At 40.6% G+C, this 144,179-nt stretch overlaps 6 protein-coding genes across 14 annotated transcripts in view; 2 read left to right on the top strand and 4 right to left on the bottom strand.

The window, feature by feature from the left end:
• Positions 1–17,322, bottom strand: part of ACADSB (acyl-CoA dehydrogenase short/branched chain) — a 17,658-nt gene extending 336 nt beyond the window's left edge. Inside the window, exons 1-10 of the mRNA XM_044445589.1 lie at positions 16,786–17,322; positions 12,981–13,140; positions 12,401–12,501; positions 10,211–10,417; positions 7,995–8,165; positions 7,019–7,144; positions 6,096–6,188; positions 5,336–5,425; positions 4,220–4,357; positions 1,195–1,294 (exon numbers count right to left, since the gene is read on the bottom strand). Of these exons, the coding sequence (XP_044301524.1) occupies positions 1,195–1,294; positions 4,220–4,357; positions 5,336–5,425; positions 6,096–6,188; positions 7,019–7,144; positions 7,995–8,165; positions 10,211–10,417; positions 12,401–12,501; positions 12,981–13,140; positions 16,786–16,830 (1,231 nt within the window). The 5' untranslated portion in view covers positions 16,831–17,322. The remainder of the gene's footprint in view (positions 1–1,194; positions 1,295–4,219; positions 4,358–5,335; positions 5,426–6,095; positions 6,189–7,018; positions 7,145–7,994; positions 8,166–10,210; positions 10,418–12,400; positions 12,502–12,980; positions 13,141–16,785) is intronic.
• A 79-nt stretch (positions 17,323–17,401) lies between these two features.
• Positions 17,402–33,048, top strand: IKZF5 (IKAROS family zinc finger 5). 8 transcript variants are annotated; one of them, XM_044445588.1, is made up of 7 exons: positions 17,404–17,535; positions 20,759–20,921; positions 25,461–25,558; positions 28,109–28,194; positions 29,828–29,991; positions 30,130–30,309; positions 30,963–33,048. In XM_044445588.1, exons 5-7 carry the CDS (start codon positions 29,853–29,855, stop codon positions 31,904–31,906), a joined length of 1,263 nt encoding a protein of 420 aa, XP_044301523.1. In that variant the 5' UTR covers positions 17,404–17,535; positions 20,759–20,921; positions 25,461–25,558; positions 28,109–28,194; positions 29,828–29,852; the 3' UTR covers positions 31,907–33,048. The 8 variants fall into 8 exon arrangements, with proteins under 8 accessions (XP_044301520.1, XP_044301519.1, XP_044301518.1 ...); XM_044445587.1 differs by having other exon boundaries at positions 17,405–17,535; positions 30,127–30,309; XM_044445583.1 differs by having other exon boundaries at positions 17,403–17,535; positions 20,759–20,897; positions 29,828–30,309.
• A 1,901-nt stretch (positions 33,049–34,949) lies between these two features.
• PSTK (phosphoseryl-tRNA kinase) lies at positions 34,950–47,815 on the bottom strand. Of its 2 annotated transcripts, XM_044445590.1 has the most exons (8): positions 47,717–47,815; positions 46,198–46,305; positions 45,834–46,052; positions 44,252–44,543; positions 41,063–41,261; positions 39,749–39,824; positions 37,519–37,612; positions 34,950–37,271 (listed from the first exon to the last, which is right to left on the bottom strand). In XM_044445590.1, the coding sequence occupies exons 3-8, from the start codon at positions 46,020–46,022 to the stop codon at positions 37,078–37,080; spliced, it is 1,044 nt and encodes a 347-aa protein (XP_044301525.1). In that variant the 5' UTR covers positions 46,023–46,052; positions 46,198–46,305; positions 47,717–47,815; the 3' UTR covers positions 34,950–37,077. The 2 variants fall into 2 exon arrangements, with proteins under 2 accessions (XP_044301525.1, XP_044301527.1); XM_044445592.1 differs by lacking the exon at positions 45,834–46,052.
• An 8,510-nt stretch (positions 47,816–56,325) lies between these two features.
• LOC123031127 (disintegrin and metalloproteinase domain-containing protein 9-like) lies at positions 56,326–91,936 on the bottom strand. Its single transcript, XM_044445629.1, has 22 exons — positions 91,831–91,936; positions 84,660–84,757; positions 83,851–83,927; positions 82,078–82,156; positions 81,131–81,207; positions 77,556–77,772; positions 76,538–76,603; positions 76,384–76,455; positions 75,020–75,192; positions 73,959–74,043; positions 72,641–72,762; positions 69,892–70,063; positions 69,076–69,165; positions 67,050–67,245; positions 66,647–66,752; positions 64,713–64,887; positions 63,572–63,652; positions 62,240–62,345; positions 60,242–60,374; positions 58,262–58,340; positions 57,694–57,746; positions 56,326–56,739 (listed from the first exon to the last, which is right to left on the bottom strand). The coding sequence occupies exons 1-22, from the start codon at positions 91,898–91,900 to the stop codon at positions 56,646–56,648; spliced, it is 2,421 nt and encodes an 806-aa protein (XP_044301564.1). The 5' UTR covers positions 91,901–91,936; the 3' UTR covers positions 56,326–56,645.
• Positions 91,937–102,729: 10,793 nt separating this feature from the next.
• CUNH10orf88 (chromosome unknown C10orf88 homolog) lies at positions 102,730–112,664 on the top strand. Its single transcript, XM_044445716.1, has 6 exons — positions 102,730–103,011; positions 105,269–105,481; positions 107,374–107,446; positions 109,101–109,307; positions 110,379–110,854; positions 112,066–112,664. Exons 1-6 carry the CDS (start codon positions 102,830–102,832, stop codon positions 112,295–112,297), a joined length of 1,383 nt encoding a protein of 460 aa, XP_044301651.1. The 5' UTR covers positions 102,730–102,829; the 3' UTR covers positions 112,298–112,664.
• A 944-nt stretch (positions 112,665–113,608) lies between these two features.
• LOC123031117 (CUB and zona pellucida-like domain-containing protein 1) lies at positions 113,609–140,922 on the bottom strand. The gene is made up of 16 exons (XM_044445608.1): positions 140,565–140,922; positions 139,345–139,371; positions 138,751–139,071; positions 137,199–137,228; positions 135,164–135,339; positions 132,864–133,249; positions 130,864–131,103; positions 127,025–127,116; positions 125,919–126,075; positions 123,405–123,619; positions 120,619–120,772; positions 118,765–118,985; positions 116,744–116,916; positions 115,459–115,844; positions 114,350–114,618; positions 113,609–113,781 (listed from the first exon to the last, which is right to left on the bottom strand). The coding sequence occupies exons 1-16, from the start codon at positions 140,920–140,922 to the stop codon at positions 113,609–113,611; spliced, it is 3,378 nt and encodes a 1,125-aa protein (XP_044301543.1).
• Positions 140,923–144,179: the final 3,257 nt, after the last annotated feature.

The following is a 144,179-nucleotide window of genomic DNA, read 5'->3' as shown; positions in this document are numbered from 1 at the left end:
GCAGCAACTTGTATGTGTGAAATGAGTATCATAGATAATTCCACATCATCTTTTATATATTAAAGTCCATTGAAGAGAAGGCGCTCATTAAGCTCTGACTCACTGATTGACAAAAGAGCCATCCTCATACAGGCATGATTAGTCCTGCGTTAGGCTATAGAGGGGACTGCAGGTGGCGCAGTGGTTTAAACTGCTGTGCTGCTGGGCTGGTTGATTGAAAGGTCGCTGGTTTGAATCTGCACAACTGGGTGAGCTCTCGTTGCTTTGTCCCAGCTCCTGCCAACCTTGCAGTTCGAAAGCATGCAAATGCAAGTAGATAAAAAGGTACCACTTAGGTGGGCAGGTAACAGCGTTCCGTGCACTTCAGTGTTTAGTCATGCTGGCCACATGACCATGGAGACTGTCTGCGGAAAAACGCTGACTCCCTTGGCTAGGAAATGGAGATGAGCACCACCCCCTAGGACAGGGGTCTCAAACTCAACTTACCTGGGGGCCGCTGGAAGTAGAGTCTGGGTGAGGCTGGGCCGCATCAAGTATTCCACCACTCCCGGAGGCCAGCCTGAGCACCGCCAGCGCTTTGAAGGCCGCAGGGCCCCTTCCCCGTGCCCCGCCCGTCCTGGCAATTGGCCCACGGGCTGCAAGTTTGAGACCCCTGCCCTAGAGTCAGGCATGACTGGACTTAATGTCAAGGGGAAACCTTTACCACCTTTACCTTTAAGGCTATAGAAAATGTATGCAAAGCATCACAATGTATTTCCTAATCAAAATTTATGTTAGTGTCCAGGCAGACTTTGTCCTGGTGCCATTTCACACCCAGCTGCACTGGACTTGCTTCCCTGCCATCCACTCCCTTGTAGGTGGAGACGAACGGCGAGTGACACAGCCATGAGGGCATGGCCAATTGCACTGGTTTGCCCACACAGCTGCTTGTGGAAAACGTAACTTCTAACCTATACTGAAATTGTATGCGATTAACAAAATACGGCACGGTAGCAGTTTCACAACTGGAAAAGTCAGGAACCAGGTGTTACTAACAGTGCAGGTTAAAACTGACAAAAACTGAATATCTGTATCAGAGGAACAATAGCAATGTGAAATGACCCCCTCCGATTATTTTCCTGATCACTGGACTCCAGATCTGAAAGAATAATGTTTCCATGTGCAACATATCATCCATAAGAAAGGGCTACTTACCGATCTTGCAGTCCCTGTAATATTTTTCAATAGGATAATCTTTTGTGAAGCCAACTCCACCCATCCACTCCATACACTTACTTGTAGTTAGAGTTGCAACCTACAAAATATTCAGCAGGCAAGAGTTCTCACTTTATGCTGTTCTGATCATGAGATGCCAAGAAATGTAACCGCACACCTAGCATTTGGTTGTCATGCCTTTCAGCATGAGTACACAGTGGGCATGGTCATTCACCCATGTGTGGATATACCCACCCATGTGCATGCTGGATGCTTATTGTCCCACTTCCCTAATTCCTCTCACTGGGCATGGCTTGATGTTCCCCGTGACGCCGGAGAGCATGGGGAGCTGTGCTGGTCAACTCTGCTGCAGGGTGGCTTGGTGCCTTATTCAGCACCCCACCCAAACACCCTCACTGGATCTGTATGTAGTGACAAGCTCATCCAGGGAGAGTAATTAGGGAAATGAGCCAGCATGTGCAAGGCTAGTATAATCCACCCACTATGATAGATTATAGAGTCAAATTAATTTCAATATGAATACTACAGAGAGCAGAAGTAATGCTTAAGGAAATAAAATACAAACCAAGATGATGACAAGTTCAATATGGGCCATTCCATTTGTTAAGCAACATAAAGCTCTTCCAACATAATCTTGAGATCTGCAGGAGAGGCCCTTCTCCGGGAACCCTCCATGAAAGAAATTAGGAGGGTAGGTACTCGGAGGAGGGCTTTCTCTGCGGTGGCACCCAATCTATGGAATGCGCTCCCCAGAGAGGTCCGCCTGGCACCATCGTTATTTGTTTTTTGGCGCCAGGCAAAGACCTTTTTATTTAAACGCCATTTTAATTGTTAACGTTATTTGCTTATTTTATCTGGCCAGGGCGACTTATTTTATATTGTTAATTTGTTTTATATTTTTAATGTATTATATTTTAATTTATGTTGTGAGCCACCCCGAGGCTTCGGCAAATGGGGCGGGATAGAAATGTTTTAAATAAATAAATAAATAAAATAACACTAAGCGGGAATTAACGCCGAATAAACAAACAAATGTGCTGTACATCAGGGGTATTCAATCTCTTACTGAAGACACACAGAAGTAGTTAAGAGCTAATTAGGAAGCAGCATGGGAGGAAAGTCCTGCAGGCTGCAAAACACCTGTCAATCATAAGGCAGCCCAGAACGGCATGGTGCTCTTCTTAAAGCATTAAGCAGCATGCCAGTTTCAACCATTTCACAGAGCAGTCGGTTATTAACACGTAATTGATACTGAAAAGGAATTAATTACATTTTATGAATAACTTAAAAAGCAGCATCTAGAGACAGGAGAATTTATTTTTCTTTGCCCATCCTTGAATTTTGGATAGCAATTAAGGGAAATTGTTGATTTCCTTTCCCTGTCTGCCCTCCACTTCCACACCTTTTCAATGAACTCTCTGCATCTTTACTCCAATCTCAAAGCCATTTCTAAAAGCCCGTCCAAAAAATAAATAAATAAATTTTAAAAAATCAACATTTCTGTTGTTGCCAGAGGATGCAACAGCAATCATGGCAACATCTGCCAGGAGGCCTCTTTGCAAAAAGACAAAAACATCCCACTTTGGAACAACTTTTGGTGGTTTGCACTTCTAGATGTCCCTGAAGCAATCAGACATTAATCTTAGTCAGCATCTTCCATTCAGGCAGTGGGATTTCAAATGTCAGCCCCCTGATTCAGACTTCTGAAGTAGCTTCTCACACAGCAGGCACAATTTGGAGTGGAAAAGACTTGTGGCGTTCCAATGGGTTGAAGCACATTCAAGTCTGCATCAGACTGGGGCAGGCAGGACACAGAAAGGGTAGAGGAAGTCTGAGAGGCTTTCTGTATCCAAACCAGTGGCCTGAGAACCATGTAATCAGTTCTGAACAACCTAGGCTCTTTAGGGCTTGCTGCTGTCTCCATTCCTTCGTGGTAAATTGCTTTTGAATGGTGAGCCTTTCAAATGCAGTTTTCAATACAGCAGCGGTTCTGAGCCAGTGTGGTGTAGTGGTTAAGAGCCTGGGACTGGGACTCAGACGATGTGGGTTCTAGTCCCTGCTCAGCCATGGAGCCAACTGGGTGACTCTGGGCCAGTCACAGACTCTCAGCCCAACCTACCTCACAGGGGGATAAGATGGAGGAGAGAATGGTGTAAGCTGCCTTGAGCCCTTTGTAGGAAAAAGGCAGGATATAAATCCAAAAATAAATAAATAAACAAACAAGCAAACAAACAAACAAATAAACAAACTAAAAAAGCAAGCAAACAAACCCAGCAGGCACACTTAAAGTGACATCTAGACACAAAGACAGTATATACTTTAATATGTGGTCAATATTCTAGAGTACCAGGAATCTGACCTTTTCACCTGGAGGGAGAAAAAAGTCTGCATCTTCGTTCAAGTGGCAAATCTGGTGATAATGGCATGCTTCAACCTAGCTTTTCAATATAATTTTCATCCTTCAGAATGGAAAATAGTTTTTTCCTTCCTAAAATGTTGATGCTAATCAAACAGGTTTAAAATTTAGTATTTGGTTTCATTATTGAGTGGATTCATACAACCAGGGAAGGAGAAGGTGCCATGGTGGCATCTTTCCTTTGCCCATGCATGCTGGTTGTGTACCTCCTCATTCCCATAATTACCTGACCCAGAGACTGCTTGCCATGTCATCCAAACCCAGCAAGGGAAGACAGCGGGGTGGCTTCCAAACCATTCTTCCTTCCACCTTACCAAGTTTGGACAAGATGGCAACCCAAACCTGGTGTGGGCAATGATGGAAATGAGGCAGCATACAATGGACATGCATGGGGTGAGGAAAAGCAATTAGCCTGGCTTCCTTTCTTTCCCTCATTATGTGAACCCAACTATTATTTCTCTTGAGAAGGAGGAGGGAGGGGGAGGAGCGCTGGAGGAAACCAAGTACATACACAGTAAACATCAAATAAAACTGTAACTCCCCTTCTATTATGCTTCAAAATGAAAAGAAAAAATAAATCCAGCTTACCTCTGCTGTGTAATATTTAGCCATGCTTGCCTCTTTTATAAATGGCTTTCCAATTTCTGCAAGTCGGGCTGCATTATATGTGAGCAACCTTGCAGCTTCTATTTGTACAAGCACATGAGCAATCTGATGTTGCATTCCCTTGTAAGAAGAAAGCACCACATTGAACAAAGAACGGACAAAACAAAATCAACCTTCCCTTCTTGGCTACTAACAGTATATTCCATTTCTGATCTCGTGAGTTCATGTCACCTCAATCTTTGCATGTTTACTTGGATATAAACCCAGCTGTGTTCAGTGACACTTTCTTCCAGGTAAATGTGCATAGAATTGCAGCCCACATGGCCAGGAGATAGCTTAAAAGTAATCATTGAGAAACAGGAAAACATTGGTATCATTACCCTTTATAAACTCATGTTACGGGTGGAATCCTAAAGGGATGCCCACAACCCTCTGAACTCAGAAGATTACTATGCAGAGAGGCAACGGATATTTCCACACACTCTGCAAAGCAGCGGGACAGCTGACTTTGGCTCGCTACCTGCAGCACTTCAAAGAGGGAGGGGAGGAGATTGAGGTGCTGCTGCCAGGACACACTGTACCTTGGTGGCACTGGTCTCCTCCACTCCCTGCATCCTGGAACGCCCCTTTCCTCTGACACCACTCTGCAAAGGGCATCCCGAGGATGCAGTCACAGCGCCAAGGTCAGAGCTGTTTTCTGATGGCAGAGCTGGGACTCTGGAAAATCCTATGGCCTTCGATACTGTCTCTGCCAAACATGTGAGCATTACATTGTTAGCTGAGTTATTACTAAGGTTTTAAATGGCAGAATAATCATGAAACAATTCAGTTAATTGTTCAGGTCAGTCAATAACCAAGAGAGAAGCACCTCTCAGGTTACAGAATAGTCTTCTTATAGCTATATTGGCAAATGTATTAACTCTTGAGAGAGGGGCTTCAAATCAACTAACCCTTTCTAGCCAGAATTAGCCATAAGACAGCAGTTGCAATAGTGTAGCCTACAACAGCTTGGCTATGTCAGAGGACATCATCGCTGGCCATCAGCCTTTCCTCCTTTACATTTAGAGGCACTTCTAGAACGTGCTGATCAATAGCTACCTGAAAATCAAATATACTTTTTCCAAACTGTTTCCTCTCCATTGTATAGGGAATAGTGCGGTCAAAACATCCTTGCGCTAGTCCCAGCATCTGTGAAGGAATAACAACGCCACCACAAACGTTAGTATGTTGGCTTGTCAATTGTCTGGGTCCTTTTACATTTCGAGCAAACCTTACTATAAACTGAGCATTACTGAGCACCCCCAACCCTGGTAAATGCTCTGAAGCTCATTGGAACAAATGCAGCAGTGACGGACCCCCCGGCCAGCCCTGCCCACATTGGCCCTCAAGCCCAGAGGCTGCTTGGGGAGAAGGTGGGGAAAGGAACGCTCTGCGATTTACTGAAAGAGCTGACTAGTAGGGAAACAGGATGAGGCTGCAGTGGGGAGGGCAGTGCCTTCTGAAAGCGCAGCTTCACGCCTCTTCTCTCTGTGCCTTGGTGGTGAAGGCGGCTCCAGATATGGAACACTTTAAAAAATACCCTTTTTCTTCCTGCTGGAGCAGAATCTGACACAGCTTCCATGAGCCGTAGGAAAGGTGGCTATGCAGCTTGCTCACCTCTGCTTTAAAGTCCATAATCCCATAGCATTTGAGAAGGGCATGCACAGAGCAAGTACACAACCCAACAGCCAGATTCTAATCCCTCTAACTGCAGATATAAAAGGTTTTGTTATGGCTCTTTGAGATGTTGTAGCAATCAGAAGCTTATACGTTCTATGTGATGTCTGTACTAGACTTAAGTATTTACAGCCTTACTCACCTGTGCTGCTATTCCAATCCTTCCTGTGTTGAGCATTTCAATTACATACTTATAGCCCCGTCCAAATTGCCCCAGCATATTGCTCTCTGGAACCTGACAAATTAAAATTAGTCGATTAGTCTTTGTCCTTTTATTTAAGAATGCCAAACATGTACTGAAGTTATGATGTTGCATTCCAAAGCAGAAACAAATAAAAACTGTGTTACATCTGGGTGATAAAATATTTACATTTGGGCCTCAAACAAAGGTTTAAGACAGGGGTGGAGAACTGTTTAATGATGGGGGGCAGACTGCCCTCCCCCAGGCCCACCACTGGATGGAGGATGCCAGAGGCTGTGACTCTTCCTCCTGATGCTACCCCCTTTATTCTTTTTCATTTCTCATTGTCCTGGAAGGAGGCATGGAACTCTGCTTCTTCCAAGCAAAGGGAAAGGGATCCAGGCTACCCCACATCTCCGCTATCTCCAATGGAGGAAGCAGAGGGATGAGAGGTGAAAGATGTTCAGACTCAGCTGCGCTCAGAAAAGGGGCCACACTTCCATGCGTAGATGAGTCCCAATGCTGAAGCCACCCCACGCTCATGAAGGGGGCATCTTCTCAGGTGATTCCTCCAGGAATCAGCACTCGAAGCCAACAGCCCACACGCAGGAAGAATCGCAAAAGAATACATTGGCCAGATTAGGCCCAAACATTGGATCTTCTGTTTTAAAATATGGCTCCAGTGAGATTCAACTCCATTTAGGGTTATATTTAGCAGTGCATACAAGAAGCCCAAAACAGAAGAAAAAAGCCAGTGAAACCAAGCCTGCATTATGCCAGTACTTCCAAACTCATGGTGATACAACTGTAACCCATTTACATGCTCCATATTATTATCAAGGCACATCTAAATTGCACAGAAGGCTTTAAACAGATTACTGTACCTTTACATTTTCAAAAGTTACAGGACATGTAGATGTTGCTCTGATTCCCAGCTTATCCTCTTTCTTTCCAACATGTAAGCCCTCTGTGTTACGGTCTACTATGAAGCACGTAATTCCTTTATATCCCTGAAAAAGGAAAAATACATATATAAAATATTAACTGCCCTCATCAGCATGTGTCAATAACCATAATGGTAAGAAAATATCTGAAGACTTTAAAAACCCACTTTAGTCAGCCCCTGGTGAAGCATAATCAAGATCCATTCAAATCTATGGGACCTTCCCACAACATTTCTCCCAATGCTATTCAGTGGCAGGGTTTTGCTCTCACTGGGGTTTTTCTTCATTGGTTTATATCTAAGGAGGCTTGCTGCAGATATCTAGTGCAGGGGTAGGCAACTAGTGGTCCTCCAGAAATGTCAGTCTACATCTCCCATCAGCCCTAGGCAGCATAGCCAATGGTGGGGGATTATGAGGGTTCTGGCCTTCCAAATGTTTTGGCCTGCAAGTTGCCATTCCTGCTCAATTTGTACACACCCAGATAATATAGCGATGGAACAGGAAGCCAAGGGCCACCATGCTTCTCAGGTCCCTCATGGCACAGACGGGAACAGAGGCAGCACTCATTCTTGCCGCTCCTCTAAGAAGCAGCTCTCTTTGGCTGCAACTGGTAGTGGCTTTGTAGCCCAGCTTAGCATGCTCTGAAAATGCTGATGACACAATTCCTTGCACATTACAATAGTCTAGATGTTCCAGGCACCTTACTTTCTGTTGCTACTACCATGTTTCCAAACAAGGGAAGAATTTGCACCAATCAAGTGTGTGTGGATGTGGATGTGTATGCACATGAGCATGCATGTGCAAGAGACAAGAAAGCCAGAGTAAGCAAGCTACAAGGTTAAGCTTATATCCCATCATCACTCTTCATGCAATAATAGCTTCATGAAACCAAACAGCCACTGTTCTAACTACTTACTGCAGAAGGATTCGCATTTGCCATCACCAAAAACACCCCTGCTTGTTCAGCTAAGCTAATCCACATCTTTGATCCATTGATGATATAGTAGTCCCCCTTCTTCTCAGCATGAGTCTTCAAGGAAAATGCATCACTGCCAGATCCTGGCTCCGTAAGGCAAATGCTACCCATCTGCATTGAAGATAAAGTCAAGACACCAGCTTTCAATGTAGAGTAATTTGTTTGCTTCAAAGTTAGGTACAACAATGTAATTAAGGGAACAACAGTTTTTTCAACAGTGTATTTAATGGTAGACCATGCAATGTGTCAAGATAATTTGTAAGATTCAAAAACAAAGGGCTTAAACACAATTAACTATCAATATAATGCTAAGAGATGAAAGGTAGCCATTTCGAACATTTATTACATTTATATCCTGCCTTTTTCCTCTTGCAAGGAACTAAAAAGAAGCATATATAGTCTTAGTCCTCTCCTTTTTATTTCACAGCAAGGAGGTGGGTCAGCAACTGGCCCAAAGTTACCCAGTGAGCTTCTTGTCTGAGTTGGACTGGAACCCAGATTTCCTGTCTAAATCCAACACTTTAACTACTTCACCACACTGGCTTTCAAGTGTGTTGTTCTAATACAGCTAGTGGCACCATCTTTTATATATTGCAAATATGGTCATTGCATATTTTGATTAATTCCAAAAGCTCTTAATGTGTACATTAAAATGGTAAGAATTCTAATTGTTTTCAACAACACTGCACACCAAACTCTGGGGTGATCTTATTTTTATAAACTGGAGAACTGGAGAATTTATAAACTGGAGAACTCAATACCATAAAAGACATCAATACATGAGTAGTATTGTGAGAAAGTATATAATTTTAGGATTTGAGCTCTCTAAGAAAATTCTGCCAGGATTTTTTGTCCAGGGTAGTCTTCTAGGTAGTGTTCACAACTAGGGCCAAAACTATTGTACTGCACTGGTATTAAACTTTCCTGTAATGATCCTTGTGACGTATAAACAGTTTAACCAATGGACAATATTCCCTAAATTTCAAGGCATGCCTCAACACATACAGTGACTACTGGACTGGAAGAGGAAATGGAAGAAGGGTTAAAGGAATAATCCTGAGCACACTTGCCTACAAGTAATTCTTAATGAGCTCAATGGAATTTGTTTCCAAGTAGATATGCATAGGATAGCACTGCAAGGGTGCAACCCTAGATACATTTAGACTGAGAAGGGGCATGCTGGGAGTTGTAGGACCTAAGAACTCTTCTGCGTATACATGCATAAAATTGTGCCCTATATCAATTTGCTATCCCTGGAACATGCATGATGCATAGCCATCATCTTGGGACAAAACAATAGGATGAGTAAGCAAGTATTTCACAATGTGTGATGGCAAACAGCAAAAGTGGATTAAAACATTTGGGTTCAAAGAGGATCCAGAATATACCCATACATCCTCTCTCAGTCATGTGAATGACAGAACATTCTTGCCAATTCCATTTGAGGAGTCTACATACAATGTGTTATTTAAACTTCTTCATAACATCTATCAGGGAGGTTTTTAATAATGTTACTGAGAGGACATGTTTAATCGCACAGTACACAAGCCAGCTAGCCAATTATTTATATAAGATAGTCTCTTAAACAATTGTATACCATTCCAATTAAAAACAAAGCCATTATTTCATGGCATTCCCATGGTTGGAAAACAAATAGTTCAGTTTTCTAGCTGTTACAGCTCACTTGCTTTACCAAAACTATGTCACAAATCTACCTTTCCCAGTATCACAATGGAGGGAAAACTGTGCTACAGCAGCAGTGACACTGCTGTGCACCACACTGACGGGAGAGGGAGAGCACTGTATCTGGCCTTTGATGTAAGCCATTATGTTTTTAATGAAAACAATTTTACAAGTTCACTCCAGAAATGTTGGCTTCAAATGATTGGATGGTCTGGTGTCTAAGAAATTAATCACTACATAGTTTATCCCAGTTAAAGTGAAAGAATTAATTAAATCTGAGACCCACTGAGATTCAAATATTCCTTAATTCAAATGTCCTAGCAAATGTGCCTAGCCATGCTTACTTGAAAATAAGCTTTATATAACTGGAGCATGGAAAATCTGCACAAGATCATGCAGTTAATTCCTTATCAAGAAGAAAATACTACAAATTATTCAACTCTACATTCAACTTACCACCAAATTTCACCTACCATGTTTTTTGCCAGCTTTGGCAAATAGCTTCTTTTTTGTTCTTCTGTGCCATATGTTGTAAACATTTTATTGATGAATGTATTCTGGAGTTCACATACAAGTGATACAGATGGATCAACCTTGGCTAATTCCTCAACTACCAGAATGGTGGAAAAAAAAGAAGATCCATTTCCGCCATATTCTGAGTCAAGATCAATACCCATTAACTAAGAGAGAGAGAGCAAACTCCTGTTAGGAAGTAGGGAAGAGTCTACCAATTGTGGTTTAAATGCCAGACTCCAAAACACAGTTAGAAGCAACAGCAAGTACAACACTGTGATCCTACACATTTGCTTTTGCTACTGTAGGAAGCAAATCGTGAAATTAGAGTTACATAATATTGAAAACATTCTTTCCATTAATAAAACTTATTAAATAAAAGAATTTAATGCCTGTCAAAGCCAGCACTTATTTATCCCTAAGTCAGCAAATACGTTCCCCTAAGATCTACTTTACCTGTAGCAACTTGCATAAATTACCTAAGTAGGGCAAACAGTCTAGTGTCAGATTTAAGTCCCTGACTTATTTTCCTCCATCCACGACTCAAATGGAGAGAAGCTGGTTCTCTCAAAAAGGTAGAAATATTACTACATGTAGATAAGAAGATCTTCCTCTTGGCCACTCTAGCAGGCCTAAGAATTTTAAACTGACTTAATTTGGTTTGCAGAAGAGAGAAGCTGGTTCTAAATTACTCCAAAACCAAGGTTATTTTTTCATAAATGAAATAGCGACATCAAGAACATCTAGATGAGCACACAACTGAAGAATGTCCTAGTTTCAAATATCTGGGGGGCACTGTTTTCCTCAAGTCACAGCTGAAAAGCCCCAAGGGACAGTAAATCTCCCCGCACAACTGACTGCTAAAGCAATCGTATCTTCTGGGTGTTGCAACTGTAGTTCCCTGGTTGACCCAAATTGCAAATATCTAGCTAAAGTGCTTCCCTGAAGTCTACTGAGCTTTAATATTGGGAATTTGGGCAAAAATAAAAAATTGGGCAATAAGGTAGCTGGGCATAGCACTGTCTAGTGCTCTCTCAGGTCTAATTTGATTACACCTGCAATTCTCTAGCTAACTTGAATAAGTGCAGCATTGGAGATAGAACTTTTGAAGCTGAGTGCCATTACACTTTTCTTGCTAGCCAACGCCAAGTTTGCAACATTGTTCAATTTGTTTAAGAGAAGACAATATTCACAAAACATTTCCTGGATTTAACTTTGTGACCCTCAGAAAGGTTTCCACAGCCCTCCATCTCCCAACTGTGCTGACAATGTATTTGGATGGGAAGTACAGTGAAAACTCTCAGCCAACCTGCATTTGTAGCTCTGGAGAAATCAAGGACACAGTGCAGTATCTTTGTCATTGCTTTAGTACAAGGAAACCAGGATGCATTTTTGGGAGGACCTCTTGAGCTGGTAGGCTTCCTATGTTTTTTGTGTGTGTGTGTGTGTGTGTGTGGATTTTGAGCAGACTATAGTAAAATTTTTACAGTGAGGGCTGAAAATTTTCCAGCAGCAGCTCAAATTGCCAGAACCTTTTAAAGCTCTGAGAAGTGCAAAGAAGATAACTTACTAAAACAAGAAGCTGCATGAGTTTGTCCAGTTTACTTGCTTTGGTAATTTTAATTCAATACTACTTTTATTTAATCTATTCATTTTATCATTTATATGGTTATTTCTGTTTCATTGACATCTGCCCTTTGCATTCTTTTTTATAACCCCTGGATGCTGTTTTAGCCATTTATTATTTGACAATGTGGTTTTGGTTTTATGCAATATAGAGCTGCATTATAATGTACACTACCCAGAGAGCTCTAAATTGGGTTGTAGGTCGCTGTATATGCATTCTAAAATAATAAATAAATAAATCTTGACTTTGTTATTGCTTTTGTGCTATGAACAAAATAATTAAACAAGCACGGTGAGGAAACCTAAGTAGGCAATAAACATCACAAAAGCACCTACTCTTTATGCTCACTTTGCAATTACAGCATTCATACTTTGGAATATAATGCTGTATAATATAGATGTGTTTATATGCTTACATGCACACTTTAAATAGGCAAATCCAGTATCTTAGCACAGTACTCAATGCACAAAGAGAACATTTGTATATCCCATTCTTAAACATATCAGAAAAAAATTATACAAACCCCTTGTTCAAATAGCTCTCGTAATAAAGATTCATCCAATTTTGCTTCAACATCCATTTTTTGTACTAATGGTGCAACTCGCTCCTCAGCAAACTTTTTTACTATAAAAAAGACAGAAGAACATAATTCTTAAGCTTATGTATTTTATATTTATGCTGTCTTTTAGTCATTACAAGATGCAATCTAACTGGAAACTTAACAGATGTCAATGTCAGAAGTGTAGATCAATAACTTTAGTTGGACTTGGTTTTTTGACCAAGATTTGCCATTGAGAGTGGCCACTATTACCCAGTGTAATGGGAGAAAGCAACTCCAATGGTTCTTCCCCCTTGCATTACAGCAGAAATAGTGTACATAGGTATTTTAAAATGCCATTTAATATACACACAAAACAGATTTCAAAAATGAGCAAACAAGTGTGAAGAAAACATGAAATTACTGCTATAGAAGAAAACTGTGCTCTTCTATCTTTTATTATAAAAAACCTCTTTTTCACAAAGCTTGCTGAAAAAATTAGATTTAGTTTCAAATGATTTTGCTCAAAGAATGTAAACAGAATTTAAAACATCAGATACATTACCCATTTCTTTAATCATTAACTCCTCTTCTGTAAATGTCTGAAGAGGAACACAAGTCATTCCATTTTTGGCTAGGTTTGGCAAAGCTTCTGATTTGAAAGATTTATAGATACAAGGTTGGGTCATCCAAACTTTTGCATATAGAGGCAGATTCCATCTTAGCTGTGGACAAATAAGACTTTAAGAGGGGTAGGGAACAATATTAAAGAAAACAACTTTCTCCTGAAAGCTCTAGAAAGTGGACATCTCTGTAGATCAGTGACAAGGAGCATATGGCTCCCCAGATGTTGCTAAACTGAAACTCCCACCATTCCTCATCACTTTGCTGGCTAGGGAAGATGGGGGCTGTGGTCCAACAATATCTGAAGGCGGTCACATATTCCTTACCACTGCTGTTTTATTATGCTATATGGAGTAACAGCGGACTCAGGTAATGCTGTGGCATTTATACTCACTTATCTGGGAATAAATCCCACTTAACTCAGTGGAGCTTATTTATGAGTAGCCAAGTATATAGTTGCATTGGAGATGTGGTTAACAAGCATTTCATCAAGAATCTTGGGTTGCAAGAAGGAAATCTATTAAGATACAGGATGTTAAAGAGGAAACTTATGCATAAGCTTTGGAATTCCTTTACTAGGGAGATTAATTTTGTTCTTCTCTTGATGGTCTCTTGAATGGCAGGTAAAGTCTTTTATCTTGATTTAAATTTTCAAATTTCAAGATTTATATGGAGAAAGAAGAAACCAAGGATTATATTAAAAATACTTCAGGAAGCTAAAGAGAATGGGGGTTTTGGTCTCCCTGATTGGATCTTGTATTATCAAGCTTCTGTTTTGACATGGCTAAAAGAATGGATAACTTTAAGAAATAAGAGAATTTTGTATCTTGAAGGGCATGATTTGCAAATGGGCTGGCACGCTTATATGTGGTATGAGAAGGCTAAGTCACATGGATCTTTTTTAAGTCACTATATTAGAAAATCATTAATGTCGGTGTGGGAAAAGTTAAAGATAAAACTATAAAATAAATTACCAAGATGGTTTTCACCCATGGAAGCGTTTGTGTATCCAAATGCATTGAATTTTGAAGGGATTATAAGATATGATGATATTTTGGATAAGGACTGAGGACTGAAATTGAGTCAAGAAACACAAGAACAGGGATCTAATATCTCTTGGTGGCATAAGGTGCAGATACAATCGAGATATGCTAAAGATTGTAAAGCGTGGGGTTTTTATAAGGACTTAACAGGGTTTGATCAAGCGATGCTTAAATCAGATGAGAAAATGATTAAAAGATTGTATGACTTCTTACTTGACAGGAAAATGGAAGATGAACAGTTAAGGCAACTATGATAACATGGGCACAAAATTTTAGATATAATATTGAAGACGTTTCCAAATATGTCAAATGGATGTTGGCAATGTAAACATAAATTGGGTACTTTTTATCATATGTGGTGGACTTGCGATAATGTGAAAAAGTATTCGATTAAAATACATAAATGGCTCGAGGAAATGTTACAAAAATCCTTTGCTTTTAAACCTGAAGTTTTTTTATTAGGCATTATACTGGAGGACATTAGTAAACAAGAAATGTATTTGATACTACATGTAATCACTGCGGCAAGGATTGCATTCGCTCAACACTGGAAAAGTGAGGAACTACCCACCGATGAACTGATTCTAAAAAAGATTCTGGACTGTGCAGAAATGGATAGATTGACTTTATCACTGAAGGAGAAAGAAGATACTGACTTCTATCAAACTTGGGACTCTTTTCATCATTGGCTAGAGAAACGGGACTTGGCTTAGATTTAAATGTTTTTAAGTTATCATAAATGGAAAAAGAAGGGTGTGGGGGCTGACCCAGCAGGCTCAATGTTTTTGATGATGGATGTTGTTTGCAGTTTTCTTTTTGTTATTTTAGGATTATAATTTCAAATAAAACTTATTTTTTAAAAAAGTCTTTTATCTTCTAGCAAGCATTTGACTTGCTAAGATGTTGGTAGTTTCATTCTATTTCATTAGCTTTTGAAAATGTTATCTGCAGTCTTCAGTTCTATCATATTCTACTATTTTACTTAATTGGTTGGGGCATAGTTGGCCTTGGATCCAACTGATCAAAACTTCCTCTGCTCCTCTGAATGGTCCCAGGGTCACTCTCCTCAGTATGCTGGCACAAGAATTTTCCCTCCTGAAACCAAGAAGGAAGTTTCTTTTCTTCCCCAAGCATACCACTGCAGGGTCAAAAAGGAACATGAGACCATCCCCCACGTTCTGCTGTGACCAGCACTAGCCAGCAAAGCTTCAGCAGATCTGCCACTTCTTCCCATCATTACATTGTTAGTAATCAACTAAGCACAAGTGACCCTGCTCTAAGAGGAGAGGGTAGAAAAAAGCAGCACCTGCCTGACCCGAAACTTTAAATTCTGATTTTTCTTGTTTGGTTTAAACCGTTTGTCAGCTACACAGTTCCGAGACCATGAAACATAGACTTTTGAAACCTGGAAGCATAATAAAGAGACCCCAATTATTAGGTTTTTTAAATGCCACACACTCGGACTAAACTTTGCAGTACCATCTTCAGTCACTAGGTTGCAGACCTCCCTAAACAGGGGCATACTGTACCGTGGTCCACAATTAGGCTGATAAATCTGTACGTTCTGTTGGCGCTGTCCCTCCAACGCCACAGAGAGATCAAGACACAAAAGGTGGCTGACGTGGCCGGCTCAGTCAAATTTGTCCAAGAGAAGATTTTTTGGTTGAGCCGCGAGGAAAAAGGGAGGATGCCGCCCAGTAGGTGGAGGAAATTATGGCCGTGGTTGAGTGGGGCGCATGCCCCGATAACGTAATGTCCGTAAATCACTCATACATGCTGCTCAGACACATGGCATGAAGCTATCAGGAAAAGTCTATACAAAGTTCTTTTTGTACATTTGATGCGTAAAGCCTGGGAATCTTGTAAATCTGTGTACATTTGGCATTTTGAACGGATGTAAATAACGGATGGGGTACTTTCTATTTTTGTAATGTTGCAATTTTTGGGCCTTTTTGTACCTTTGTAGTATGTTTTTATTTAAATAAAAAATTTCAACCTAAAAAAAAAAAAAAATTTCAACCTAAACAGGGGCATAGATTTGCAGAGCGCGATTTAAAGCCAGGAGAAAGCGATCACAGGTCTATGTCTGCCTCTTCCCACCGCTGAGAAGCAGTCCCTCTGCGCGACACGGCAGGGACAGATCCCTCCCGCGAGGGGGAGAGGGGCCTCTACGGATCTACCACGATAGGGGTAGCGCCAGTAGATGGACGCAACACGCCTAGTTCTTAACAGCTCCGCAACTTTGCTTGCGGGATTCGCTGGTGCAAACTAAGGGCCACTGCAGCCCATGCAAAGCTGGGCCTAATGCATCGCAGACACGTGTTCTGTTAACTTTGACACCCAACAGTCCTTGTCCTGCTTTCTCCCGCCACGCCCCCTCATTTCAACAAATCAGCTGCCAGGACTCGGATCACCAAGCAGCCGCGTAAACGCTGTTCCCTGACCAGATCCTCTCCAGCAAACGTATTTGCCGCCTCCCTCACCCGCAAAAGAATGAGACCCTGTGTACGACAGAAATCTGCCCTGGGACTGTCGTCCCTGACTGGCAGCAGCTCTCAAGACGATGCTATTCCATCACCCGCTGCCACTTCCTTTAATGGAGGGTGCCAGGGACCGACCCGCGGACCTTCTGCACTCCAGGCAGGTGATCTCCGTTAGGACTCATCTACTCTGGCCCCCAAAAGCAGAACTGTATTCGCTTACCTTCCCGCAGCGCCTCAGCAAAGACAGTACACCTGGCGCCGCCATCGTTGGCAACCTCCCGTTCCAGCAAACGCCAACTTGCCCGCCTCCTCACCGCCCGGAGCGAAACAGGCGCTCTTCCTCCAGATTTCACTGGATAGATTCAAAGAGAAAAGAAAGCAAACGCACGCCACAGTACTAACTTCTGGCTCCCGTTAGAACCCTCCTCTGGTAGTGCAGGAGTAGTAGAAGGTCAGATCACTTCTGTTTCCCTCTGGGTAGCAAATCCTGAAGCCTTGCTTTAATTCAGGGGTTAAAGCAACTTGGGGACCTCCAGATGTTTTGCTGTACAAGTCCCTTCATCCCCGACATTGGGTATACTGACTCAGGATGATGGGAATTGTAGGCCAAAACATCTGGAGGGCCGCAACAAGCAGCCCACCGGGGAAATTTACAAATATTGCAGCTCGGACAGTATTACATGAATGCTGGATTATCCTGATTTTTGTATCTCCTCTGTTCTTATCCCGCCTCCTGCAACTGAGAACCAGCAATGTGACTACATAGACCTCTTGGAGCAATGTTTCTCATTTAAGGACTCTCTTCGGGGGGCGTGCCCGTGCCGCGCGCACTGGAAAGCGAGTTGTCGAGCTCTCGCGGGACTTCGCAAGGAAAGGACCGGGGTTACGTCTGGGCTCCGGGAGACACAACAAACATGGAGGTATTCGCGCCAGGAGTCCGGGGCACCGGTGGCTGCAAAGCGCCGCGGAGGTGAGTCGGAGACGCAGCCGGCGCCGCTCTAGTCGGCTCTTCTTTCGGCTGCCGCGGCAGGGGATACCTGCCTGGTGGCTTGTCCCTACCTTCCCTCTTCGCCGCCTAGGGCTGCCTAAGTTCAGACAGCGGGAGTGAGAGACCGGCCGAGCCCACCTTGTGGAGGTTGGCAGGACAGATGACGGGGTGGAATAACGCCGGGAGTCTGGGGGAAGAGTTGTGTGCCGTCCGCGGGGAGGGCGGGTCGAAGAGTGTGTCACCCACCACTGTCCCGGGGTGGATCTGAAGGGTTGCTCTCTGTGGGTCGCGGCAGGAGGAGGACGGTGGCTCCAGGCAGCGGAGGACGGGGCGCCTGCGGCATCTTCTCGTCAGCATCTGCAAAAGGGGCTTGGCGACACACCCCTGCCCTAGGAGCGCAGGAAATTCTCTTTTCCACACGCACATACGGCTATGGAAGACACACCTTTCCTTCAATGTATCTCGTCACCCTGGCGGCCATCTAGAAATACTACATGCATGTGAACATAGGGGATGTGTGTGGAGATTGGGAGAGGCCCCAACCACAATAAGTGCTCTCCTGAACTGGTTTGACGCACCCTCCCCCCCACAAAAAAAGCTTATATCATGACAGAAATATCAGCACAGAGGACTGTTAGTGTGCAGTCTAGCTTAGAAGAAAGGGGAAGCATGATAAAGGTTCATAGAATCATAGAAGAATTGGAAGAGGCCATGAAGGCCAACCCCCTGCTGTTGCAGGACACCATGATACACCATCCCAAACAAATGGATGTCCAGGTTCTTTTTGAATGTCTCCAGTGTGGGAGCTCCCACCACATCTCTAGGCAGCTGGTTCCACTGTTGTATTGCTCCGATTGTGAGGAAGCTTTTCCTAATGTCCAGCCTGAATTTGGGTTGCCGCAACTTGAATGGAGTATTCAGTGTCCTATATTCTGGCATTAGCAAGAAGAGATCTTAACCTTCCTCTTTGTGACTGCCTTTGGGGTACTTACAGAGGGATATTATGGTCCAGTTCCCCCCGCCCCAGTCTTCTCTTTTCAAGGCTGAACATGCCCAATTCCCCCAGTCTCTCCTCATCGGGCAGTGTTTCCAAACCCTAGGCCATTTTTGTCGCCCTCCGCTGGACCCTTTCTAATTTACCTGCATCTTTCTTAAATCTTGGTGCCCAGAACTGGACACAGTATTCCAGGTGAGGTCTGACTAGTGAGGAGTATAGAGGAACTACTACTACTCATGATTTGGAAGTAACACTTCTGTTAATGCATCCCAAAATAGCATTTGCCCTTTCAGCAGCTCCATCACATTGTTGGCTCATGTTTAGCCTAATGTCCACAATTACTCCGGGATCTTTTTCTTGTTCAGTTCTGTTGAGCCACATATTCCCCATCTTGTATCAATGCCTTTGGTTTCTTTTTCCTAGGTGGAGGTCTTGGCACTTGTCCTTATTGAATTTCATTCTATTGGTTTCAGCCCAGTGTTCGAGTTTATCAAGACTACCCTGGATCTTCATTCTGTCTTCTAGGGTGTTTGCTGTTTTGCCCAGTTTTGTATCATCTGCAAATTTGATTATCTTTCCTTGTACTTCCTCATCTAAATTATTAGGATGTTGAAGAGCACTGGGCCCAGGACTGAACCCTGTGGCACCCCACTAGTTACCTCCATCCAATTTGAGAATGTGCCATTGATGAGCACTCTTTGTGACCGATTTAGCAGCCACCTAATAGTTTTTCCGTCTAGTGCAGTTTTTGCTAATTTGCTTATCAGAATGTTGTGTGGCACTATGTCGAAAGTTTTGCTAAAGTCTAGGTAGGTTATGTCCACAGTGTTCCCTTTGTCCATTTGAAAGCTTACCCAGTCAAAAAATGAGATTAATTAGTCTGACAGGATTCATTTTTGATAAATCCATGCTGGCTTCTATTAATCACTTATTTTTTTTCAAGATGCTTGCAGATGATTTTTTAAATAATTTGCTCCAGAATGTTTCCAGGGATTGATGTCAGACTAACTGGTCTATAGTTCCCAGGTTCATCTTTGTATAAGATGTACAGTCCTATGCATTGCCTGGAGAATGTGGATAGGGAGACAAAATTCTTCCTCTCATAAAGCTAGAACCCAGTGGACATATCCTGTGAAGCAGACTAATGGGAGATTTAGAACAGATAAAAGGAAGTACTTCTTCACACAGCACACAAGTAAACTATGAAATTTGCTACTAGATGTGGTGATGGGCACAAATTTGGATGGCTTCAGAAGAGGTTCAGACAAATTCATGGAGGACAAACACACAATCCTGTGAGTGCACCCTTGAACTCAGAGGCTTCTGATCATCCAGTGGAGAGTAGGAGGGACAAAGCCTCCCCTTCTGCCCAACCTGCATTTTTTTTAACTAGATTGGCTTTTTTACACATCTAGCAATGATGTATCAGAGGGGAGGGAAAGAAACTGGGAGGCCTCAGAATAGCTCATATCCTGGCCTCTTTGGCATCCTCTCTACTTACTGAAACACCTATCCCCCCTCCCAGCTCCCCAGAAAGGGTTGCTTTTTCAACATAGGTGGGCAGCTGGCAGGGTTCTTTCCATACTGCCTGAAAGAGGGAAGAAGCTTGAATCTCTGACTCCCAAAGGAGGAATGCTGTTTCCAACCTCAGAGTGAGGAATTCCCAGTATTGTATTTACAGGGGCCTTAGGATTGCTTCCCAAGGCTATTGCTGGCTAGCAGTCATGGTGACTACATGTTACCTCCTGCATGAGAGTATCAGGTGCTGGGGAACACAAGTGGAGGGGTGCTATTGTATTCATGCCCTACATGTGGGATCCCAACAGGCAGCAGGTTGGCTACTGAGTGAACAGAATGCTGGATGAGATGGACTGTTACTTTGATCCAGCATGACTATTCTTAATGTTTGTTTATGGCTAGCAATAGCAGCACTAATCTGGAACTGGTGCAGCCCTCCCTGTTTTTTTGTGATTCACAACAAGGAAATAGTTATGCAGGACATCTGGGTTGCATGGTTGGGGTGTATTTAGTTAGATGGTGGTGGGCATATAGATAAGCCACAATCTAATGATTCAAGGAAAGCTGCATCACAAGAATGGACTTTAATAGGGATTGAGACAAGGAAATAAGGCTGTGCCAGGCAAAGGGACTGTTATTACTATTATTAACTACATTACATTCATACCTCACCTTTCTTCGCCTTGCTAGGAACCCAAGATGACTTACAAGTTTCTCCTCCTTTCCATGTCATCCTTACAACAACCACTGTGTGAAGTATTAGAATTGTTAGAGACTGATGGATCTGGATGGATTCAAGAGAGCTTTGGGGGAGTACCCAGCTGATATGGTAGGCACTCCTGTCGAACCCCAGGTAATCCTGTGGAACAGGGAAATGACTTGGGCAGCGGACAGGATTGTATCTAAGCACCCTCTTTGTTCTGGCAGAGCCAGGCCGGCTCCATGATATACACCAGAGCTTAGGGCAATGAACCGAGAAGGGAGATGGGTTGAGAGCAAGTGGAGGAAATCTTGCGGCAAGTTTGACCAATTGTGGCTTAGAGCTCACTGTAGAGCCTATTCTGTGGGGTAAGACATACTTTATTGTTTACAGACATAGGCCATCACAAGTTTAAAAGAACAAAAGTTGCTTGGAATTTAACAATGTTTCAATGTTTGCTTTTTACAGTCAAGAGGTAGGACATTGCAGGAAGACAATGATGAGCTGACCCAGTATTTGACTATTCATGCTAGTTGCCTTGTATCATCCCTCTGCTGGCTGTGCTCTGCATTTGAGAGCAATTTGCCAAGCATTGCACTTCAGATGTCAGGCTCCTTTTCCCATAGAAAGAACCTGAATGGAAGGGAAACGGGCAGTTTTGTATATTCTAAAGCAGGCATCCCCAACCCCAGGCTGCAGGCCACTGCTTGGCTGTGGTCTGTTAGGGACTGGGCTGCATAGCAGGAGGTGAGTGGCAGATGAGCAAGCAAAGCTTCATTTGTATTTGCTGCTGCTCCCCAGAGCTAGCATCACTGTTGGGGAGTGGCTGGAAATACAGATAATCATTAGGGCCCTTTTGGGTGTTGGATCTTGAACGGAGGAGGGAGCAGCAGCAGCTGCAGCAGCAGAGCCAGGCAGCAAGTGGCTTGGAGAAGCCGGGGAGGGTGCATGCGAGAGATGAGGGAACTGGGAAGCAGGTAAGGTCTGGACTGCAAGCCTGCAGGTCAGGGGGAGACTTCCACTGATTCAGCATTATGGTGAGTTATATAATTATTTCATTATATATTACAGTGTAAGAACAATAGAAATAAAGTGCACAATAAATGTAATGTGCTTGAATCATCCCAAAACCATCCTGCTCCCCGGTCTGTGGAAAAATTGTTTTCCACAAAACTGGTTCCTGGTACCAAAAAGGTTGGGGTCTGCTGTTCTAAAATATAGAACTTACAACTTTTACTAGGACAGCTCCAACAAGGGCAATCATACAAAAGACCCATGCTTGTCTTAATGTGCAAATGAAAAAGAAAGTTGTGGTCAAGCTCATACTTGCATTGTCATGGATACACATCATTTTTAAGCATACATAAAATATCTTGTACACATAAAAATGTAACATGAAGCAGCCCACAGGCGCTGTACTATGGAACTTTTAAAATGAGGAATAGGACCTAGTACAAAAACGCAGAAAGGAAAGGAAGGTGTGCTCATAGTAATAAGAGAAGTAGGAGCTTAGAAAGGCATTCTGAATTGTTTGGAGAGGAGCTGTGTGGTAGGATGGATTCACAGCAAGCCAGAAGGCAGCCCTTGCATGAGCTTGAAGTGGTGGTGGCCAGAGACAAGGCACACCTACGGATTTCTGTTGAGTGAAAAATCTGTGTTCTATTCCAACTGTCTCCTGAGCACTGGTGACCCCTTGTCATCTTCTTTGTTACTTATTTAAAGTAATCCTTAAAGCTGATTGGCAGGTGTTGAATTAAATAAGCAAGGTAACCGTGAAAACACACTGAGAGATGAGAAGATTAAATGACAGGATTGGGTCTTGTTCATATTGTAGTGTTCCAGACCACTAATAACAGCATTTGAAATGAACTTTCAGACCTTCTGATCTACATCCTTCCCAGCCTCATCTATCTTTATTTGTATGGGTGGGGAAATGGGTCAAATGCTGCCAGCAAAGATGAGCAATATTACTGGGTGGTAGTTACTGCTTCCACTGTGTAATCAGCACCATTTGCAATGGACTCTGTAATATGACTTTCTGCATTTACTGGCTTTGTATTGTTTGGTGTGCCACTCTTGGCTGTGTATAATGTATTACTCTGCATCAGTAGAACAGGATGAACATTTCTTAATGTTCTTAACCAGATTTAAGGTTGGGTCTACAGCAGAAATACTGTAGCATCTTCATGCTTAGTGTTCCTGAAAGTCTTCTAGTAACAATAAGGCAGCAAATATATGTTATGGCAGTTCACTGGTAAGGGAGTTGTTGCTCTTCCTCTCCACACCACTTTTGATGTACCTCTTGTACTTACCTAGGCTTTTGTGTGATACCTCTAACTAGTTAATACAATGTTTGGTATAAAACCTTATGAATCCCTCTAGAAATGTAGAGTTACAAAAGTGGTACAGGGTCAGTATGAGCCAGCTTGAGAAAAAACTCCAGTTTTGTAGCAGTTTAGAAGAATGTCCTGTACAAGACCTGATTTGTAAACACCAGCATCAAAACATTAAGAACTCAACTCTTCAGCACCAAGATTGAGAGCTCTTTCTGGACTACAGTGGTGTTTACTGTGGCAAGAATGCCACTGTTCAGGTTTTTCAAACTAAAGTATCAGCTGAGGGATGGGGAGGGGGGAGGCATGTTCCTCTTTTGTAGGGGAATGAATTCATGAAATTATTCATATTGATACTTTATTTTTGCAGAAACTAAATTATCTTAATTAAATTGGGTAAGGATTTTGGTATTGAAATGATAAACTAAATTGAAACTGAATGGTTTTATGGTTTTCTTTCAGTTGTGATATATTGTGCATGTTCCAAGACTGAAACAGCACTATTATTATGCTTTTTTATGGTAGATGGCATCTAATTTAATCAGTATAAAATTCTACATCTTAGTGTAGAATCCCTTGATCGTTCAGAAAAATGGTCTTAATAGATATTGGGATATGGCTGTTCCAGATTTTATAAGTAATCTCACCAAATATATTTCAGGGATTGTATATTAGCATGTTCATGTTCTCTGTCTTGTCAACCTGCATCTTCAAAACAAGTGCCAATTCCATTTCTAGACCCCCAAATTATATTAGTCCAGAATCTCATACACTTATCTGGGAGTTGCTGAACACAGCAGGACTTCCTTCTGATTAATGGTGAACTGAAATCTTCAGCAAATATACAAAAATACTGTCTCTGTTACCCACCCCCTTGTTAATGAATGGAGCCCAAATCAAAGGAATAGACAACTTGTGGCCTTCCTGATGTTTTGCCATATAATTTCCCATCAGCTCTTCCTAGCATAGCCAGTGGTGAGGGAATCATGGGAGTTGTAGTCCAAAACTACTGGACGGCTACAGGTTGCTCCCATCCCTGACCTATAAAAAGCTGATGAGAGTAGAAAGAAGGCAGGAAAGTTTGTTCTTTAATGGAGAACTTTAAGCAGCACTGTTAGAGAATGACAGTATGCAGCATTAACTCAGAACATTATGGGTACATAAACCCTATTAAGCTTGTATCTTTTATGACCTGAGTCTTGCTATTCCACATTTCACTGACAGAAAGATAAGGCTATGGTAGTCCTGTATGACTTGTGCCCCAGCCATGTATCATGAACTGCACTGTGTACTTCAGTGAAAGGGAAGGCAGAATATGTTTACTGAGCCCTTGGTTTCCCATTGTACATTGGTTGCAGTTTGGCCTCTGGTCAAGAATGTCCATAATTAGTCACAGACTTAATGTACAGCATTGATGCAGAAATTCATGTTTGGTGAGAGGCTCTATGTGTATGGCTCTGGGAGAAGGGGCACATGTGTGGACACGTAAAGCTCTACAGAAAGACATATCCTGCACCAATCAGAATCCTGTATTTTGTGGAAGAACTCTGTGTGAGCTCTATGTGCATATAACAGTTGATAGATAGAGTCCTGTGTGGCTTTACAACTCCCCATGCATTCAAGGCACACATGTGAGGACTTGTCTGAACTCACCTTATCAGATTAACTAAACAAAGACAGTTATGAACCCTTTCAGGTGATTTTGGCAAAGCTGAGTGAATGACTGCTCCAACATCATAGGATATAAAAGAAGGGATGGGGCACTTTGTGCCCATCCCAAGTTTCTTCAGGAAAGAGCAGAATAAAAATGTAATAAATCATCATTTTAAAGCATTAGTGTCATGGTTTCATTATGCCTTTTATTGGTTGATTGAGTGATTGATTTGCAAATGATGTAATGCTCAGATCTCTTGATGGTTATCTATTGTTTTTGCATTATTTAGCAATATTTAATTTGGGAATTGGGGTGTGTTCACTTCTCTTTTTGTTAGAATTGGTCCTTTAATATTAAAATTTATATTTTAAGTGATATAGCCATTGCTCAGTAGAAGGAACTTTGTGGCAGGAATTCTTCTCTCCTGTCACCTACTATTGTTACTCCCAACATTGTGTAGAGAGGGAAAGATAATTCTGAAGAGGATGTGCTCTTTGTTCTGTTGCCACTGCAGAGACTGTTGTGTATAAGCACCAGATTAGTTTCTTCTAGAGATGTGGATGTGGTAAGCCTTCCCACTCTGAACTTGACAGGAAATGATCGTATAAGCTGCTCTCTACCTAACCAGTAGAAAGGAAGTATATAAATCTGTTAAAATATATAGAGCAAAATTGACATATGTGTCCTAATTTCATTTCCTTGCAGACTGACTGAAAAGACATTAATCAGAAAAGTGTATTTCTATATATGATGGAACATACATTTCAAGACTGGAGTTTTGATGTCTGTTTCAGTGATTTAAGGTAAAACTATTGCTCTTGTATGTTTGAAGATCTCTCTCTGCAATATACTTAAAAAAACCATCTTTGGGTCTGTGTTTTGAGGAGGTGTAATGCATATATATAGCAATATTATCATCACAGCCATAAAACTCAGACCAGAACAGGCTTTTAGACCTTGGGGCATGCTGGGGAGACTTGAATTCAGGAAGAAGGACCTAGTTTCTTGGGCTACCCTGTGTGAGAAAAGAATGAATGCTGGAATTCTTGGAGATTAAGCAAATCTTCTTAAGGAGATAGGCAAAACAACCCTGCAAGCAGGATGAACCATTGTTCTGAGACACCTAGAAATTACCTCACCTATAGCACCTAGCAAACACAGACAAAGAACTTATCTCTTACTCAGAGAAACAATACTTGATTGCTATCAGAATCAAGAAGCCATCAGGTCCCATTCCAAGAAGCTTATCTTTCCTATAGACCACATGTGCAGAGGGAAATTGTATAAACATTAGATGGTTAGGAAGGACTGTTCCCTTTTTTCCTGCTGTCCTCTGCAAGAGTGCTGGACAGACAAGCTCTACTGCTGCAGGACAGGTAGTGCCTCCTGCCCCCCTCGTGCCCTGTTAGTCAGTCTCTCTCTGTGTTAGATAGGAAGCTCTATAGAAATATAGAGTAAGATTGGGATGTAACAGGACTATTTGCTGTCTGGACTACATGGAGCTAAAGCTTGTGCCAGCGCGATATTGTTCTGATAAATAAACTGTTCTTTTCTAAGTGCTGTGTATGTCTGCGTGAATGCAAAACCAAGGCCTGTTCTCTGGCTGCATGCATTAAAACCCCAGCAAAAGATCCCAAACCTTTTGAGGCAATCTGACTTCCTCCCTCACCCAAACAGAGGTGAGGGAGGAAGTCATGAACTATGGAATGCTGAGTTGAGTGGGTGAGGAAATTGGAGACATTTTTGACAGTTGGGAGAGGGCTAAGGAATAGAAGTGTATAGCTGGGGGAGGGGGGCAGGTCAGTTTAAGAAATTAGAAGTTCTAATTGTGTTCATCCCAGACCTGAGCTTAATGTGAAATTATTCTTATGTTCCTTAAAAACTCTATGTTAATCCTGAAACATGTACAATGGAAAGAGTTTGAACAGCCTGATACCTATATCTACACAGTGGAGCTAGCACAGTAACTGTGCTTATATTATTTCTAATTGGACAGTTATTGTTTTAACTGGATTCAATTTTAGATGTGTACTTGATGCAAACAAATTTGTACTTCAGATTTATGTAGAAGTTATCTTTGAATAAGAGGTTAAAAAGCAAGTCCTGGCTAGAAGTTTTACAGCACTTGACAAGAATACTTTCAGAGAACTGGGAGACAGCTCTGGAGATAATAGCAGGCATTATTGTGCAATAGCAATGAGCATCCACAGTCCCTGAGAATATATGAAAATGGTATTTTCTTAAATATGTAATGATAGAGATTCATGGACAACATAGAGAAACCTTCCTACAATTTGTGTTTCTCCTGTGAAGCTGATCGGTGGCATGTTCAAGAACAATAATTAACTGCGACAAGATCTGTCAGGTGGTCTTTTATGCTAAAACGGAAACTTCTTATATAGGCAACATATCAATCTTCCACCATTTGTGGCCCTCTGATAATTCGTATCTCCAGTTTTTGCATTCTGTTTGTGTGTTCCTGCTGCTTGTCAGATTATTTGTCCAGTTGATAAACAGGATGCTTAAATAGATGGGCCTCTTGTATTAGATCAAGAAAACCAATTTGTGTGTCTTTGTTGCTTGGTGAATGTTCAACCAATTTCTATAAACTAGATATATTAGGCCCTAGTTTAAGTCAGTGGATTAAAACATCTATGCACTCTCTTCAATATATGAGATGCTAGGACTTCTCATATATATAAGTGAAGTTTACCTTACTGTATGTGAATATTTGTAAGTAGAACTGATTTGTGTGATGTTGTTATTTAGAGAAAAATGTCTTTTAGATGTCATTGTACATTGAAACAAATAAAAGGGTTTAAAGATTGAGATGAAAAGGCTGTTCTCAAAAATAGGCCAGGGGATCTCCAGATACAAGAAAAACATTCTGACCTCATAGCGGGGGATCAGAGCTCCCCCCCCCCCCCCGCTACAGCTGGCATGGTAAGAACAGCACTGGCTGTTCATGTGAGATTGCAAAAGTGGCCTTGGAGATGGACATTTGGGGGTAGGGAGGGTAGACTGGTGGTATCAAAATTTGATGTATCTTAGAGGTATTTTAGCTTCCTTCCCACCTGCTTTGAGATACTTTAGAGAGTTGAAATTGGCTAAGTGTTTTACATGACAGGAAAAATGCAGAGGCAAATTTCACCTTCATGAATCTTCTGCCCTGCATCAGATGCTCATAATATTATGAAAGTATAAGTTTATGGGTTATTCCAACTGGGTGCGCGCTGAAATGAGTAACGTGCTTCTCTTAGTTTTATATGTGTTATTGGACAAATACTCTTAAATGCTAGACCTGCTTAAATTATATAGAAAGTAGTTATTAAGTGTCTTGTTGTTGTTGTTAGGGAGAAGTGGGACAAATGTGCTCGTTCTCCTGTCTGATGTCCCACAGAATAATTCAGCATGTTTTCTACATAAAAGAAAAATTCAGGTATGATGTGTATCTCTTTTTAGGGAAAAGCTGTCACCTCTAGTTATCTTGCCTTTAAAAGCTTTTACCTAGATCAATAAAGTCAATAAAATGAAATCATAGATACATAGTTTGTGTCAATGGAACTCTTAAAAAATCCATGGTTTTCTTTTGTAATTATGTACAGAATCTTGTAGAGTCATAAAAAGCAACAAAATAATTACAAATCATAGACTTGAATAGCCACCTTGTTCCATGTATTTTTAATAAAGAACTGGAGGGTAGGTTGTAAAAATTGGGAGACCTGCTAGCCTGAGTATTTTATGAATTGGCTTTCAATAGTAACCTAGTATTTTTTACTGGTATAACCCCCCCAAAAAATTAAAAGGCTAAAAGATGTGATACTGGAAGATGAACCCCTCAGGTCGGAAGGTGTCCAGTGCACTGCTGGGGAAGAGCAGAGGGCAAATAAGCGGATGGCAAGGGTGAGGTGGTTGGATGGAGTCACTGGTGCAGTGGGCATGGGGTTGGGTAGGCTCTGGGAGATGGGGGGAGAATAGGAGAGCCTGGCATGCTGTGATCCATGGGGTCACAAAGAGTTGGGCATGACTTTGTAACTGAACAAGACAAGATACTGGTATACTTTTTTTTCTAAGCTGCTCTAAGGATTCTCTCTGGCTTAGAAGAGTGCTTTTTTATAAATAAACCTAATAACTCAGAACAGAACCTGCACTTTTTGCTATTCTCTCTCACTGTCTGTGCTTTAAGAAAGAACCTAGACAGAAATCAGGGTCAAAGGAAGAACTCACTGAGTAAGAAATATCTCAGTGAGGCTTCTAGTGATTAGTAGCTTTTGGATTTTACTGGAAAGTTGCCTGCCTTCTTTTTCTTCAAAATATATTGTAAAACAATGAGTTTTAGACAGCAAAGTATTTTCTTGGAACCCTGTGTTTTTGGTCACAGGAACTTAAAATCCTAATATGTTAAGTGCTAGAAGAGTATTTTTAAAAGATTTCAAAATGATGTGAATAGGATATGATTGCAATGTGAACTGTACAGGAATCGAGGCTTTTGTTGAATATGTTGGATTTGTCGAAGATTGGATCCAGACATAGGCATCCTTAAAGTAGGTGTGCTGAAATAAGTGGGACTTGAATTAGTAATCACTAACTTACATCTTAGTGTTTTCAGTACTGTTAAGCATACTGTTAAGCATGACTAAGTCTGTATCCACCCCTTTCTGATTAGATTTGATATGGGCAATCTTGGCCAATTTCCAGCCCCACTTTCATTGTCTGGTCTTAATATACCGCTTTGGTGGTTCACGAAAACAGACAAGCTCAAATAAGCTATGGTGGCTTGTTTGAATAAGTGGTACATACAGGCCACCATTTCTCTAACTGCCTACCTAGGTGCTGCTTACCATGTCATCCAAACCTGCAGAGCATGGCTTGTGCATGGGAATACATGCCTCAAGATAACTCTGCAACAGGCCATTCAGCCATGGTGGCTTAATTTGATTCTGCAAACTGAGTCACTCTCTGTCACCCAAAGTTGTTGGATAGCTGCAAGGCTAAGCAAACTTTAAGTAGCGTCATTCACAACTTGAAATATATTGTTTCTGTGTGCATTATAAGTTGGTCTTATGTTTCAGGTCTGCAACATTGTGAAGCTGTAGTATGAATATGGGTGAAAAGAAACCAGAGCCTCTGGATTTTGTAAAAGATTTTCAAGAATATCTGACTCAGCAGACTCACCATGTGAACATGATTTCAGGCTCTGTTAGTGGGGACAAAGAAGCAGAGACTCTTCAAGGAGGTAAGCTAACCACAGTGCAATTCAGCTTTTACTTAAATGAAAGACTGCATACATATTCTGCCTCTTCCAGGTTGTGGAATAACTACGCATGGAATTTCCCAGTTTGTGTATTGATGCCATTGTTATGTTTTACAGCAGGGACAGAAGGTGATCAAAATGGACTTGATCATCCTTCAGTTGAAGTCTCACTGGATGAAAATTCAGGAGTGTTAGTAGATGGGTTTGAAAGAACTTTTGATGGAAAATTAAAGTGTCGATATTGTAACTACGCCAGCAAAGGAACAGCACGCCTCATAGAACATATCAGAATTCACACAGGTATCTATGTGTTGTTGATAAACTTATTATTAATTTCATTTATTTCATTTTTGTACTTTCCCATACCCAAACTCTCTGGGCAGTTGATCTTTTTAATACATCACACACATGCTGTTTTCTAGTCAGGAGACTCACACCTGTTTATTTCCCCAACCACACCCATCCAACTGTCTTTTCCAATAATGCAATTTCCAAACCTTAAAATCGATGGGGAACAAAAACTAGGAAAACCAAACCATATGACACCCCTTTCCAATCTAATATCCCTCCAATATGTATTGGACTATAAATCCTAGCCTTTCCTTCCAGCTATCATGACAGGGATGTGTAGTCTTAACACATCTGGAGGGCACCAGGCTGGGGAAAGCTGTCCTATGAAGTAGTTTGTGGCACTGCCTAGGGAAACTTTTTTTTTTTTTTGTTATTTTTAGAACACTGTTATTTTTAGAACACTTCCCCCATGTGTCTGCCTGCCAGCACTTGCTGAATACAAGACATGGACATGAAAGTTCAGTGGACAGTTTTTGTCTGATAAAATTTAAAGCAACATTTTAGAGAATGCAGTGCCTTGTTTGAGCTGTTGATGCATCCCTAGTCACTTTGTGGCAAAAAGCATTCCGACATTTGTTTTAAAAATGTTCATTTGTTTTCAGGTGAGAAGCCACACAGATGCCATTTGTGCCCCTTTGCATCTGCCTATGAACGTCACCTGGAAGCACATATGCGGTCTCATACTGGGGAAAAACCATATAAATGTGAATTGTGTTCCTTCCGTTGTAGTGACAGAAGCAACTTGTCTCACCATCGCAGACGCAAACATAAAATGGTGCCTATAAAGGGTACGAGGCCTTCCCTTAGTAGCAAGAAGATGTGGGGTGTCTTGCAAAAGAAGACTGGTAACTTGGGGTATAGCCGCAGAGCACTAATTAACTTGAGTCCCCCCTCTATGGTGGTTCAGAAGCCAGACTACCTTAATGATTTCACTCATGAAATTCCAAACATTCAGACTGAAGCATATGAAAGTATGACAAAACCAACGGAGACTGGTGGGTTGCCAAGAGAACCGCAAGACCTTATGGTAGATAACCCTTTAAACCAGCTATCTACTCTAGCAGGACAGTTGTCTAGCCTTCCCCCTGAGAACCAAAACCCACCCTCTCCTGATGTTGTACCGTGTCAAGATGAAAAGCCTTTCATGATGCAGCAGCCTGCTGCACCAACCGTTGTTCCAGCAGTGTCAACCAGTATTCCTCAGAGCTCATCCCCTACAAGCCCTGATCCTCGTCCTGCACATTCTCAAAGAAACTACAGCCCAGTGGCAGGTCCGAGCAGTGACCACAGTGCTCATGCCAGCACCCCAAGCATAAGTAATAGTCAACCAAGTACTCCAGCACCAACTCTTCCAGTTCAGGATCCTCAGCTTCTGCATCACTGCCAGCACTGTGATATGTATTTTGCTGACAATATCCTTTATACCATTCACATGGGATGCCATGGATTTGAGAACCCTTTCCAATGTAACATATGTGGTTGCAAATGTAAAAACAAATACGACTTTGCTTGCCATTTTGCCAGAGGCCAACATAACCAGCATTGATTGAATACAAGTTACACCATGCTTTCCTTTATTTGTGTGCGTTAAAACACGTTGTCTGTCTCTTACTTGCTAATGCGGAGGTTGTTTATCCTCAGAACAATCCAATTAACTTTGGAAGCAAACCCCCGTACATGCTATCATGGTTTGTACTCGGGTCATGCTTGTTAGTCATGCCAGCATGTTTTATTTGGTTCTTCAAATGAAAATGAGGCTTTTAGTGTAACTAGCCATTTAAAAAAAAATAGTAAATGCAACGAAACAGGGGCTAGTATTAGATAATGAGGATTTCTGGACAAACAGTTGTCCAAGTATAGCTTATCCTCTACATTAAGCTGTGTCACAAAATAACCCACACAACTAAATTCTACCACACTCAGATATGATCAATGTAAAAGCTATATGATTGTTCCCTAATATAAAAAGGTTAAGGAGTAATCAGCTAAGTAATTTTTGTCTACAAAAATAATCTAGCAAAAACATAGCTGCAGTAAAGCTAAGCTCCTGTGGTATTAGTAATAATGGAAGCATAGAAGAGTAATAATGTGAAATAGGGTACTGAGACACCTCCAGTACTACTGACCTGTTTAAAGAAATACAGAGCACCAGTGCCTAGTCTTAAATGTCTGTAACTTTTAAAACTGCAAAAAGAAAATGTTAGAACAAAATGGGTAATGTGTTAAAATGATGCACCATAAATGTCATACCTAGTTTGCAGTGCATTGCATATAGCTCCATTGCCTTTAAATGCTGATGCAAAAATATTTAAATGCAAAAATCTGTTTTTGCCTTTTTGGGTACCAATGTCCTATTGATGAAAATGAAGCAGCAAGGTTGTAAGAGTATAATCCATTCAGATCTAGAATAGGTGATTTTAACAATGAATGCATTTCCTTTTGAAAATGGTATTCTAATATCGTAAAGAGTTGTTGACAAGCCACACTGTTTTGGACTTGGCAAAGCAAGACATGAATATGAAAAATCACTATGATTAATTGCAGAGGATATAAGATAGCTGGCTGTCAACTGCTCTGCTTTCTTAAAAAACTAGGAAAATGAATAGGCACTTTATAGAAATTATGCTAGCAAAACCTATGGACGGCTAGCTTTGTTGTACAAGAATCCCTAATATACAGGGAAAAACACTTATCTTGACATGCACTTTTATTGTATAGCTTTTATTTCAAGGGAAACAAAAGATGACCTTATACTGCTCTCTCACACATAATATGCACATACTTATTTAAGTTAGGAAGGAGTACAATTATTGAACTATTTCACATCCCTATTTGCCTTTGTATGAAAAAATTACTGCTCTACAACATCTTCAGAATCTTTTGTAGATGGAACAGCCCTCTAGTAGCTCAAGTGGAAGCATGAGTTAGAAGTGCTCTCTTAAGACATCACTGATGAGTACAACTCCCCCTCACCCACACACACAAAATATATAATTGTATCTGAAAATTAAGTAAAGTCCACTCTGAACAGTTGGGCTTTCCATCTCTCCTCCAGATGGCAGCCCTTACAAAATCAATAAAAATCTGTAACAAGGATTACGAAACCCCTGTTGTTCAGGGTGGTTTTCTGCAAGTTTAGATACAATCCTACTATATAGCAGAACTTTTGTTTAAAGTTCTGATCATAATGTTGACAGTGATCAGACTGAGTTCTGCGGTTTGGTGCCAGTGCTGTTCATTGAAAGGTTTGTGTGCCACAAGGACCCTCTAGACCCTACAGTTTAATGAAGAGGAGTGCATACTCACCTAAGCAGTGGCAAATTGGGCAGGCTATAGAGACAAAAGTACTTAAGTTTTAACTACTTTTGCAGAGGAGGTCTTAAAGCAACTATGCATTAGGTCTTAATTTCATCTCCCCAACATGCATTCTCAAAAGTTAACATTCAGTATCTTAAGAGTTTTGTTTAATTGCTTTCAAATATTTGCATTCTGACACAGTATTTTAAACAAAATAACCTTGGAATTACCTTCTGTTTCTCTAAAATGTCATACCACCACTTCCAGTTTTGCAGCTTTCTAGAGCCATATACATTACACCCAGAAAATTAGTGACCAAAATTCTTTTTTTTTTTTAAATTGGGATTGTACACTATGACACCAGATAATCTAAAATACACTATATTTTAAATACAGAAATGGAGTTGCTGAATTGACATGCAGCTAAATGTGTTAAAAACACAAAACAGCCTCTGTATACTACCTGGGTCATTATAATTAAATTTCTCTAACTTAACTATATGCCAATCTGATTTCTATTGAACGCTACAGGGCAGTAACAAACAACTGTTGAACATACCCCCTCCAAGCCTTTTCCTACAGTTTTTTCTTCCCTTGCCAGAATCAGATCTACTGGTCTCAACTGGCTGTGAAACAGCAACAATACTGAGAAGGAAGACAGACAGGTTGATTGACAGCACAGGTAAGAAGGAAGTAAGTGGATGTGATAAGGAAGCAGGATTGCCCAAAAGACCATCTTGAGGTAAGTTGGGAGGGTGCTTTATTGGGGATTTCTCCTTATGGTGCCTTGATAAATGTGGGTTGTTGCTGCAGATGGCATTTACTCAGTAGAATATACTTTATAGTGTATTAGAATACTACTGAGGACCACAAGCAGAGTAGATTCACTGGTTCTTCCTTTTGGAGGGCTCCTAGCTTTTACAACTGCAACAGACAGATATACAAGAACTGAAGCTGTTGCCAGCATGCGAATACCCTGATAAAGGAATTAGAAGCACATGTTCTGGAGGTGGGCAACTTTTAACCTATAGCTCTTATCAGCCTGAACTACCACAGCCTATGATGTGAGCTGATGGGAGTTAAAAGTATAGAGGACCACAGGCTGCCCATCCCTAATATAAAGGGCAGTTAATCCAGGGAGCTTTCAGCTAAAAAGCTACTAAAAACACGAGTCACCAAAGACAACCTAATCTAATCCAGCAGCAAATGGTACCAAAAGGCCTGCAAAAAATATTACAATATACAAAATATGCTCAAGAATAACAGATTAGTACTCAGTCTCATTCAATAGCTGATATTTCTTACCTCCATTTAATAAAAGATGAAAAACTGGACGGAGGGAGGAACATTTTGCCTCACTTATGCCAAAGAGCACATAAAATTAATATTAATAACAAACCTTTCGCAGTTCTGAAATACATTTCCCATTGTGATAGCATAATGGCTATGTTCTTGCATCATGTTCATCCATGATTGCTAAGAATTCTGACTTGCCATGCATGATCAAACATCCTTCTTGATTGCTGCCACTTGACTGTTCCTGTAAACAACTGGCCAAACCAGGAAACCTCTGTCCGTGGTTTGTTTAGTGTTATGTCTGAACCAGGCTCTCTGACATGTCTTCCTACCAAGATACAATCATAAACCAAGGTTTACAATGTGGGCTGGTTTAGGAGAAGGGAATTCCCCAGCAACTCTGGCTTACCAAGATATCTGAATCAGGCTAATAGCTATACTCATTACTCCAGACACTATTTACATATTTTAATCAAAAGATTAGCCACACACAGATTTACTGGCCAAACCCAAGAACTCAAATAAGTTTTTATTAGTAGTGTTAACAAGGAGCTTAGATGACTTCTTACCAAATCGTTTGTGCTACTTTTCTTCATATGAGTTCAGCTTCAGATAGCACTTTATGGGACACAGTTCATAACCCATTTTGGAGTTTCTGGGATGGCTTTAGCAACTGTGGATTGTTCTGTTACTATCTTGCACTCTAAACTTTTAAAGTCCAGTGCTATTTACAGTTACACAAACTGATCATGGTTGTACACCACAAAATATGGACTACAAACATAAACATTTCCATTTTAACTTAGTATACAGCAGTATTTAACCAAAAAAAAAAGTGTCATGGGATGGATTTTTCATGTGGAATAGCTAAGCCTTTTAAAGCCCATTGAAGTAAGCAGCAAAAAATGAGTGTGATAGAGCGGTCAGAGTATTAGACCATGACTCGGGGACCTGGGTTCTAGTCCCTACTCAGCCACAAAGCTCACTAGATCACTTGGCAGTCACTTGGTGTGAGCCTAGGTTCTCAGAACTGTGGTGAGGATAAAATGGCAGGAGATACATGTATGCTGCTTTGGGCTCCTTGAAGAAAAGGTAGGATATAAATGTAACCTGTGCTTCTAAAATGATCTGTAAAATTGGGAAACTTGCATGCTACAGTTGTAACATTTCAGAAGTTGACAATTAGCCTGTCAAACCCTTGATAGCCTGTGAAACCATGAGCTCCAACAACTGCTTTGTAACTCTGAGTCATGGTAAACCTTACCAAACAGGATATTTTTTCGTGTCTTAAAAAAATACCAAGCTATCATATGCTCATATCAGAGTTAGTTAACTACATTTAGGAAAACACAAATGGGTCATATGCTGACTTATGGGTCACAGCTGAGGGATGTGCCAACAAGACAGCACTGAAGAAGCGGGCATGCAATCATGCATCACATGCATCCCTGCTGTACGTGGGTTTTTTAGGAGAGCAGGGGAGGGAGTCCATGCCCTACCTGCTGGCATGTGATCACCAATCTGTTTTCCACTGCTGCATGCAGCCTTAATAAAAACATTGCCCACCCCATCCAACACGTAACCGCAACCAGTGTGTTACTTTGTAAAAACCCAATGCTACTAGCTTTCCCTACAAAAACAAACATGCCTCAAGTCATACTACTTTTTTCACAAAGGAAAGGTATACTTCTCCTGATTTTGATGGTGGCTAATCTCTATGCATTCACATTATAATAATGTTTCACAAGATCTGGATACATACAAGGCATGGATCCTGGCTTCCTAAATTTTTCAGATGCAGTTAGCAGCAAAATGTTCCAAAGGTAGCATTGAGCAGTTTGGGGCAGGAAGAGGCTGTTAGCCATTTTAAGGCTGATCAAGTGAGGGAATTAGCCTTCTTGCCATGAGGCAGTCTGTTTCAAATGGCTGGCACAAAAGATACCAAATCCAAATAATGGAATAGCAAGCTAGAAATTAATCAATCCCCAGACTGAAATAATTTAACACAAACAGCATTTGGAAGAATGCCCAACTTAAACAATCCTTTTTGAAGCATTAGTATCCATGCTTTGTTAAACTCATCTGCTATCACTTTGTATCCTTCACAAAACAAAATGCTAATATTTACTTCAAATACTTCTTAACAATGTCATGTGTCTGCTGACTGAATAAACATGTTACATTTATGTTAAATGTATTACTTTCTAGACAATGATTTTTCTCATTAAACTGGTGTCTTAAATCTTCCAAGAACTCCACTTTCAGCTTGTTTAGTTCTTCTGCCAAGCTCTTCATCTCACTTGGGGTCAAGCTATTCTCTAGAGAGACAGACAAAACACACAAAGTGCTGTAGTTGAATCTTTATATCTCCTTACATTTTGAGAGAGAAAACAGTGGCTTGCCTCTTTGGGAATAGGATATGGAAAAAGATAAGTGTTCAAAGCCTTCCAGCAGCAAACAGACTGCTGCTAGTACTCCAAATAAATAGCTTTGCTACATATTTAAGTAAAATGTACACCAATTCAAAGTTAGCAACAAGACAAGACCACACCTTGCTGAGCATACCTTTAGCATTCTGCATTACTTGAGACACTGTTCGCCTGACAGCCTGGTCAGCTTGATGAAGAACATTGACTGCACAAATAGCTCGATCCACTGCCTGGTCAAAATTTTAAAGAAGTTTTATTTTAGTAAAATTGTTTTGCAAATTTACAGAGGGAGAATGATAACCATGCTTTGCCACTACAGGCATGTATCCTACAAGTGGTAAACTTTAGGGACCTTTCTAACCTTTCCTCTTCACAAGGAAAGGAGATGGAAGTCTTACAATCTTGCAAAGTTTTATTATTATTATACACCACTTTGGCTTTTGTATAACATAAGGCAGATCTGCATAACCTTTTTGGCCCTGAGGGTCTAGCAAGAGAGTCCCATGAGTTTCTGGTGCTAACTAGGGTATCCTTCCTTTACTGCTAATCCCAATGAAATATTCAAGATCAAGGATTCCCTTGCTAGCACAGAAAACTCCAAGCAATGCCACTATGAATTTTCATGGGAGCAGATGTAAGGAGATCTGGCAGGCACTATAACTAGCTTGGCCGGCTACACTTTTTGCATCTTGGATAAAATGCAATCTAGACATCTTTTAAAGATGCTCCCACAACCCAGCAAGCCAATCATCAATCTTCCCAAGAACAAGTGTGGAAGGAAAAAACCCCTTACAGTGTTCTGAAACGGAGAATAGATTCTCCCTCAAAATCTACTCCACGTTTTTCTGACAGTTTAATTTAGCTGCTGTAATATAACCTCCCACAATAAAGGGAGCAGTCTTGCTCCCTTTCACAGCCCTAGTCTATTGTGAGCTTGTTGAAGACTGCATGAGTCTGAGGCTTCTTATTCTTGTAACAAGCCTTTGTTCACCATTATGTCTGAATTAAGTCAAGAGGTTTTGCTTACTGTCTTGATGCATTTAGAACATTTAACCACAGAATATATAATTTTCAGGGTGACACACAGTTTAAAGCCAACATCAAGAATGCTGTTTCATTTTAGTCTCAAAAACCTATCAAAATGTTATAAACAGATTCTTTCTTCCTAGTGGCTAAAATGGCTCGTGTTAGCAGGCAAGCAGAGGGAAATCAGAGTTAAAACACTCCAGCTAAAGTGGCTTTCTCGAATAGCCACCCACTCAGAAAATAGGGAGAAATAGAGTCAAGGCCCTGATCTCAGTGACTGTATAGATTCATATGGGAATAGGCAGACCTTCAACTACTAACAGTAAAGGGGTGGGTAAATATTTTGCCTGTTCAGAATTACACTGGCCTTTAACCACAGTTTTACACTCAGATGAGCATGCAATCACACAAAAAGTTATTCAGTGACCATTCTTTTTCCTTGAAATCACCAATCCACTGCAGATCCACCCTGTTCTATAGTATGGCCAATTAAAGCATACAGTAAATCTTAGCAGAGGCAAGATTTGAGCAAATCACAGTCTGCTATAGGCATTCCTGGCTTACCGGGTATTCTGTGAAACATCTAAGCTAAGAATATAAGACTTCTACTCATATATTTTAAAATTAAATTCATTTAAATACTGTGAAACCAGCCAGTGTTTAATTACTATTGTCTGCATTATTTTTGACAGTGGGATCCAATGTCCTTTTTTGGTACTAACCACTGTCTTTATTATTAATCCTTTGGGCCAAAACCAAATGTAACTCTATGTCGAAATGATTCTGCTCCTGGGGTTATAACTTGGAACAGAACACATTTCATCTTTGGTATGCGTATTTATTTATTTACTTATTATATTTAAAACATTTTTACCCCGTCCAATATGAAAAAACATCTCAGGACAGCTTACAATAATTAAAAAAAATAATAATTACAATAAAACAATAATAATTACAATGATTGGGGCAATAAATGACAATAGCATACATAACCCCAACAAAACAGAGACAAAAACAAAAAGCGACTGTTAAAAACCATTTAAAATCCCTTAATGCTTAAAACGATGGGTGAATAAAAAGGTTTTTACTCGGTGCCGAAAGGAATATAAAGTTGGCACCAGGTGAACCTCTCTAGGGAGCACATTTCACAATCTGGGTGCCACTGCAGAGAAGGCCCTTCTCCGGGTAGACACCCTTTTTGCCTCCTTCAGGGAGGGCTTGCCGAGCAGGGCCTCTCTTCCCCCGCCAGATGTCAAACACCTGTTCTCAAGTTGTACCTATGGCCTTCTGTCCACTGCAGCACTACTTAACATTCTACTCCATTAGCTCCTATCTATTACCTTTTGTTCTGTATTCTCTTCCAAGGGCTTCACTGGGTTTTCCAGAGTGGTAGATAACAAACTTAGCACCTGAAGACTGGGACACATATTTAAACAAAACAGTTACTTGCTGAAGGATTGAAGGCCGGTCTCACTGAGATCAATTGTTTCATGTATGCAACAGCATGCTGGGCAACAAGTTTACAGATCAAAATGCAACTCAGCCACCAACTGTTTGGGTTTTTGGAAGAAAACTAAGCCAAAAGAATTATTTGCCTCACCTCCCTCAAAAGTTTTAGTAATTTCTCTCAAATGGCTTCTACTGGGAACTATGAAATGGGTTTTATGAGAAGTTGTTGTGCACCCAACTCCCTTTTTCTGACTTGCTTGACTTCCTTTGGTGGTTTATCCAATGGCGAAAAGAGGGATGGCCTGCTACTTAAGGGGCATATGCTGGTTCCCACTCTGTATTTTAAGTATCAAATAAAAAGGTGCTCTTTGCACTTACAAACTGTGGGTAAGAACAAGGCAAAATACAAGTGACTGTAATTATAGGAAAAGGAGAAGCTGCCAAACTGATTCCAACATCATGTATATGCTGATGGAATCTGAGCTAAACAAGGGGTTCTGGCTGACAGTTTAACGATCAAACCAGCATGCAGCTGCAGTGAAACAAGCAAACTCAAGCATAATTAGGAAATGAATTGAAAATATTATACTGCTCTTTTAGTGACCACAGTTGGAATACTGTTTATGGTTTGGTCAGAATTGGCAAAAGCTCAGAAAAGGGCAACGATAGTAAGTAACTCTTATGAGGGAAAGTTGGAGTATTTGGAACAGTTATTTCTCCCTTGCTCATAATACCAGAATCTTGGGTCATCTCATGAAACTGACTGGTCAGAGATTCAGGACAGACAAAGTACTTCCTCACATGGTGCATAATTAAATTATGGAATTTTCTTCTGCAAGATGTAGTGATGGCCCCCAGTTCGCAGAGCTTTAAAAGAGGCTTAGACAACTTCAAGGAGGAAAAGGCTATCAGCAGCTACTGGTACTGATAGCTATATGTTGTCTCCAGTATCAGAGGTGGTATGCCGATGTACACAACTTGCTGGAGAATACAGGGGTTGTCCTCACGCCCTACTTGTGGGCTTGCCACTGGGATCTGTTTGGCCACTGTGCAAACAGAACTAGGTAAACCCTAGGGCTGATCCAGCATAATTCATAAACACAAGAAGGTGTCCTGTGTTACCATGACACAGCTAACAAAGGCAGCACTGTATAGGGAACTCGAACAGTTGAAGAGACATTTCTTCTTTCAATGTGACTACATACTTATCTTCGGGTGAATGTCCTGTATTCTTCAGAATGAGGCTATTTTGCTCCCATGTGTATTTCTCTGGATTTGGAACTTCTATTTTCTGTACCATTGTGCAGATGGTTTCTTCAGGCAATGGCTGTTTCCTCTGAGAATTTCTGTCTAAGCAAACCTCAACACAACAGTCCAGAAACAGCTGACAAAAACCAAGGGTATCTAGAAAAAAATCAAAGTAATTTTTTGTGTGTAAAAGTCATTTCAAACTCATCCATTTCTGAAGAGTCTGTGCATAAGATATGAATACTCTACACAAATTAGAAGTCATTTGTAGCACCATGAGGTGAGGAAATGTAAATATTTCAGAGTTTGCTATATAAAGCACAATTCTACACACACTTAGAAGAAAGTTCTACAACCCACAGTATTCCCAGCCAGTAGAACTTTCTTCTGTTTAAACATACATAGGATTACTCCCTTAATAAGTATACCCATGCAGACACATCGACTTTGTTACCAGAAGACAGCAGCAAATCATTATGTTCAAACTTATTGTGGTATTATGGCATGTACAATAAAATTTTTAAAATGTGTACCTCAGCCCTCAAGAAGACTACCTACAACACAAAAGTTTAGGTTCATCTAAATGGAATAGTTCAACTTAGCTTTTATTTATTTATATTGCGATTTATATCCTGCCTTTTTCCTACAAAGGGCTCAAGGCAGCTTACATCATCTCTCCTCCTCCATCTTATCCCCACAACAACCTGTGAGGTAGGTTGGGCTGAGAGTCTGTGACTGGCCCAAAGTCACCCAGTTGGTTCCATGGCCGAGCGGGGACTCGAACCCGGATCACCTGAGTCCCAGTCCCATGCTCTTAACCACTACACCACACTGGCTCTCCTCCACACAGCCCTTTGCAAATGCTAGATAAAGCGTCAAGGAGACCATCTTGAATATGACAAACTGTGGTGCAGGTGAAGAGAAATCCCTGAGAATTGTCTAACAGGCTGAAATGGAGGCAGATGAACTGGTTAGGGTTCTATATGCATTTGAACTGAGCCTGGAAACAGATTGGGACCCAATATAGTTAAGCACTAGCAAGCTGTAATCCCAGTACCTGGTCAAAACTAACAGCTATATTTTGAACTAACTGCATTTTCTGAACTGCTTTCAGATGATAGCCCCACACACAACACTTTTAATTATTTTAACCTAGAAGTTACTGTGGTCAATGAAAAGGTCAGTCCAGTGTGAACCAACTATGACAAAAGCAGGTACAATTATAAAAGGAATCAAAATAAAACTGCTAAGACCATTCCCATATTCAAATCTATGGTGTGACAGCACTTCAAATATTGGGTACAGTTTTGATCACTGCACTTGGAAAAGGTCCTTGCAGAGTTAGAAAAAGTGCAGAGATAGGCAACTAACATGATTAAAGGGTTAGGGCAGCTCCCCTATGAGGAACAGTTACAATACTGGACCGTTGAGCTTAGAAAAAAGGCAAATGGGGAGAGATAAAGAGATGTTCAAATAATGTATGGTATGGAGAAAGCAGAGTAGCCTTTTTCTCCCATAATACTAGAACCTGGGGTTCTTCCATGAAGTTGATTAGTGGGAATTTCAGGACAAATAAAAGCAAGTGCTTCACACAACACATAAACTATGGAATTCACTGCTACAGGAGGTAGTGATTGTCACAAATTTGGATTGGTTTACAAAGGCATTGGACAAATTTGTGGAAAAGGCTATCAGCAGGCACTAGTCTTCATAGTTATGTACTACATGTGCACACCATTTGGTGTGAAACTTGGAAAGGAGGAAGCTGTTGCACTCATAACCTAGAGCCCACCTAGCACTGAATGTGTCCTTTTTTCAGCACCAGGTCAAGACAGGCCTCTTTTCTGAGGTTTTTAAGGGCTTAGCCACCAAAGGGCCTAAAGGGCATCACAGGTGTTTCAGTGTCTTTTTATCATTTGCAATGTTTGTGTTTATCATCTTTTTTGCTGTTTAATCATTTTAATATTGATTCTGATCATTTTGACAATTGCATTTTTATCATTTGTTTTTATGGATTTTGTGAACTGCTGAGAGAGCTTCAGCTGTGCAGCATTATAGAAATGAAATAAAGAATAACAATTCTGCTTGAGAGAACCTATGGGCAGCTGGATTGCACCTGCGTGAACAGAATGCTGGACTAGATAGAACCTGGGTCTGATCCAAAATGGATCCTGCATTCTTACCACAGCATGGCTTGCTGTCATCGGAGTATCCCTGCCCAAAAGGGGTTTTAGCTGCCCCACCTGTCTCAGCTGGTGGAAGGCACTCTGCATCACACAACTTTCCTTTCCAGTAACAGTAGGCTCCACAAGCAGCAGCAAGCTGTCAACCTGACCTCCATAGGTTTGGGCTTGCAATTCTCACCAGCCCTAGCTAGCATACCCAATGGTACAGGATGAGTTGCAGGCCAAATATATGAAAAGCACCAAGTTACCAACCCGCTTTGGGGCAACAAAACATTGCCCAACATAAGCTGAAATTTTCCTATACAAATGACCCCAAGCAATGTGCCTTGGAAATGTTTCCAGCAAGCTCACATTGTTTTCCTGCACAGAAAAACTACCAGTGTTTCCATCTTGTCACTGAATCAATTATTAAGCCCAGATGCCAGCTTAGCACTTTGATTGCATTACTGGAGTTCAATATAAGGAGAGCTGAATGTCTCCAGTATATTGACCCCAAATTCCAAAGTACCAAATAACCACCCAGAAAGCCTGCCTTGGTTAATGGATGGTATAAAAATTAAATAAAAATTAACTTCCCTGAGTGATTCATGGCATTGTCCTGGCAAAGGTTAGTTAAGGCAGTTTTATCAGCCGAGACCATAGGATTTATAGAATCATGTGGCTGGAAACGACCATCTGCTCATTGTACAATTACAACTTCAATGGCAGTGAAGAAAACAGGTATGGGCAATCTTGTACCCCCAGCAACTCCCCACTCAATGGTGCCACGATACAAGTATCCTATGTAACATTATTGATATTGAGGAAGACAGGAGCCATAAAGGACTGCATGAAATACAAAGCAAGGTTCTGCTTTGCTCATCCAGGTTAAAAATCTCTTTTAGTGGTAACATCTCAAAATCATTTGCAGCACTGATTCATAAGGTTGAGCTGCCAGCTTAAATATAAAATCAAACTTACACTGGCGAGCTAATCGGTACACTTCATATCTCATACTCCGATAATAAAAGTTGTCATCTAGAATAAAATATATTGGTTGGAACGGGGTAAGATCTATTAAATATTGACAAGATGCAGAGTCTTCTGTTCTTGGAGATATTACTCCTTGCTCTTTCAAACAGCAGACAAAGCTTTTCCATGTTTTTTCAGTTCTGTTTGGAGGAGGAGAATAATGGCATCCTTTAATAAGAGCCTGAAGGAAGTGTTCAAGATACAACAATAACTCATGCCGGTACCATCGCCACTGAGACATCTATGAAGTAAAAGGACAATTATTCATGGTTAGATTACCAAGTTCTAGCTGCCGTCATCAACAATGAAGGTTTTGCTATTTCCCCAGTGTAAAAATGGATAGCATTTCTTGTCTTCACATTTTAGATTGCCTGCAATGTTTTCTGAGAATTAATCATGTTTCTTCTTTTGAATCCACTCATTTCACTTTAACCAAAACGCCTCTTCATTGATAAATTCTTGCTAGAAATTTTCAATTTACTAAGAATATGCCTTCTGAAAAGAGTGACATAACTTGAGTTAGCACAAGACTAACAGTACTTCCTCCTCTGAAATGCATTCCTACAATTTGTATAACTATAGGTATGAAATCTACTGGATAGCCATGTTAATTCTGTTGCAACAAAACCACCAAGAATATTGTGGTACTTTAAAGGATATCACAACTTTTGCAGCATAAGCTTCCTGGCCTAGAGTAACAAGCTCTGATATACAAGATGCGTATATCACTGTAGTTTTTAGGGCACCATAAAGCTGCTAATTTCTCTAAGTGTCAGATTAATATTCTTCTAACAGTTACAGTAAGAGATGTTTAAAATACACTGTCTATAGTTGAAAAAAGGGTGAAATATTGAAAAGCAATATATCTATATCTCCAAACCAGTGAATTGCATATTAAACTACTATAAAATATAATGCATGCTAATTGACAATTATATATATATATATATATATATGTATATAAACTGTTAAGAGTCAGAAGAAGTACAGTCAGTAAGGGGGTTTTTGGGTATAATCTTCAAAATATGCAACCTAGTATTCTCTCCATAGTAATTAAAAAAATGATTTGCAGGAGATTTTAATTCCCCTTCTCTTGACATTTTATTTCCACTGAAAATAGTTCTTTACTCAATATTTAATTAGCATAACTCAAACTAGCTTAAGAAAAAATGAAAGAAATATTAAGATAGGAAGTAGAAACAAAAATGACATGTTTAATTATTAAAGTGGTCTAAGGAATTCATAAAGGATAAGCCAAAACATTTTCACACATTCAGACAGCAGCTGATCCAAGGCAAGCCTCAGAGCTTACTCTAAATAAAAAAGTATCCCAAATTAATCTATGACCAATCAAAACAAATACTGGAAGATAAGCTCAGACTTCATAGACAGCTTGCTAACTATCTGCTGTCAGTATTTACATAGGAAGAACATGCAGCCAAGCAGACGTTTACTGACCAATGAAAATGGTTACTACAAACTGCCAATAAAGCTGACGGAATCTAACAAATAAGTACTGCCCCAAGCTTGCCTCTGTCTTGCTGAATGCCTCCATGGGAATGATATCATCATAAGTGAAAAGAACACTGCACCACCCCTTGTGCTTCCTCAGTGACTGACTCAGCTCCTGTGCCATCGTTGTTTTACCGGCTGCTGGTAATCCACAAAGCAGGCACAATCCCAGCTGGTGGCACCCAGGATTCTGCTGTTGTTGTGCCATGGACCTGGCCTGCTCATGGACCTTCCACTTCTGTGACACAAATGAACAAAAAGCATGAAGTTCTGCATCTGCTCAATTTATTCTGCCCACTAGCACTGTGGTTGCACACTGAGCAGGGCTATAGTTTCCTTCCAAATCACAAATACAACTGAAGTGACTAGCTTTGTTCAGATACCAGTATTCCTGGAAGTTTTTGATGTCTCTCTTGCTTCTTAGAAGGACAAAAGTAACAGCTGCTTGTAGAAGTCAATAGTGAGATCTAGAATTTCACTGCTGTGGTGGTCTGAGAGGAACATGTCAAAAAATAAAAAAGAAGAAAGTGTTATAGTCAGTCATTTTCACAAAATGGCTATTATGGGGTGAGGGAGCTTGTTTATTCATAAAATGGCCACCATGGTATGCTTGGTCAGTCACAAAATACTTTTCCCATAAGGCAAACTGCTGAGACTAGCTCCCCCTGCCCCCCCCCCCCACCCCCAGCACACTTTCAAGCTTTCAGGGAACATTGCCATTGTGGCTTTAAATCTGCAGACCACAGAAGAACATTCAATACAATATGCAGAAAGCAAGACTTAGTCAAACCCCCAATTATATGCAGTTTGGGAAGGCAAAGAGCCAGAATGCATAAGATTTAAAACTATGACACTAGATCAGTGTTACAGGTACCATTTTTCTTTTTCAATTGAGAACAGTCATTTGTTAAATGCTCCCACTAGCCTAAAGACATAGGAAAAAACACAATATAGTGCAATAAGTTTTACTTATGTCCTTGTGCTAATGAGGCTGGGCACATTTTCACAGAAGTGATTCAGCTAAATAACTTTAGACCCTGAGCTTAATGGTCATATAGCCATGCATATGACTGCAATTATGAAGCACACAAGTAACATAATTTCCTGTTCCTCCAACTAGCATTCCATATTCTAAACCTGTTTTAAATTCCTGATAGGTTGAAGCAGAGTTTGAACTGGGGTTCAGAAAGCTTACTGGGTTACTATGCACCAGTCATAGACCCTCAGCCTAACCTACCACACAGGGCTCTTTCTGTGAGGATAAAATGGAGAAGGGAACCTTTTAAGCCACTTTGGGTCCCTTGTAAAAAAAGAAAATAAAAGAATAAACAGGACATACATGTACTAACAACTCTTTTCTTTTGGGATAATAAAATTACAGTATCCAGAGCATGTGCAGCTTTGCTTGTGGAACTCACTTAAATCAAACACCATCAAGATTACACGAATAAAATGTTTGCGTCTACTGCCCTCATCATGCGCACTCTCTGTATGATCACAGGGGTCGGCGAGGACGCTGGGCTGCAGGGACCTGGACTTTAGCTCCAAGGTCCAATCCAAGATACCCCACTTCCTCCTCATCTAAGGATGGGGAGTGGGCTGAGGGGCTTCCGTCCCCCGCTAAGAAAGCCTTCGCAGGGGAAACTTACCGATCCCCCGAGGCTGGCCTGTTTCTTCAACCGAACGCTAGCACTGAGGCCAGCACTGCAGTCCCCTCGTAGCCACCTAGTCAGTCCTCTCAGGAGCGATGTGGTCGGATACCCAGCACGACCCTCCATGATCCTCCACTGCCTCACCTCTTTCAAGCCGAACTTCATGTCTCATCAAACTCCCCATCCCATCCCCAGTACCTCACTAAACCCGCTCCCCACGGCCGCCATTTTGTCCCCTACCACTACCTACCAACACTCAGGACGAAACAGAACGCCGAAAAGCTGCTCTTCCGACAGGTGAGCCCACTACCATCGCCGAGCATGCGCAGACTGAACAGATCCGGTCTCACTGGCCAAATATCGCGACAGGCTGTAAATCCCTCCCACGGCGAGATTTGCGTGAAGGGGGATTGTGACGCTTCGGAGCGGGAAGTGTTTTTCAGGGCAGAGCAAATGTATTCTTGAAAGCACCTGAAAGTATTCTTGAAATATCATGGATCATGCGCTAGCTGTCTGTTGTCAGACACGCTACTGAATTTGCATGGAAAGTCCTCGCGGTTCTTCTGGCACCACAGGGCGCAATCCAAGGCGTCTTAAAACAGCCAAACGTCCTGCAGCGCTCGGCACGCCTCAGCCAGCTGTGGTTGGAGCATGTTAGGAGCGGCAGGATTTTTTTCCAGTCTGAACATGCATTACATGCATATGTATGTTACATGTACATGTATGTATAACATGTATACGATATGTTAGTATATCGTATTTATTTCCCGCCTTTTTTCTTTCCAAGGAACTCAAGCAGGCTTACATAATTCCCCTTCTCAATGTTATCCTCACAACTCTTGTGAGGCAGTTTGGGCTGAAAGTCTGTGAGGGGCCGAAAGTCACCCAGTTAGCTCAGTCGATGGGTGGGTAGCTGGGCACTTGAATTCTGTTCTCCTAACTGCTGAATATCCATGGTCTGAATCTAAGATGCTGAGTTTTGTCTCAGCCACCAAAGGTAATATGAATCGTGCTGATGAGTGTAATATTTCCAAAACTCTAGATAAGCTATTGCTATGATTGTACCTGTCTCACTGAACGGTTAGCTAAGCGCTAATAATTCGGCTGACTATGCTGAGTGATTGCCGCACTCTCTTAATAGGCCAGGATGCCGAAGGGGATAAGTGTTTAGCTCAAGCAGTCAAACATTCTAAGGCTTCCTGAGGTCTTCTGTAGCTTGTAGGATCTCACCTTCCCCAGTGGGGCTACTGTCCCCTGCATTGGACTAGGAACCCAATGCTTTTTAGAAAGCAAAAGGTTACCTGTTAACTGCTAACTGTATTCCATATTACTTGCCTCCCTCAGTTCCTGCTGTCCATTGCTCTTAAAGCAGTAATCCTATATGTTTACCTGGAAGTAATTGTCTCTTAACTCAATGGAGTTTACTTCTGAGTGAACAAATTCTAGCAAATAAGGCAGATGACGAGGTGCATGCAGAGTGTGACCCAGGAGAAATAGAAAAGTAGATTTGGAAGACAGGTGTTTAAATATGTGTGGGGGAGAAGAAACTAAGCAGCTTTTGCAGGTAAGGCAATGACAGATGGGAAGAAGGGCTGGAACTTTTAGTAAGAGAAAGCAAGAGCTGGTAAGAAACTAGATGGGATGTTGGTAAGCAAATGTTAGATATTAACTTTGAAAGGTGAAAAATATTTTAGAAACCAAGCACTAGTCCCACTACTGTCCTTCCCGCTTATCCCTCCATATTACTGGGATATGTAAAACTACAGGCACAGTTCTATATATTTACAACTTTACTACAGAACTATGAAAGATAACACAAGAGCAGCCTGCAACAAACATGTCCAGTCCCAAGTGTTTCTGTCCAGGGTTCCAACCAGCTGGCCATTATTTCCTTCAAGATACTCCATTCCCACTCCAGTTTGTTGGTTTCACATACACACACGCACCCTGTAAACACATCACAAAAAGATGTCAGCTGGCAAGACTCCAGAGCACATACTGGAGGTGGTGAACCATCTTGAGGAACAGCACAATTCATTCTTCAGAATCCTTTATTTCATTTACAACTATCCACTGGATGGCAGGAATAATTACTTTGTTCCAGCTTTGCTTTATTTCTCTAAGGGCGCCAACCAATGTGGCAGCCCATAACAATACAAACTCAGAAGATTAAAGGTATCCAATGGAATGTGGGAGGAACACATAGACTAGGATTGGCTTGGTGTCCTCCTGGCCTCTGAAGCATCTGCCATTGTTGCTGTTATGACATTGCATTTATATTCCACCTGTTTTCCTCCCGAGAAACCCAAGGTGGCTAGACAGTTCCATTCTATTCTCACAACAACCATCCTGCAGGACATGTTGGGCCAAGAGTCTGTGTCTGGCCCAAGGTCACCCAGATATACAGTCCAGCACTTTTGAGAAACCTATATACGGGTCAAGAAGCAACAGTGAGAACTGGACACAGAACCACTGATTGGTTCAAAATTGAGAAAGGAGTTCGGCAAGGCTGTATACTGTCACCCTGCCTATTTAACTTATATGCAGAGCACATCATGAGAAAGGAGGGCCTAGATGAATCACCAGTTGGAATTAAGATTGCTGGGAGAAATATCAACAACCTCAGATATGCAGATGATACCACTCTAATGGCAGAAAGTGAAGAGGAACTAAAGAGCCTCTTGATGCAGGTGAAGGAGGAGAGTGCAAAAGTTGGCTTGAAACTCAACATTAAGAAAACTAAGAGCATGGCAGCTGTTCCTATCACTTCCTGGCAAATAGTTGGGAAAGAAATGGAAGTAGTGACAGATTTTATTTTCCTGGGCTCCAAGATCACTGCAGATGGGGATTGCAGCCAAGAAATTAAAAGACGCTTGCTCCTGGGGAGGAAAGCTGTGGCAAATCTAGACAGCATACTAAAAAGCAGAGACATCACCCTGCCAAAAAAAGTGCGTATAGTCAAGGCTATGGTTTTCCCAGTTGCAATGTGTGGGTGTGAAAGTTGGACCATAAGGAAGGCTGAGCACCAAAGAAATGAGGCCTTTGAATTGTGGTGCTGGAGGAGACTCCTGCGAGTCCCTTGGACTGCAAGGCGATCAAACCAGTCAGTCCTAGAGGAGATCAACCCTGACTGCTCTTTAGAAGGCCAGATACTGAAGATGAAACTCAAATACTTTGGCCAACTAATGAGAAGGAAGGACTCCCTGGAGAAGAGCCTAATGCTGGAAACAATAGATGGCAAAAGAAGAAGGGGACGGCAGAGGATGAGGTGGCTAGATGGAGTCACTGAAGCAGTCGGTGTGAGCTTAAGTGGACTCTGGGGGATGGTGGAGGACAGGAAGGCCTGGAAGAATGTTGTCCATAGGGTCGCGATGGGTCGAACACGACTTCATGACTAACAACAACTCTAACCACAACACCACACTGGCTCTAAACATTCTTCCCCTCCTGGCAAGGAAGAGAGGCACTGCCAGGATTCTTCAATGGACAACAGTGCCTCAGTGCTTCCCTCCCTGGAACACCCCCTACCCATAGTGACTTCGAAGATAGTCTTCCATTTTTGCATTGTTTCTCCAAGGTTGCAGCTGGCATTCTGATCTATAGCCCTCAGACAAAATCAGGAGAGCGTAGGACTGTGCCCTAAAGCATTTTAAAGAAAACTTTACCACACAGTATTGACTGAGAAGCCATACCAAAATAATTGCTATAAATAAAACTAATTTCTACTACTGATTTTTCCAAAGCTACCATTAAAATATTATGAACTTGCATAAAGTCATGCAATTTCAATAGCAAGATGCTTTATTGTTTTTTTACAAATAGTTTACAAGTTTTACCATTTAAATAGAGGATTATGTTAGTAAGGTATTTCCTATCAGCAATTTGTGTAAAAACCGCAAATAAAGCTCTTATATATTAGAAAATCCAGAAGAAAAAATAGTACTGTTATATAGTTTGATTTCTGCTTGATTCTTTTAGTCTCAGAAAAAAGATGTAGATAAAGAACCTCTTTATTCAGAATTTCTCAGAGTATGTAAACATTGTTTCTAGATTTTTGTTCATTTTCATACAAGCAGAATTTTTTCACATAAGCAGATTGTATTTTATGAGACAAACTAATGAAACAAAAAATATTTCTAACTAGCAATTGCCCTCATTTTCTCTGAACAAGTAACACAAACCTTTTGAAGTGTGCATGAAAAAGCAGAGAGGGGACTATTATAAAAGCAGCAATATTCAAGCCATGTTAACAGCAAAATTCATACAATGTTGATCTTAAGAAAAATCCCAAACAGGCTGAGATATCTTTCCTTCCCTTGCAGAACATGTTTTAAAACCATACAGTACTGGGAAGACATTGTTTTAATTGTACTTATTGGCCAGGTGAAAGTCCATGCTCTGCTTTTGACAGGATGTGTGGGTTTTGCTTTTTTAAAACACTCAGATCCTAAAGTGGCTCCATTTAGCTGCTGCTGCTGTTTCTACAACAGGGTAGCAAACAAAATATGATTTTCAAGAATAACTGAATGGTTTGCTTCCTCATTTACCTTCTTGTGATCCTCATCTTCTGCACAGACTAAGAGTTCACAGGGATCTCCTGATTTGTGTTTTTCAGTTTCCTTTCAAGGTCTGTACCAGCCCTCCCCAACCAGGTGTCATTTATGTATTTTGGAGTACATTTCACAACGTTGGTCATGGTAGCTGGGGCTGATGATATATAAAGTCCAAAAACTCTGAAAGGTACCAGGTTGAAGAAGGCTACTTTCTACTGTTTAGCATCTCATGATTGATTCTTCTGCATTATCATAAAAAAGGCCATACTATCTTTCTGGTTAATAACGTTCTTTGCATGCAACATTAGGCAATCCTTTTGTCCCTGTACATATTGATACAAATAAGATTGGACATTAAAACCTTCCAAAAATCTTTTAAATGATTTTCAGAAAAAAGTAGGTCTACTGTGTACGTTCCAAAACTTAAATAAGAAAAATATGCATAATACTTCAACAACCTCTCTGCATTTGTGGATTTACAAAAATATTAATCTCTTTCACATCATACATTTATGCAAGCAGCAATGTTAATCTTGGTGATTCATCCAAACAAACTCCTTTTGTCTCACCACAAGGTGATACTTTTCAATCAGTTCTTTGGTGAAACAGGAAATAGATCGGCCAAATACACTTTTATTAAACCTGCCTTAAAGGGTGACAAAATGCATCAAGGTTCTGGTTTAATGAATAATAAGTGCTACAACTGGTCTTTTGGGTTACCCTTATGAGCCTGATATGTTGTTAGATTAAATACCAGTATGTAGTGTTACATTTTCTCAAATACAATATATTCTGCAATCCTATATAAACCTGCTTGGGAGTAAACCAACTAGCACAGTGATAGTTACTTCTAAATAAACATACACAGGATTATGCATGTACCGTGAAAAAATGCAGTTGTCTATTCATACGAATGCCCTTACAAATATTTCCTGAGTATAAAGCTTTTTCATTCACAGCAATCCAATTGTACAGTTTTTCACTTGCAAAATAAAGGCACTGTGGAAGGCCAGAGGTACATTAATGATACATTTACACTGAAGCTGGGTTTTTTTACCTTTAACTCACTCTGTGGGACTGGGTTCCTACAGCACCTTGAACCCCTTGGCAATTTTAACCATGCCTTTTGGTTAAATTCCTTGGCACAGCAAGGCTTGCCTGCCTCCCCCTCCATCACCTCCCCAGCACCAAAATGTCCCCTCGGCCACAGCAAGCCATTTAGCACTGGTCGCAGTGTGTCCTTTTAAAAAAGTGCCCCTGTGTTATTCATACTTCAAAAGCAACCCAGTCTCCTCAGCTTCAAAATTTGCTCCAAATACATAACACCTTGGGAAGTGGCAAAACCTGGGCGGAGGGCTCAAGGCTCATGGTTTGAAAAATAAACATCCCCCACCTTACTGGGGTTTTCCCCAAGTTTTGAAGTGCTCCCCACTGTTAGGGGGAGGGGGAATCTTTTCACAGCTGCTGTGGCACCTTAGGGTACCTGGGAAAGTAGTCACCTACTAGCCCCTTGGCTGAAAGGGAAAGGCTTTTGGCTGCTTTTGCCAAGGACCTTTCTGCTATTTTAGCTTAACCATTGCTTATTTTGTTTTCTGGCTTCAGACAGCACAATAATCCACACTGGTTTTATTAAGCCCTACTACAAGTCATGGCTTATAAACCACCCTACAAGAAGAATGCTGGGTTCAGAGAAGACACTAAAACAACATGGCTTATAAAGTACCACAGTTTAATGTGTTTTGAGAATCCAGACTGGCTTCAGGCTGTTGCAAACATGCCCTTGGTCTTTTTCTCGGAGGGTCTCAATGGACAGAGAAAAAGGGAAGCAACCCCCAGATGAGATCTAAATTATTTTGCATGTAAAATAGGTCAGCAGCTCATATCTGAAAGTGGAGCTGACAGAAAGCAAAGGGTTGGGCATGGCTTTGTATAGTCCTCAGGCTAACAATTAGCTTTCACTGCACGTCTCAGTGTCTTTCCATTGTATAGTCTATAAGTTAACAGCTTAACTTACAGCTGCACATGTTGGAGTATTTCCAGGCTAACAATTGATTCTAACATTAATTCCTAACTCCACCTATCAGGGTACCCCTTTCTGATGCCATCAAGGAAAGTTTGTGACTGATATTTTCTAGGTAACAAGCGTATAGTTCCAAGAACAGACTGTAAGCTTACCCTTTTAACATTTGTGGTTAGGTCTAATGGCCTGTATCTTGATGCCTGCTTGTGGTGAGGCTAGGCAGCTTCAGGCAGGTAGCATCGCCTAGATCAGGGGTTGGCAACTCGTGGCTCCAGAGCCACACGTGGCTCTTGAACCCCTCTGCTGTGGCTCCATCGCTCAAAACACGCACTGGCACAGCCGCTGATCTGCTCGAAGCTCCACTCAGGAACGTAGAGCTAGCTAGTTAAGTAAATCAGCTAGTTAAGTAAATAACTACATCCCTCTGCTAAACAAGCTTCCTGCAGGCACTAATGTTACAGGAAAAGATTCTCTCTGTCCCAGTGTAATCTCCTTCATCTGAATGTTAAAAGCTGTGCTTGGGACCTGGCACAATTCACAGCACTTGACTTGCTAATCAGTCACTAAACACACAGCCTCCGATCTGCCGATCCACACCGATTTACTGAGCTCCCTGCACCCCCCCCCCCCCCCCCCCCGTAGGCCAACCATGGATAAATCGAAGAAAAGTTTCTGAAGAAAACCAAACGTTTAACGATACGTGGGTAGATTCATTTGCTTTTACTGCTGACGAACTTATGGGGTTTGCTGTTTAATGCATGCAGCCCTTTAGCACTGACTTTGACTCTTCAGGAAGCTGTTCTCCTATTCAAAATATATGAAAGGAGTCCTACTAGTTTATAATGTAAGATTAAAAATAACAATTTTTAGTGACTGAACAAGAGCTGCAGCTAAATCATAATGAAGATATACATAGCATTAAGGTAAAAAACGATATATGCAGTGTTATCTTCATGTTAGATGTCAAAAGGGTTTTGCGCTCCCAGTGTTTTCTTTTGTGTGGGAAATGGGTCCAAATGGCTCTTTGAGTGTTAAAGGTTGCTGACCCCTGGCCTAGATAATTTTATCTTAACATTTGTGGAGAGGCCTGAGGTTTCTGCAGGTCCCTATCAGCTATAGCTAAGGAGTGCTTGCAGCAAGTAAAAGTTGTTACAGCAAGCAAAGATCAGTATGAGCAGCAGGCCTTTTCTAACAAGACAATATTTCGAGGCATGGTGGCTTGGCTTCTTGTCTGAACCCAGCACTTGACATGTAACTATGTGGGACCCTGATCCAAATAAGGGCTGTAACACACAAGGAGGCTTAAAGTGTCCCTCCTTATATTTGCCCTGACTCTCACACACAAAGCCCCCAAACCCAGCCAAACAGATAGTTGACACAGCTGTGCGCTTGGGCATTCCTCATTCCTTGCTGAGGAAGGGAGATTGGAATCAGCTCTTTTCCACAACCACATTAGCATCCCTAAAGATGCCATTGCTAACCATGTGATGAACAATAAATTCAGAGTGTGTGAAAATGTTCCCACCAACCCTATGCAGCTTCTTTTTCTTTGCATGCTTCAGATCTAAAACAGCAATCTATTATGGGTACCTGTAAGGTGTTGACCACGCCTTGTTGAAAGTGCATTGGAAAGTGCTAAAATAACCATTGCTTCCTTGACCAATTTATTTATACATCAGTCTCAAAGTCCCACCTTCATTAGATTTCATTCACATTTTTATATATTTATATAAACAGGTAAACTCAAAAGAATACTCAAAATAGAGTATTTGTGGGCCAAAGTAGAGATAATGCTAAGTGTGCCATTAGAAACTCTGTTAGATTTTAACTTCAGGTGTGCCCCACCCCTGGCTCCCATTTTCATGGAATTCACGGGGGAGGGAGAGGACTGGTTTAATCCTTCCTTCCTCAACCACAATACCGACCAAAATCACCCCTGCCTGGTGGGAGAGGGGGAAAATCTGTTTTCCAAGGCTAGTATTAATTTGATCATCCCCCACCCCTTTCCATTAAGGAAGTGAGAGTCAAGATGGTTAATAGTCTCACATGCTTGCAAGGAGAAAGGTATTTTACTTGGAATCATGGCTGGGGAAGAACAGGTCTAACCTCCCCTCCTCATGTTCTGCATTCCCAAAGAAATGCATTCCCACACATGCACAGCATGACTGATATTAATGCTGCATTCTTATGCATATTTAGATAGAAAAAAGCTCCCCAACTAGGCTGGCTGGAGAATGCTAGCATTAAAGAATGTTTTTCTGTCTAAACATGCATAAGATTGCATGCTAAATTTTAAAAACTTGACGGGGTTTCTAATGGTATGCTTAGTACCACTTCTACTTTGACTCTGTGTTAATTGGGAAAAAGCCTGATTCATATAGGTTGTGATGGAAATCCAGTTAATATACACAGCATCCTGTAGTCTAATATCTAAGGCAGTCTTATCTTACAGCTCTACTGATTTTGAAATAAATTTCAAGTTATTCTTCAGTTAACATTTTAGCAGTCTTTTAGAAATTAAAATGAGGTCTTTACTTGTACATTGATAAAATAATACTTCAAAAATCTCACTGATTTCACATTGTTACCCTAGTATTCTCTAGGCATCAGTCTATATCATTTGACACAACGGGTCTTGGAGGTGGTGGCCGTAAAGGAGGTCTTTTGGTATGTGACCCAAGCTGACTTTGTATTGGTGGCCTGAAAGAGAGAGAAAAAATATCAGCGCAGATTGCATTTTTCAGAGATTGGCCAATACAAGGAGACCCTCTAGAAATTTACTTACTTATTAATTTGACCCAAGCCCCACTGATAGATTTCAATAGGATAAAAGGTAAAGGTAAAGGTTTCCCCTTGACATTAAGTCCAGTCATGCCTGACTCTAGGGGGTGGTGCTCATCTCCGTTTCCTAGCCAAGGGAGCCAGCGTTTGTCCCCAGACAGTCTCTGTGGTCATGTGGCTGGCATGACTAAACACCGAAGTGCACGGAACGCTGTTATTTGCCCACCAAAGTGGTACCTTTTTATCTACTTGCATTTGCATGCTTTCAAACTGCAAGGTTGGTAGGAGCTGGGACGGAGCAACGGGAACTCACCCAGTTGTGCAGATTTGAACTGGCGACCTTTCGATCAACCAGCACAGCAGCACAGCGGTTTAAACCACTGTGCCAACTGCAGTCCCCTTCAATAGGATAATCTTCTTCAAAATATGTTTTGCTCTGAGATTTAAAATCACTACTAAATAGCCATTAAACATAGTATTGTGAATTAGTTATGAAGCGCTACAAAGGCTCTGAAATATTCCTACTTGTATTTCTCAACTGTTGCAGTCAATAAGCAAATTAACATGAAGTTTATTGCACAGGACTCTAGAAAGAAACCTCATTAGCACAGCCACAAGTTCACTAATAAACAAGTTCACTAGCACTTCTCTACATATATGTTTTGGCTGTAGTTCAGTTATCTTATTTTTAAAAAAAACTCACCCATGCCAATTCTTACAATTTACAGCACCATGCTAAATAATTCTGCTCTCTTATTTAGAATGCTGGTTGAAAAAAAATCTGAACCAGGGATAAGGAACACATGTCAAGGCTCAAAGATATTGTTAGACCATGTAAAAGCAAACTGACAAAACAGACTCAAAAGTGCAAACCGTGGAGTAGGAAAGTGAGATATCGTAAACATTCCAGAATTTGATCTTGCAGGCTGTGGAGAAAAAAAAGTACTTATATATACACAGACATATACACAATTATATATTGTATATATTGTGACATATATTTCTAATCTTCCCAATAGCTAGCATTCGCTGGGTAGATTATAAGTAGTAGTAAAAAAGAATCATACTTGTTATGGAGTGAAGCCATTCCAACTTTAGATTCTAGGAAAATATTGTGCATTGTCTAATGCAACTAACCTAGGGTGCTTCCAGAAGAGGCTTTTATCTATTGCCTTTTATTTACTGAATTTTAGGGATGCCCAGACATCATTGTTTCCCATTTGTAGCTCTCCTGAGTCTTCCCACTGCTTCTTACTTAAGGAAAGATGGAATGCCAGCACAATGCCTTGACAGGTAGCACTAGGATTTGGAAGCACTCCTAATTTCTGCAAAACTGTTTATCTGAATGGAAAACAATTAACTGAAAGAAACAATTCCCAGGGATTTGGGAGAGCTAGAACTGATTCAATGGTGGCAGTTATTTGGGAAGGAATATGCTTACCTGTCTATTATTTAATTCATTAGGCTGCTTTGGTCTGTTTGCAGCATTATTCTGTCTTGCTTGAAGAGCTTCTCTAACCCTTAAAACATCATTTAAATAATAAGATTTAAAAAAACAGCACTGTCTTTCTGAATTAATTGCATTTATGCATTAAGATTCCCCTCACTGCCTCCTCTCGCAGTATCTCACCAACTTCCACTTCCAGTTTTGTTTTACACTTGGATGTATTTATTTACATAGTGTTTCCCCTTTGGTGATGGAAACAGCCACCTGGGTGAGCCTGTTCTCATTCACAAATAATGGGGATCCTATAGGAGGCCCAGGCCAGCTGCTATCCTATAGAAAGGGATTCATCCCTGTAGAAAGCTATCAGGAAAAGCAAAGCAATGAGCAGCTCAAATAGCTACACTGTACGATGTCCATTTCATGCCCAGTAACATGTCCACCAGCAAAACATCAGCAGATGTCGAACTGGCCATGTGTCAGACTAGAGATTACCCATGCAAAGAAGGATGGCTGGTATCTGTGAGAAAACGTAGACCAGAAAAGCAAAATCTAAATCTAAGAGAGTGCCACATCACCCACAGGCAGGTTCCTCTTGCTCCAGAGCATGGTGATTGCAATCCTTTGGGCAGTTGTGAGAGATGATCAGTCATACTAGACAAGTGCTTCCCTAGTATTAAAAGGTAAGGGACATGTCTTCCTCAGCATTTCCAACATTAGTTTGTACTTCTCTTAATTCTTTGTAAAGCCAAAGGACTCCTCTGTAAGCCACATGAAAGATTTATAGCCAAGTATCTATGGGCCACTCTGCCGTGGTAGGAGCAGCCAGTTGCTGGCCACATGGTGGAGTTCTAATTTAGGAAAAGAACTTCCTCCTTCTTTCCTCTGTATGTTCGCTAAAGCTTGATCAGAATTCGTTTTTAGAAATATGTCAATAAAGCCATTATTCTAATCTTTTCCAAAATGACTGGGAAAGTAGACCCAGCTACCCATCTATCACTCCATGACCCAATCCCAACAATCCTCAAATTTTCTTACAAGTTTTATTATTTATTTATTTATTTAAAACTTTTCTATACTGTCCCTTCACAGACATCTTGGGAGGGTTTACACCAGATTGATAAAATAGAAATAAGAATAGCAATTGCACAGCATCTGATTTACATTCTGTCTTATGATCAGCAAAAGTTGTTCAGGGAAAGTTGAAAAGCAAAGTGATAGTTCAGTTGTTATCCTTCTTCAAGGCAAAACTGTATATAAATCATTCATACAGAAAGAACTATTTGTAATCTTCAAATGTGACAATAAGGACAGTCATCATTTCTTCCCCTACTGGAGCATTTAAAGATAAGTACATTTTCCTGGGAGTAAGAACTGTTGATTGCAGTGGACAATTTCTGAGCAAACATGCATAGGATTGTCCAGCATGTCTGAGTGTTCGTTATCCAAATAAACAAATTTATTTCTAGAAATTAATTTCTATATTATTATTATTATTGAAATTTTATTTCTATTGTCATCCATGGCTGGTCTTCTAAGTGTGCCACTTTGAATGGCATTGATATGTTCAGATCTAACCTGTTAAAACTTTCAAATGCTTTAAGTCTAGACCACATTAGGCACCTGAATATTTTAACTGGTTAGCTTAAAAATAAATCTACACTGCTTCTCATTAAACAAATTCCAAAGCTTTATACAATGATAAAAATTTTAACATTGAAGAACAATTCAAACAACTACAATATGTACAAAAAACAATTCAAAGTCAGAAACTTTTGACCTGCCCAATAAACAAAATAGGATGCAGGAAGTGCATACTGAATAGAGGCAGCATTTTAAATTGTTGGGGACACAATTAATATCTCCACTGTAGAGAGATAAATCTTAGCAACTGTGGTAATTGTTTTACCACAGCCTATCTTAACGTCTTCTAGATGGTGCCCATTCCATTCATTATTAATATTATTTATATCATACCTACGGCGCCGCCTACATTCTCTGCAGAGCCGTCTTTCAATTGCATCTCTTTTGACAACTGCAACCACAGCTAGAATTAGCAGAGGCAATATAAGCAGAAAAAACACAAGCAACCCATCTCGAAGTGATGTATCTAAGGAAGAGAAGAAATCAAAATTACTTGTTTTGCTTTTACCTGAGGATTAGGATCGCAGTGCTGCAATATCCTAATGCATTTTGTCTGTCAGGGGTGTGTGTGTGTGTGTATACACACAAGTCAACATATATGTGCCTTTTCCTCATACCTGAGTCAAATCTCCATCCAATTCTTTCCAACTTATTTTAAAAGAAATTAAGAAACTAATTTATTCCTTTAAAAAATGAAAATGTATTCCTTGTTGGAGTAAGAAGAACACAATGAATCTACATTCTTTCCAGTACACAACCCCCTTCTATATATGATTACTTAGAAGTACACATGAGATTTAGGGGACAAAGTGGGGAAAGTCCGCCTATTCCCATTACGGGGAGAACTGGAGGACATTTGTCCTGTCTGAATATCACAGGACAGCACCTTAAGTGTTCAGTGGCATTTACTTCGAAGTAGGTGCACACAGGGATCTTGCCATGAACCCTGCCCCCATGCATGTTGGATCAGCCAGTGTGATCTGGAGTTTAGACTGTTGGACTGGGGACATGGGAGATCAAGGTTCTAGTCCCCACCTGGCCATGAAGCTCACTGGGTGAGTTTGAATCAGTCACGGACTTTCAGTCTAACCTACACTGCAGGGTTCATAGAGTCACAGAATAGAAGAGTTGGAAGGGGTCATGAAGGCCATCGAGTTCAACCTCCTGCTGTCAAAGGACATTACACCATCCCACTCAGATGGCTGTCCAGGTTCTTTTTGAATGTCTCCAGTGTGGGAGTGCCCACTACCTCTCTGGGCAGCTAGTTCCACTGTTGTATTGCTCTGGCAGTAAGGAAGCTTTTCCTAACGTCCAGCCTGAATCTGGGTTGCCACAACTTGAATTGAGTATTCCGTGTCCTATATTCTGGCATTAGCAAGAAGAGATCTTGACCTTCCTCTTTGTGACAGCATTTGAGGTACTTAAGGATAACATGTCCCCCTTCAGTCTTCTCTTCTCAAGGCTGAACGTGCCCATTTCCCTCAGTCTCTCCTCATAGGGCAGTGTTTCCAAACAACAACAAAGGGGTTGTTGTTGTAGGGATAAAATGGAATTATGTAAGTCACCTTGAGTTCATCACAACATGAAAAAAGTCAGGATATAAATGCAATGTGATGGTAATGATGTTTATTTAGAAGTAAGTTTAACTGTTCAGTGGAGCTTACTCCCAGAAATGTTAACATTTATTTAAGACATTTCTTTGCCATCCTTTGCATAGCCTCAGGACAGCTCACAACATGGGAATGCAGCCTCAGTCAAACAGAATAAAATATCCCAATTCTGTAACATCTGTATTTAAAATAAGCCTTGAAGTATTTATGTTTTTTATTAGTAATAGACTGTTGAGTGGTACAGATGACAGAGACAAGAAATTTCTGGGTATAAGTTACATGGCAATTAATACTTATGTAGAAGAAAAAGGATTGTCAATTAAGCATTGTCCCACCTCCCCCCGCAAAATGAAAAATGCATCACTAACAAAAGAGGACACTGGTTGGTATACAGTCTAGTTATGCTAATTTATATGTATAGATGCAAACTCAGAAATTATAACTATCGCTTAAATGGAAATATAATACATGTAGGAAAGACTGTAAGCAGGTGACATGTACCTGCTTAATCTGTGCCTGGGTGCTACCTGTGGATGGACAACTTCAAAGCTCCTGGGTACCTTTCTTATGATTATTTATCCTTAAACTGGCCTTAGACCAGACAGCCCTTCAAACAGAGGAACACATGGTCATCCTAAGAGGGTGTTAAGCCTGCTACATTTTACAGAAATTGATAAATTATTATATCTGGTGGAATTAAATGAAGATTTATGATTCTTACCTATATGAGTTGGGCCACTATCTATGCTGCCACCATATCCAGATTTGTCACAAAAAGGAGGTGCCCATCCTGGATCACAATGGCAATTGCCTTTGTTGTTACATACCTTCCAAAAAAGGGGACAAGATCAAGGAAGAAGGAATTACTAAAGCCTTTGTAGGAGTTAGACAAGCTGGCAGAGTCACTAGTCTTCTTTTCCCATTTTTTTCTTGAGTTGGTATGCTCCAATTTCATTGAAGAAATATTTGAGAGAAATGGCACTAATCAAAGGTTTAATCTCAAGAAAGAATGCAGAAGGACTACTAATCAAAATGTAGGCAATAAACTGATGTATTCCTCTCAGAATTAAACCTTACAGAGCTCAATGGATGAATATTTCTGATAAAATTGGTTCTTGGCTGTAGCAAAATGTCTCCAGATCTGAAGAATATAAACATTACAGAGAACTATTAGAAGTAACAGTGTTACTGGCACCTAACTCTGTCTAAATTAAGCAAACATAGTGCATCAACAACGAAACAAAAAGAAATGCACCATCATGCTGGAAATCCAATAATTAGAAAGCAGACACTATTTGGAATGAAAAGTTTGCAATACTGGGCATCAATTTTACTTTTTTTGGCATTGACTGGCTCACAAGGGGACAGGGAAAAGATGTCACCATGCCCTGGTGCTCATGCAACCCAGCGAGTGATTATGGTTGCACATTGTTGGAAGCATTTACACATCATGTCCCCCAGAAACAGAGGATGAAAGAGGCCTTATATTACCATACAAAGTCTGTATGCTAATTTATATAGCAATAGATATAAATTTAGAAATAGCAATGATCATTTAAATAGAAATACTGTAGTGGGGAAGACTATGTGATCTGTGTGGTGTGCCTCCCTGTCTCCTGTTCAAGTGCTGCTGTTGGATAACTTCATGGACCCTGATCTCTTTTAATAAGGTTCATAATCTCTAAATGGGATTTGGTCTGCATAGCCTTTGAAATACAGGATGCCTTCTAATGGAGGACCATCCTTTGTAAGTTACTGGCCTGCTAATGGAGGACCATCCAACTCTGTAAGCTACTGTGTGCTATGGAATAAATTACATGGAGACCTGATTTAGTGATGAGGAGTCTGAGAACCTGTTGGGAAGTTGGCCTCACAAACAGGATGGCAGGATGCAGCTATCATACCACACATTGCTCAGTCTTTTCTAGCAATTGCTGCTTGGGGTCACAGAGATTACATGACAATCCTCCTGGTGGCTGAATTACCATAGGATATTTGGGCATCTTTCTGTTCTACCACTGGATTTACTATTTATCATAATCATCTTACTTACTGCACGGTCATTACATTTGCCTGTTACATCACAACTGTAACCGAGCTGAGTTGCATTCACGCAACTGAAATCGACACAGACCTAAAACAGTATGAAAAACATTTTAAAATAGAATTGGAAACAATACAGCATCTTTAAATATATAAAAGTACTGTGCAGAGACAGTGGGCAGGTTAACATTTAACTATGCTTAGTGCTATATGCATGATCCGCAGCAAGCCTTGAGCTCATACACCCCTCCCTACCCTCCTCTCTTGAACTCAGGAATGGGAGATAAAAACATCCCCTTCCCATTTTAAACTAACCAGAGTCCCCCATTTTATTCAAAATCATGGAACTCTGTTTAGGAGACACTAGACCATGAAACAGACCACAATCAAAGCATTCTGCTCAGATCACTAACTAGTTTAAGCTTACTAAAGTTTGGGCACAATATAGAACTCTGATTAGTTTGACACTGGAAATTAATGCTTTTGGTCTCTTCCTCAAGTGTGTGCCAAAGTGTGTGTGCATAGGGAAGCATGTGAGGTGCACCACATCTCATGCACCTAACATTAAACTACTGTTAGCATTATGTCTGAATTGGTCCAGCAACATCCCAGTGAAATGAATCAAACTGAACAACACAGTTAATGGACATGGGGCACTTCCTGACAAGTTTTTATTGTGAAAAAGCTCTGGAATTCTATAAGGGGTCCATATGACAATATGCTCCATTAATAACTCTCCCATGTTTTCCCATGGCTTTTTCCATCCCCTTCTTACCAGGAAAAAATCTGTTAGGAAGGGAAAAGCAGAATAGCTGTGCCAAGCTTTTTGGTTGTTAGTGCTAGGATTTGTCTGTCTGGAAGCACCCATAATTTCTATGTATTACATTAAGGATCAGCAGTGAAATTCAGGATGTGGCTGTGCATTGCCCTGCTCCATGGCACACACTGATTATAAGGCCCACATAAGATATAAATAGGGTGGACAGGTAGAAATTGAACATCTGCAACTGAAAAATAAACTGCTGGCAACCCTAACTACAAATGGCAGTGCTGGGATCACAAGCATACAGAGACTGCATGGAAGGAATCTGAATTCTGCCAACAGCTCTGACACCAATTACTGTTTGGTAAGAGGCAGGAGGCTCTCTTACCTTCCCTTCAGCACAAGTTGTGCCTCTGTGAACCAGAGCTGGATCAGGAAAATCTGATCCTACACTAAACTCAGCCGTCACACATGAAATGCCATTGTAATTCTGGATGTATAACTGGGAAGGAAGATTGTCTTGATTGACTGAGGTACAGTGGATTGTGCCGCACAGACTATTGCTGCAAAATATGAGTAGAGTACAAGAGAAACAAATTAGGAAGCACTAGGATAAATGTCAAGGTTCCTCCCATATTCTGATATTGTTGTTGTTCTTGTTACATGCATTTATATCCCATCTTTTTTACTTGTAAGGAACCCAGGGCAGCTTACATAGTCCTCCAGCACGCCATTTTAATCTCACAACAACCCTGTGAGGTAGGTTAAGCTGAATGGCCGTGACTGGTTCTGTTGTGCACGCACACATGGAAACACGGCCAGAAGTCTGATAATAAATTTGATGGGAACTGGAGTGCAGACAGTGAAGGGGAAGCCATTTTGAAATGTCAGCAACCAAGGCCAGGAAATGTCTGCCATTCAAGCACCATTGCCCCAGCTTGGTGGGGGTGGCGACCAACCATCCCAGGGAATGAAGAGATGGCCCAGCAAGGGGAACTGGGGTGCAAGCTGAAGAGAGCCCCGATCTGCCCACGGGATCAGGGTGTGCCCAGGGCATGTGCCAAGAGCTGAGTAGAGGCCCCTCCCCCTGAGGAGGCATCACCGCTTGTTAGGAGGCAGCCCAGGTGAGATTCTGTTGCTGGAGCTGCAGGAGGGGCAGAGACAGGCAAGGAATGCCAGGGTCCCCTTCCAAGCTGGTGGTGGAGAAAGTCTCTTAAAAGGGATGAAGATGAAGGGAAGGCTCAGAGAGGGATCGATACTTTGCTCTGGGGGAGATCAGGGATGCTTGACAATAAGGACATGTTGCAATAAGGCATTGAAAAAGAAACTCTGAAGCAGCGAGTTTACTCAGGAGAAGGACTGTGCATCATGACAGCTTCAAAGTCACCCAGTGAGTTTCATGGCTGGGTGGGGACTAAAACTGAGATCTTCCAGGCTCCCAGTTCAACACTGGCTCTCAGTATTTATAAAAACTCACATGTATTTGTCTAAATATACTGCCAGCCTGTCAGCCACATGTTTGAATGAACTGGTTGGTACATATTAGCATTTTCACAGTACATGAGACTTGAGCTATGTAAAAATCCATAATATGTGAAAGGAAGGGGCTTTTCTCAATTTAAGATAGCTCAAAGGATGGGAGAAGAAGCGATCCATCAGCTTCTTACTGCCTTGTTCAAATGGTTCAGCTTGCTTAGATAAAGCTTGTTCTTAAAATTACAGTTTGCCAGAACCAATTTCATAATAGTTAAAAACTGTTTCATCAACTCACCAATCAAACCAATAAAATAAATTAGTTACCGGTTTAGAAATTAGTTTAGCTTTTCATAGTGCATACTTGCACTACAGTTTTGCAGTCTAATCCTATGCAGGCTCAATCAGAAGTAAATGACATTGGTTGTATTTACATAATCATTAGTGTCTTCATAAGCCATGGTTTATGATGCCATAAATATGTGTCATAGAAGTTTTCCTGCCACTCACTCTTCATGTAACAGTTTCAGTACCAACTTCCTGGCTTACATTAAGCCAGAGTTCTCTGTTAAGTCTAAATCCAGGAATTCCAGCTTAATTCTGGTAAATAAACTAAGATGATATCCTGACTTATTATTCTGGCTTAATGGAAACCAAATCTTGGTGTCAAAATCACATGCAACAGAAGGGGAGGGTAGCTTCATAAACCCTGGTTCATGAAGCTGTTATCAACAAAATTGTTGACTATTGTCTAAATGCAGTTCAGTGGGAGTTAATCTTCAATAAGTATGCCTAAGATTGCAGCCTTAATTATCTGCAGAGTACAAATAGAATTTCCTGATTACTTACGCTTGGGTACATTTAACAAATTTTCCTCTCGACATTCCACAATTGCCAAAAGTGTCTCCTCTGCTATTGGCTCTTTCAAAACAGATGTTTGCTCCTTTTTTTGCTCCTACAAAAGCAAAAATAAAAATCATTTGAATAATATTTTTGCTCCATGCTTAAGCATTTTCTATTGCTCAGTACTGCGGTTTGCATGACATAATAGCAGGTTATTTAACCACAGAACTGCCATTTTGACTATACAGCCTCCAGTGGTCAAGTTCACACATGACAGCCCCGAATTGGGGTTTGCACATTCGGATCATACCTGGTATGTGCCTTGGCTCACCAAGGCTTAAATAATGCATGGTCAGCCCTAGTGAGTCATACAAACTTGAAGATACAAGCTGAAACTATGTAAAAATACCTTTTCCAAAGAGGGATTCACACTGAGAATCATAATTCTGACAAATTCCATTATAGCAGTAGTGCTTGTTATTGTTACATGGATAGCCATCCATGACATACACATCTTCTGGGCAGTCAGCATATGTCCCATTGCAATACTCGGGGAGATCACAGAGATCAATTTTTGATCTGCACTGTGTTCCTGCGACTTTGTACTAGAAAACAGAATTGTATTTATTTTATTTGCTTTATAGTGCTCAAAGTGCTATAGCATTAGTACATGACATGACATAGAAGAAAGCAGAAGACGGCACTCCTGGGATGACTGCTTGTGAAATTCTTGGTGCCTGATTTCAACAAAGGGCTCAGTCACTAGGGTTGCTAGCTTTACAAAAAACCAAGGAGGAGGAGGAGGAGGAACCCTGCAGAGCGTTCTGCTGTTCCCACCATATAATAATACAAGGAACCATCTTGAAAATGCATTGCTCTACTCCACTGGTAACCGTGAGTCTCCTTCTCAGGGCCAGTAGTTCTCCCCTCTCTGCTATGAGACAAAGAGAAAAGAAAGACTTGTCGCATCTACTTTCCACTCTGTATATCCCATGTGAAGAAGGAAGTTTGAAAACTCTCTAGGAAATGTCTGCTTGAAAGACAAAAAAGAAAATCAAGCAAGAGAAGGCTAAGGGTTGGGCACAGTGGCATAAGAGGAACAAGGAAGATATGATATTACATAACAAACAGCAAAGTTCCTGAAGCTCTTTGTGAATACAAAGAAGGCACCATCTGAACTTGGGCTGTTCTAGGGCAAAATGGCTGAATGTTAAAAGAGACGGTTGCAGTACAATCAACTCTGGCTGCCCATAACTCTCTAAATGGACATTCCATGGAAGGTGAAAGGAGACAGCGATTTAAATGTTTTGCCCCAACTCACAAGGGGAGGCTGAGGTACCATCAGAATTCCAACAGTGGCAGTGCCTCACTCTTCTCCTAGCCGCCTGGATTGGCCCCCCACGCATTGGCTTAAAAATCAGTCCTCTGACTGCAGAGCTGCAACTGGTGCAGAAATAATCATACCCAGTGCTTTTTTTGTAAGAAAAAAGGTGCAGGAACTCATGAAATTATTTACCTTTCGCACGTAGTCAATTACTGTACACACACCCACATACGTCAGTTGTGTAACGAAACATAACGGTCGCCGCCCGCAGTAAGCACTCAGCACGTGACCCCATGACCAATCACAAGCTGAGCAGAGCCACAAACTGAGAAGCGCCATCACAACCAGCACGGACAAAGTACGCATGCATCGGATTAGACACACAAGCAGCCCTCATGCATCGTTTTAATGATTTTGCTGCCAACCTGCTACGCTCGTCAGGGCGATTCAAATCCATGTGGACCAAACATCAAATTTTCAAGTTACTTTTAAAACTTGGAAAATCTGTCAAAAAAAGGTGCTGGAACTCTGTTCCAGTGCGTTCTGTGATAAAAAAAGCACTGACCATACCAGCTAAAAGAGCAGCAGCAGGACACTCTGAAGGCGAGTCCCAGCTCCAGCCCTGAAATGCTTTCCTGAGGTTGGTGTTGGGACTCTGCCTTTGCCTTTGGTTGTCTAGACAGCATTTGTGGCCATAGGATTGTGCTTTTGATGATTCGGACGAAGAACCACAATGGGGCAGGGAAACGCTAGGAGAGAAAAAGGCACCACTGAATGTGGGAGGAAACCATTCTGCATTCAGGTGTTTGACTTGTCTGAGTGGCTTACCATGTACGCAAGTCTGAGAATCCCTTGTAGCCATTCTGGCTGGGGTGGGCACGATAAGGCATAAAAATGTAAGTGCAGATGCATGGGAATTACTAGAAAGCACTGCTCATGAATGATAGGCCCTAGGAAACCAAAGTGGGTATTTAAGCAAAACAAATTTGTATCTTTAATCCTATGCACACTTATACCTGGATGCAAAGCTTATTGAACACAATCGGAGTTATTTCTAAATGGACTTTCATAGGCTTGTGCTACACATGTCCAGAAAAGGTAATGAGCTCACCTGACACTTTTCACAGCACAGTCCTTCAGCACACTTTGCTCCAGGTTTTAGTTTGCAGGTGATGGCATTGCAACAAGGGCTGGAACACTTCTGTTAAGAAAACGAATGCATTAGGACTGGAAATGGGTGCTTCCAGACTAGGCTATTATTGTGCAATCACACTGCCTCATAAATGGAATTTTATAGGGGGTCCAGGTATTGACGTGTTCTATTTGTGGTCCTCCTAAGTTTTCCCTCTCCTCCTTCAGTCTTCTTTTCTAACCACCAAAACAAACAAACAAATAAATTGAGGAACAGATGGAATAGTGGCACAAGGTTTTTTGATTAGCAACACTAGGAGCCATCTGGAAGCTTCATCAGGCAAATGCGACATGTAAATAATCCAACTGTCTCTCTATAGTGTCCTATTTTTTTATTCAATCTAGGATTTTAAATTATGTTTTCCAACAAGGTAAGGGGAAATAACATATTTTATAATGCTAGGAGAAAATCTTGATAGATAATGGATTTCCGCCCATTCCTTCCTGATATAATTACTGGTGATTTTAATTTGTAATAGTTGCATATCCATCTCATCCTCATGACTAATAACGTAGAGGAGGGGGAAAAGAAAATTGTGCATGTGACCCAGAGCAGTGGCTACATCCACATCTGTGAGAGTGAAAAGGTGGCCAAAGAATTGTTTCCAGACCCAGTTTTTCCAACCAGATTGGAGCTACAATGGACTAAAAACTATGTTGCTGATGCAGGTGCAAAGAGTGAGGAAGAAATTAAACTTACTGAATGCTAAAGTGAACTATTCTGTAAATCACCTACTTCTGGAGGGCCACAATCACATTCTTCATTCTTATCCACAATGTTGTTGCCACAGACAGGCTCTGTGAAAATATCACTGGGTTTGGGAGCATTTCTAAGACAAGTTCCTTTGCCTCTCAAGATGAGAAGCTCAAAATCATTGGAACTGCAGCTGCTGAAGTTCTTGGACCCGCTAGAAAGCAAAAGATACATTTCACATATCTATTTCTCAATCTACAAAGTGCCATGTTCCTTAATTGTGCCTATAAAACACTCTCTTGTAATGTACAGCTACTTTCTATTTTAAAGAAAGAGAGATCCAAGCACATTGGGCATTTTGCAGAAAGAGAGAGTGAAAAACAGAGTGAGAAAGATTATTGCATGGTATGGTTGGCTGTCACGAAGGAGCTCAGCTTCACAAACCATGATTCCAGAATCTCCATTTTATTTTGGAAGTAGGGGTATCCCTCATGTCATCACCGGAAGCCCTTCAGAAAGAGCCCCCTCCTCGGGAAATACAGAAGGTGGCTACAAGAAGGGCTTTCTCAGCAGTGCCACCCTGGCCTCTGGGAATCAGCTCCCCAGAGAGGTTCACACGGTGCCCTCTTTATAGTCTTTTCAGCGCCAGGTGAAGACTGGTATTGTAACTGTTAGAACAATTTAAATGGATTTAATATTTTATACTTGCTTGTAAATTTCAGTTGTGCCTTTCATGTTGATCTATGATTCTATGGAGTTGTATAATGGCGTGCTTTTACTTGTTGGATTTTATTCTATTTTTACATTTGTTTGTGTATTGTTATTTCACTATTTTAAAACTGTAACATGCCCCAACAGCCTTATAAATCTATCCAATAAATCTATCTAATAAATCTAATAAATCAATAAACAAACCTAGTTAAATTGTTGGGAGCAATGCTTTCTGGTATACAAAGCATGGGAATCTTTGAACCTTAAAACTGCCAAGTCAAAAACCAAATTATGCAAAGTGCATAATGAATTGGATCTTCCAGAGCCTTGAAAACAGGAAAACACTCCAATTCTTGAAGCACTGCCACTACCAGTAATTCATTAGCAGTCATTAACAGCCTTTATGTTATATCAAATGGCTGTACAGAAAACCCATGGTGAATGGCAAGCTCAACCTAGAAGGTTTGCTCTTTTTTCCCTCAAGAAAACTCCTGCCCAGAGGCCATGGGGTTTTTTTAACTGTACAATAGGAAGTGAAGGTGTTTGTCATCTGAGCCCTTCCTAATTCAGCTCCATCTGTCTAGTTCATTCTGCAAACAAGAAGCAGGTCACAACAGTCACGAACCAGTCTAAGAAGTCTGAGGGCTGAGACACTTTTTGTCTGTTTTGATCACGGTAGTACAAGGCTCAATATGGGCTTAAGGGGACCTAAGGTGGTATACCTGTCTATGGACTCCTGTCACTGCCTGTCATCTTCTTTCTTGTTATTCCAAATTTGTCTCAGCTCTCCATTTTGCCTCCACATTGATCAACAACATGCCATTTACAGTCATTCATTTATTTTACTTATAGCATGCCTCATTACCAAAAAAAATGGGACTCAGTTTTCTCTGTTGTATCTAGGCAACCAGCACTTCCTGCCGGATCTCTTCTGCTTTCCCCATTTCTTTATATGGCATTGGCAGCTTCACCACAACTGCCACCGCCACCACCTAAATCTCTCTCTGTATTTCCTGTCCTCTCTCAACATCTCCTATCTCTTGCTGGGAAGAGCAATAAAATGGCACGTAGATGTAACCTGAGAGGCAATAGGATCTTATGGATTCTCAGATCTGAGGGTGGAGATCTCTAGCCTCAGAGCTATGAACCTGTGTTCTGATCCTCCTCCCCACCCCCTCAGCCAGTGTGTAAAGAACCACATCAGCTGCCTCTCTGAGATCGGGAAATCGAGCTTGGCAAAGAGGTAAGGGGGCATTCCAGAGGGCCAGGAAGGAAGGAGACTGAAGCCTCCAGGATATGAGGTATCCTCACAGTGTTCCAGCCTACCTTTCCTCCCCTCCAAAACACCCAGCTATATAAAATGCAGAGCACAGAGTGTGGGAATGAAGGGATTGCCTCTACCACTCCTCCTGCTCTGCACTGGATACTTGTAAGCCTCCAAATTTGAGGGTTTGCAAGCATTGTGAGCACAGTTGATAGGATTGCACCCTGCTGCAGGCACAAATTCAGCTGTAAAGCAGCTGCAGGCACAAATTCAGCTGAGTGCATCCATCTGTTCCATATGGAAGTTGTGCAGTAGTTAATCTCTGAATCTTGTAACCATTTAAACTTCCCAGAGAATAGGTGCGAAGTATGATCTTCTTGTGGTAGACCTTAACTCTAGATGAACAAGTGTTCCCCTGCAGATGCTGGGACACATGTGCTCAAACACAACCAGTAACAAGGAATTCCTTGAAATATTCTGGCAGTGTTGAAAGTAACTGAAAGTGAAAACTGCAGTGAGAATGTGACTGTCTAAGCTACAATTTTCAAAGTGAATTGGAACCTATTGATCACAGTAGTTTTGAGTGGCAAATGTTTTATTAAATCCAAGGTAGCCTGTTTCAGCACCAGGAAATGAGTCACACTGCTAGGGTCTGCTACACTAGTGACGTAGCACTATACCAGTTTAGGGCCATAAAACCTGATCCTAAGCACTTTGTCAGACAAATCACCAAGAGAGGAGTAGCATACTAGACCACAATCTATGTATGAAACATTTACAAATTTTTAAAAAAGAAAATAACGTAAGAGCACTTACTTAGCTACACTGTGCATAATGTAGTGACCTGGGCAATTTTTATCATCATGGTTCATTCCCAAATTATGTCCCAGCTCATGTGCAACAATTGTAGCTTGACTTATCACAGTTCTGTGATCAAACTGGTAAAGAGATCAACATTGTTAGCAGGAAGCAAAAGGATAAAAATTTTGGGGCAACCACTTCTCCTGGCTTATTTGAACAGGAAAATGGCATACATTTATATCTGCTTTACCTTTACTTCCCAAGGTCTGTTATCTTCTCCACTGCCAAAATTTAAATTACAAGTGACTACAGAACTTTCTGGTACCTGGAATCTTATCAAGAAAACTCCCTAGGCAGAACCCAACCCCCCACCCTCAAACTTGGGAGAATGTAGTTTATGATATGGGGACAGGTGAGCTCTACACCATCACCCTCCAGATTGCAGCATGTTTTCCTTCAATCCTTAAAGAGTACAGGCAGAATAAAATCCTTTCTCTTTCCTCAGTTGCCTTTATAGACCAAGGAAACACAACTGACCGATCCTTCTTCTCATATCCAGCAGCTGTGGGGGGCGGGGGGGGGGGGGGCAGAGGTGGGAAATAATCTGTTTGGCTAAGCCACTAAATTAACCCTGCTTATATAACTTTGTTAAGACCTATTTGCAATCGTGACACTGTATATAAACAATAAAGAGAAAAATTACAATTCAAAGAGAGCAATACAAAGTGAATGTTAAATAGTCTTATTACTGATCTCATCACCTCAGTCCAGGTTTTACAGCCTTCCATGACGTCATAACTTCACCTACACCTGCTTTCTTCAGCCCAAAGCCCTCCAGATGACTCTTCAATGTGGAATTGCACATAATGTACAAAATTAGGATTCTTGCCCTGCCCCTGTGAAATGCTCAGTTACCTTACCAATAGTCCATGGAAACCAATAGTCTGCTTACCATGTACCTATTCAACTCATGAACCTGCTCATCTTACTTTTGTGATTGTGATAAATTTTCATCATGGCAAACAGATCCCACTGCCTCCTAACATACTTGAAGCTGTTGTCACCACCAAGAACTGGGCCAACGTGCGCCATGTAAATGTTTGCTAAGACGCCTTAAGACAAAATTATATTTGTAGTGCTGGAACATGTGACCAGAAAGTGAATAAAGGATACATATGTAATAAGCAAACTCCAGGCCAAATTCCCAAGATACTAGTATAGATATGAATACTTAGATGTAACTGTAGTGGACTGGGACATTCTGGGAGGTGTGAGAATTTTTTCTGCCTAAACATTCTTAGGGATGCACATTAAGCAGATGTAGTGTACTTACAGTGCTTATCGAGCCTCCTAGATCTGGACTACAGACTGCCCCAACAAAAGCCATTCCAGCTGTTGAACCATATGATTCTCTTCCTCTGCAGTGCAGGAGTAGAATGTGAAAAATGAGTTTAGTATTCAGGACTTTGTTCACAGCTGTTAACTCAAAATAACTGTAAATGCAATCCATGGCATCTAATGTAGAATCTAGAGACAGAGTAGAACCTAAAGGAATTCAGCTTTCACATCCAACAAGAATTGGATCCATAGGGTTGCAGAAATAAGCCTGGAAATGTTCTTTTAGAAAACTTTTTACTGGCGGTGATACAAATTATGAGAAGCCAAGACTCACTGAGGAAGACAAATTCTAGGGGAAGCCTAATGTGAGAGGAACTGATTCCATAAAGAAAGCTGCAGCTTTGAGTTTACAAGAACTGATCAGGGCTGTCAAGGACAGGCCATTTTGGAGAGCATTCATTTACAGGCTCACCATAAATGAAAGACAACCTAATGGCATGTAACAACAACAAGAAAATATCTAGGAAATAAAGAATATGGGCTTAGCTTCTAAAAGCAAACACCTGCCAGTCCCTATACTCCCAAAAAACAAACCCACAACCCCTTTTAAAACCATCTCCACCTTCAAAGTATTTGGACATAAAGTTCCAAATTCAGAAGTCAAATGCTCCACTCCAACACACACGTGATTGTACAAACTGGCATTGAGACAAAATTTTCCAGAGTTCCTCTCAGCAGCAGAATCCAAGGTACAGAGCGGTGGTGGTGATGGTTAGATCTTAGGATTCCAGTATCTCTGCCTGTGATCAGTGATTGGTTTATATAGAGCAAGCCTTACAGATGTTTTGCCCTACAATTCCATCATCCCTCACCACTAGCTATGCTAGCTAAATCTAATGGGAGTTGTAAGCCATAATATCTGGAGAGCTATATTGCTTAACCCTGCTAGATGTATTGGACTTCAACGCCCAGAGGTTCCTGCCCATATGGCGTATGGTCTAAAACATCTGGAGATCTATTTTCTTTCCACTCCTGCTGAGGAGAAACAATACTTACATAATGAGGTGGCTAACATCATTTCTTCTTTTCCCCATAAGATGTTGTCGTCTCCACTCCACAAATCTGTGGAGCACATCTCCAGCTGAACCGTTCTCCACATCAATGGGATTTTCATTTTTCCATATTTCCAGCCCAATTAGAACTATCTGTATGTTTAAGAGACTGAACATCTGCAAATATACAATTATTACCGTTGAAAAGGTAAAGGTTTCCCCTTGACGTTAAGTCCAGTCGTGCCTGACTCTAGGAGGCAGTGCTCATCTCCGTTTCCTAGCTGAGGGAGCCAGTGTTTGTCCACAGACGGTCTCCGTGGTCATGTGTCCAGCATGACTAAACACCGAAGTGCACGGAACGCTGTTTTACCTTCCCACCAAAGTGGCGCCTTTTTATCTACTTGCATTTGCATGTTTTCGAACTGCAATGTTGGCAGGAGCTGGGCCAGAGCAACGGGAACTCACCCCGTTGTGCAGATTCGAACCGGTGACCTTTCGATCAACCAGCCCAGTAGCACAGTAGTTTAAACCACTGTGCCACCTGCATCTCTTATTATCATTATGTAGATTTTAATAAACTGATTATCAATGAATTGCTGTTCCCAAAAACATTTGCTGTTTGTTCTGTATTAGAGGAGGAGAAAAGGAAAGATGGCAGGATCACCTGAGTTTCACTTGCTACCTTTGATATGCATGCATTACACTGAAGACCATGTATTTGCATATAGCTTCATGCATACAAATGTAATTCGGAAGCACTTGTGTCATACAATTCCTGATCAAACACATCCTGCTATACATTCCAATCTTTAAGAATTTCACTCAAAATACCACTTTTGGTATAAGTTGCATATGTGTTGGACAGATCTTTTAATTGACAGGAGGAACAAACTATGCAACCCAGTTGTAGCAAACATACATCACCATCCAAGCTGCCTTATTTATGTATCTGTAGCCTTCCTTCTGCCAAGGAAAATGGCACCCATAGTGGCTTTAAAGTACTAGGACTACCACATTTGCCCTACTAACTCAGGAGTGGGCAACTTGTGGCCCTCCAGATGTTTGAGCTTACAACTTCCATCAGGCCTAACCCAAACCCGAACCCTAACCAATGGTGAAGGGTTGCATGTTGTTTTGTAAGGCGCAATTTCAATAATAAAGTCTGGATATAGCCAATATGAACATAAGAAATAGTTCATTTTGCTGAGCCAAACTTCAAAGTTTAGCCTCCATGCCTTGATTTGAAAATGGATGCCATCCTGCTACAAAGTAATGAAGGAAATATTAGTGCTTTGTTTTTACACTGTCTACAAATTACTGTAATAAAACATTAACAAATATACAATGCATTTGTATATGACAACTTACCCCATCCACATAATTAGCCAGCTCAACTGCTTCCTTTTGCACTGCTTCAACATCAGAGTTTTTCAACAGATACTGAAACAATTCAAAACACAAGATGTTCTAGCACAGGAAATTCAAATACAATACCAAAATGTATTAGGATGAAAGAAATTACCCTGTGTTTGTCAACAACCATATACAGTTCAACATATCTTTTGTCTGGCAGCACAGCTCGTCTTTTCTAGAAAATGAAAAACAGGTTAATTATTTATATTTCATTCTTTTCAAACTGTTTCAAATATATAAACTCACTGGAAAAGGTCAAACATTGTTTTAAGAGATATAGGCATTCAAGGGAGTGACCAGTTTACCAGCTCAACTTGTATTACAGGATATACAACTCATGCATGTTGAATTGTTTGGAACTCCAGTTAAGTTGAGAAGACAACTGTTCTCAAATGATTGTGTGGGTTTGCACCACATACGATGGTGCCTTGCAAATAACCCATGGTGGGCACAATGTGCACAGTAATTAGTACTGCAATTACCGCAGGCCACTGCCTGTTCAAATAAAATCCGAGGCCATCAAACAGAATGAAGTAAATGCAACCATTTGGGAGGCAGGCAGTGTAAGTCCTGTTGGTACTTGTGCCCCACATGGGCCTTCCCATTCTGCCACCTGCGTTTTGTTTTAGCAATGAAATTTACACATTTCTTTGGACTAGAAAATTTCACGGCTAGGGAGTAAATAAAAGGGAAATTTATGTTATATTTCCCATTTTTAAAAAAGTGCAAATATGACTCTATCCCATTCAGCTGTCTCCTCAGGAGTTTTTGGAAGAACTGTCCTTTTCTTTCTTTCTTTTTTAAGATGGCCAACCAATGATGGTCGTTCCAAAGTGCTGCCTGGGCATCAGTGCAGTCAAGATCGTTAGGAGTGGCAAGGGGGGGTTGCTATTCTTGCCAAGGAATTCACAAGCCAGTCTCCACTGTCCATAAGTTATCTTTTATTTGATCATTAAGCATTTTGCTTGGCATTTTTTTAATGGAAGAAAGTAAGAGAGACATATAGAGATAATGAAATGGAATCCTAGCTGGAAATAAATTATAAATCTAGAGGGACAATTTCTAAAAGACAAAATAAATAGATTAGCAAAGGTACATAATTGTTGAAATATAAGAAATGCTTTTACCCTGAGAAGTGTATCTTTATTGAAGGGACTATTTGATATATTTGAGTATTTGAGAAAAGACTCTGTGTTTTGCTCATGGTGCAGGTCATTGTCAGGCACACCACATACAAAGGGTTGTTGGTGAGAATCGTCTAACTCATAGAAGTAGTGTTCAAATTTATCTGATCCATTGACTGGTTCCATGCGAAACTGTTTGCCACCAATAAAGAGGATTCCCCTAAAATCATAAGAGCAAGAAATGTTATCTGATCAAGCCACACCCACATAAACAAAGATAACCCTGATTAATTATTGCTAAACAATCCATGGCAATAGCATTTAGAAAAAGCACAAGTTTAACTCTTGGTTTCTTGGCAGGCAGAAGAGGAGTGATACTTTTCAAATAAATGGTGGCCACTGAGCATGAATTCATGTCAGATTCATGTCTGGTAGAAATACCTACATGCTCCAAATGAATATTTCAAAGCACAAAGTGAACCTCTTGGATACAAATGAATTTACTAAGCAAATGAAATTGGCTAAACAGATTTTTTTTGAAAATGCTAATAAACCAGGGAGATGGCTAGCATATAAAGTAAAAAAAGAAAGAGAGAAGAGATTGATTTCGAAACTGAAAGATGGAGAAGGATGACTACAGGTACAAAATACACAAATTAAGAAAACAGCTGAAGATTGTTTTGCAAGGTTATACCGGAAGGAGGAGTTTTCGATCGAGAAGGTAAAAGAATACATTCGAAAGGGAGATTTACCAAAATTACCAGAAAAGTATCAAAAAATATTGAATCAAGAAGTAACAACTATGGAAATAACAGAGGCAATCATGAGACAAAAGAACGATAAAACCCCTGGTCCGGATGGGCTACCAGCTGAATTTTACAGATCTTTTGAGGGAATTTTTGCTACCTTTCTCAAAGACATATGTAATGAAGCATTGTTAACTGCTAAAATACCAGATACCTGGACAGAGGCAAATATCACATTAATACCGAAAGAAAATATGGACTTAACACAGATTCAAAATTACAGACCCATATCATTATTAAATGTGGACTATAAAATGTTTGCCTCTATATTGGCAGAAAGGTTGAAGAAGTTTTTAATAGCCTTTATTCATCCAGACGAAAATGGCTTTCTGCCTAAAAGACAAATGAAGAACAATCTGAGGACTATTTTGGAAATCCTAGAATACTACAAGACACACACAGAAAAATCAATAGCTCTAATGCCCAGAAAGCCTTTGCTAATGTTAATTGGCAATTCATGATGCGACAGATGGACCAAATGGAGTTTGGGGGAAAATTTACGAATGCGATATCAAGCATCTGTCAAAGACAATCGGCCAGGATTTTAATTAATGGAGAACGTACAAAGGCTATAGAGATACAAAAGGGTACAAGGCAGGGATGCCCGCTGTCACCCCTGCTGTTCATCCTGACTTTAGAGGTCTTGAATAGAAATATTAGGGATGACGAGGACATTAAAGGTACTAAAATTAGGGATGAAAAAGTATAAATTGCAAGCATTCGCAGATGATTTGGTCTTTATAATAGAGGAACCTTTTGTAACAATCCCTAAACTTTTACAACGGATTGAAGAATATGATGAGGTTACGGGGATGAAAATAAATAAGGAAAAAATGAAACTTTTAGTTAAAAATCTTACGCAAGATCAGAAAAAAAGACTCCAAGAACAAGTGGACTTGCAGATTGTCAAAAAGGTTAAATACTTGGGAATCTATCCTACAGCTAAATGCACAACTTTGAAAGCAGACAATTACAATAAATTATTGAAAGATATTAAAGGTGATCTGGAAAGATGGGCAAATTTGCAACTGTCTTTGATGGGAAGAATTGCACTGGTTAATATGAATATACTACCAAAACTTTTGTTTTTGTTCCAAATGATTCCCGTGAAAATTGATAAAAAAAATTTTGAAGATTTAAATTTTCAAATTTCGAGATTTATTTGGAGAAAAAAGAAAGCAAGGATTAAACTGAAAATGCTTCAGGAAACCAAAAAGAATGGGGGTTTTGGTTTACCGGATTGGATGTTGTACTATCAAGCGTCTATTTTTCCTTGGCTAAAAGAATGGATAACCTTGCGAAATCAGAGAATTTTGTACCTTGAAGGACATGATTTGCAAGTGGGTTGGCAGGCTTATATGCGGTATGAGAAGGTCAAGTCTCATGGGACTTTTTAAAGTCACTTTATTAGAAGATCATTAATGTCAGTGTGGGAAAAGTTAAAGTCAAAATTGTATAATAAGTTACCAAGATGGCTTTCACCTATGGAAGCTTTCGTGTATCCAAATGTATTGAACTTTGAAGGGATCATAAGATATGATGATATTTTGGATAAGGATGGAGGCCTGAACCTAGATCAAGAAATACAAGAACAGGGACTCAATATCTTGTGGTGGTATAAGGTGCAGATGCAATCGAGATATGCTAAAGATTCTAAAATATGGGGGTTTTATAAAGACCTAACAGCCTTTGATCAAGTGATGTTAAAAACAGATGAGAAAATGATTAAAAGAATTTATGAGTTCCTACTTGACAGGAAAATGGAAGGGGAACAGGTTAAGGAAGCTATGATAACATGGGCACAAAATTTTGGATATAATATTGAATTAGAAAAGTGGCAAAAGTTATGGGAGAGAAATATTAAGGTAACTTTAGCAACTTCATATAAAGAAAATTTATATAAAATGTTTTATAGATGGTATTTGTCACCAAATTGGTTAGCTAAAATGTTGCCAAATATGTCAAACAGATGTTGGAAATGTAAATATGATGTGGGTACTTTTTACCATATGTGGTGGTAAATATGACTTGTGAATATGTGAAAAAGTATTGGATTAACATACATAAATGGCTTGAGGAAATGCTACAAAAACCCTCAGCTTTTAAACCTGAATTTTTTTTTTGTTAGGTATTGTACCGGAAAATATTAGCAAACAAGAAATGTATTTGATACTACATTTAATCACAGCAGCGAGGATTGCGCTAGCTCAATACTGGAAAAGTGAGGAACTACCCACTGAGGAACTGATTTTAAAAAAGACTCTGGACTGTGCAGAAATGGACAGATTGACTCTAGTATTGAAGGAGAAAGAAGATACTGACTGATCAAACTTGGGACCTTTTTTACGAGTGGCTGGAGAAACAGGACTTGGCTTAGATTTAAAGATTTCTTTAAATTTTTATAAATCGATTTGAATATGATTATAGAATGTTTAAAAGATATGTTATAGGGGGCTGACCCAGTACGTCTGATGTATTTGATGATTGATTATTTTTTTAGTTTTTAGTTTAAAATCTTAATAAAAAATGTGCAAAAAAAAAAAAGAAATACCTACATGCACATATATTTTAAATACTTGTCACCGCACCCTAACCTCAAAGTCTACACCGCGATTGGCCAACCTTGGCTCCTACAGCCCTCAGAGTATAGCCTTATAGCACAATATCATACATGTAAGCAAAGCATCCCTCTTCGCTGGCAAATAAAAATCTGTTCCCCCAACCACCACCACAAAAAATGAAGACAGAATGAAAAGACAGAATCATTCATACCTAAGTCCATCACATGTACTGAGAGCAAGCACAGAATCTGCAGCTCCTTCGACAATGCCATGGTAATAGCAGTGAGTCTGAAACCAAATAATTAAGAATAGTTTTCTTCTGCAAATGGCAGATTCAGACTGTATTTCAATAGAAGCAACTATGTCATGCCTCTCAAATGGATATGTTATTCTTAAACACTAATTCATAATAACATTGTACATCTAATAAAATAAACACACTTATCATGCAAATCTATGGACTCAGGTGTCAACTTATTTCCATATCAGCATTTGAAGCACTGAAATTCATCTACATCATGCAATGAAATAATAAAATATCTTTCTCCAGTGGGTTATGTCTGGCTCAGAACTTGTACTAAAAGATTCATCTATACTGAAAACTATTGAAGAGTATCAAAAGAACATTCAAGGGGATGAACTTTCCTCTGGGAGAAATAGCCAATCAGACCTAAGAGTTTTAAATGCATTTGCCAAATTGGAATTGCCCAATGGAAAATAACCTTTAAACTGACCCTTGGGTATTTTATACTAGTTAGCTGAAGAGGAAATAATTTATTTTTTTCAGCACAGACATGTACCGTAACTATCATAGCTTAACTGGGTAGAGATCATTCTGGCAGAGGAGGAAGTATATTTTTAGTGCTAAGACTGTGAAACAACACCCTGCACCCTGTGACTTCCTGGAATGTGTTGACATCAGCATTCATTCTCTCAGCCTTCCTTGACCTGGTTGTCCTCAAGATGTTCTATGAGTTCTCCAATTATCCAATCTGGATGTGTAAGATGGGAGCTGTCATCCATCCCATCCAAAAAGCATCAGGTGGAAGAAGGTTCCTCTAAAGCAACCAGGGCCCAGTTTGCAATGCATAGCATCTACTTTATATGATGACACAAAGGATCCTTCCATCAGAAAGAGGTCCTTCACAAACACCATACCTTGGCATCAAAGGGAGTGATCTCCAATTTACCATCTTGGCTGTAGGTATATCTTATGAAATGTTCACCAAAAAGATTTCTGAAAATATTTTAAAAAATCATTGGTCATGAAGTAAAAAGTTACTTCAACCAGTGGAGTATACTGTAGCAATTCATGATACCAGATTTCCATTAGATACTTTATAGCAGGGGTGTCCAACTCGCAGCCCAAGGGCAACATGCAGCCCAGGATGGCTATGAATGCAGCCCAACGCAAAATCATAAACTTACTTAAAACATTATGGGATTTTTTTGGCAATTTTTTGGTAAGCGCAGTTCATGAGCATGAACTTTGTAGATGACAACATTGTGTCACACTGTCACATAAAACAAATGTATGTATGCTCTCACTATTTGTACACATTCATGGCTTTAGTTTTATGATGGTGTGTAGCTGCCAGTGTGTTATCTTCCAAGTGCAAACAGTCGAACTGACACCATAAGACATTACATGTGTTCATGGTGACTTGGCGAGTGAAACACAGCTATTCGCAATAATATTTCAACCTACAGTTGGAAACAATTTTAAACATTTCGACATGTTGGCTAAACACAGTCCTGTGAACAGTGAAAAATATGCAGCCTTACTTTTCTATTTGATTTGATTGAAAACAGATTTCAAGATTTCTTGGAAAATAATCACTATTTTGATATATTTGCAACTCCATTTTCAGTTGACATAATTATTTTACCTGCCAATTTTCAAGTGGAAAATTTGCAAAGCTGCCATCTGACATTCAACTTAAAGAAAAATTTGATCATGGACTTTTATAAGTCTTATCTTCCCAGAGACAAATATCCCTCACTTCACAATTACGCCTTATTCATGTCTTCACTTTTTGGCAACACCTACATTTGTGAGCAACTAAGAGTAAAATTAGAACCAAAATATCTGATGAGCACCTTGAGAACTCACTGAGAATTTCAACTACTTCCATCACACCAGATATTGATGCATTAGTTTCTCAAATGCAATGTCAAATATTCCACTAGTTTTATGGTGCTCTCTTTTCTGCTCGACGATTAAAAGACTCTCTGAAGGAGCACTGCATAATTAGGATTATTATGTGAGGACCTTTTTGCTTATCTGTGGATATCACAAAAATTATGCACAAACCTTTATTTTTGGTCATCAGCTTTCGTTAGTGTTTGTGTATTTAACGTGAAGTCCAAGACAATTTTTACTCTTCCAGTGTGGCCCAGAGAAGTCAAAAGGTTGGACACCCCTGCTTTACACAGTAGTGGACTCATAGCCTATTATGCCAGGGGTGGGCCACACAGCCCCACCACCTGTTTTGCAGCCCCCAGTATGCCAGAGTGATACCATCATGCCACCATCACATCGCCAAATTTCAGCATGGCAGCATCACAAAAAGATGCATTCCCTTTCAAACAAGTAATGCAGTCAGCATACACCTTATTTAAATGGCAAATCACACTCTTCTGGGTCCTCCTGCAGCATAACACACTTTGTTTTACAAGCAGAAATGTGGTCTTTAAAAAAGGCCAGTGAAATTCAGTGGCAATGCTCAGGATAGTGGTAGCCATTCTGCTGGCACTGTGTGTCACTCCATCTCCTTTTCTCCTCCCCATTTTAGCAAATGCCATTCCTTAAACCTTTTCCATTATTCTTCTCCATTATTTACTTGTTCCAAGTAGATTTTATTACAGCAAAACAAAATTAGATTCACTGAAGTAAAAACTGAAAAGATATTTGAATAGTATATAACATACTTATTTTTCTTTAACTTCAGAACATGAGTCCCATTTCCAGTTTGAATCAAATAAGACAGTTGATTATCTAAATGTTCCTGAAACATAAAGCATATACATCATATGACATACGGTTTGCTATTTAATTAAAAATGTGTTGTCTCTTATCAAAAACATGCTGTTACAGCTCAGCTCAGACTTCTAAACAGCTAATTTTCAGCTTTCAATCCAACTAGCTATGTGGTACACTTCCAGAATACTTGCTAAATAGATTTGCAGTTTTACAAATTATAACACATCTACTCCATTTAAAAAGGGGAGGGGATTTTACATTCCAAACTTGTTGATCTGTATAGCTGTGACTAGTGCACATGCAGTATGGCTTTTCTGACACCACTGCACGGAGATCTTACACCAGGCAAAACCATTCAGTTTAGCTGCTTGTCAGCTAATACTCTATTGTAAGATATGTAGCTGGCTCTGTAAGACCCTCAAAATAGTACAAAGAGCATCCACCAATCAGTTTTTACTCATTAAGGTTACTTATCATGACCAGAGCACCACATCTGGCAAAAGGAACCATTGCTCTATTAAACTATGGCATTGTTCTATATAATGTCCTAGGTTGGCTGGCAACACGCAACAAAATGCTGTGATGCCAGTGCAGCCATACATGAAATGCAATTTCATCTGCGATTACATTTTGCCAGCACAGTGGGCCATACAATGGATCTCTAGTCAATACTGTCTTATTTATATCATACTTTGTTGGGTATGGTAGTAGGATCTCATATTTAGGAGATTTTAAAAAATCTGAAACAAAAACAAACCTCAGGAAGATGTGTCCAGCGCTTCTGCCTGTCTATTAGTCTTTCAGGAATTATAATCTCATGTGCAGAATGCCTAGAGTTCTGATGAACATAACCACCTGAAAAATAATGTTATTTTTGAAAAAAAAAACTTGAAAGCTTTTTAAGTAATGATTTTACTATGGTCTCCCAGTACAAACATCCAAGTTAAGAACAACCCCCTACTTATGAACGAGCAAACCTGGTAGTCTGGCAGTCCTGCAGGTGGCTGGAGGAAAGGAGAGCAGAAGAAGGAATGAGTAAGGAAGGGAAGAATAGGAAGGGAAGGTGGAGGAAGAAAGCAGCAAGTGGCAAAGTCAGAACTAGAATAAATCCAGTGCAAGTGCAGCTGATTCATCGAATAAAAATAAAACAATCACAATCAAAACTAAAGCAGAAACAAAAAATCTATCAGAGAAAAGTGAGACACCATGGTCATCAGGCTTTAGTTGTTCAACAATTGGATTCTCTCTCTTTTCAGTACCTATAGTTACTTTATTATTACTGTATTGTTATCATTCTCAAAATGCTGTATTGTATTTAAGATGTTTCAGTGTGTATGCAAGTGTTTCTTATGTGTTTTATATGCTTTGTATATATGTAATATGACTTACATATAAATTTGACTTAAAGAAGATCCAAGAATGGAACTTGTTCTTAACCCAGGGACTGGGTGTATTACATTACATATATACTCCACCTTCTTTCCTCTTACACAGAATGTCATACTATCAGATTAAATTTATGTTACACTGTGTTAAATTTTCTAGAATCTTTCTTTTAAAAAGACTACAGAAAACAACATTGGATTTACCTGACTCCCTCAGAAAACCCACAAAATGTTTACCTGCTTACCAGTTAAATGGGACTTTACTACAAACTCCTGGTCTGGCACCAAGAGTCAGAAAAGATGGGCATCTGTCAACGTTCATGAACTGACAGGGGATCCACAGCCAACCACATTCCCAAAAATGGCTTTAAGGTGCAACTTAAAAGAAATGCTTGATGAGAGGCAGAGGCAGAGGCAGGCAGGCAGGCAGGAAGTGAATGGAGCAGAGGAGTGGATAGACAAATGGAAGGGGCAAGTAATGAACTCAAATCCAGCCAATGTGGTGCTGCTGCCAGTGGTGAAACTAGGGATGGACTTCAGAGCTTCAAGTCCAGGGGCCCACTGCCCATGGGTGCCCAAATGACCACTCAGGGAGCAGGAGTTGATAGGGAGTTGACAGGACCAAGCCTCAGCACCTGGGCCAACTTGGACATGCCAGAGTCCACTAAGGTGGACTCTGGTTGTAACAACAGCTCTTCTCTCTGTCTTTCTGTCTTTCTTTCCTTCCTTCTTTCCTTCCTTCCTTCCTTCCTTCCTTTCTGTTAAACATTTCCTAGTTAAGGGGTGCCTGACCATGTATGTGATTATAGATGTTAATTTTAATTTTTTAACTTTAGAAATATATTAGTACTTTCTACAGCAAAATTGTGCATTTTTTAGCATAAGCACAACTAAAGCAAACACAATTTTATTCCTGCATAGTGGTGCCAAATGCACGTGAAACATCAGATTCTCTATATGTTCAAAAACTTTTTATCAATTGCAGAGTTGTAGTTGCAGTTGTTATAGAAAATTATTTAACTGCATCACCGGCTGCTGCTGAAGCTCAAACCAGCACTTCCCTCCCTTCTATGGTGAATATGCAGGACAGAGCATAATCTTGAACTTATGTTGGCTGTGCAGCAAAGTAAGCAGGAATCTCTGTTTCTCTCTGGTGAAAAGGGGATCTCAAGGTGGTAGGAAAGTTCAGCCTTTATTGGTGGGTAAGCAACCAGTGCTCCTAAGGGTAAGGCCATCATTAATCTTCTGCCAGTGCAATCCAGCCCTTGAACTTTGTAGGATTCAGGTAGGCTGAGCGTCATCCTTCATCTTCCCACAGGTCCACCACTGGCTATTGTGTGCAGGGTGCTGGGTGAATGGACAGGCAACAGGCAGTGTGTTGCATGGAGCCTGCAAAACCTTGGCACTCCAGACACATACATTTTCTCATCTCTCTTTCACTGAAGACTTTTTAGCTTCTACAGTTGTGTAGAACCCACAGAAAAACAAAAAGTGAAAATAAACTGATTCAATGACGCTTGTGACAAGTTTCTTAGAAATCTATAATTTTAAATTAATGAAGCAAGCAAATGGACAAATGTCAACATATTACTCATGTTGGAATATATTTGAAAAATATATTTAATGGTAGGAATATATTTAAAAAACAACCAGCACCAAAACAATCCCTGGTAAATAGGTTGCCCAGGGGGCATCCAATGCTATCACTTTTTTTCTAATAGGCATCATGGAACTAGGATTTTTCTTACTGTAATCTCAGTTTGTGTTAAATGGGCTTGGCTTTTGCATGGCTTGATGTACTTATTAATATATTAAAATGATTTCTTATTCATTAAAATTATTCTGTACTTAAACATATTTATTATTTTATATTATTTTGTATTGTAATTTATATTCTATTTATTTAATATTTTTATTTATTTAAAACATTTCTATGCTGCCCCCATCGCAACAAAGCCTCGGGGCAGCTCACAAAAAATACATGAAAACATACATAAATAATAATAATAATTTAAAAGAAAAAAAACATTTAAAACCCCCCTGTGCATTCTCGGCTAATTTTAAAATCCTAATTAATTCAATAATTTAGCAATTAAAATAAGTTTTAAATAAAAAGGTCTTAGCCTGGCGCTGAAAAACAATAATGACGGCGCCAGGTGGACCTCTCTAGGGAGCGCATTCCATAGATGGGGTGCCACCGCAGAGAAAGCACTCCTCTGGGTGCTCACCATCCTAATCTCATTCACAGAGGGTTCCCGGAGAAGGGCATCCGTTGCTGATCTCAAGGGGTGGGAGGGCATATATGGGTGCAAGCGTTCCTTTAGATATCCAGGTCCCAAGCCATTTAGGGCTTTATAGGTCATAACCAACACCTTGAATTGGGCCCGGACTTCAATCGGGAGCCAGTGGAGCTGACGGAGTACTGGGGTTATATGAGAACAATGCCCAGTCCCCGTCAGCAACCTGGCAGCTCTATTCTACACCAATTGAAGTATCCGGACTGTCTTCAAGGGTAGCCCCACGTAGAGTGTGTTACAAAAATCTAATTGGGAAGTTACCAGCGCGTGTGTCACTGTCACCAGGCAGTTGTTCTCCAGGAGGGGATGCAGCTGATGGATCAGCCGAAGCTGAAGGAAAGCGCTCCTCGCCACCGCCATCACCTGAGCTTCCAAAGACAGCTCAGGGTCGAGGAGCACTCCTAAGCTGCGAACTCTCTCCCTCAGAGGGAGTGCAACCCCATTTAGGACAAGGCCCAAGTCCCCCATCCCGAGGCCTGAGCCACCCACCAACAGGACCTCCATCTTGTCTGGATTGAGCTTCAGTTTATTGGCCCTCATCCAGCCCACTACCTCGGCCAGGCACTGGTTCAGCACAGCCACTGCCTCACCTGGATTGGTGGAAAACAAGAGGTAGAGCTGGGTATCATCAGCATACTGATGATTCCGCAGCCCACACCTCCTGACGACCTCTCCCAGCGGTTTCATGTAGATGTTAAATAGCAAAGGGGACAAAATGGACCCCTGCGGAACTCCATGGCATAACTGCCATGGCACAGAGCCACAGTCCCCCAGCACCACCTTCTGAAATCAGCCATTGAGATAGGAGTGCAACCACCGCCACGTGGTGCCTCCAACTCCCAATCCCGCTCGCCTCTTCAGAAGGATACCATGGTCGATGGTATTGAAAGCCGCTGAGAGGTCCAGGAGAACTAACAGGGACACATTCCCCCTGTCTCTCTCCCTGCACAGGTCATCCTACAGGGCGACCAAGGCAGATTCAGTGCCATACCCGGGTCTGAAGCCGGACTGAAATGGGTCCAGATAATCAGTTTCATCCAAGAGTGCTTGGAGTTGTCCCACCACCACCCGCTCTAGCACCTTGCCCAGGAACAGGATGTTGGCCACCGGTCCATAATTGGCGGCCACCTCTGGATCCAGGGATGCCTTCTTTAGGACTGGCTGGACTACCGCCTCCTTTAAAGGGGCAGGTACCCAGCCGTCTCTTAAAGAGGCATTGACCACCTCCAGGATCCAGGTCCCAATCCCGTCCTTGGCTTTCTTAAGTAGCCAAGATGGGCATGGTTCTAGTAAGCAAGTGGTAGGACGTACTTGTCCAAGCACCTTGTCCACATCATCAGGCCGCAACAACTGAAATTCATCCATTAATTGTGGACTCGACGGCATCGATGGTGTCTCCCCAGTAGAATCTGATTCAATTACAGAGTCAAGCTCGTGGCGAATCTGAGCGATTTTCTCCCTGAAATGCTTGGCAAAGTCGTCACAGCAGGCCTTCGAGGGTGGCACAAGATCTTTCTTCGGGCCCGGATGTATCAGCCCCTGCACCACCCGAAAAAGCTCCACCAGACGGCATTGTGAGGAGGCAATGGAAACGGAGAAGAATTTCTTCTTCGCCATCCTCACTGCCACAGCATAGGCCCGATAATGGGCTCTTAAGTGTGTTCGGTCAGAATCACCCTGTGATCTCCTCCACCTACGCTCTAGACGTCTCCCAACCTGCTTCATCGCCCGTAATTCAGGTGTATACCAAGGAGATGAACGGGCTCTGCCAGGTGGGAGAGGACGCTTGGGAGCGATTGTGTCAATAGCCCTGGTCATCTGCTCATTCCACAGTACAACCAGGACATCGACAGGATCACCAGCCTTGTCAACCGGAAAATCCCCCAGAGCTTCCAGGAATCCATCAGGATCCATCCGGCTCTGGGGGCGGACCAATACAATTGGGTCTGCACCCTTGCAGAGGGAAAGGCCGCTCTCAAGCTCAAACCTTATGAGGAAGTGATCTGACCATGACAAGGGCGTCAAGCTTAAATTCCTCACCCTCAGATCACCCTCTTCCTGCCCCGTCGAGAAAACCAGGTCCAGAATGTGTCCACATTCATGGGTCGGGCCAATGACGTGTTGAGACAGCCCCATGGCCGCCATGGAGGCCATGAAGTCCTGAGCTGCCCCGGTTAGAACCATCTCGGCATGGAGATTGAAGTCCCCCAGGACCAACATCCTAGGAGTCTTCAACACCAGGTCCAAGACGATCTGCGTCAGCTCAGGTAGGGAGTCTGTTCAGCAGAAGGGTGCACAGCACACCAACAGAATTTTTCCATGGAAGCCACGGAAACAGCAATCCTGTTGCCTGTAGACAATGTCTGGGCAGAACGAGAGGAGAACATGCATTCCACCATTAAGGTTGGAGACTGTGACAACTTCAGGTTTGGGAGTTCAACTCTGACAGCCCTCTCACTCGCAGTTGGTACAGCAAGGATTGCACAGGCTGCTCTCAGACATCCAGCCACTGCATGCCATTTGACATGGCCCCTCCACTGCCAAACAATTAGCAATCCATGACCATCCATTATATTCCATCCTCACTGGACTGTTTTTAGTGATTTTCCTTCTTATATTTTTAAAAGGCAGGCAGGACATACTAATGTAAACTGGGGAGGAGGGAAAGCCTGTGCAATCCTCCATTTTGTGTGTGAGTGACGGATCTGACTCACTAGCTTCTGTTCTTACTAAAGTATTCAGCAAATTCTCTTGGAGAATGCTTCTCCTTTATAGTGCTGTGTAAAGCCTGCTCATCAGTGTTCCAAAAGCATTAAAAGAAGTAAAAGCTCCCACTGAGTAAAGGGAATTTTTAAAAGCATTTTTTACATCTTTGTTAAAATCCAAGGTATGGAGCAATGTCCTTCCTTAAGACCCTAAAGCTGATACTAAACCTATTTTTCGTTATGATCTACATATGTTATGCTTCTGGATACACAGAGTGATAGCTCCAACTTAACTATGCATTCCCTTCCAACATTGTCAATCAGTTTAATTTAAACACATGCACACACACAGAGAGAGAGCTAATTTATAGCTGAATACTGAAATAGCAAAAACAATTTTTAAAAACATAACCTGCTTGCACTATTTAAAAAAAACATCCTAATGTTGCTTTGACACTTTACTGAAAACTAGACCAAATTAAAAAAAATTATCCAAATGTCTAGGTATTTGAGACTGAATCATCCATCATTGGAAGCCCACTTTCCCTTCTTCAGGAAGAACATGGCATATAACCAAATCAAAACCATGGAGCCCACCATGTTTCATTTTGATCACTGCCAAATCTGAATGGTGTTTCCATCAAATCTACCCTTCAGTACATTTTACAAAGAATGGTCAGCGCCATTGTATTTCAAGATTGTGTTCCATCCTAGGAATCATTGTGCACACTACTTAGTGATAAATGTGAAAACATGAGCAAAAGTGCTTCCATAATATAGCTGCAGAAAGCCTAACACTGTAAGAATAGCTTTAGACTTGAGGTGGGATCCTGATCTGATCAGGAAACCATGTTGTGAGTCTTGCTCCGCATGTACACCTTAGACGTGCTATGCACCTGTCCTGAAGCTTCTTCCTTTGGATACACCTTTGAAAACTCTTTGTTTGCCTGTCCTGAAAGTTCTTCCTTTGTGTCTGTCTTAATCCATTCAACCCTGTTTGTTTTACTTTCATGTGCCTCTGCCAAACTGCCTACGTGATCCCCACCTTCCCCCAAACTGTGTATGTAACTGATAGGTTATAAAAGCACCCTGTACAAACTCCATCTTTGCAGTTCCTCTGGGGACTCCCCACATGATGCATCTATTTCCTGTATGTCTGAACAAATGGCAAATGTTCCTTGGAATGTATACCCCCAGTGTACCTACTCTTTCTATTTTTCTTGTCAGAAGCAATCTAGTTCCCTGGGAGTAGGTCTCTTTGAACTCATTGGCACTTGCATTGAATGTAAGATTGTGCTGTAATGCCTAACCCACAGATCCACAATGCACAAAGAAATCAAGCATTTACACCTCAGCTTTTAATATTTTGATCTGATACATGCTTATCTGGAAGTAAGCACTACCTGCTGAACTTTCTTCTGTATAAGAGATTGTCTCTGACTCTGAATGAGTACCTTGCTTTGATTACATTGGGTATCAGGTCGTCAGTGTAACTTTCCATTACCTACTAAATAGGCAGAAATAAAAAGAAAAAAACTCACCCACTGTCAGCATTTGTTTCCCAGTGTTGGGTAGACCCAAGATGACTACATACAGATAAAGTCCTAACATGGTGTGTTCCTTCCTTGATTGGCAAAGATGTTTCAAGTGGAAATGCCAGGGTAAATTCAGCTAATGGCAAGAGAATGGCAGCATTGAACCTCAGAAAGGCAAACCATAAACACAGTAACAAAAGAATTCAGGTAACACTGAAAGGAATGGGGAAGTGCTGTTTGTGCCAGCACTGCAAGAACTAGTTTGACAACCCACAGACACAGCTATGTTTCCGGAAAATACCACCCACAAGCACTATGAAGAAAGCAATCTCTTGATTTCACTGCTGTTTTACAAACCCTTAGGGTGTTTCTGTATCTACAGCTCAACACACGTGCTTTTTAGTCTGTAATATGTCACCTTTAGCAGTGGTAAATGCAGGCTAGTAGTACCGAAAGAGCCTCTTATATCCAAAGAAAGAACATCCCAGGCAAAATTGAATAACAAAAACAGGGCTTTGGCTTTGGAGGAGGGCTTTGTTGAAAGAACATAATTCTAGGTGGAGTAACTTTGGTTTTAAAACAACATGAATAAGTAAGATATTGTAGCACTACTGTTGTGCAGGTAACTATAAAAGGTACAATATTTTTATCAGGCATGCCTTGGTGAGCAGAAAATGTACCAGAATGATTTCTCAGCTACTGAGAAACTATTCATGATAAGCTCAGACTCTTATCTAGACTCTAAACAGTCTGCGTGACCAGGGCATATGAAGTCTCTGGGCTAGCAAGATACTTCCTGGTAAACTGTGTGAATTTCAACAATGATTATTTAATCATTGTGAAGGTATACAATGTAAATTTGGACTAAATGGCTTGTCTATTGTAGCCCACAGCTAAAGGTGAGAGAAAGGAGTGGGGGAATGCCCTTTTAAACAGTGACTTAGCTTGGATTGAGAAGTACAGGATTTGATCCCACAATGCAAAAAAGCACACAGAAGTAATGCTTTTCTGACAGGATTTATCCAAATTTTCCCAACAGTAGGATGACACCTTTGGGTGCTTGTTCCAAAGGCCTGCTTGTTGGATTTCAGAAGAATCTGAATGGAATGTGAAGCAGATCAGAAGTCTGGGAATAGGGGCCATGATGAGACACTGAGATGAGAGAAGCAGAAGTACTTACCCAAGGACAGACTCCCCAAGAGGGCAGGCAGTGAAGGATTCTGTTCTTATGCACGAACTGACGATAAAATGAGACTCCCTCTGGACTAGAAAGAAGTAAAAGCAGTGTTCTTGAGGAGACAGTGTGGAATCTGGTGGCTATCAAGAGCTTCACCAATTAGTTTGATGCAACAGTAGGCTACCCATGGAAAACCTCACCTCGGTGGCTCTCAGCCCTTTCAGCAGTATCCATCCCGGTAAGCTGCCTGGGTTGGGGCTTGGTAGAACTATATAGTAGGAGTGGGCAGACTTCGGGTTTACAGAATCATTTTTGTATTTTTACTAGAGCTCCCAACTCCACTAACAAGACCATGGTGCAAAAGAAATACACTTCGGGCACATGGGATGCACCCTCATTGCTTGGAAACCTCTGAAATTTGGAGGCTGCTGAAATTCCTATGCCCTTCAGGGTTGAAGTTGGCAGAATAAGAGAAGCACCAGAAGCAATATTTGCCTCTCTATTCAGTGCTGTTTTCAGCCAGGGACCACTTTGGAGGATGAGGAAAGGAGGCTGGAGGAAGCTCAGGGCAACTCATATCCTGGCCACTCCTGTCTCAACCCCTCCCTGCCTACTGGAATAATCCCTTTCCCTTCCTTAATTACCAACTTAAAAGAGTCAGTCAAACAGTTCTTCCCATGACAACTACAAGGCCTAAGGGTCAGATCTCTAACTCCTCCTTCTGTGATTGTAGCGTTGGAAGGATTGTTGACCTTGGGAGGGGTTTTCCGAATCATCCTATGGACCACAGGACTGCTGTTTTAGAAGTAAAGACTTCACAAATGGTCTTTATAATTTATTATGAGTACCAGAACTGAACAGAATTCACACTCCTTCCACACAAAAATCTACTTGATTCCAGCAGTATAATTTAGGTGCACAGCATGGGTGTGGGGAGAGGGATTTATTTTGTTACTGCTATTGTTAAAAATTAGCATAGTCCTAAATCCTTGCTGGTCCACTGCAAATCATCCAGAGATGTACAGTAGATCCAACTCTACCTTCTGTCCATCTTTGTTTCTGCTTCTACTTGGATGGTTGATTCTAGAAAACAGTGCTGGGAGATGGTTGCTCTGTTTCTTGGCAGTTATGCATCAGGGTACCTCCATGCTTTTCAGCATTTGAAGGTGCTGGGAGAGCTAAGGTTAGGGTATATAATAAAGTTCCACCAATGCACAAATCTTTCTTTCTTTCCTTTTATTTAAGGCAAGTGGTGTTCCGAGTAATGGACTGGATGAGGGCCAATAAATTCAGACTCAATGGGGACAAGACGGAGATAATTCTGGCAGAGGGTTAGTCTGCCCTGTTAAGTGGCTCAACCTGTTCTGCAGGTGAAGGCATATTCCCTATGGCAGGGGGGCAGTTTTGGCCCAAGAAAACAGCAGCTCCACACACAATCACACACACAAATGTGCACTGTCTTCCCACGCAGAGACACATACACTCTTCCTCCAACTTGCACATACTTCCTCTGTGCATACCTGAATGCACATTCTCAAATATACTCTGTCTCTCACACATCTCAGCATCCAGAGGTGGGGTGGTTTAACACTCCCTCCCTGTCCCTTGACACTGCAAGATCAGTGGGAGCTGAGAGAGGCTTTTGCTTCTCCCGCCCCCCAGCAAACTTCACTGAGATAACCGCTTCTCCACTGTTACATGTTAGTGCTGCAGGTGAGGCCACTGTGTGCTGGATGAAACAAAAGCATTCTCTACCTCACCACCCCACCTCCCCACATCCCCATCCAGTGGATCTGGAGAAAAGTGGATATGGCCACTACATTTCTGTGGACTGCAGAAGGAATGGCCAAGACCCACTTGTGGCTTTTGGGCCAGAGGTTGTGCTCTCTTGCTCTAAAAGCACAGGCCTGCTGTTTAGAGGTGCTTTCATATCCAGCATTGTCATTCATGACTCAGGTTGCTTTGGTGCCTATATTTACTCTTTATGAGCTTGGGTAATACACTAACCTCCTATCCACTATGCATTATTGAAAGTATTCTGGAAAACCCCATTGTCTTGCTGTTTATGATACACAAAGAAACATTTACCCAGTGGCCACAGCAGTACTAAACTGAATAGTTCTGCTTTGTTTTTTTGCTAATGGAAAACTGAAAGGAAATTGCAGAGGTAAATAAACTTTTGATTCCACATACATCATTCAAATTGCCAAAGTGTTGCCTTTTCTTTTTAGCAAAAGAATAAAAAAGCCACCAACTGACTTCTGATATTCATGTTTATGTCCACTAAGCTCAAAATACATCTGTATTCACATTCAGAGATTTAAATTCTAGAGACCTAGTATTTTCCCTGGAGCTGCAATAACTACAACATATAGACTGAGACCAGGTTTGACATCCAAACCTGGCAAAGGTGGGTCACTGGGGTGGTTTCTATACCACCACTCTGAAATTCATGGCTTGATCTCAAGTTACATGGTGGTTTGTATATGACCCAGACCATTCACCTCTGATGTCATGAAAACCAACAGCCAGGGAGGGTAATTATGCTAAGCTAGGCAAACTGTAACTGTCACATGTTGGGAGGAAAAATAAGCCACATCATTTATTTCGTATCTGCTGATTATGCAAACCCATGCATTTTAGTAACCCACACATTCTGTTCCTTTCTAGGAACAGCTGCTAGTAAATAAGGTCTTTTCTTAGTAAACAAAGAAAAGTGAGAAATATGAAGGAAGACTCCTAGCTTAATATATTTGGCAAATTGGAGTACGGTTAAACCAATTCTAGTTCAAGTACTTGAATTTACTTGGTTTGCTGATTGTAGCAACAGCTAAAGCTGGTCTCTGGTGACATCAACATACTCATTTTTACTATGATAAACTAGCCATGTTCATGTACTTGGCATTTAATCTAATGTTTTATGATACAGAGACTTTTAACCAATAGCTACATTAACATGGAACAAAATAATTTTGCTTCCCTCTTTGCTAACCACAAATTCAACAGAAATAGTTCTCATTACTCAGAAACAATCTGAACTTTACTCTGAAAAATGCCAAATATTCAAATGTAACTCTTTTTAGGATAAAAATATTTGTCAACAAAATTTGGGAACAGAAAATACATCAGTTAGTTTCGAAAAAGTCTTCTTAACACTAAACATCTTATTAATCTGTAGTAGCTTTCTTCAAACATTTAGAAAGAATTTCTTCCTTATTGTTATTTATTCCTTATTTATACAGAGTTCAGGAAATGAAACTTACTTACATGAAAGAAGAGAAGAGAAGAGAAGAGAAGAGAAGAAGGAAGGTACATTTATATTCATATTTATTATTTTTATATTATTTATTTTGTTCCATTTCTATGCTGCCCCATAACCTTAAGGTTCCCTCAGTGGCTTACAAATGCTAAAAAAGTATAAAATACATACATATAATACAATAAAACAATTAATAATCAGATAAAATAGATAAAACAATATTAATAATTACTTATTCTTTATCATATGGCACATTCACATAACACTTCAACAAAAATACAGGCATAAAAACATGACATACAAAATATAAGGTCCAAACCAAAGCATTATAAACATATATCTAAATTGCAGATATAATTTTTTGATTCATTTGTCACAACCAGCAAACTCTCCTTTATAAGCTCTGTTTTGGCACTCTGTCACTATATGGTGGACAGTTTGTCTTTCAGATCCACAATCTCTGTTTGGTGCTTGTAATTTGCCCCATTTACAAAGGGCATCTACACATCTGCCATGGCCAGTGCAGTCTGGATTTAGTGTTGTCCATACCAAATCCAAGTGATTTTTCCAAGATGAAGGGCAGACTACAACAATGAAGAGGACAGTTTTCCATCCAGTGTTGTTTCTACGTATTGTGCATATTAAAATCATCTTCCACAAGTGCCTTAGCAGTAGTAATAGCTGGATGACTAGATCTCAACCTGTTTCCCTCTAGGCAAACTGTATCATTCAATACTGGCAGCTGGGAATTATCAATGATCTTCAAATATTCTTGGGCGAGGGCATTTTTTTTTTTTTTTTGTCTTTCTTCTGGAGGTGGTATATTACTCAGAACAGGCAGCCAAGATGAGGGAGTAGATCAATTCACCCCCACTAACAATACACATTGCTCATGTAGTTGTGCATCCATCCTATTTTTGTACGGGTTATTAAGCCATACTGGGCACAATACTCTTCTACAGAACAAACCAAGCTAAGTGCAGACATTCACAGTGTGTGCATTGCTGAACCCCATCTGGTGCCACACAATTTGTGCAAAATGTTGTTCCTACTTCTCAGTTTAGCAGCAGTCTTCAACCAATGTTCTTTACAAGAAAGTGTCCTGCCCAAAGTAACCCCTAGATATTTAGGAAACATGTTGTGATAGAGTCAATTTCCCTTAAATTGTACATTAAGCTCTCTGCTTGCTGATCTATCACAAAGCATGTTGCTTCTGTATTAATTGGGTTAGACTGTAGCCTCTATTTACAAAAATATTTATCCAGTATCTCCAAAATGGAAGAAAGAACATCTTCAGTTATCTCAAAGGATTTATGTTGAGCTAGAGTCCAATCAACTGCATAGCCAAACATCCTAGCCTTTGCATATCGGCTATATATAAAGTAAAGAGATGGGGCGCAAGAACCAAACCTTGTGGTAGGCTGTTGTTTAATATTTTAGGAACACGAATACCCTCTCCCAAGGTCCCAGAGAAAATTCTTCCAGAAGCATATTATCAATAAGTCAAAAAGTTTTTCAGCATGGAATTCCATGTATTAATTTATATATCAATTCATGTCTCCATATTGTATCATATGCTGCACTTCGATCTTAGTAGAAAGGCAACTGGTGTTTTTTGTTTCATTTGATACCCAGCTTCTATATAGGTTCTTAATGAAAGTATTTGATCAATGCAGCTTTGAGCAGGGTGGAATCCGGTTGTTCCAATGGAATTATCTGAAGGATTTTATGGCTAATTTTATTGTGCATAAGTCTTTTGAGAACCTTATAACCAGTACTTAACAAGGTAAGGGGGACAATGACTGTTTGCGTCCATGACATTCCTTAAGTCACATGTATCCCCTGGGCAGTGCTAAGCAACAGTCCCTTCAAGGCAAAACATCTGAAGCCTTGAAGGTACAGGAGCCAGTTAAACCTAGTGATTTCCTGGTGATCTCCTGGCTATATCACATCACATTTTATGAGATAAAACAGTAAAATAATAGATAACGTCTCATAATAAAATACACCCACACATACCAAATAAATACAACCAATAAAATAACCAAAATTAAATTAAAATAAATACTCCATAACAAAACATAAAAGAATGAAATTAACCAAAAACTTGTTTAAATAAAAAAAGTTTTAATCTGGCATCTCAAAGAAAGAAGAGTTACATTTCTGCTTCTCCATTTCTTCTCAATAACTTGGAAAGGAAGGTTAGGTTCAGAAAGAGTGACTGACCCAGAGTCATCCAGAGTTTCATGGTTCAGTGGGAATGTGATTATAAAATGCATAATGATCACATGCTTATGCATAGAATTAAAAAGCACATAATTTTTAAATAGGATAAAGAGGATGCTATAGGAGCAGCAAGAATGGAAGATCAGCTATAACACCATCCAATGTAACAGAGCAGACCTATGCAGTCTGCTTGGAAAGAATGCCTACAACCATCAATGGGGTTCACTCCTGAGTATGTTGAGACCTGCAGCCCAGCATTTCAAAGATGAAATAGGCTCAACCTTATGATACATTAAGGGTGCAATCCTAGCATGTTTAGCCTGAAAAAGGCCCTACAATTCCCAGGCCCAGTGCTTTTTTTGTCATAGAATGCATGGGAACGGAATTCTGGCACCTTTTTTCAACAGATTTTCCAAGTTTTAAAAGTAACTTTTGAAAATTTGATGTTTGGTCCACGTGGATTTGAATCACCCTGTTGAGTGTAGCAGGTCGGTGGCAAAATAATTAAAACGGTGCATGCAGGCTGCTTGTGTGTCGAGTCCAATGCATGTGTACTTTGTCTGCGCAGGTTGTGATGGTGCTGCTTGGCCTGTGGCACTGCTCGGTTTGTGATTGGTCGTGTGGTCATGTGCTGAGTACTTACCGCGGGCAGCAACTGATATGTTTCGTTACACAACTGACGTGTGTGGGTGTGTGTACAGTGATTGACTATGTGTAAAAGGTAAATAATTTCATGAGTTCCGGCACCTTTTTTCTTACAAAAAAAGCACTGCCCAGGCCTAACATTCCTTAGCCAACATGAACCTTTTTCTGTCTAAATATGCCCTCACCTGACCAAAGCCAATTCAAAACAACAACCCTAGAAATATTTTAACAAAGGTATTCATTTATGACATTTTTATCCTGTCCTTCAACCAAAAAATAAAATAAAATTAGAAACTACAGCCATGGTTTCTACATCACAGAAGTTTTGTGTCAAAATAGAAGTTAGCAGCATTGAAAACAATGCCTGACTTCAGATGAGAAGTAAAGAGAATATCCTAAATAAAATACATGAAGGACCAGTAGATAAGCCCATTTGATCTGAGGGCTGGTGCAACACATAGCCTCCTAACACTAGGATGGTGCTTCTGGACAAGGTTTTTACACTGGAATTGTCTTGCCTTATTCACAGAATTATGGAGCAATTCCCATCTGTAACACTTCCCCATCACATTTCTTCATCACGTCTTCTGCACTTTTTCTAATAAGTATATCTTTTAAGGAAAGAAAGGTATCATAGAATGCTTCTGATTAGCAGTGTGAGGAATTGTCTGCCTGAAAGCACCTTAAAGCTCCCTACCACAAGGTACAAGGCAAACAGATACTAGAGAGAAAGATGGGAAGTATCAAGTAAAAACTTACAGAAAAGCAGTAAATCAGGGGCAGGGAATCTTTTTCAACCTGAGAGCCAGTATCCATTGCCTGAATGGTCTCAGTGTCTGCATCTCATCTGTGCATGTGGCCAAAGGAGGAATGGGCAGGCCAAATGTGATCATCACTGATTCTAAGCCTACTCAGAAATAAGCAAGACAAGGATTTTGCATATCTGCTCCAAATTACTGCTTCACTTTCAAATAGTAGCTATATACCAAGCCTCATGTCCATACAGAAGTGAGCAAGAGTAGTATCTATCAGCTCAGAAATAAGCAGAACAAACTTCAAAACCAGAACTCTGCAGGTTTCTACCCAGGTCCTTTTTCAGAGAAAAACAGTATTTTGTCTCCCATTCTCAGAGCACAGAAAGGAAAACCCCTCTGATGAACTGCTCATTGGAGATACCGACTTTTCTGCAGCTGATCAAAGATATAAGATCTTCCCTTGCAAAAGATCTTAAGAGAGGTTAGATAGGTGGACTTTTGTGAGCTAAAGTTCCCTTATCCCTGTGTTAGATGGATGTGCAAATCTTGTAAGCACAAACCTGAGGTTTTTACTGCCACATGCCTCACCAAAGACAGCTGTGTAAGAGTGAACTCTCCAGGTATTCCAATGAAATTAACAGCTCTTAGTTAAGATAAATTTAGCAGTTTAACTAGATTTAACTTTACGAAAATCAGAGAAATGTTTCTGTGAGGCAATTCTAGTACACTGGTCTGTTTTCAAAGTGACTTTGTGATGATTCCAAATTATTTATGCATCACTGTCTTTTGCATGTCTACTCGGTCAAAGTAAGTTCAGTTGAATACATGGGGACTTCATGGGGACTTCCAGAAAAGGCTTTTATTGTGCCTTGGCTCTCAGCTGTTTCACAGACCATTACAGAAGAGAACCAGACAATGTTTTTCTCTGGTAACTTTCCCACAACTTCTGCCATTTTCTATACTAGCTAAAGTCCATTAGGAGAAAATAACAGAATATTCAAATACAACCTAATTGTTAGCACTAGAACCCCTTTGCCTGGAAACACCCTTATTTTCAAGTAAGTGTGTATGTGAGCTTTTAGTCTTTAGCTATTAGCAAAACAAGTTTACTTAAAATATGAATTATATAAATTATTATGTCCATAATACTATATATTACTATATACGTTACTATGCTTTATATTACTGCAGTGTAGGCCTGTAACAGTGACAATGTATTTTACAAAAATAAGGTGGGAGGCAGTTTTCTGAACTCAGAAGCCAGAGATCACCTTTGCTGCTTGTATAGAAAGGACAGTGCTGGATACCCTCCTGTTGGCCACAGTGGGGTTCTGCCCTGGTGTGCCAGCCCAATTATCCATGACAATGGAGTAACAGTAAATATAAAGGTTCACTGCAACTCACAGTCTCAGAGTCTCATTCAAACTTTTCGCATCATTTATATACTTTTCCACACAAAGGATGTCAGAAGCTCTACTCTGGTTGGCTATTATTTGCCGCAGTACAGGTCTTCTTTCTATACCTGCTTGCAACTGTGTCTACCATTTGACATTTGCCAAAGCTCCTACTGTTATCTGTTAAAACTATGTATTTTACTTGGTGTTTTTCATTACCTTAGCCTCACGTATCACTTCGTACATGACCTGCACACTTGATGCTTATAGTTGCCTAGGCCCATCCAGAAATCATCCCATGTCGCCTTCACTCCAAGCTTGAAAACTGAGTAGGATATGGGGCATTCTGGAAGGTGAGAAGCTAAGGAGACTGAAGAAGCCAGAATATGTGTTATCCTGAGCCTCCTCCAGCCTCCTTCTCTTTTGCTCTGAATGTGTTAACTACTGAAAATTGGGAAAGATGGAGGATGCAGAGACAAAGATCCTCTCTGCTGCACCTTACACCCTTCAGTTCCACAGGGCTTAAGAATCTCGGAAGTGTCCAACTTTAGAGCCCTTTGCCATTAAAAAAACTTCTTTCTGATGGAACGATAGGACTGCTGCCTACAGAATTATTGTAAACCTAACTCTTTCTTTTCTACTTTTCTATTAGGTAGGAATTACATGTGTGGATGAATCTTTATAATAAAAAGTTCCATTTCACACTAACTGCTCCTGTGTGCAAATAATATATTTGTATACATAATCAGCACTTCCACTGTTATGATAGTTGTATCTCTAGCCTATTTCAGATTCTAGTAGACAGGAAATAAAAACCTGTCATAATGCCAAATTTGTTCCAGTAGCTCACAGGCTTGCCATTCTCTCAGCTCCCCCTGCTCCATGGGAACAGTAATATTACTGTGCAATCCTAAATCAACACAGCTGACTGGAGTATGCTGGGAATTGTAGGCCTGTTTTTCTGTCGCAACTTGCATAGGATTGCACCTACGAGTTATTTTCTCAGCGCAGGATGCACTTGCTATACATTCAAAAACATTTCAGTCTAAAATAAAGTAACACTTCACGAATGACTTTTGCCTCACACAGGAAGACCTGGTTTTGAAAATGCATGCCTTTGTATCTTTGCTTCTACTTTTCGGAAGTGGGGAGGTGAGAATTCCCCGCTGCCAAATCACTGCAACGATAAAGTCCGAAAACCTACGTGGTTTCCCCGCGTCTAACAAGAGAGACGTCATCAAATTGCAACCCGGGCATCCGGGTTGCTGCGCGACCGAAGAAAACCGTCGTCCTCTCTATGGTGAAACCGATACGTTCCTTCGTCTATGGCAGAGCGCTAGAAGACCGTAAATAAATTATCTCTCTATAATGTTGAAGCTCTAGAGGGGCGGAAATTCCACTTGGAAATAGCGTCCGGCCAGTTACGCGTGCTCTCGAAGCTTCGTTCCGCCTCCAGGAACGCTCCCCATTGTCGCGGTCTTAGTTGGCTGAGCTTAGTCCAGGCCAACAACCGCTTCGTTCCTTAGGCCCGGAGCGGCCCACAATTGCCATGGCGAATAATAACACCCTAAAGGCGACTCCTTGGAGCGAAGAGGGCCTAGCCGGCGGCAGCCGCCAGTTCTCAATCGCTTGCTCTTGGGAGTGCCGCACGGACCTGGCGAGCGTCGTGCGCCTCGTCTCGGAGGGGGAGCTCGATGCCGCCTGGGAGCTTTCGGGACCCGCGCCGACCGGGTAAAGAGGGCACCTTGGCTCGGGGTGGGGAAGAACAGGGATGGGAATGAACACCACGGGGCCGGGGCCTGGATATCCTTGGCAGCGCAGGTGACTGTGGAGGAAGCCACGATGAGGGAATGTACCAAGGGGGCGGTCGCAACGCTCTCGGTTCGGTTGGCAGGTGAAGTCCCCTGTGGCCACCGCGAAGGTGCACTGTCAAAGGGCTGGCCCAGATGCCCCCTTCTGTCCCAGATGCCCCCTTCGGCCTGAGCAAATGCAAATTGAAAACAGCAGTAGAATCTTGTAGGGCCCTTAAAGGGTGACGGTGGTAGGGTCGTATCTACGCTTTAGTCCTACTTAAAGTATGCCCATTGAAATGAATGGGATTGAAGTTAGACTGATACCGGATAGAGTCTTTAGCCTGTTGACCTAAGCACAATTATGGAGTGTTAAGTTCCACTGAGTTCACATAGATGCCAGCAAAATCCCTCTTCTGGAACCCTCTTTGAAAAGAGGTCAGGAGACAGAGTACTCGGAGGAAAGCCTTCTCTGTGGTGGCACCCCAACTATGGAATGTGCTCCCTAGAGAGGTCCACCTGGCGCCGTCATTATATGCTTTTCGGCGCCAGGTCAAGACCTTTTTATTTGACCAATATTTTAACATATAGTAATTTTAATTGTGTTAGATTTATTTAATTTTTAAAATAGATTAGTTTTATGCTCAGTGTGGAACAGTTAACTTATTTTATTGAGGATTGAAATAATGTTGTAAGCCGTCTAGAGACAACAGTGATGGACAGCCTACAAATTTTCTAAATAAATAAATGTAGGACAATGCTGCTTTTGTAGCACAATCTTTTATGGACTTGAGTCCACTTCATAATACAGTATATAATTTAAAAAAGGATGCAGATAAGAGAACCATTTCAGTTCATCACTCTTTAAGATGGTTAATGTCTGTGACTGGAAAAGCCCTTTATTACATTTTAAAATTAGCATTATAGGGACAAAGCCTTACACCTGACAACACTAATTAATATAAAATTAAAATACTTTTCCAGTTCTCACCACTAGCTATCTTGCTACAATGGTGGCACTTTATTTAAAATTATTTTAACGCTGCCTTTAAGGTAGAATGGAAAGGGTTGTTGTTCTCCCATTATTTAAAATATATTGTGGTGAAGTTAATGTGTATATGTATTATCAGAGTATATGACTACAGGACTTTTTATTTAAGTGGTGTTCTGCTATTTTGCTATTTTATTTATATTTTTTATTTTTTTAGCAGAAAAGTGTTTAGTGCTACTTAAAAGATAAGTTAAAAAAGGGTGAGTGAAGTAGCACCGACTGCAAAAGCTATTCTGAACTTTTAAAGCATATTACTCTTTTTTGTTGTTAAAAATTTCTTATGGAATCAAATAGAGAATAGCTTCATAATGTGATTGTTAGTGTTAAGAGCCTTTTGTCTGAAAGTGCCTTTCTGAGGTAAGAAATAGGATGAAACAGCACTAAGTAAGCACAGAAGGCTCATAAATGTATGATGAAATGTATGTTACCATGCCACAGCAATTCCAGAATAAATGCCTTGCCTAGAAGAAGCAATTTCTGGTGCCCAGAAATTTTGATTTGGCTTCAAAGGCTACCCAATTTTTTTTGGCCCTCTGCTTTAGGGAGTCACTTCCAAAGGTGTAATCTGTGTAACTGATTCAAGCCCCTTGTTTTCATAAGGTTAGGGTTTCCATAGTTCAAGTTCTCAGGCATTTTCATTCTGAAGACCCTGATTGTAGGACTGGCTGTCTTAAGTTGCATATAAACATGAACATACAGCAGTAATAGTCTTCATCACAACAATGCAGTGCTCCCATAGTATTCTATCAAATAACAAACTTTTCTTGTACAAGAAGCAACTAAGGGACAGATCCAGTTCTATGAAATATATCACCATTTCCAGTTTGTACATCTCAGTTTTAATGTGTAAAATTGAGTTTTGATGTATACCTCCATCCTGTGTGTACAGCTATAAATTTACTTTCTAATGTGAACCTATAGTCAGATTGGGATGGACAGATTCAGATTCAGACTTTCAATTAACATTTGAAAGGTAGATAATTTAAAACTGTAAATTGTGGGTTAAACATTTTCAGATTGTTTTTGTATACAATCTATTTGTTATGAATTTGATTTAAAAGTTTACCATCCAGGAATTACTAGTTCACTATCTAGGAATTATTTGTGCTTTACAGTGTATAATATAAGTTGACCTTTCCCCACACAGCTCATCTAGTGAGAGTGTTGTGCTTCTTGAAGGACAGTTAAACAATGACGGTATCCCTCCATGTTTACTGTACTTGCACTGTGATCCTCATGGGTCTGAAGAAATTGTTGGGCTTGGCATTTTGAGTGAGGCACGGAACATGGAAGTCTACATAGGAGAAGAGTACTATGCAACTGGGAGGGGAGAGAAAGTCATTACTTTTGAATATGGCAGGTCAGTAGTTTGTCTTTTTACATTGTTCAATCAGTCTACCCACTGCTGATTAGATATTCAGCCTTGTAAATAAGTCTCCAAATATTACTAGCTCACAATATTACTAGGTACACTAATAGCCTAGGGAAAAAAAGAGCCATGTACATCTATTTTATTCAGATTTTCCTTTCTGATCAAATGGAGTTAGTTTCTGGCTTGTATACTCCATTTTCTGGGGTATACAAGCTTGGCATATTTACTTCTAAGGTGAGGAAAGATCACTTTTAAGGTCGTTTCAAGTAAGTTTTTAAAGATTCAAAGGAGCAGTGCCAAGTTCAAGAAATTATATTTATTTACTTATTATTCTTCTATATTACCCAGTAGCTGAAGCAGTGTAAGTATAAGAAGTATCTTACTTTTGAAATGTAATGAGGGAGCTGCCATTAATTAAAAAAAAAAAACCTGCTGGTGAAAGGGAAAGGTTGGATATTGACTGAAGTACTGTTAACAAGCAATTTAAACCTCAAAGGAGTAAAGGAGAATATGAGGATCAAATATTGTGGAGGTGGACTTGTGCAAAATTTGAGCATTGTATTCATAAGGGCTCATAAAATTAATTTCATTTGGTAAGCTGATGCCCTAAATAGCCATCAAGCTGTGAACCTATTGCAGAAAGCTACTGATACAGAGATCGAGGTAATGAGGAGTTCTTTTGCAAAGCTGGCTGAGATATATGCAGGAGTCAGTAGGAGAAATAAGCGGGAATTAGTGGAAAAACAAGCATGTCGTCTGTTAAGAGAATAACCAAATCATGGTGACTTATGCACAGCGTGACTGAATATGACACGTGAACCTGCCCATTGCCAGAAATACAGTATAGAACAATATGGCAGAATTTTCTGAGACTGTACAGAAATGGATCTTAAATGCAACAAAACAAATAAAGGGTTACATAGTTAATACAGTAGATAGACTGCACCTGGTTCACGTGTAACAACAGTCATGAATTGTATGGGTTGTGTGGGAGCAAGTGTGCTGCCTCCTGCTTGTTTGTGGCTTCCACATTGCATCCAATTTCTGAACAGGGTTCAGTTGTTTGATGCAACATCCAAACCTAGAACTCTGGGTTTTTGAGGAGCAAATAACCTAGAGTTTAAGCCATGGTTTGTTGTTGGGTTTGTTGTTGCTTGTTCACTCCTACACATCTGCAACAATTCATGGGTTAAACAGCCAATGAATTTCCATTACCTGGAAACCAGGTCAACTTACCCTGCTAACAGGTGAGTTTCCCGAGTTCATACAGGGAACATATTGGGACAGAGCTGTTGCTATACCTTGATGACTGATTCCCCTGGTCTAGAGGCAATTGAAGTAAACTTCTGGTCAAATTCATTAGTTTCTTCCAATTTTGATTGACTAAAAATTGTTTTGAATATTGTTTATGCAACTGTTTCCAATATACATAACATGAATTTGAGTTGAATTTCAACATTTTAAGCAAAGGATGAGATCCAAAATGATGTGTGCACACTGGGGCATTCCTCATCATCTCACTGTCGTTGTTAGTGGCCTCCTTGCCCTAGAATTATCTTCTGGAGCAGGATTCAACATGGCGCGAGGGAAGCCACTGGAATGGGAAATGGGCAACAACCACCCTACGCATCCATGGAAGTACTTTTCACATGCAAAGGGTTATCTGGATTTGTGATCTAGGTACATATTATTTTTTTATGATACTTAAATCTCATCTCACCTAATGCAGACTATTGAAAAACTGGGAAGCATATGTCAATGTTGCATTTACTGGGTAATAGACAAGTGCCATGAAAGCTAGATCAGTGGACTTACCAGTGTTAAATTTATGTAATGATGGTATATACAATTTTCACCGCTTATTCATTCTGTTTTTCCAGCAAAAAAGACAAAGTTACTTTGTACAAAAAGTATCTTGGATTGGAGTGTTCTACAGCCTCTTGTAAAATTAAGGTAGGAAGTTAAATATTTTTAATTTCATTTTTTGATGATGAAAGGATGATAAATAAAAGAAAAACCCCCAGAGTGCCTTGCTTTGTGTTCAGGTATGAATGCTGGAGAACATCAAAAAAGGAAATGTAACAAGAAGATGTATTTTGCAATAGATAGAATAAATCTGCAGATAGAATAAATGGTGTGTGTGTGTGTATCTAAAAGACAGTATTTTAAATAATTTGTTTTGCAAAGTAGTGGACTTAGGCATAAAAATCTGCATAATTGTCAAGTTTCTAAGGGAGTATCCCTTCCTCCTTGCGGACATACATTACAGCTACATTTCTTTACTCCCGAAGAAAGTATGCGTAAATGCTAGGCATGCAAGGTTGCATGTGTTTACTGCTCTCTCACATTTATTCTGCAGCCTCACCTTGACTATAGAGCCCCCATCTTTGGGTTCTGAGACCAGATAGCTGGTCTGGAGAGAGACTGTGGGCAGATAGTTTCAGCAATCCCATTATTTAGCAGGCACAGGTTTGGAGAGCTGTGTCTGCTAATGTAATGTGTATGTCCATTTTGTCCACAGAATATGCTTGGAAAACCAGACTAGGACTACATTGGCAGTTATTAAAGTGATACATCCAGTATTATTATTTGTTGATCAAATACATTTCTTGGCTAAATGTCAAAGCTGCAATCTTTCCAAGGCCATTTTTGTCAAACAATTTTTATATAGCAGGGCCTACTCCTGATTTTGTGTCCTTTTCTCTTTTCCCTCTTTTTTTCTTTTTTCTCTCTTTCTCCCCACCCACTTCCCAATCTCATTTCCATACCAAAAAGTAGTGTGAGTCATGAGACATGGAAATGAGAGAGGAATATTAGTTTCATGCTGTTCATGGAGGGCAGGCTGTGAGGAAGAATTGGAACTCCTGCAGTGCTTCTTTTCCTCATTGATATATACATAAGGAAGAAAATTGAGAGTACCCAGCTAGGTCAGGAGAGTTCTGCAGCAATTGCCTTGCTGTCTGTGTGAACAGCAGAAAGGATCCACTGTTTAGAAGCACTAACTCTGCTCTGCTGCCTGCTGAAAGCAGGAACCAATGCTAAATTGTGATGTTTGGCTGCACTCAGTCATCACCCTAAACCAAGTTTTAGTGCAGCTTGCACAAGTGGGCATGAGCCATAGTGCGTCTCAAACTCATATGCGCCTTCTCCCTCTGCCCCACCACACTTCCAGGGGAAGAAATTCAGAAGTCTTTGTTTCTGCTTTTGCTTAACTGGGTTTATCATGTCATCTGAACTGACAGACTTCATTTAGGATTAACTGTGATTAATTTCAAACAAGCTACCCCAAACCATCATTACGGAAGCTGATTTGCTTAAAGTAATCATAGTTGAAGGTAACTACTGTTCCAGATTGAGACAGCATGGTAATCTGTGCCTACTTTCAGTCTTCTTGCAGTTACGTAGGAGGAGAGTGAAGGGGTGCATGAACCCATTGTGGCTTATCCCTAGTTGGTCATGTCACATTAAATTAAGGCTTAACTGACATATAATTGCGGCCAGCTCCATAATAATCATCTTTCCTATACAAGTTTCCTACTTAGAATCTATTTCATTGTGTTAAAGTAATTAACAAATTAATATTACTCAATTATCCTTTTCCCACTAGCTACTGTCGCTCAGTGAAAAACAGAGGGTATTGATCAGTAAAATCATAGTACATGTCAAATCAGTTTGTACAAAATCTAAGCCAGTCTTCACTGAACTAGGATCCGGAATAGACCTAGACAAAGTACAAACCATAATGGAATCTGTGGGATCCAAATTATCACCTGGGGCACAACAGCTCCTGGATATGGTTCGTTTTCAGCAGAAGGTAAGTTATTGTTTATAAAATCTTATATATCTTTTGTGCTGGTGTATGACATTTTTCAGCTTAAGGAACAAATTCCATTTCAGAAAAGCTCTCAAGGCCATACGAGAGATCAAAGCCAAACATGTAAGCATGTCTCTGGGCATGCTTCTGGTTAAAGCTCTTACCACCAAGTACAAATAGTTAGCAAAGGAACTCCAACCTTGTAGAATGGAGGAATATTTCAGAAAACCCAGGAAACTACCACAAGTTTAGTTGTTAGGGGAAAGGTAGTAGGGCCAGAGGAGGTGATGTCATAACTCCAGAGGACTGGATTTGACCCTACACCTCTTGCAGTACTGGTGAAAGGAAGGGCTATATATTGTGAGATCTGTGCTTGGGATTTCTCTGTGCTGAGCCCATGCTGACAAATTGTATGCATCCATGCAGTGGAATTCCAGCCAGGGTGGGCATACACACCCAGTATCTAGAGTGAGAGCAAGTTTGGTCTCCTCTCAAATGTCAGCCAGATTTCTCCAATTTACTTTTATGGCTGCAGTTGACAGCTTAGGCAGCTCCAATCTGTATAACTTGTCTTTTCATACTCAAATGCAATCAAGAGATACATACTGTAAAAGACCTCTAAGATCCTGGAGCAGGTAGGTAATGGGGAAAATAACAGTGGAAACACAATATATTCTCCTCTACCCTAGTTATTACCTCTTCCTTTGTCTTGGACAATATTTAGGGCAAGTTTCTTCTTTGCTACATTTACTTGACTCCCTTAGAGGCTTCTAATATGGTTGGTTGTTTCCTAGCCAACAAATTTTGACAATTACAATGTTGAAAATAAAAGCAGATTCAATAAAACCTGCATTCCTCTGAACAGTAATAGGTAGCCTGGAGCCACTAGGTAAAGTGTGTTAGAGTTCAGTAGGATGTGGATAAGCAAACAGAGCATTCCACTAGTGGTCTGATAGGGTTCTTGGTACCAACCCCAAGTTGCCAGCTCAGGAGATGCTGATTAACTGTTGGGCCTTCATCTAATTGCTCACTTCAGCTTCATGTAGTGTCCTTACATTTTATTTCTGTTAGAATGGACTTCCTTTTGGAGGCAAGTTACAAAATATATTTGGAAAAAATGGATTTGTACCTGCAAAGAACCATAGTATCGATGGATTGGAGAAGTTACCTGTTCTGGGGAGATTAGATCACTTGTCCAATGGACCCTCTTTTCTGAAGGCTAATTCAGCAGCTGGAACAGTTATAGAAGATTTAAAGTTGCACACAAAAATGAACAAGCATGCTTCTAGTATGGAGAATATGTTTGTGCCTCCAGGCCTTCAAACTCCACAATCTTTTGCTGTAGTTCCTCAAAGTAATGCCAAAGGATTGGCATCATCTTTTTTACAAGACCAAGGAAAAGAAAACCCAAGTATGCCCAATTCCACACTTCTGCTTCCACTTCTTCAAACTGTATGTGGTCAAGTAAACCATCTACGAATAGATGAAAGGAGTAAACAATATGAGAGCAATTCCGGATCTGAGGACAGGGGAATTCAATCTATTAGGTGAGTTCTGGCTGTATAATCTTATAATGTTCTTTAGCATGACAACGGTTTTCCTGATCTGGTCTCACCAGGCAGTTGGATTAGCTAACTAAGAAGAGGAAATCCTCTGTTCCTTTTTACAATTGAATTTTGTTCAACTTTTGGATGTGCTGAAACCAAGGCCACCAATTTAAATGGCTTTACAAGGAAATTTGAATTCCTGGAGAAGAAGGCTAGCCCTGCTGGATGGGTGCTGTCTCTATTATCAGAGGCAGCTTGCCTGTGTGCACCAATTGCTGAGATGCTTGGCAGGTGGAGGTTGAACTTTTGTACCCATCCTGATTGAGGGATCTTGTGGGCAGCTAGTTTGCCACCCTATGAACAGAGTGCTGAACCGGATGGACCATTGATCGGATCCAGCAAGGGTTTTCTTATGTTCCTCAGTTCAGAGACTCACAGGAATCATTCCAGTAAATTAATGTCTGTTTGGTGGCAAGAACTCTAGGAAAGACTACTCCTTTGAGTATAAGCCTGTACTTAAAGGACAGTGAAGAGGAGGTTGTTCTTGATAATCTAAGGATTAGACTATTTTATACCTGTTTTTATTGAAGATGAAAGCACACCACTATGCAAGCTTCCTTACTTTCCATTTTAAAGTTGAAATATTTATATGAGTCTTGACTACTTTCCCTTATTTATACTTTCACCGTTATCCCAACTATCCATTCTGCTGTGTTGATATAACACTGGCATGAAATTATGGTGAATAAGGCTACTGATGTGTACTAGTTATTATCACTATATGCTACCGCTATTATGAAAGGTAGTATGCCTCTGAATAACAGCTTCTGGGGAACTCTAGCAGCAAGTGCTATTGTAGTTATGTCCTGTTTGTGGGCTTCTCAGAGGCATTAGGTTGGTCACTGTGGAAACAGGATGCTGGGCTAGCTAAACCTTTGACCTGATCTAGCACACCTTATCTTAAATTCTTGGGCTTCAGTCCCCAGTGTAAGCTCATGAAATAAGTGCTTAATTGAGGTGGAGGCTGGGAAAATAAATAGCTGTGATTTCTTACTAGCAGTACTGGACATTGTTAGGTTGTTCACTCATACTTCTTAAATGTACTGATTCTTCTATGCTGAAGCTTCTACTAAGGCATTTTTAAAATTCATGTTAATTAAAGTGCACAATTATATTTTTGCCAGCTTATTTTTTGTGTGTGTTTCCTGCAGTGTGGAACAACAGCCTGTTTGCCTGTACTTGGAAAAGCTCATCTCCAAAAACATGGAACTGATGGAAAAGAGATTAATGGAGAATATTGATCTGCGTATACAGAAACTTCAGGAATATATAGATAATAGAACTGCTGAAATAATGGATTTGGTTTTGAAATCCAACAATGATTTACAAGAACATAATTCTCTGAGAGAAAAACTCAAAGGGGAAAGGGTAGACAGTCATTGAAAAGTAGAAAAGCTCAACTTTTGTGTTTCTCAAGAACAAGTATTTATTTTACAGGCTTTTGAAAACTGTATGCTGAAAGGCTTGAAAATATTTAAACCCTCAGAAATTATACTTGTTACTGTAATTTCCCCAGTATTATACACTAACATTAGTGTCTTTATATCTGTAACTTGCAAAAATACCAAACCAATATTTTTTACAGTTCAGGTAATTTTTACATACACATATTTATTCATAAATGTCTTCGAAGGTCTTACTTTTTTGGATGTTTATGCCAGATTTAATTATGGAGAAGTGTTCTAAATAAAGCAATTTGCAGCATTATTAATAGCTGGCTAGTACCTTATGCTTTAATGCAGTGTTAACATAGCAGAAGAATTAAATCCTATCCTCGTGTGTGGGTGGGGAGGGTGGGTGGGGATTCTTATCTAAAGACTCCTGGCATTATCCAATTGTGTATTTGTACTACTGTCAACACTCTCTCACAAGCATGGGTCCTTGCCAATTCGGTTGCAGAAATGGGACTCAGTTCTTCTGCAAGGGGAATTCAGCACTTCCTGAGGGAAGCCCTGAACAAACAAAAACACTGGTTGTTGGAGTGCCTTTATATGAGCTCTGCCAACCTGTGTCCTCTCAGAAATGAGCATTTCACATCATTTCCCATTTATTACTACATTTATATCCTGTCATTACTTCCTATTGCAAAGAACCCAAGTCAGCTTACATGGTCCTCTTCATTTTTGCCATTTTATGTTTTCAACAGCCCTGTGAGGTAGATTAGTCTGAGAATCACCAACTGGCCCAAAGTCAGCCAGTGAGTTTTATGGCTGAGTGGGGACTAGAACCCAGATTTCGAGAATTCCAATCCAACCATTGAGAGTACTCATATACGATGTAATTTTATTTATTTTATTTTATTTATTTATTAAAACATTTTTATGCCGCCCCAACATTTTATGTTGAAAAGAGAGCATTCACAAGAACATGCACACACATATGGAGGTTCAAAATGCTTTTGTAGTACTTTTGAATTGATTAGCTTTAGCAGTATTCTTTGATAAGCCTCTCCAGGATGGAGCATGGGAGCAGGAAACTTTCCATTAATGTCTTTAAATTTATTTACCTTAATTTTCACAGCACAGACTTAGTGTCCCTGTAACCTACAGCAAATACCTCTGTAAGGTTACACACTCCAGTTTATTTATTTGAAATAAGTAATACTTTAAGGAAAGATGTATGAAAATACACTATCCCAGTGAATGTCTACATAAGCCTGTGATCCGAACTGAAGCAGCCAACTGGAGATCCTTGTTAAGAGCTCTGCAGTTTCTGGTATCTGTATCCTGCTTTTTGACTGATGAAATGTTTTGCGACCAGGCCTGCCAGAAGGACAACATTCATGGCCAACACAGCGAATGTAAGAAGGTACAGGTTGTTGGATTGTGTGTTCTGGCTTTCTTCAGGATAAACTTGAACGGAAGAGTCTGAACATAGGAAGCAGAAGATAAATGAAGGGTTCATATGAGGTCACAGCAAATCTTGGCTGTACACCAACACTTAATTTTTAAAAATCTGAATAATCATCAGCAATACTTCCCATTCACTTTCATTGCCTTGTTAGGATTGATTTGGAATATGTGGTGAAAAAGCAACACTGGTTACCTGATCTTGACCTGGTTTGCATGGTCAAAGACTGGTTTGCAGTGTGTGCCAGCAGCTATTGTGAATATGCAAAATGAGTTGCATGAACCTGTGGCAAACGTGAACCTGGGCAGGGTGGCTTGCTGCCATGGGTAACAGGCTGGCCAGAACCTGTGGACCATTCTTAAATTCTGAAATGGCTTCTTAACCATAGCAACATACCATCTTGTACATTCACATGCCATGATAAGGTGCAGCCCACCTACCCAGAGCAGCTTGAATATTCACTATGTTGAGTGTAGGTCCATTACTTTGGCTGAAATAAGTCATGGTGCTGGCATTGACTGTGCACTTTCTTTCAAAATCATGTTAATTGTTATTCACAAAAGTGATCTTTTGCACATTACCTACCTGAGCGACCTGTAGAACTGTGGTCTCTCTTTAGGCGGATAGGTCCAACTATAGCATCTCCTTTCCATTTGTAGGATGAAATCTCTCTCTTTTTCCGAGAGACGCAGCCTTGGGTGCAGCGTGTGCCGGTATTGGTGCTATCACAAATCAAAACCTCACAGCGGAGGTAAACAGATGGGTCATTCTGCAGGAATCTGAAGGAACTGAACCTGAACCTCCCATAATGTTCAAGGACTGGATAGGCCCCGTAAGTATCATCTTTCGCACATCTGTAACAGAACATTCAGGTTGTTTGACAATGATCAGCATTAGCCTGTGCTCTTTCCCAGTAGCAATAGATATTTACCCGAAATTAAGTTACATTGTACAGGTTCAAAAAACAGTATTTTAAATGAAGGACATATATAAAGCAAATTTACTGTGTGATACTGATGCTGGTGCACTTAACTGCTGATGCACATAAATGCTGGGGCCAGAGCTAGTTACTAGCCTAATTTAGCATCATGTTATAAAATATGGGTGGTCAACCTATGTCCCTGAGGATGTTTTGCCCTACAACTCCCTCACAGTTAGCTATGCTGATTAGAACTGATAGCTGTAGTCCAAAAATCTGAAGGGATACATTTTGCCCACTGCTATTATAAAAGAGTCTGCTAGGCCATAATGTCCTTCTACCTTAATTCTTTAATGCTTGTATGCAGAGATAAATTATTTTCAGCAATTCATCTCAATTATTCATAACTGAATATTTCAAGCCCTAAAGCTGTACATTCAGGATAATTCTTTAGTACCTCCACCCATTTGGTGGTGCAGTTGGGGAGATGGGTGCAGCTGCAAGTGGGTTCTAGATTCACCTAACCTTTTCCCTAACCTAGTACCAGTCCTATCTGTACACGTCTCTAACTCATATCAGTTACATGCCTGTGGAGATGCTGCATCCTATCTCCATAACAGCCCCTTTCCCCCAGCCTCTCGTCTGAACGACCTTGCTTTTGCTTTGCCTTCTTCCTACAGTCAAATTGCTATTCCCACCATTCAGTTCTGTGTATTATAGTCCATCTATGATTATATCAATGCGAAAACATATATTGAAAAGTTAAATTACTCACCCATGTCTGACTAACTCGTATTTTGGTGATCCCAGATCGGAGTGTGGTGATGCTGTGCAAGTATCCACAAACACCAACAGATTGGCATCAGTGGAATGTAGGCTGACTTGCACATAGAGAGTCTGGTTTAAATCTACATAGTATGGATAATTCACTATCGGTTTGGAGAAAGAACTGGATTCGTAAAATGACATGCTTAGGTTGTATCTACCAGTAGAACTTGTGTTTTGCACAATGTCTCTTTCTGTTATGTACATGACTTCTGCAGTTGAATTGTTTTCCATTATACATTTCACGACAATTTCAATATCTTTTTTACGGGTGATCACAGCTCCTTTTGAGGATGCAGTGACAGCATTAATGTAAGAGATGGTGTTATTTTCACTCTGTACAAGATAAAATTAAAATGTGATTATCTTCCACTTTGGGGAAAAAGAGTATGTTCTAAAAATCGTAAGTATTTTATGGGCCTTAAGTTTAAGAATCTCATACTTAAATTAACAATAGTGCCAAAGATTTCATATCCTTGCATTATTTAGACATGTATTTTGTTAAATGATTAAAACATGGCCTGGCCTTTTCAGTTTAATTTTTTTTGTGTTGAGCAATTTCTACATTTGAAGACAAAGACGTTCTCTAGAAAAGCAGCATTTGTATCTTATAAAAACAACAAAAAATAAATTTGCTAACAAATTGAAGTGGTTCATTGTAAACAATGAAAACTATCACAATAATAAACAGCCACCACAGTAAATTTCGCCCTTAGTCTCTAAACATCAGAAATCTATGCACATGGACTTGGATCTTAGATCCTGTTAATTTCATAGTTACTGTTGCGAATATTCTTGGGTGTGCACCTTAACAGTTGCCAACATATTTTCAGTACTTATGAAAATGAACAAATAGTGACATTCATGTTTCCCAAGTATCTTCATGGTGTTGTTCATCATATACTTTCTTACTATCTACCTGCATGATTCTGATTTTTTTCCAAGCAGTCATAACTGAGTTATTTGTGGCGGGAAGGGGAGACAGATTGTGAGAGAAAAGTCTGAAGAGAAATGGAAAAGATCTCTGGCTAATTTGTGTAAGAATGCAATTTCCAGAATTTGGTAGGATTTAATCATGGAATCAGACAAGAAAGGCTCAAATCTGAGGACAGTAGGCTGAAGTGGCAGAACACAGATAAGAAGGAAACAAGACTAGGGGGAGACTAGGAGCTTGAAGGAAAGGGTCATAGCACTCTGAATTGGATTGGTTTCAAGTTTGGTTTACTAATTTTTACCTTTTTAATTGTTCCACAACTCTTGAGTGGGAAATGAAATACCAGTGGGTTTAACGCAATAGGTCTGCAGGAAGGGTCGATGAGCGACCAGTCGTTTTCATTATAGCCAAATGAATCCATGAAAGCCTTTCTGATAGTAACTGTCATCATGTCTGAAGAACAACTTAGGGATGCTGACAATAGGGAAAAAAGGTAAGCAGAAAAAGGAATAATGGTGTTTACAATACAAACTGTGTCCCCCACCAGCACCCGTCTCTCGGGCATTGCCTTTTTCATTCCTTTGGGTACTAGCGCTTCCTCCTTTTCAGTGACAAAACATACATTGTTACAGCTTCAATGTAGAATGAAAGCCCATTCCTCCAAAAAAGGACATATAAATACTTTCTGAAGTTTTTAGTTTAAATAAGAATTGTGAGCCGAATATATTTATTTTATTTTTATTTATTTTATTTAGAAAATGTCTATGCCGCCCCATTTGCCGAAGCCTCGGGGCGGCTCACAAAACATCAATTAAAATATAATACACTATGAGTGCGGGGGAGGAGTATGACATCCAAAAAGGATATTGGAAGGCTAGAAAAGGGTATAAAAGGGCAAACACAGTAATCAAGAGGATAGAACAAATCTTTCAGGAGGAATTTGTTTTAAATGGCTAGGCCTCTTCAGCTAAGAAAACACTGGTAAGAGGGAACATGATATGGGTAAAATTATGCATACTGTGAAAGAGTGGAGAAGTTTTTCTTCTCATCACATAATACTCCAATATATAATGCTATGACAATCATGTCCTGCATTTGGGCTTTCCAGGGGTTTTTGGCTTGCTGGATTAATCCAAAATGCCTTTGGCTTAATCCAGGATGGCTCTTCTTATGTTTCTGTTGATAACAATTAGTAGCGGAGTTAAATAAACTGTTCAATAGAACAGAAAGTACAGGAGCCATCTATTAAGTTGCAGGGGACTCTCCTGCAACTTTTGAAAAGTTCTCTCATCTGCAAACGTGCTTATTTTTAATTATGTGCATGTCATTCTTGTGATGCAAAGCCATCAGAGTATTTATTGTTTCTTTCTCTCATGCTTCTTGAGAAATCTTCCTATCTACCTCTTAAAATAAACCACACTTCTTTTTTCTTTCCCTTTTTCCTTCTTTCCTTCCTTTCAAATTTATAGGCCTCTGAATAGTCTAACAGGGTTCTCTAGAACTGTCTTTAGAATGTCTTTCGTGACAGAGTTCTGCTTGTTGACTGACAGTTGCTTTGTTTAGTATGAAAACTTCAGACTTTTTTGGATGAACTATCTTTATGTGATCCAGGGCTGTGACTATTGCATAGTTTCATAATGGTGGCACAATGGAATGCCTGAAGAATGCAAGGCATGGTGTACAAGTTAATATTCCCATAGGAATTGCTACTAACCATCTTACCTACTTTATGCAAGTCATTAATCATAATGCACACTTCATCTTCATTATAGATGGATTATAAGTAGAACTGAAATGAAATTCTGGCACAAACTGGGCATAATCCTTCCCTATATAAGGCAACAGTGTCTATATGCAGGGGCATCCTATAGGGCACAAGACTTGTGAGAAATGGTTCCAAGTTTGTTTCTGTAAATGGTTTTGCAACTGTATCTTGAAATAACTACTTTCTGGAACAGTTTTCAAAGTCATTACAATAGTCGATCCTGTATATTACCAGAGCACAGATAACTGTGGCCAGACTATGGTTGTGTAACTAATAACTAGAGGATTGGGAATCCTGAGCTGTGCATGGGTTATCCATGCACGTGTACATAAGAATTTTGGCTTTGCAGTCTTAAGGAATATGAAAAAGAACACCTGGATGAATTGCCTGCTGTTTTTCAGAGGCTAGGGAAGATGGAGTGAGCAAATTCCTCTATGCCTTATTGTACATCTTGTATCATAGACAGCAAGAAGATCATGCAATTTCTTCTGTGTAATTGATCTTCAGCATTTCAACAGACAGAAAATGGTCAAATATACTAGACAAATAATACTTACTGTTGGGTTCTCCTACTGGTATTGGTATACTTGTGTAGCGAGCGGAAAAGCCCCTGTATGAATTGGCATAATCCGTAGACAACACAACAGTCATAACGTTGGAAGAAGACTGGAACATTGGGGCCGTGCGACCACACACTTTTTTGATTAAGCCGGAGTCTGTCGTTGCACCATCATAGATGGCCAGAAAATCAAATCTACAATCCTGATCTATTTCTAGACTAGAAGCACAGAGGAAAAGTAATTTAATGGCCAATTTGTATATTTTATTTATTTATTTATTTATTCGATTTATATCCTGCCTTTTTCCTACAAAGGGCTCAAGGCAGCTTACATCATTCTCCTCCTCCATCTTATTATGTTTCTTCCTATCTTTTCTCCAATTATAAAACAAGTATAAGTACACATAGTGTATATGCATGATGGTATAGTTATTGGTACCCACGTGCGTTTCTTCTCACAGCAACCCTATGAAATAATTTAAGCTAAGAAAGAGGGGCTGGCACAAGGCCACCCATTATGAGATGCCTGACTGAGTAGAGATTTGGACCCTGATCAAGTCTGAAATGTTCATCACTACATCACACTAGCTCTGTCCAGGCATTCTGCTTATGTTCAGAATCAGGAGGGTGGGCATTTTGCATGTGTTCACTTTGTCCCTTCTTTGCTGTCCCTGTTGTCTGCAGTGAGATCTCTCTACTCATGGAGGCCCCCTGTGCAATTTAGAAGCCCAGACAATCAGGAGTTCTAAATCACTCAGCAAGCCTGCATGGGTAAAAAGGGACTCCACTGTAGACGTTTGCCCTCCAACTCACGCTGTTCCCCCCTTGTGTGTTGATCCTGCAAACAAGTAGAATGCTTGAACAGGGCTACTGGCTCTCAAAGGGCTCCTTCACCCACTGAAAGGGCTTGATCATTATAGAATGATTTGATCAATGCTCTATTTGGTCACTTTTACTTTTGTAATACATTGGATATTTCTCTCTCTGCTATATTGTGATAGGGTAGTAACAGTAATAGCAACACTGGATTGATTATAGACATGAAAGCAATGGAGGGGGAATTTCAACTCTCCCCTCCTTGATGTGATCCTAAAGAAAATCCCTCCTTTGAAGCAGCAGCTTGCACTGGGAGGTGCTTCCCCACTGGTACCTCTCCCCTGCAAATGATTATTTACATTTCTTAATGTCCTGCTTGTAAAATTTTATAGTTTAACTATTTATAAATGTATCGTTGTTTACTGGCCCAAATAGTGCCCCCAAGGTGACTAAGGCACAATCCTATGCCTATTTAGACAGAAGAAAACGCTACAATTCCCAGCATTCCCCAGCCAGCCATGCATAGGATTGCACCCTTGCAGTTAAAACTGCTGTAGTAAACTAAAAGCTGTGTTTCATATCACATTCATTTTTTCCTGCAGTGAAAGGCTGATACCTGACATTGGGGACAAAGGACATGTGCCAGCCCTCATCTTCATGACCTGCTTGGAAGGGAGATCTGACTGGCCAGCATTAGAATTAGAAGCTGTAATTGAATGATCCAGCAAGACATTTAGGAAACCAAAATGGCAGAAAGTGACACTTGCACCCCCGTCCTCCTCATTCTGAAACCCTCTCCAAGGCATGGTGGGCCTCAGTGGCTAAAATTGTACCTTACATGCATTCATCTTTAGGATTTCAGTAATTCATCACACAATCTTGTACATTTTTTAACAGGAAGCCTTATAACAAACTCCTTATAACAAAATTGTATAACAGTTTTGGGAGTATTTTTGCTTGTTAATCTATACAGTCTCACACAGCCGCTAAATGAATCTGTAATCTAAAAAAAGTATGTAGACTCAAATATACTTACAAAATTTCATTAAAAGTTAAATTTATCTTGGAATTTGCTTCTGTTTGTATGTGCCAGACACAGTAGGCAAATTCTGGGTGTGACTGGGGGTAGTTGGGGCTGGTGAATACTCCATCTGGTCCAGTAAGGAAGCCCCCACAGTTCTTAATGTTGGCTTTAAGAGAAAGTTGTCATATTCTGTTTAAAGACTACATCAGTGAGCAGAAATAACAGTAGTAATCCTTGGGTTCCCCCAAATTATCTGCTTACTCTTCGGTCCAGCTCCACCTTCAGCCAGTGCAGGATTCAAGCACTTCTTGGAGGCCATGCCATCTGCCCTGCTCTTTAATCCTAAGGGAGCAAACTGCTGTAGCTAATGTGAAGGGGGAAAGGCTAGACTTCATGGGGACTCATTTAAGTCCTTTTAGCTTGGGATCACCTGTCCTGGATGTCACAAACCCAGAAATCAAACTGATGATGACACTGCAATCAGTGCAGAACAACTTCCTCATACCCGCTGCCTCCCAGCAGCTTCTCCAGAAGGAACTGTATTCTCATGTGTTACTTGTATTTAGGATAAAGTCTCCTTCCTTAACTGCAACCAACACTGGCCTTCATCTTTTTGCTCAGTCCAAAGTGGACTAACAACACCTGGGCAGCCCAACAGTAATTTCAAATGAAGATAAGTTAGGAGGCAGCACAGAGGCTAGTGACTACCTGGTCAGTACACAGGTCACCATAGCATAGTCCTTGCTACTGTACTTCTCTACTAGTGAGATACATTGTTTTTCTGCTTACATCACAGCCATTACCATATTTTTCGCTCTATAAGACGCACTTTTTCCCCCTCAAAAGTAAGGGGAAATGTCTGTGCGTCTTATAGAGCAAATGTGTGTGCGCCTGACGCCCAGGACACTGCCGGCCCGCCTGTACCACGTGGCACCACCTGGCCGGCACGCGCTGCTCCGCCCCCGCCCTCGCCCTCCGGCTCAGGTGAGAGCTGTGCCACTCAGGGGGAGCGGTGTGGAGGAGGAGGAGCCGCGGGCTTTAACCCGCCAGCTGCATGGAGAGATGGACTGCTCACCCCCACCGCCCGGGAAGACCTGCCATGGAGGAGGAGGAGCTGTGGGCTTTAACCCACCGGCCGCACGGAGAGACGGACTGCTCACCCCCACCGCCCGGGAAGACCTGCCACTGCGCCGCCCGGAAGACCACTGCCAGCACGCTGCCAGCCTGGCTGCACCATATGGCACCACCTGGCCGGCACGTGCTCAGCGCGCCCTGCTCCACCCCCGCCCCCTCCGGCTCAGGTGAGAGCTGTTAATCACAGGTCGGTGTGTGTTTTCAAATGGCAACCCGTCTTTTAATGAAGCCCGTGGGGAAGTGATGGGGAATGTGCCTGTGATTATCAGGAAGCTTTCCATGGATCCCTCCTCTAAAAACTAGGTGCGTCTTATGGTCAGGTGTGTCTTATAGAGCGAAAAATACGGTATTTCTCAAGTTCATCTATGCATATAAATTAGCATATGGAATTTTCAAACTGCAAATCCATGTTCTCTTTTATGTTTTTTGAGAGGCACTTAATCTTTTTTGTGATGTGTAACTAGCCACCCTACCTTAATGGTGTGGGATCTACTGTATCATGGCAGGTTCCCAGACTGTTTCAGCAATGTAGGAACTACCAGTTTACATGGCAGAATGATGCTAAGTGTGCCAGTGAATCTTTGTTGCCACATAAGCTAGACATTTTTACTTTATGTGGCAATGGAAGAAGCATCTTACACCACTGAAATAATGTAGGACTAGCTGTAAGCTTCAGCATCCTCCACCATAGCTGCCTTGGGTTCTTTGTAAGATGAAGGAAGGCAGGGCGGAAATGTAATGGAACATGAATGCAAGTACAAATACACCCATGCAAATACATACAGTAATTCAGCAGCCATGGGAAAGTCTCTCCAATCTGGGAGTGGACATGCATGTTGTATGCAGACTTCCTCGACTGGATGCTCAAGCTTGAAACCATCTTAGATAAACTTCTGTAGAGTCTGTGTGAGATGTCCTGGAAGTGTTTTCTGCCAACTGTCACTGCCTCCACAGGGTCAGCAAGCAGAGGACCCAGGAGCAACATATTTGGGGCAATATATGGAACATTTCACTTGTTACCATGAGACAAGCCCCCAGAGTGCTGATGTTTAGATGGCTTCTTAAAACACTTCACACAGGCTTTCCCTGAAGTGTGGTCCAGCCAGCTCTGGTTTGGAGCATATCGCAGAATGTGCACTCTCACTTATTATCTAACTCAGATTATTAATATTAATTTAATGTAACATAGTATTTTATTGTTACATGTTATTGTTCTGGCATTACTGCATTGTATGTTTCCCACTTTAATACGTCTGTGAAAGCAGTATATACATTTGTGTAATAAAAATAAAATGAATACTCTTACTGTATCCCAAATTTGGCACTCCTAATTTATGTTCCAAAGTTATTCCCTGAGGCAGATATTTTAGAAAACATTATAAACAGTTTAGACATTTGAAATGGGGTAAATCAAGAAGGTTGATCTATCCATTTTGTGGAGTCATATGATCTCTCACAGCAATTTGGGGAAAATGTCACTAATTTGAGAACAACTGTAACAACCGCTTAGGTTTTTTACACTTCACAGTGCTGCAAATTATTTAAACATAAATAGGGCGTTTAAAAAAGAAATTTGATTAGCTTTCAAGTATAAGCTTCATTTCTTCCCAGAACAGTGATTTATGAGTGGCTACCTGAAGGAAGTGTGTCTGATGATGACTTACCTAACTGTGGGGTAATGAAGTAATAAAAAGCAAAGATGCTTCTTGTGAAAGCTGTTGAGTCGGTTGATATGCGAAAAGTTATGCTTCCGAAGGATGACTGAAATACTGGAACGGAGTTGTGGTTATTGCAAACTCGCCCCAGGAGACTTGCGTTTGTTGAAGGGCCATCATATACTTCAATATTTTCTCTGTTACATGTAGATGAAGGATTAAATCTAGGAGAAATAATACCTTCCTAGTTATTATATGTACTAGTATGGCAATGGATCTCACTTAGATTTATAAATTTGCACCTTACCGTGCAATCATGTCTATACTTGTCTACTAAAAAGTAAGTCCGACAGAGTTCAACAGTCCCAGATAAATGCATATAGGATTGCAATCTTAAGCAATTAACATTAACATTATCAAAGACACAGATTGAGGTCCTAGGGAACTAGGTCCTTTTTCTCTAGTATCTCATTATCATTGAACAACACATTTTAATGTTCTATTCTATGCCTCTTTTAAATGTCTGTTCAGTTTCAAAAGTGGTTATCCAAATGGCATGGAGAACTGCTGTCTGAGCAATACAAATCCAAACTTGGATACAGAAAGTCATGCACGCAAGCTGGACCTCTGCCATTGGCTAAGAATCCCTGTGTGAATGCAGGGTAGTATTGATGTGTCTCATGAAATAACTGAGGTGAAACATTGTACTTTGCATTAGAGATTAGAGTGAAAGCACAATTTTAGACAAAATTGGCAATGAGGAATTCAAGGAGATCATATACTCTTGACCACGAGACACCTGTTTAGCATGTTAATCTGGTTTGTTTTTTGGACCCCAGCCATATCCTTCAGAATTTCTCATCTGTTCTTTCCTACAATTAAAAATACTGGAATACTGGAACAAAAAACAAACAAACAAAAATACTGGAATGGGGTGGGGTGGGGGGAACCCTAAGAGATTCCAGGGTAGGCTTTAAATAACAAGAATAACTACTCAGATGACCGCCTAGAGTGCTTTCCAAGCAAATGTAAAAAAATAATGGAGGAAAAAAGCTATCTATAGCTACTAGTCCTTATGGCAATATATTAGCTCCCCAGTGAGAAGCAACATGCACCTGAAGACGAGTTGCTGAGGAACAGGAGGGTATTACTGGGCTGTTTGTGGACATGTGTTCCCCAGTGTGCTGTAGATTCACATCTTCTGTGAAATGTTATGGTGTTCACTGAAACATGCTGTGGAATTGGTCTCTCTTGTTGTCGCTTGGAATGAATGAGATGGTGGAATAAAATTTCAGAGGTCTTTCAATATAATGTGAAGCGTGAAAAGATAGGAGAAAGGAGTAGAGTGGTGATGCTGGTGGAAATGGACCTTCCTTTCCATATCTTTCTATGGCAAGTCCTTCCAGCTCCCTAAAAATACTACACAGAGAGTTAGCATATTCTGCTGAACAGAGTGAACTTGGGTGTGGAAAGGAGGGACAAAATCCTCAAAGAATGGGTAGGAGGACCTTCCATGAACAGATCCTATCCTCTTGAAGAAAGCAGATCCTGGAAGTGAAAAAGCAATTCATCTGTTGTGTGTCTAATTTCTTGTTCAATAGAGCAGGCAATAAAGGGGTCACACACTCATTTTACAGACATATTTCAGCAGTGTTTAAAGTTTCATTTCTACAAATCTTCTTAGAAGAGTTTTACCTTGCTGACTCACACATTAGAATTAAGGCTGAAAACAAAGGCTAGCTGTTTAATTTTTCCACTGAGATTGACATCCATCTCTGCCTATCTCAACCTTGACAAGATTATTTTCAAAGTCAAGCTCCATCTGCTCTATTTCTGCCAGAGTTTACTCTTTTTTAGCCATTACTGAAGAGTATACATTGTTCAGAATTTCTGTATTAATATATGCAATATTTGTGTGCCTGCTGAAATGCTTGCATTTTAGACCTATACAGCCATTGTCAAAAGTGCCTTTGTGTCCATTTTAGAAATGCGTGCATTTTTCACTGCACATTTTTTCAAATGTGTGGATGTGTTTAATGCATTTTTTTTTCTTTTGTGAGAAGTTTGGCAAGCGGGAAAATGTATGGATTTCCTGCTGCAAATTGCCATTGGGCCCAGGAGGCTTGGATCTGTAGAAAACAAGCAAACACAACATCCACAATGGAACAAATTTAACAGGTATCCCTAGATAATGTTTCCATCACAAAAAGATGGACAATGATTAGATCTATGATGATTTTTTTAGGTCAACACCATTTGTGTATAAATCTTTCAATGTATGATTGAAAATCCCTATTTCTACTTCAATAAAATCTAGCAATATTTAACTAAAATAACTTTCTTTGTCATCTTCCTGTCTTTTCCTTTTGTTTGTTGGATCACCTAAACCAGTCTTTTCCAAGCATACCTGTGCAAATCTACCTCCATGTCAACAGAAACTTCTTACACATAGTTATTGCAACTTAATAATCTCCAAATACCTTTAGTACTATATTGTCCAAAACCCATTTAAAGAATACTCACTGGAAATAAGAAAAGATTAGCCGGATCGTTTGGTTTCCTTTATTCTCAGTTGCATTCAGCTCTCTCTGTACTTGCCAGATGCAATTTGCATTTGCATCAAGAGTAATTGGCAGAGCTTTATAGTCAGTCTTCAGTTTTGTTCCACATTTTATATCACCTGCTTTTTTGAAAATTACCAAATTTATTACACTCATGGGGATTTTATGGATCCATCTTGACCCAAAACAACTAGAAGCCAATCACCAATAACAGCATTCACAGAAGTGTTGAAAATCTGTTTAACTCTTTGATTTGCAGATATTACTATACTATATTTTGGAAGAGAGAACAAAACAGGAGTACTTGCAGCCTTGTGGCTTTTGCCTCTAAACAAATGGTTATGGGCTACTGCAGTCAAGTATATCCTTGGCTGAAGAATGGTACACTCCTTCTATCTGGGATGCTACTGAGCACCAAAAGCACAGCTTTGGAAGAGATGCACATGGAACGGTGTGAGAGAAAGGAGACACCTGCCTAGCCAGCCAGATCAGCCGAATCAACTCTGGCAATCAATGGGACCACAGATATCACAGCCAGGTCACCCTCACATCCCAGTCAAGTATAATTTAAGCTGCTTTTCCTGCCCCTGGGGTAACTTCTTCACTCTCCAAATTGACAAATAATTTTAGATTTTTATGGGTTTTGTGAAACATGGGACCATATATGACTAGCCCTGAAAATTTAAAATGATGGTTCTGTCTCAATGGTATTTTTAACTACAAATAAATAAATCCATAAATCATAGCACTTAAATTTGCCATAGGAGTATACATATCAATTGGTTGCAACAAAAACAAATATTCTTATGCTGCTTTAAAGATTAATAAATGTATTAGGACATAAACCTGCTAGCCAAAGTAAAGTATTAACATATTCACGATAAAAGCAGGGAAAATTAATCACACACTTTAATCAATCCCAGTGAAATCAGCTGGAATCAAATGCCTAAGATGCAAGTCCAATCTTTATATTTTAATATTTTAAGCAGATATTGTGATTTAAAAGCAATTGCATATTAATTATTAGTAGTTTTAAATTGTTAATAAAGTGCATTCTTGTCTTCATACCTTGGAATTCTACCAGGCCATTTTCAGAGAGAGTCAAACCAAAGAAAAGTGCCAGGAAAAGACATTCTCTGAATGCCCTCATTTTGATGCAACTGGATTGATACACTTTCAGGTCCTTTTATAATGCAACACATTCAGTAATCATCCCAGTCCACCTAATTCTATGATAGTTTGCGTAATCTTTGGAAATGTTTGCAGTGCTTCAAACTCAGAGGTAGATACACATGGGAAACCCACAGGTGTAATTGAATGTTCCACGTATTTGTTCAGTGAGTGGGTCTAGCAGTTCGTAGCTTCCGCTCCAAATCCATTATTAATCCTTGTCCTAACAAACCAAAGTGTACAGAACTTGAGTAGAATATAGTGGGGTACTTACATCCCTACTGATTCCCTCCTACAGCTTATGGGTTCTGCCAGTTCCATTGCACAAGCATTACCTACCACTTGTACAATCTATACAAGTGTGCAGATTTAGCACTTCCCAGGGAAAACTTCAAAATGAGCATAAAGGCTAATTTCCAGAATTGGGCAGGCTGATGAAAAGCCCTTATACAAGCTCCAACAACCTGCCTCCTTCCAGAAATGGGTGTATGCATTTGTTTCGGATTGCCCTAGCAGAGTTAAATGGCCATGTGCAAGCAGGGTGTTCTGCTTGCACAGTGCACTTGCTGAGATGGAAGAGGCATATGTGTTCCACTGGAATCGGCTCTGGAATTTCATGGCTGCATGAAATTCTGATAAGAGCATACGATAAGCCATGCTGGATAACATGTTCCATCTAATCCAGCATTTCATTCACACATTAGCAAACCACTGCCCACATAATCCCACAAGCAGGATTCAAGTGTAAAAGCATCCTCCTGCCCGAATTGCCCAGCATCAGGTGTTCATAGGCACAATGGCTCTGATGTTTGAGGATTGGACCACCATCTCCCATATGAAGCTACCTATCTGCTCAGGTAAGCATCTTTCTGGCTTTTCTGTCATGGCACCCCAACTATGGAATTCTCCAGCCAGATACATTCACCTGGCACTAAGCTTGCACTCTTTTCACTATCTGATTGCAATTATCGTGGTGTTTTCTCGAGAATTCTAAAGCAAGTAATATTGTCTTTCATTGTTACATGCATTCCTGTTTACTGCTTTTACTGTCACTAGTCTGCATATTTTAGATCGCAGGTTGCATTGCCTGAACATGAATTAATTGCAATGAACAGAGATAACCTTGTGAATATGGGGGGGGGCACTATGTGTATACTGAGTGTCATGTGTCCCCAAAGCATTAAAGGGATGAGATAATTGATGCTTATTCTGCACTTCCCATTAGTTGTAAAGAAAAAAGTCCCCCAGCAGTACTACCACCACTTGCAATGTAGCAAGAATGTGACATAAGAGCCAACCCACAGGGTCACAATAGATCAAGTGCAGCTGCCGGGTGCCTTCTGCATGACGGAACTCCAGGCAAGAGGACATGGAAGCTCATGGGAGGGTGCCATGCTGCCTTGGGAAGGTCCTCGCCTGACAGAGGGCTGGAAAATATTTATTAAGCTACTTTCCCATTTTATGAGACTAACCATCACAGCACTTCTGGCACTGCCAAATGTGGCATTCTTTATGTACATAGACTGTCAACGTGGCAAGATGTTCACATGCATTGCAGTGCCATCCACTGCCCTTGCAGGAATAATAATCTTAGTGTAAAATATGAAGTTCTAGTTTTAGTTCTGAAATATGAAGTAGCAAGAAGGTGAAGGGGATATTTAGTTTTCAAAACGTAGCAAAAACATATGTAAAATCAGAGATAACAAATATCCTGAAAAAAGGAAAAAGAAAGGATCAAGAGGAGCAAATTAAGATAGAATTAAAGAAGCAAGAAGAATGTTGAGATGGGAAAGAGTCTGTTATGTCAGCAAAGCTATTTTGCATGGAAAATGGTATTTTCCATGGCACCAACAAATATGACCACCGTAACAACAGGTGTGATATTACACAAGCTCTGAACTGCACTGCAATAGATAACATACAGTGTTTGTGTGCACACATGCTTATGTGGATATCCATAAGGAAATGCTCAAGGTGATCTGATGTGAAAAAGAACTTTCTGATTAGAAGCATGCAGCTGTATAAATAAAAGAAGTGCCCCAGGAAAAGCTGGCATTCAGCCACATATGATTGAACTGCATCGCATGTGAACAACTTTGGCCTCTACCCGTCTCAGGGGTCACTTTGCCATTTTGTTTCCTGTTTCCTGGCTTTATTTCTTACACACTTAGTGCTGGAAGTTCCCATACTGGGCCAGCAGTGAGTATTCCATGAATAGATTTTGTTCACATACTGGTCTGTCTGGTTCCCATATTTAGAATGAGGGAAAACACAATCTGTCAGTTCAGATTCTGGCTTCATTTTTGTGGATGATCAGTCTGGAACTGTTTTCTCTCCAGCAATTTTCAGAATTGCCCCGGCTTTCTGCTTGTTGAAGACTGAACAGAATTTTACAAGCTGATCACTACTGGAGTGATTTGTGCATTGGATGAAAGTTGCTTTTGTTGAACGTCTGTGATCAGCTGATTTCTGTCCCTCCTTAAATGGCATCACATTCACCCTTATATGAGTGTGCTTGGCCTATAAGAGCTTCTGAGGAGGCCCTTCTCTTGGTCCCATCACCCTCACAGGTACTTTGCAGGGGGGACTGTGGGAGGGGGTCTTCTCAGTGGCAGCCCCAAAACTCTAGAACTCCCTTCCCAGGATGGCAGCTTCACTGCAAGGTTGCTAACAGCAGACAAAAAACCTTTTGTTCCAGCAGGCATTTGGGAATGGTATCAGCCAGTGAGTTTGCACTGGATTAATTTTAGCTTTTATACTAATCGTATTTTTTAATTTGGGTATTTGTTCACTTTTAATATTTAAATTAATTGTATTTTAACTTTTGTATATTTTTCAGAAGATTTAACTGTATGAGTTTTAAATTGCGAGCTTGCCTTGAGTCCCAATCACTGGGAGTAGGTGGAATAAATATCATTATTACTAGTATTGACTTTATAAAGTCAACACTATGTGAACTTTTTCTTCACATAGTGGAAGTATCTTCTTAGTGCACTACCATGTGAGAAGAACTGACATTTGCCACATCAGTACATCCCCAAGATACAACAGATATTAAGTATCTGCTGCTTTTCAGAAGGGCAAGTTAACCATGCCTTTGATAGCCAATACGGTTAGAATGTTGGCCTGAGGCTTGGTAGATTAAGGTTCTAGTCCTTACTCAGCCATGAAGCTCACTGGGTAACTTTGGGCCCGTCACTCACTCTTAGCCTATCCTACCTTATAAGGTTGTTGTAAGGATAAAATGGAGAACAGGAGGATAATGTGAGCCATCTTGGGTTCTTTGTAGGAAAAATGGGGGACAGGAAGGAAGGAAGGAAGGAAGGAAGGAAGGAAGGAAGGAAGGGCAGGTAAAAACCTCATTAATGTGACAACAAATGGAAAAAAATCTGTCCCAATGTAATTAGACACACAGAAACATGCATACTTTCCCCAGCTAGCTTTATTCATTTCTTAATTGCGAGAATGCTGATGACTCAAGCAAAGGTTTTACAGACTGTTCATACCCAAACAAAATATTCCAGAATATAGGAATGACAAAAGCATGCATTCTAGCGCCTGTTATTGGCAATGATTCTGTGGACCCCAAATGAAGAAGTGCCTATCTGATTGAATAATTTATCAAATGCCTCATCAAATGAATTTCTCTAAACTGATTTACTATGCAAGTTTCCTCACGCTACTTGGCTGGCATCACTTAGCAGTCATTACATTACGGACTCATGTCTTCAGCTTACTGGAGCTGAAAAGACCCAAGGACTTGCACATGTTCTTGTCCAGAGGATGCTTCCCTCTTGCTCCGAGGTAGACAGCCTTTATAGCATCGAGCCGCAGGGTCGGCTGCATTGCACACCACTATTTTGCACTGTACATAAACATTGGAATATTTGCTAAGAGACTGGAAGGGTTTAAATGTGATGTGGATGCTCCTTCTCTTCCTGGAAAAATAACCGATGTAGGTAGCATCTTTTACACATCTGAAAGAAAAAGAAGACATGCCATCATGCATTTATTTATTTTATTTATTAAAACATTTCTATGCCGCCCCATTCGCCGAAGCCTCGGGGCGGCTCACAACATAAAATATAATACAAAAATAACAATATAAAACTAACAATATAAAATAAATAACAGTATAATAGAAGTCACCCTGGCATCAGACAAGAACTTCGGTAAACTTTGTCACAAACTATAAACATTGAAAGCAGTGCTTTTGACCCATCCGCCAATGGGTTAATTTTGTCTGACAACCCAGTCACATGGTCCATGTGATCAGGGTGGCTGCAGAAGGACCCTGTGGCCTCTTGCAGCTGCCAAACATGCTTCGTGCGTGCCAGCAGATCTCCACACCACTGCCGCTTGCTGCATCCTTTCGACTCAGGTGCCCTGGCTTGACTGGGGTGAGCAGCACTCACACGTAACCCAACAACCCATGTGTCATTTGAGAGTTGCCGTTGATCCCCAAGAAGCCATGTTGGATAGCTTGATTGGACACAGCAAGCCATGCCAGTGTGGGTAATTAGGGAAATCCAGCTGCCACACACCCAGCATATCCAGCAGCTGCAACAAGCCACAGTGCAAGCCAGGCCAAGAAAACTGGAAGAAACACTAAGAGAAGAAAGCATTTTTGATCATGGCTTTTGAAAAAAAATGCCTTTGAAAAGATATTACAGCAGATGTGGGATTTAATAGCATACACCCCCTTTCCCTTTCCCTGCCCCTGCTCTTGCCCCTTTCTTTCTTTTTGCAGTGCTCCAGGAATGTAAAAAAATGAGATAGAATAAAAAGAGGAAGAAAATTCTGTATGGTAGGAAAAAAACCTCTGAAGAAAAGCAAAGTAAGAGCATTTTGGATTGATTATTCTTCAAGGGCACACTTCAAGTTGCAGATTATAATTTTGTGTACTAATCACAGCAGTTGTTCATTAAGTGTGACACCACAATACATGGCTGGTGGGCTCTTTAACTGGTGCTTTCTCATCACCCATAACCATAATAGAGATGCAAAATGTATCTATTATTTGGATTGTATCATTTTAGAAAATGAATGTTTAAAAACAGTAAGTACTCATTATTTTAGGCATCCATTTCCACTCTCTAAATTCATTATACTGGGAATGCAACTAATTCAGACTTTGAGCACTAGGTGCCTTTCAGTTCATTTGGATAAAATGAATTGGCATGTTTTACGTATGCGTGGGGGAAAATGCCTAGGTGCAATAAGATTCTTGAAACAGAGGGGTACAAGAAATCAGGAAGGTACAAAAATACATGAAGTAAAAATAATTGCTCTTGAGTCCAAGAAGAACATGTAGAACTACAGAGACTTTCTTCTGCTCACCCTTTAACCAGCTTCCAGATGCTGAAGTTAACAATGCACGGGATGGTCAGAAGGACCTGAGCCTCTGTGCCATGAACAGGGAAATATGGAGATAAAGCTAGTATCTAGCAGAAAGACTAAGGAGCTAAGCCAAAACAAAAGGAATCCAGAGGAAGTTGTAACAGTCAGACCTGGCCAAGTAGAAAAATGGAATATGCACTGCAGAGGTGTATGGTATGAAGGGATACACAAAAAAATGTTTGGAGGCCTGGCAAGACAGATCCAAAAGAACAGTAGGAGAGCACAATTAAACTAAAGCTACTCCCTGCCTATATACCTAAGACAAACGTGGGATAATGATTGTCATTGTATAAATTACAAGCAAACACTAATTTGTTAGTGTTTTTAAGCTCCTTACCCCTTATGTATGATGGCATAGCTCTCAGTTCTGGAGTTATAACTGTTAGGAGAAACAATACATGTGTCTGTGAATAACATCAGTTCCGGGTTTAAACTATAGAGATTGGCTTGGAGAAGTAACTTGTTGTCCATATTCACATTCACAAAGTAGGGCAAATTATTCACTGGGCGCAACAAGGAAGGCGAGTCATAAAATACAAATTTCATATGGACATGTTTATCTTGCGGTGGGCCTCCATTTGTGAGCTCATCAGACTCATCCACATTGTACATCACTTCCTTCCTTGTCCTGCACTCCATTTTGCAAGTGAAATGAAACTGAGGCTTTACGCCAATCCCAGAGCTCTTGACAGTATTGAAGAAACTGATGGTGTCTGCAGCATTCTGTTAAAGCATTAGACAAAGGTATTAGAAATATGGTAAGTTATCAGAAGCATTATCAGACCGAAGTATGATAAATTCAAAATCGCCAAGAAAAGCATTCAGTGTTCCTGATCACTAAATAGACTAGTGGGAAGAGAGCTGATGGACTGGAAGACATCTTGCTATGGATGGATTTATAGCAGTGTAGGGATAGAAATCTCCATGGCTGTTGCCTCAGATGGAAGGGACAGGGCATGACAGTTTCCCCATCTGCCCCTCATGACCCTGCATCACCCTCAGCTGACCGTGGGCTGGGGAAAAGAAAGTCATCTTAGTTTTTGCCTGAGGCAGGAAAAATGTATTTGCTGGCCCTGAACCCACCTGTAGTGTTCCACAAATGGTGGGTCATGGGAGGCCAAGGGATCGTGAACTGTCTTTTCCTGCTAACATAATCCCAAAGAAGACCCAAAGTTACACCAGCTTTGGGGCTGCCAAAGTTAATTACACCCCTTTACTTTTAATGGAGGGGGGAAATACAAGCAAAACAAAAAACATCTGTCCACAAAGAAACAAGAAACAACTCGCCACCCAAGCTGCTGTGGGCTCCAAAGCACCAGATGCAATTGGGGCGCCACCTAGCACTCAAGTACTTAGGGCTGCTCTGTGACTTGTATTAGCTGCAACAGTCTGATTTCTCCTTTACTGTTTTCTGTGTCGGGAGTTCTGAATCCCTCTGAAATCTTGGTGTAATTGCCTGGCATGGCAGATGCTCTGAAAACGCAGACTGTAGTCTGGAGATTACAACGCAGATGATGAGATAGCTGTGCCATTATTGTTTGTGGTCTATGAATACAAGATGGAAGCAGTAGGTGCACAGCCCTCTTTTAAAATCCTGCCAATCTCTATGGAGCAGAAGAGGGAGCTGAATCCAGTACTCTGCTTCTCCTTCTGATGGATAGGTTTTCAGGTTTTGCAACTGGTATGTGTGCATATCCACCTTGTAAGCCGCCTTGAGACTCCACTAGTAGGCAGCATATAAATGGAAGTATAAATAAACAAGTCAGTATCTCCAACTGCTGATCTGAAAGGGGGCACTGTATTCTCAGCACCTGCTTGTAGGCAGGGCTCCCCATTGTACTGTAAATACCTGCATAGGGGTATGCTAAGGCAATGCTTTCCTGCATCTAGCTGGAAGCAGAATTAAAACTGTACAGCACTTGATATTATACTGTACTGTCCAAGAATTCCCATCTCCTTGGCCAAGATCCTTCTGAATTATTTCCTCAGAATCAGGTTTAATTTAGTAGACAACTTCAATTCAGTAAACAACTTTTTAATTCAGCAGAAAACTTCCTTGCAACTTTAAATAGACTGTGACAATATATCACTTGGAAAATGCTGTCTGTATTCACCCAGAAAATTATGTCCAGTAATAATGAGGTTGACTAACACTATATTATTCATACTAACTTGATTCTATGAATATTCTACCCATGTCAGCTGGTTCAGATGATCATACCTAGACAATATGCCAGGTTATGAACGAACCTCAAGGGCACCCATGCAGCCCCTTGGCTCCCTTCTGCGGTAGGAACAAACAAACCAGGAAGTCTTCCATTGCTCATCATTTCTCAGTTTGGATCAAACATAAAATTGTAAGTACTGGAGGAGGTTTGTGCACTTGCTTTTGGGAAGATTTGTTTGTGCTGGAGGGAATGACTGTTCATGCAGTTTTGAAAGCAATCCTGGAAATTAACAGAAATGATGATAGCCAGTGCAGCTGGCTGGTGGTTCCTGGTTGCTTTTAGAGCCATTACATCTCTATTGCACAAACCGTTGCTGCTACTAGAGCACAGGCCAAAAGGATGTTGCCCTTACAGCTATCGAAGCAAATGTATATAACTGTGACTAATGATCAGGCATATTCTTTCTTACCTGCTGTCTTGTTCCACAGCCATCATATGGTATATGAAATATATAATGACTGCTTGTAACTACTGGTTTACAGGCAGGATCAGTCATGTACAGTCTACATTCGGAGCAGCCCTTTGAAGTGAGATATTCTTTTGCAATAACTGTCTTCATGTGGTCCTTCAAACACGAAAGTGTAACTAGATAGAAAGGCAAAGCAGGATCAGGATACATAGGCAAATAATATAACATTGTGATTTGCATATATACTCATCTGCTAAAAGAAACATTCTCATAGTACTACAAATTCCTATTATGCATTCATTTCATTTTCTCTTACTTCATTTCTGTACTGCCCAATAGCAAGCTCTCTACAAAGATTTAAATCTTTAAAAACATTATTAAAATCACATGCATAACAAGTAATAAACTTACAGTATGCAGGCATGCATGCACACACAAACACGCATATTTAAAAAACAAATACTAACATAGCAGAATAAATAAAAATTGAAGACCTGATTAAAACCTTATCATATGCTATTAGGTGATAAAGAAATGAATGAATGAATGCCTGAAAGGAGGAGGAGCTCTTAATCTGACACCAAAAAGATAATAATGTTGACACCAGGTTGGCCTCATTAAAGAGCTTATTCCAACCTTCTGAGCCTTCCTTGGTACAGGCAGCTGGAGGAGGACCTTAGATGATGAATGTCACAGTCATGCCAATCCTTAGATTAGTTTGTGCTTAGATTGTTTTTCAGTTGAAATTATTTACAGGATTGTATTGATATTGTTCGGCCTTAGTACTCATAGTAGCACAATTCCTCTGCAGTTAATGCAGAGGTATGTCCCACTGTGTTCAGTAGGGTTTACTTCCAGGAACATGTGCATAGTATGAGTAAAGGAACGAGGTGGTGGATGACTATGAGACATGATTGTTCAAATATCCAAATGGTTCAGCTTCATGTCAGTGTACTCCTAGGTTAGGGGAGAAAAATCTGTGACTTTCCAAAAATTGCTGAACTGTAACTCCCAGTATTCTCAGCTACCAGAGCCAGTGATATGGGATAATGGAATCTGTAGTTCAACAACTTGCATTGAATTTGGAGAGGCAACCGTGTGCTGAGCACCTCTTTGGAAGCATGGGTTATCATCCAGTTAGGGCAATCTTTCCCAACTTAATACTTTCAAGAAGTTTTGGACTACAACTCCCATCATCATGGACTACTGAATCATGCTGAATAAGGCTGATAGTAGTCCTAACATCTGGGAGTCACCAAGCCGGGGAAGGCTGGGCTAGGTTTCTCCAAGTAGTGCTACCTGCAGCACAGTTCTCCTTTCACAAACCAGGGAGAGGAAGCACTTCCTGCCTGGACTCCTCTTCATTTTTCGTTTATCTGTTTAGTTGCCGGAAGAACTGCAGGCAATGGCACCGGCAACAAGGAAGTGGCGGCAACTCACGTAGGCCTGAGCTCCTAATGCTCTCCTGAACTACGCGCTAAAGACACGCAGGCTGCATTTCAGTTGCTCCTGAGAGTTGATTGATTTTGTTGCAGGTGAGCCACGGACATTGTTAAGATACGGGAAATGAACCCAGTGCCAGGAAACTGACCCCTGCTGAACCTCCATGGCCAGACTCGGGTGTGCAGCTTCTCTACAGTCAGAGGAAGCAACAGCTGCTAAGCAGGTAGGAGTCCTGTGCTGCTGGGCGGCTCCTTCCTACTTTCCTAGAGGATGTGTTCTTACCAGGGCTAAATCTCAACTGGTAGAATCATGGTACTTTTTCCATACTTCACCATGGCCTCAAGCAGCAGTGACTGGAAAGGAGGTGAAATACTCCCTCCTTCTCTACTGGCTGTTGTGGCTTGCCCTTGGTAAAATTATGGATGGATTCCAGGAGCATTCATAGCAGCAGCTTGTTGAGTGGATAGCATTTTGTGATTGAAGACAGAAATACAATGGTCCAAACGTTCTGATGAGATGCCAAAGACCCTTTTGATGTTTCAAGTAAAATGCTTTAAAATGCATTCATTAATCAAAAGCAACAAGCATTTACCGGGATCTGTGTTTGTATCAATTGCAGGAGCTATAAAAGAAAGATAATAGAAGTCAGCAATGATTATTAGTACATTTATATCCCACAGCTCATACAGTCTTCCTTCAGAACAGGAAGGGACTGGGAAATTCAGAACCTCATGAAATTGGAACATGAGTGAACTTGTTATCGCCAAGGGAGAGGAACAGACCAGACACACAGTTTCTGTTTTGTGGCAGCCACATGTGTGCCATTATACCAGTTTGCTCCGAATTCTTATCTATGACCCAATCTAGATTTATTTAAAATTTACTGATTTACATAATGAGCTACAAAATAGACATATAATTTAAACAGTAATAACATGCATATATAAATTATTTGTATAGAACAAAAATAATTACCAGCTGTAGTGACCATCCTGGGGCCAACTGGAGGAAGAAATTACATTGCATTATATGGTTAGATGGAATTACTTCTAATGTGGCACAAATCTTGAAATACCATTATGGTATTTATTTTGAGTTTTACACCACATACACTTATTGAAAACCCAGTAGCAAACATGAACATGAGAATCTACTTTAAAAATGTAGTCCTGTGCATATGTAGACAGAAAAGACCTACAATTTTTACCTGGCTGGGGCATGAGAGCTGCAGACAGTTTTTCTGCCTGAAGATGTAGAGTTGTGCCTTAAATGTCTACACACTCAGAACTAGGATATTTTTAAGGAGAAGAGATGCCCCCTACTAGCTAGAGAAGTTGTTTCTATAAGCTTGGGTGGAGTTCATAATATTTGGTTTGGAAATCCAAAATTTAGTCACTTATACCACTCACCTCAAATACAAAAGGAACATCTTATCCCTGAGAGTACTTCTCTGGCTTGGATCTGAATCCAAACTAGGGAGAATGTCAACTTTATCTTCCTCAACTTCCTTTCTTCTACTCATTTCTGAAGCCAAAGCACAGATCATTTGACAGTTTCAAGAAACTGTAAATATATCATTTATAGATAAATGTTATTTTGTAAGGACTCCAGTGGGGGTCTCTTTCAATGGCTTTCATGAATCAGATCTTGAATGTCAAAATGTGGATCTGCTTCAGAGTGTAAGCTGCCTTAAAATGAGTCAGACCACTGATCTATCCAGTTCAGCATTTTTGCCTATACCAATTGCCAGTGGATCCCAAGGGTTTCAGATGAAAGTCTTTCTCAGACCTGTCTAGAGATAGCTGGGATTCTCTGCCCACAAAACCCCACAACCTGACAACAGGCTATATTTTTGGTGATATGCTAGCTACTCCGCTAAGAAGCTGCACCTAGTATGGAAAATCATTAGGTGACACATGCAACATGGATAAAAAACCACTGTAAGCAATAGAGAAGTGATTTGTACAGTCACTGAGGCCAAATGAGAAGTGATTTGGACAAGGTCAGGTATGGCAGAGCATTCTCCCCTTTAAATGCATGTTTGAAACAATTGGAAGTCAGAAACTCTTACATATCTACTGGAAGTCATTCAGAGATCTACCAAAAGATCCTAATCTACATTATCAGAGGCAATCCAAGAGTACCTGAGCAGATAACACCAGCATCTTCTCTGTGGATGCAGTTGTGTATCCCCCATCCTCTATGGGCGCACTGGCTCAAGTAACCTTCGTTCCCAGTGCAGGATACATCATCCAGGAAAATACCACCTGAGCCCGGACCAAATTGAGCATTTCCTGGTGCTGAAAGAGCATCTCCACAGCCGAGCTGCCGGCACACAACACGTGCATGATTCATGCCCCACAGATCATCACAGACTGTGCCCCATCTTCCATTGTGAAATACTTCAAGCCGTCCTTCACATCTGTTTCTTCCACCAACAAGTTTCACAGAGCCTTCTGAGACAGCTAAAAGAGAAGCAACCGTTGCTACTGGTGCATGTGCATTTCAGTTTAGGTGCCATTCCATCCTTCCCTGGTGTAATGCCCTCCAGTTGTTCAGAACTACAGTTCCCTGAATTCTGACCATTATCCATGCTGGCTAGGACTGATGAGAAGTTCAGTGCAAAGGTTGGGGAAGGCTGGGCTTATTCGGCTTATTCTTATCACCTATTCTACAACATTACCCACTGAAAACTAGAATTTAGGATTATGTCATGGAGTAATCATGCCATCTCTTACCTGTTGAAGGAATATTCTGGGGTTTTTCTTGAAAAGAAAGAAGGAAGGGGAAAAAGTAAGTGGTATATATAAAAAAGTAAAAAGTATGTATCAGCTAGATTGATACTTAATTTCACCAAAATCAAAATTGATAATGGAACACTTGATTTAATATGTAGTAGAAGACACTCATCAAGAAAAGTGGTTTATATGCATCTCAAGAATAATTCTTCTATTAATAAGTCAGAAGAAAGAATGAGATGATATTGCAATAAATTAAATTTCTGTTCCAGTTAGGTTGCAAGCCACCTACCTGGGAGACACTTAGCTTGGAGTAAATCTTACTAAACTCAATGGGTCTTAATTCCAAATAGATGTGCATAGAATAGTACCGCTCAAAGTGTTATTTTTATGATTAACTTTCTAACCTGTAGGGCATCTGTTTCAAGGAGGATTGTTGTAAACAACCCCACAGTGGTTAACAGTGATATGCACTTTATTTCCATTTATGGTACAATCAAAAGTGTGATTGCACATATTATCCAACCAAGGAATAAGTCATGCCAACTAACCTAATTTTGACTGGATCACCACCCAAATGGACAGAGGAAATGTCGTGGACATAATTTACCTAGTTGTAAAGCCTTCAACACAGTGCCCTACAACATCCTAATAAATAAATTAGCAAAATGTGGGCTTGACAGAACTACTATTAGGTGGATCCACAACTGGCTTCAAAGTAGGTCAGAGAGAGTGATCAACAATGTTAGCTTCTCATCCTGGAGAGAAGTTATGAGTGGGCTACCCCAGATTTCAGTCTTGGGAACTGTACTCTTCAACATCTTTATTAATGATCTTGTTGAAGAGATCTGGGAACATTGATTAAATTTGCAGACTATACTAAACTGGGTGGAATAGCTAACATGCTGGAAGACAAAAAGATGATCTAAGGATCTTATTTTGTTATGTTATCTAAGTTCCAAGAACTTATCTTGGAACCTAGATAAGCTTGAACACTGGGCAGAAAACAAAGGAATTAAATTCAGGGACAAATGCCAAGTCATCTACCTAGGGAAAAATGATCAGCTGCATTGATACAAGATGGGGAACACTTGGCTCACCAGACTATAAGTCAAAGGGACCTTGGAGTTCATTTAGGCATAATCCTAGCTAACTGAGCATAGGATTGCAAGCTTAGATCAAGATAATAATGGATCTACCATTCAGCAATCCAAGAGTACCTGCGCAGATAACACCAGCATCTTCTCTGTGGATGCAGTTGTGTATCCCCCATCCTCTATGGGCGCACTGGCTCAAGTAACCTTCGTTCCCAGTGCAGGATACATCATCCAGAAAAATATCACCTGAGCCCGGACCAAATTGAGCATTTCCTGGTGCTAAAAGAGCATCTCCACAGCCGAGCTGCCGGCACACAACACGTGCATGATTCATGCCCCACAGATCATCACAGACTGTGCCCCATCTTCCATTGTGAAATACTTCAAGCCGTCCTTCACATCTGTTTCTTCCATCAACGAGTTTTACTGCGCCTTCAGAGAGGTAAAGGAGAGAGCAACCGTTGCTACTGGTGGATCGCATTCTATGCAAGTTATATATCATGTGCATTTCAGTTTAGCTGCTATTCCATCCTTCCCTGGAGTGCTTCCTTCCAGGTGTTCAGAAGTACAATTCCTTGAATTTCTGACCATTAGCTATGTGAAATATGTCCTAGTTATTATTACAGAGAAAAACTTCAAGCTGTCCCTCACACCTGTTTCTTCCTTTGGCAAGTTGTATAGCCCCATCTTAGAAAGCTGGGAAAGAAACACCGGTTGGCAGTGGCTAATCAAGTTCTATACAAATTGCACATCATTTGCATTTAGATCCATGGACTACTTCCGGTCCAAGCCCTCTATGATAAGTGTATTATATGTTGGGTTGTATCTAGGATCTGCTTCCCATTGGTGGAAAAGTCCAGCTCATGGAAGGTGTGCCCACCTGATTTTCAGGGATCTCTCCTCCGCCTGCAGCACACCTTAATTCATTCAACAGGGTTTCCCAATCTTCTGTGCAGTATTTTCAGGGAGTTGGTTGTGGGTGCTATGAGGAGGAGTGGGGAAATCTATTTCTGCCAGACTAGTGCACACCTAAGCATGGATCCAACCCAATGTTTGCAAAGCTGGAAATATTATTTAGTATTGCTTTATGAAGATGAAATGTCCCTTACCAGTTGAAGAGGTAGGTTTTTTTAAAGTAAACATTGCAGTAGAGAAAAAGAGAAACGGGGACCATGTTGTGGAGAATACAGTTGCATTGCAATCAAAATCAAATTCTGTATTGAGTGGCTGTACTTTAATATGTTGCAGAAATGTATAGCCAAAATAACTGATCCTGAAAGCAGGGTTCCTCATATGGAATTTTTTTTGTGTAAAATGGACAATTAATCAATTTTTCATTTACTTTATGCTTAGCATCTTTATCCCATCCTTTAGCAAAAAGAGCTTGGAAGAATCCTTGCAATTATTATACTAATAATAGTTTTCTCATAGGCCACTAGACTGTGTTGCAGGATCAATATATCACACTTGCACTGTGATTCTTCTTTTCTCACTGAGCTAGCTGCATCTGCCAGTGTGCTTGGGGATGCTCATCTTCATCTGTTGTATAGCTTTTGTGGATAACTAATTACACATCACTGCAGCCTAACTGAAGTAATTCTTTCTAGGTACGACACCCTTTTCTGATCCAACAAAATGTGGAAATATACATTTCCGTATCTGTTCCAGCAAAATACCAGACTCAGGGTTCATTGTTTGAGTAACACGTTTCTGAACTAAATAGCCTATTGATGAAAGGCGTGAGAATGACAAGTACCAAAGCAGAGTCTTTTCTGTGCTGGCTCCATATGTTTGGAATATCCTTCCCCAGGAAGTATATATGTATCCTTCCCCTCTTTCCTGTCCTTTAGTTAGGGTTAGTTACAGTATATTGTTAATTAATTATAGTATATTGGTTTTTTAGCTGATGGGCTACATCATGTATTTAATATTCTTGTTCTTGTGGTATGCACATGGAAAACTCTGTAGGTATAAAGCTATGCTGGTAGTTTTTCAGGTTAGTGTTTGGGAGCAGGTAGGGCAGATAAGAGCTGACTTTGGCTATGCTAGATATAAAGGCCCTTTATTTTCCCCTCAAAGGGGACTTAATTGAGCACATCAACTATGCCAGGCTGGAAATTGCACGCTTAATGTGTGTATACCTGTCTGATTTTTCTGACTGGCATAGCAATAGTGGGGACCCCTAGTAGGAAACTGAACTGTGACATGAGCTTGGTGCTGATTTATATTTGTTCTGTGAATACAGCTGCCATTGACACCTTGATAGCTTCTGTTCTAGAATGACAAATAACAGCATGGGGTGTGGTGTGGTATTCATTGCAGCCATTGCTGTGAAGATGTCTTATGTAGAATAATCAGACACATTAAGTGCATGTATGCATTTAATGTCCTGAATTAAAGTAGTTGAATTGAGGGTTTGCCAATGAAAAACAGTGGGCAGGAAAAGAATTAAGCACTCTCTGCAGACCTGCTCTTCAAGCTACTTTTTGCAAGTGGGATGGGAACATGAGCTTGGGAATCCTGTGCTTCCTGCTGAGCACAGTTCCAAGCCAGCACAGAGGAAGCAATCAAGGCAAATTACTCAGTATTTCCTTATAATTACTCATATACTTTATGAGACACGTGATTCATCTACTCACCTGGAGTAGGAGGATACTGGGTTCTTACTGTAGGAACTGGTAGAGTGAAATTAAGAGTATTATTAAATTTACAAAATTGGCAAAATTGGATATTCAAGCACAATGTCTAACATGTGAAATGAAGAAAAGCAGTAAGAGGGTGAGTTTGCAAGAAGGATTAAACTATTAAAAGATTAAACTGGGAGTTTAAAGCATTTTGTAGAAGAACATTCTTCTATTTTGCAGAACGTGCATTTTCAATCCAAGCTGTGCTGAAAAAGACAATGCAAGGACTTTTAGCAAAATAGGAAGAGCTATGCCAGTTCAGGCCAAGTGTGTATCTGGACTAGCTTCTGTTCACACAGTCACCATCTTGCTGCCTACAGGAAGGCCAGAAGCAGGATGAGTGCAAGAGCAAATGATGTTTACTGGTGTACTGACTTTGGACCAGGAGCCATTGATAGGGTTTTCCTCCATGAATTTGCCCCATCCTCTTTTCAAGCCATCCAGATGGCCTTCACTGCATCACATGGAAATTATAGCTCAGCTATGCTCTGTGCGAAGAAGTGCTTCCTTTCGTCTGCCTTGGATCAGTGGGATCTCCCACTGATCTCCCACTGATCAGCTTCAGGGGCTGCCCTGGGGTCTGGTATTATGAGAGAGGGAGCTACACTCTGTTGATATCCTCTGGTCTACTGTATAAATTCCTTATAACAGTGCCATCTAGCAATGTACTCGTAATCATTGCAGTTGTCCTGGCTTATGTTACATAACTACCTATTTATATCAGGACTTTTCAACCTCAGTGTACAAATGCTGTTTAAATAATGATTAACGATCCAGTGTAAAGGATGTAAGCTGATTATGACTATGCCAGTAAGACTGAATTTGGGTGGTGAGAAATGCAGCCAACATGGAATCACTTAAAAAAGGAAGAAATAAGTAAAGTTGGGGAAACCAAAGCTTTGCAGAAGTATAATATGACCCTTCCCCCTCAACTACAAAAGAAACCCTAATAGAACAATAAGAGCTGGAACAAAATGCTTTAAAAACCACCCAGTGAGGACTGAATACATTTGGTAGCTTTGGAATACTGCTTGTGTTAGCGCAAAAAGAAGCA

The sequence above is a fragment of the Varanus komodoensis genome, unplaced genomic scaffold, assembly GCF_004798865.1.
Source record: "Varanus komodoensis strain SLA01 unplaced genomic scaffold, ASM479886v1 scaffold49, whole genome shotgun sequence".
NCBI lineage: Eukaryota > Metazoa > Chordata > Lepidosauria > Squamata > Varanidae > Varanus > Varanus komodoensis.
Note: the sequence above shows the minus strand (reverse complement) of the source record. Positions and strands in the feature narration are given on the sequence as shown.

Bases quoted from the DNA above. Each gene is read 5' to 3' on its own strand.
- PSTK (XM_044445590.1), bottom strand. From the start codon at position 46,022: ATGGCACAACAACAGCAGAATCCTGGGTGCCACCAGCTGGGATTGTGC. The intron at 41,262-44,251 runs GTAAGTTTGATT...ATTTTTTTCTAG, and splicing joins GTACCGATTAGCTCGCCAGT to ATACCCTTGGTTTTTGTCAG. The intron at 39,825-41,062 runs GTATGTAGTCAC...TATGTGTCCCAG, and splicing joins GGACATTCACCCGAAGATAA to TCTTCAGGTGCTAAGTTTGT.
- CUNH10orf88 (XM_044445716.1), top strand. From the start codon at position 102,830: ATGGCGAATAATAACACCCTAAAGGCGACTCCTTGGAGCGAAGAGGGC. The intron at 105,482-107,373 runs GTCAGTAGTTTG...CTGTTTTTCCAG, and splicing joins ATTACTTTTGAATATGGCAG to CAAAAAAGACAAAGTTACTT. The intron at 110,855-112,065 runs GTGAGTTCTGGC...TGTTTCCTGCAG, and splicing joins AGGGGAATTCAATCTATTAG to TGTGGAACAACAGCCTGTTT.
- IKZF5 (XM_044445585.1), top strand. From the start codon at position 29,853: ATGAATATGGGTGAAAAGAAACCAGAGCCTCTGGATTTTGTAAAAGAT. The intron at 30,310-30,962 runs GTATCTATGTGT...ATTTGTTTTCAG, and splicing joins ACATATCAGAATTCACACAG to GTGAGAAGCCACACAGATGC.
- LOC123031117 (XM_044445608.1), bottom strand. From the start codon at position 140,922: ATGCGATCCACCAGTAGCAACGGTTGCTCTCTCCTTTACCTCTCTGAA. The intron at 137,229-138,750 runs GTACTCTTGGAT...TTTCTTTTATAG, and splicing joins TGCTGGTGTTATCTGCTCAG to CTCCTGCAATTGATACAAAC. The intron at 113,782-114,349 runs GTAGGTAATGTG...TCCTATGTTCAG, and splicing joins CAGTTCTACAGGTCGCTCAG to ACTCTTCCGTTCAAGTTTAT.
- LOC123031127 (XM_044445629.1), bottom strand. From the start codon at position 91,900: ATGTTAGGACTTTATCTGTATGTAGTCATCTTGGGTCTACCCAACACT. The intron at 84,758-91,830 runs GTGAGTTTTTTT...ATTATTTTTCAG, and splicing joins GAAACAAATGCTGACAGTGG to GTGGTTATGTTCATCAGAAC. The intron at 82,157-83,850 runs GTATGTTATATA...AAATATTTTCAG, and splicing joins CTGAAGTTAAAGAAAAATAA to AAATCTTTTTGGTGAACATT.